The sequence below is a fragment of the Hydra viridissima genome, unplaced genomic scaffold (genome assembly GCF_058129835.1).
Source record: "Hydra viridissima isolate aposymbiotic clone 2 unplaced genomic scaffold, HvirCarnegie_v1 scaffold_15, whole genome shotgun sequence".
Classification (NCBI taxonomy): domain Eukaryota; kingdom Metazoa; phylum Cnidaria; class Hydrozoa; order Anthoathecata; family Hydridae; genus Hydra; species Hydra viridissima.
Window position 1 is genome coordinate 7,829,430 of NW_028324314.1, and position 142,495 is coordinate 7,971,924.

The 142,495-nt window shown below is 29.3% G+C and overlaps 15 protein-coding genes, 1 long non-coding RNA gene and 4 pseudogenes across 26 annotated transcripts; 13 read left to right on the top strand and 7 right to left on the bottom strand.

Moving 5' to 3' along the window:
* Positions 1 to 7,399: 7,399 nt before the first annotated feature.
* LOC149878462 (steroid 17-alpha-hydroxylase/17,20 lyase-like) lies at positions 7,400 to 10,841 on the bottom strand. Its single transcript, XM_090072939.1, has 3 exons — positions 10,522 to 10,841; positions 10,201 to 10,398; positions 7,400 to 8,612 (listed from the first exon to the last, which is right to left on the bottom strand). Exons 1-3 carry the CDS (start codon positions 10,829 to 10,831, stop codon positions 7,642 to 7,644), a joined length of 1,479 nt encoding a protein of 492 aa, XP_089929065.1. The 5' UTR covers positions 10,832 to 10,841; the 3' UTR covers positions 7,400 to 7,641.
* Positions 10,842 to 13,268: 2,427 nt separating this feature from the next.
* Positions 13,269 to 14,182, top strand: LOC149878463 (uncharacterized; annotated as a pseudogene).
* A 1,352-nt stretch (positions 14,183 to 15,534) lies between these two features.
* Positions 15,535 to 24,098, bottom strand: LOC149878464 (steroid 17-alpha-hydroxylase/17,20 lyase-like). Its single transcript, XM_090072993.1, has 3 exons — positions 23,652 to 24,098; positions 23,262 to 23,459; positions 15,535 to 16,553 (listed from the first exon to the last, which is right to left on the bottom strand). Exons 1-3 carry the CDS (start codon positions 23,959 to 23,961, stop codon positions 15,586 to 15,588), a joined length of 1,476 nt encoding a protein of 491 aa, XP_089929119.1. The 5' UTR covers positions 23,962 to 24,098; the 3' UTR covers positions 15,535 to 15,585.
* On the top strand, positions 20,625 to 22,118 carry LOC149878465 (uncharacterized; annotated as a pseudogene).
* An 8,901-nt stretch (positions 24,099 to 32,999) lies between the features above and the next one.
* LOC149878466 (uncharacterized) lies at positions 33,000 to 38,745 on the top strand. The gene is made up of 2 exons (XM_090073420.1): positions 33,000 to 35,047; positions 38,099 to 38,745. Exon 1 carries the CDS (start codon positions 33,243 to 33,245, stop codon positions 33,993 to 33,995), a length of 753 nt encoding a protein of 250 aa, XP_089929546.1. The 5' UTR covers positions 33,000 to 33,242; the 3' UTR covers positions 33,996 to 35,047; positions 38,099 to 38,745.
* Positions 35,927 to 37,112, top strand: LOC149878467 (uncharacterized; annotated as a pseudogene).
* A 1,047-nt stretch (positions 38,746 to 39,792) lies between the features above and the next one.
* On the bottom strand, positions 39,793 to 44,366 carry LOC145193467 (N-acetylglucosamine transporter UNC93A-like). Its single transcript, XM_090073356.1, has 5 exons — positions 43,544 to 44,366; positions 42,557 to 42,763; positions 40,612 to 40,931; positions 40,258 to 40,525; positions 39,793 to 40,171 (listed from the first exon to the last, which is right to left on the bottom strand). The coding sequence occupies exons 1-5, from the start codon at positions 43,884 to 43,886 to the stop codon at positions 39,897 to 39,899; spliced, it is 1,413 nt and encodes a 470-aa protein (XP_089929482.1). The 5' UTR covers positions 43,887 to 44,366; the 3' UTR covers positions 39,793 to 39,896.
* Positions 44,367 to 52,435: 8,069 nt separating this feature from the next.
* LOC145193292 (ubiquitin carboxyl-terminal hydrolase 10-A-like) lies at positions 52,436 to 66,268 on the top strand. 9 transcript variants are annotated; one of them, XM_090073117.1, is made up of 11 exons: positions 52,457 to 52,757; positions 52,871 to 53,061; positions 60,681 to 60,758; positions 62,002 to 62,203; positions 63,536 to 63,680; positions 63,841 to 63,999; positions 64,150 to 64,275; positions 64,571 to 64,663; positions 64,776 to 64,920; positions 65,015 to 65,074; positions 65,990 to 66,268. In XM_090073117.1, the coding sequence occupies exons 4-11, from the start codon at positions 62,031 to 62,033 to the stop codon at positions 66,166 to 66,168; spliced, it is 1,080 nt and encodes a 359-aa protein (XP_089929243.1). In that variant the 5' UTR covers positions 52,457 to 52,757; positions 52,871 to 53,061; positions 60,681 to 60,758; positions 62,002 to 62,030; the 3' UTR covers positions 66,169 to 66,268. The 9 variants fall into 9 exon arrangements, with proteins under 9 accessions (XP_089929239.1, XP_089929240.1, XP_089929243.1 ...); XM_090073115.1 differs by having other exon boundaries at positions 52,927 to 53,061; XM_090073116.1 differs by having other exon boundaries at positions 52,952 to 53,061.
* On the top strand, positions 58,145 to 58,851 carry LOC149878468 (uncharacterized; annotated as a pseudogene).
* A 4,231-nt stretch (positions 66,269 to 70,499) lies between the features above and the next one.
* On the bottom strand, positions 70,500 to 80,813 carry LOC145192743 (uncharacterized). The gene is made up of 12 exons (XM_090072940.1): positions 80,633 to 80,813; positions 79,861 to 79,969; positions 77,198 to 77,412; positions 76,680 to 76,862; positions 75,841 to 76,014; positions 75,443 to 75,532; positions 73,165 to 73,358; positions 72,673 to 72,934; positions 72,195 to 72,515; positions 71,507 to 71,983; positions 71,104 to 71,286; positions 70,500 to 71,012 (listed from the first exon to the last, which is right to left on the bottom strand). Exons 1-12 carry the CDS (start codon positions 80,691 to 80,693, stop codon positions 70,642 to 70,644), a joined length of 2,640 nt encoding a protein of 879 aa, XP_089929066.1. The 5' UTR covers positions 80,694 to 80,813; the 3' UTR covers positions 70,500 to 70,641.
* Positions 80,814 to 83,582: 2,769 nt separating this feature from the next.
* On the bottom strand, positions 83,583 to 84,794 carry LOC149878469 (uncharacterized). Its single transcript, XM_090073227.1, has 2 exons — positions 84,161 to 84,794; positions 83,583 to 83,923 (listed from the first exon to the last, which is right to left on the bottom strand). Exons 1-2 carry the CDS (start codon positions 84,763 to 84,765, stop codon positions 83,617 to 83,619), a joined length of 912 nt encoding a protein of 303 aa, XP_089929353.1. The 5' UTR covers positions 84,766 to 84,794; the 3' UTR covers positions 83,583 to 83,616.
* Positions 84,795 to 85,981: 1,187 nt separating this feature from the next.
* Positions 85,982 to 91,487, bottom strand: LOC149878470 (uncharacterized). 2 transcript variants are annotated; one of them, XM_090073363.1, is made up of 4 exons: positions 91,449 to 91,487; positions 89,883 to 91,213; positions 86,596 to 87,868; positions 85,982 to 86,490 (listed from the first exon to the last, which is right to left on the bottom strand). In XM_090073363.1, exons 2-4 carry the CDS (start codon positions 90,751 to 90,753, stop codon positions 86,184 to 86,186), a joined length of 2,451 nt encoding a protein of 816 aa, XP_089929489.1. In that variant the 5' UTR covers positions 90,754 to 91,213; positions 91,449 to 91,487; the 3' UTR covers positions 85,982 to 86,183. The 2 variants fall into 2 exon arrangements, with proteins under 2 accessions (XP_089929489.1, XP_089929490.1); XM_090073364.1 differs by lacking the exons at positions 89,883 to 91,213; positions 91,449 to 91,487 and adding an exon at positions 88,771 to 88,955.
* Positions 91,488 to 93,657: 2,170 nt separating this feature from the next.
* LOC145192740 (uncharacterized) lies at positions 93,658 to 100,360 on the top strand. Its single transcript, XM_090072871.1, has 2 exons — positions 93,658 to 97,487; positions 98,028 to 100,360. Exons 1-2 carry the CDS (start codon positions 94,043 to 94,045, stop codon positions 98,741 to 98,743), a joined length of 4,161 nt encoding a protein of 1,386 aa, XP_089928997.1. The 5' UTR covers positions 93,658 to 94,042; the 3' UTR covers positions 98,744 to 100,360.
* On the top strand, positions 98,088 to 101,087 carry LOC149878471 (uncharacterized). Its single transcript, XM_090072872.1, has 2 exons — positions 98,088 to 100,359; positions 100,539 to 101,087. Exons 1-2 carry the CDS (start codon positions 99,312 to 99,314, stop codon positions 100,739 to 100,741), a joined length of 1,251 nt encoding a protein of 416 aa, XP_089928998.1. The 5' UTR covers positions 98,088 to 99,311; the 3' UTR covers positions 100,742 to 101,087.
* Positions 101,088 to 101,725: 638 nt separating this feature from the next.
* Positions 101,726 to 102,185, top strand: LOC149878472 (uncharacterized). Of its 2 annotated transcripts, none has more exons than XR_016447688.1 (2): positions 101,726 to 101,851; positions 101,981 to 102,185. It is a non-coding gene; the product is annotated as an uncharacterized LOC149878472 (long non-coding RNA). The 2 variants fall into 2 exon arrangements; XR_016447689.1 differs by having other exon boundaries at positions 101,726 to 101,847.
* A 1,841-nt stretch (positions 102,186 to 104,026) lies between these two features.
* LOC145192887 (contactin-associated protein-like 2) lies at positions 104,027 to 109,541 on the top strand. The gene is made up of 3 exons (XM_080070212.2): positions 104,027 to 104,901; positions 106,047 to 107,545; positions 107,669 to 109,541. Exons 1-3 carry the CDS (start codon positions 104,648 to 104,650, stop codon positions 109,222 to 109,224), a joined length of 3,309 nt encoding a protein of 1,102 aa, XP_079926338.2. The 5' UTR covers positions 104,027 to 104,647; the 3' UTR covers positions 109,225 to 109,541.
* A 2,873-nt stretch (positions 109,542 to 112,414) lies between these two features.
* LOC149878473 (uncharacterized) lies at positions 112,415 to 115,523 on the top strand. The gene is made up of 4 exons (XM_090073413.1): positions 112,415 to 112,746; positions 113,005 to 113,108; positions 114,645 to 114,789; positions 115,123 to 115,523. The coding sequence occupies exons 1-3, from the start codon at positions 112,502 to 112,504 to the stop codon at positions 114,785 to 114,787; spliced, it is 492 nt and encodes a 163-aa protein (XP_089929539.1). The 5' UTR covers positions 112,415 to 112,501; the 3' UTR covers positions 114,788 to 114,789; positions 115,123 to 115,523.
* On the top strand, positions 113,171 to 114,179 carry LOC149878474 (uncharacterized). Its single transcript, XM_090073411.1, has one exon. It carries the CDS (start codon positions 113,500 to 113,502, stop codon positions 114,151 to 114,153), a length of 654 nt encoding a protein of 217 aa, XP_089929537.1. The 5' UTR covers positions 113,171 to 113,499; the 3' UTR covers positions 114,154 to 114,179.
* A 7,112-nt stretch (positions 115,524 to 122,635) lies between the features above and the next one.
* LOC145192749 (uncharacterized) lies at positions 122,636 to 130,936 on the top strand. The gene is made up of 16 exons (XM_090072546.1): positions 122,636 to 122,909; positions 123,095 to 123,156; positions 123,450 to 123,683; positions 125,688 to 125,771; positions 125,893 to 125,923; positions 126,274 to 126,302; positions 127,426 to 127,539; positions 128,160 to 128,258; positions 128,404 to 128,490; positions 128,899 to 128,971; positions 129,080 to 129,160; positions 129,312 to 129,338; positions 129,582 to 129,712; positions 130,207 to 130,392; positions 130,511 to 130,548; positions 130,686 to 130,936. The coding sequence occupies exons 1-16, from the start codon at positions 122,768 to 122,770 to the stop codon at positions 130,837 to 130,839; spliced, it is 1,572 nt and encodes a 523-aa protein (XP_089928672.1). The 5' UTR covers positions 122,636 to 122,767; the 3' UTR covers positions 130,840 to 130,936.
* A 2,926-nt stretch (positions 130,937 to 133,862) lies between these two features.
* On the bottom strand, positions 133,863 to 142,190 carry LOC145192810 (phosphatidylinositol-3-phosphatase SAC1-like). Its single transcript, XM_090073095.1, has 17 exons — positions 142,096 to 142,190; positions 141,597 to 141,700; positions 141,319 to 141,399; positions 141,045 to 141,172; positions 139,691 to 139,840; positions 138,457 to 138,516; positions 138,337 to 138,370; positions 137,577 to 137,657; positions 137,152 to 137,258; positions 136,690 to 136,776; positions 136,393 to 136,461; positions 136,051 to 136,136; positions 135,585 to 135,965; positions 135,205 to 135,298; positions 134,777 to 134,869; positions 134,408 to 134,468; positions 133,863 to 134,301 (listed from the first exon to the last, which is right to left on the bottom strand). Exons 1-17 carry the CDS (start codon positions 142,122 to 142,124, stop codon positions 134,150 to 134,152), a joined length of 1,797 nt encoding a protein of 598 aa, XP_089929221.1. The 5' UTR covers positions 142,125 to 142,190; the 3' UTR covers positions 133,863 to 134,149.
* Positions 142,191 to 142,495: the final 305 nt, after the last annotated feature.

Sequence of the window (142,495 nt, forward strand, 5' to 3'; positions counted from 1 at the left end):
AGCTTTTTCTTAACATTTTTACCTATTTGATAATGTTGGGTAAATGATTTTTTCTCGGAAATTTTTACCAAAAGCTGTTATTTATTTTATTCAAAAATATAAACTTAATAAAATGTGAGCAACATTTAGATGAAACTCAAAGTATGTTACAAGATATAAAAGTTTCCCCAAGGACTGCTCTAAGAAGATAATTTCCGCTTATAAATAGTTTTTAATTTCGGCAGTGCCGAATTCGCCGACCTGTGCTTTCTCTGAAACCAAAATGGAAAAGAGCGTTTGAAATATTATGTATAGAAGAAGTTGATTTTAGTAATTCAGATAGTAATAAGATAATAACAAGTTAGGAAAAAATTGAATTCGTTAGTGTCTCTGTGAAACTTAATAAAATAATAGTTCCCACAATATAAATTAAATTTATGTCATATATAATAATATGTATATAATAAATTAATAACTCATTAATATATATATATATATATATATATATATATATATATATATATATATATATATATATATATATATATATATATATATATATTATTGGGTGTTAGTGTCATATAATGGGTTCAAAAGGTGTAAAATATGGTAATTGGTCAAATGAATCATTAAAACTTGCAGTAAATGCAGTTTCAGTTGATGGTTGCTTGAAATATTCTGCTGCTAAACAATATAAAATGGCAAACACCAAGACAAACACTGCATTACTATATAAAACGAGTATCTGTTGATAATTGTGTTAAAAAGTTAAGTGCAGGACACCCAACAACACTCTCAGCTTTTCAAGAAAAAGAACTTGTTAAAGTTCTTCTGACTATGTCATAGAGATTATTTGGTCTGTCTCCAAAAGATGTAAAACCAATAATATTCCAGTTTTGTGAAGAAAATGCTATTATTCACAAGTTTAATTGTGCAACTAAGTCAGCAGGAAAAGAATGGTTTAGGGGTTTTTTGAAACTTCATAATAAACTCTCTGTAAGAATTGCTGAATCAACATCATTGCATCGAGCTATTGGTTTTAATAGAATAAAAGTTAATCGTTTTTATGATGAACTTGAAAAAATAATGTTTAATGCTAATGAAATGCAGATTACTTCACCATCAAACTTATTCAACGTAGATGAATCTGGATTGTCTATATGCCATAAACCAGGAAAAGTTGTTGCCCTGAAGGGAAAACATAGTGTTGGTGGCTTAACAAGCTCCGAAAGAGGAAAAACAATCACAATAGTTTGTTGCCAATCAGCAAGCGGATTTTTTGTCCGTCCAATGTTGATTTATCCATGTATTTGAGTGAGACCTGAATTTTTAGATAAAGTCCCAATCGGTTCTATTTCTGGTGGCAGCAAAAATGGGTGGATAACAACTGATTTGTTTGAAAAATGGTTTGATCATTTTTTACAAGCAGTCCAGCCACAGTCAAGAGACCAACCAGTTCTTCTAATTTTAGATGGACATTCAAGTCATAAAAAAAATCTTAGTGTTATTATAAAAGCTCGCAAGACAAAAGTTATTATATTATCACTTCCGTCTCACTGCATGCACAAACTGCAACCATTTGATGTTTCATTTTTTAAAAGCCTCAAAATATTCTATTATCAAGAAGTTGGTACTTGGCTTTGTCACCATCCAGGTCATCCTGTAACTGAATTAGAGGTTAGTGAATTATTTGGAATAGCTTATGGGAAAGCTGCAACTGTTCAAAATTGTCAGTCAGGGTTTAAAAAATGTGGAATATATCCATTTGATAGAAATGTGTTTACTGAAGAAGACTTTGATGCAGCTAAGGCTACTGATCACTCGTATGTTGTATAAAAAATTTCAAAACCAAATATTACCTCTGAAATGCACCCTACTCTCGACAATGGGTTAGACTCTGCTAAAAATTTAGATCATATTGATTTTGTCACAGAATGTGTAATTGCTTCTCAGAAAGATAAATCATTTTAAAAGATGTATTATTTTTACTATCTTCCATCAATTATTTAAAACACAAATGTAATTTTTTTTAAAATCAAGCAAAATTATAACTTATCTGTTGTTTTATCAACCTGAAAAAAAGTTTCTTAAAAAAATAGTTCAAATTTTTTATAATTTACATGTCGCCTAATTTTTATTCACCTTTTTTATATAAATATTTTTATTTAGAATCTGCTTCACCAAACTCATCATTTACACTTCAGAAGTCATTAGAATTAGCCACCTCTGATGAAACCTCACAACCTCATGGTGTTACATTCGGATCACTAGTTGGACTTGACATTAAAAATAAAAAACAAACAGGTATAAAAAGGAGGGTAAATCATGCTGAAAAAATTACTGGATCACCATATAAATCTCAGCTAGAGGAATCTTTAACTTTGAAATATAAGAACAGGCAGCCACGTAAAAAGTGCATTAAAGAAAATATATATACACATCAATAGGCGTGTTTGAATAACCTTGATGCTAAAAGTGCAATTAATGAACAACTTTGTGCAATGTGTCAATACAGTTTTGGGGATCCTGTCGATCCATACTTGAAGGATAGTTGGGATAAATGCCATAAATGCTGTAGATGGTGGCATAAAACATGTACTGCTACATGTGGTGTTTATGCTAAAAAAGTATTTACTTGTGATGACTGTATGAAACACTGATTCTTTAAGCTGTTTTTTAACTTTCTTAAATAAATCTCTTTTTATAAAGTTTTCTTTGAGTTTTGTATTTTATTTTTTTATGTTTAACTATTGTAGTTATGTCAAATATTATTTTATGAACTACTTATGAGCTTGTAAACATGAATTCTTATTTAAACAGAATTTAGAAATAATCATCGAAATCATAGAAATTAGTAATCATTTTATTTACAATTTTACTTTGGAGGCACATTTTTCTAATAAGCTTTCTGTTTTGGGTGATGTATTCATAATTTACTAAAATAGGTGGTTCAAAAAATATGAATCTTTGCAATTGCAACGCCGTTAATTAAATGCCAATCAGGTGTAACAAATTCCATTTAAGAGACAATTACTTTATACAATGCAGATTTATAGCTGTTTACAATATTTTAATTATATTAATGCGTTTTCAACGAACATCTTAATTTTCTTAAGTATGCCGAATTTACCGTATCATTGGGCCGAAATTACCATACCAAGTCGCTAATTTCGTCATTTTTGAGTATTTTGTAAAACAAATTTTACATAAAACTTTGTAAGTTTGAAACAATTTTTTAACTAATATTTAATAGATATATCTGCAGGACATCGATATGCATGGTTTTTTAACGTTATTAAAGCAACCTTTGTCTATAAACAAAATAGCTTAATACGCCGAAATTACCCTACTTTACCCTACACAACTGAAAATACAATACTTTTTACAATTTTATACTTAATAAAAATTATTTTGTTAATACGCAAAATCGTTGTTATTTTTATATATTTTTTCATTACGCTTTGTTTTGTTCGATCTTATAGGGAATCCCGGGATTGATGTTAGACAATCCCGGGATTTCGGGATCATAAAAAAGGCCGGGTTCCAAGTATTTTGGGATCCCGGTATTGCAATCGCTAATTTAGACATTCACAAAAAGTTTATAAAATTTTTCCCAAAGTTACGCATAAGTAGGATTTTTCTCTAAAAGTTTCTTAAAGCAATTACGTTCTACGCAAGCAGGAAAGACAAGCAGTAAAATGATCAAAAGTCTATGACTTGCCTTTCGGCCAAACTGCTAAGAGTAAGTGTAGTATCCGGCTTATGCCTGTGTATCAAACATTAAAGTGATTCTTCCTAAGAAGCTCAAGTCAACTCTTCCTAAGGGAAGCAAACTTCGAGACGGCGTTTTCAGGATCTTCCCCGGAGGAGAGCAGAGAGTATATAAATCATTGGTTGGAGGACAAAAAATACAATACCTCAAAAGTTGTGACTTGCAAAAAGAAATTATGTGCTTAATTTAAAATAAAGAAGATAATTTGTAAGTGTCATTATTCTATTTGTATACACCGAAAGAAAAAGAGTCAACTAATTATAAAGTAAAAGTAATTAATAATAATATTTACTAATAATAGCTATTGATAAATGATAATAAAAGTTAGTAAGAATTACTGAAAACAATTAACAATAATAGTTAAAAACAAAAAGTAATAATGAAAATTTTTAGCAAAAATCAATAACTAATGATAGCAATTAGTAATAAAAGTTAACAATAATTAATAATAATTATTATTATTAATGATAATTAATAATAAATAATTATAATAGTTAATAATAATGATTAATAATATTGATTAACAATAAGTCATAAAAATAATAATTGATAATAATATTTAATAATAATATATAATAACTAATAATAATATGTCATAATAATAAATTATAATAATGATAAATAATAAAAATTAGTAACAAAAACTAAAAAAAATAATTGATAAGAATAATTAATGATAATAATAATGAATAATATTAGTTAATAATAGTAATAATGAATGATGATAATTAATAATGTTAATAAAAAATAATAGTAATTAATAATGATAATAAATAATAATAATGATTAATAATAAAGTTAACAGTAATGAGTAATTACAAAAATTAATATAAATCGTTAAAAATGATAATTAGTAATAATACCCAAAATTTTTGTCTAAGCCATCATATATATCTTAATCTTTCAGGTGCCTAATTTTCTAACTTTAAAGACATTTTAAAATGCTTTTTTTCTGTAAGGCTTCTTTTTGCTTTTAGTTTCAATGACTTCAGACACAACTATAAAGAGGCCATTATAATTTATTTAGAATTAAAAGGTGAACACTTTTTTTAGTTTAAAACCTTCTATATTTCTCATATTAACCCAATTTAAATACTTTCTGCTTGCTGTAATGTAACTTGGTATAGGATTTGCTGATGTAGAATTTCCTCTCAACTTGACTGAAATACTGATTCAAGAAATCTCCATCGCACTTTTTATAACGTATACTCTGCGCCTGCGTCAGACGGACAACAAATTCTTTTGATCCGTTAGTACTAACATACTATTGCTTTTGTTCGGTCACTTAAGCTTTGAACATTTATACCTCAGGAATAATAATCATTTTTTTACTTACTTATTTTTTCAGAAACATACAGCCAATTTTATCCTTTATTTATTTTGTGAAAATAAATGAAAAATAGTATTCAAGAACTCATTTCCAATGAGATCTTCGACAAAAACTTGATTCCATTTCAAAAGTTCGATCACCTTAAAAAAACCACAAATTTAACGTTATTTAACGTTATTTAACGTTATTTAACGTTATTTAACGTTATTTAACGTTATTTAACGTTATTTAACGTTATTTAACGTTATTTAACGTTATTTAACGTTATTTAACGTTATTTAACGTTATTTAACGTTATTTAACGTTATTTAACGTTATTTAACGTTATTTAACGTTATTTAACGTTATTTAACGTTATTTAACGTTATTTAACGTTATTTAACGTTATTTAGCGTCACAAATTTAACGTTCAAACTTATTATTACTTCTTTTTAAATGTAATTTTTTTGTTTAAATCAAAAGTACAAAAAAGGTCAATACGGTTAAAAGTAATCAGGTTCTTAATTTAAAAAGGTTTTCTTTGCTTCTGATTTTATTTGTATTTCTAACACATATCATCTACCAAAGTAGATATGAAATTAATTTTAAAACTTCATTTGCTTACGCTACTTTTATGTTCAAAAATTCAGGTGAATTTTATTTATCCTCATCAATTCACTAAATATTTCGTTTATTTGAAGTTTCAATATTCCGCATAATTTTAAAAGAAGTTCACTTGCAAACGATTCCTTAAGAGCACATTATAATATTTTAAAATTTGATTAATTTCTAAAAAAAACTAGTTAAAAATCGAAAAATAATTCTTTTTTTTTTTTTATCAATATATGTATTTAGGTGACGCTTATTCATACAAATGTTAAATTTGATCATTTCACTCAACACTTTGCTTATTTTCAATTTTAATATTATGCATGATTTAAAGTTTGTAAACTTCGAGAACGAATTATTTTAGTAAATTGTAAATAAACGTTACCACATTTTTTTAGGTTTATTTACTCGAAAAACGTTATTTTAAAAAGATGTTCGTGAAATCTGATTGGAGAATACCTTTTACCAATTTATTCTTAGAAGACCGTATTTACATAGTGATCGAACTTCGGCGATAATAAGTTATTTAACTAAGAATTGGTTTTTGATCTTTCAATTTTTTAACGAATGATAACCAACTTCGATACCATTTTTTAAAATGAATTCACTTTTTCTAAAGTTTATTAAAATAGGACTCTATATAGGTTTAAAACAGAATAGTTTTCGATGTAATACGATAGCAAAAGAAATGAGAGGTATTTCTTTTTCTTTTTCTTTTTCTTCTGGAACCATATAGCTCTATATGTTTATTGTGTATAGAAAACCGAATTACCAAACGCCGGTAATTAGTTTTAACTGTACAGTTAAATGTGAAATAAAGCCTCGATTTTTTTGTAACTTACAGAATAATGTATATCGGAAAAAACGTATTAAATCATATAAACTGATTGCTCTTCACACAACCTGATTCATCATCTGAAAAGAGTTAAAAGTAGTTTGAAACAGTTTTGGCAGTATGCTTCATGAAAGCAAACAAACCACAGTCAACGTCAACTATTTTTCACTGCACTGGCAATACAGAAAGTCAAAATATCCTTAGTGTAGAGCATTACAGCACAAACTTGCGTAAAAAAGTCCACTCCCCGCGAAACATTGTCCACAAGGAATACCTTGATAACAGAACATCCAAAAGTGTTACTTTTCTACCAGCGGGCACCACATGTAGACAATTAGGACTTCAGAATGTTCATATCAAACTGAGAAAATCAAAGCAAATTATCTTCACGTCATTCATAAAATTTTTTACATAGCAATAAAAAATATTTTGACTTAGAACTTGATTTAGGATATAACACTCCTTCAGCGATGTAGTGGACTGTCTGACACTGTGTATTTTGCTGAATTATCTTACAAACTATCTGAAGGAAGATGAAAGTTAGATAATCAGCTAAGATTTTATTGTCAGCTGGAAATCTTAACTACAAATTACTGACACTGGATGGAATTATAGCTAAGAAAAATTTCATTCACTCATACATATCTATCCACTTAAAAAAGAAAAAAAAAAACAATGAAAATTTTCTAAAACAAAATAACAGGGGGTTTTTTTGTGGGTTAATTTCCCTGGTTTCTATATCCATTTATAAACTGCTTCTCAGGTTTTTTTAGTAAATGAACTTGTTTTGCTTTTCATTTCCCTCATTTTTCAATCGTTTTCTTTCCAAGAACTTAATGATGCTGATTTATTTCATCTGCTGAGTTTTTTTTTTAACCTTAAAACTAAAAATATAACTTTTTTTTTATCTTTTTTTAAATGTTCTACAACAAACTAAAACTAAAGTTATGAAAACTTTTTCATAATTATAAAACCATAACCATATTTAAAACTCAACAAAATTGTATTGATTTCTATTTTGTAAAATCTTGATTCTGTTTTGTAAAAGTTTTTTCTAAAGGTAAAAAAAAGTAATTTTACAGTCTAAGTTTTAAAACGAAAAGTATATTTCATAACTGATGTTTAACATTTTATGACTTAGTTCCTTGGAACGATCAAGACTTTAAAGTCATAGGGTGCGCAAGTGATTCCAAAACGACCATCTAAGCGTGGTAACTCTTCGTCAATCGGTTTCTCAAACCGAAAGTCTTTCACTAATCGTGAGATAAAGATAAACAACTCTATCTTGGCTAGCATCTCCCCTAAGCAACTACGTGGTCCGCCTGAAAACGGCAAAAATGCTTTCCCTAGTTTATAATTGAACACTCCTGATTCGTCCAGCCAACGTTCGGGATAAAAACTCATGGCGTTTGTCCAATGATTCTCATCGTGATGAATATTCCATAAGTTTGTTATTATTCTAGCTCCCTTTGGAATGTATATGCCACAAATAGTACTGTTCTCCATTGCCTTGTGTGGCACTCCTAAGGGTGCTACGGACGAGAGTCTCAGTGTTTCATGAATTGCGGCTTGCACAAGGTGAAGCATTGGACGATCATCTAAACACGGATACCGTTTACCTCCAGTAATTTTATCAATTTCATTGTAAAGCTTATCTTGGTACCCAGGCCGATGCAAAAGATATACAATAAACCAAAGAACTGTGTGTGAAGATGTTTCCATTCCAGCAATTATAAAATCGTTTAAAAGAGACTTAATATTTTCGTCGGTAACTTTTTTCTCTACGCAATCTTTTTCCATTGCTGCATCTGATGAGACTTTTATTAAAGCATCAGTCACGTCTCGCAAGTTATTTTCGTCATAAGTATTTCTATGTTCTTCAAGCTTTCGCTGCAGAATTGGGTCACGAAGTCGTTGAATTTCGGCGAGATTTTTTGAGGCAGCCGTGGGAAAATAGCGTAGCCATGGTATCGAAGAACTTAGACTAGTTGCATTGAACGTACGCACAATTAAGTTTGAAAACTTAATGATATCCTGAAACTCTTGATCATCTTCTTCATATCGATGAAAAAAGAGAATAGTGCATATGATGTTGAGGGTAGATAGCTCTTAAAAAGAAACCGTAGTTATCAGCTTTAACAAAGATAAATGTGAAAGAGTTTATACATCACGTTATATATAATTATACATAAACTTTTGTTGCTGCGAACTGGCTACCTTTAATGAGCAAGGTATTTACTAGAGATGTACCAAACCAGTTTTTTTTTCTGAACACCCTGAGTATTCGGTTATGATATTTAAATCTGACCTCAGCAACTTCAAAAATTTATTTTGAACATTTTAAACGTATTTTTTTTTTTTGGAGAAGGTAAAGTTAAGATTAAAATCTTTATAAAAACTTGCTCAGTTATATGGATTCAACGATTTGACTTATAAAGAGAGTTATTAGTCAAATCGTTGAATCCATATAACTGAGCAAGTCCATATAACATTATATTTCAATATAATGTTATATGGATTCAACGATTTGACTATAAGTCAAATCGTTGACTCCATATAACATTATATTGAAATATCATTTGAAAAACAGGAAAGCATATATGGATTATCATACTAACTTATGATAATCCATATATGCTTTCCTGTTTTTCAAATAATATTTCAATATAATGTTTTTTAAAAACATTATATCGAAATATTATTTGAAAAATATGAAAGAGCTTTGAAATCACTATCACAGATTTTTTTATTAGATGGTTGTTTGTGGTGTAAAGAAGAAAAAATGTTAAGAACTAAGAGTGAAAATACGAGACGTAACTTAGAAGTTACGTCTCGTAACTTCACTCTTAGCAAGTGTAATTAATTTAAAATCTACTTTAGATGAAAACCAAATGAAATAATTCGTCATTATAATAGCTTAATTTGAAGCAGTTAAAATTCTAAAAGTTACGTTAGCGACCTACGAACTATCGCTACCAAGGTAAATAATTCGGCGCTGTTAAGAATTTACTCAAAATCAAAATTGCTACCAATTATGACCAGTTACTACTTTGTTACGATAAACACGTTCTTTCTCAAGGATACTAATTTTTCAAAGACTTTGCGTAAGTATTTTAAAGCCAAAGTATTATAATTTTAAGACTATTGTTTTGGTCGATTTAATAAGAGGTTCAGAAGATCGGTTCGTAAAAATTGGCTATAAAAGACAGGAGGACATTTAAAAATAAAACACAGGTGTCCGAAGTGAGAGTAGATCTTACAAATATTTAAAACTTTCTTTTTTTAATTTTGTGGATGTTGAAGCAGAAGTCTATTGAACAATATCTCCAACACAGCTATTTTTTTTTTTTTTAAAAAAAAAAGAAAGCTTATATCTTTAAGTTATATCTTGAAGTCACGAAACTCAACTATTAAACTACATGTCTTTAAAACACTTTGTAAAATGCAGATGCAATACATAAAAATGTAAATCAACCAATAACGTTTAAGCCTCCTTTGCAGACCTCTAGAAAGAAGGCTCAAGGTGAGAGCAGGATCTATTATTGTTTGACTATCGCGTAGAAAGAATCAGTCATTATTCTTATATTCTCACATGTAGTTGATTTTACTACCAATAAACGACAAAGATCAGTGCAACGAACTGTTACCTAAATTATGCATTGTTTAATATATGACAAATAATTATTTAATACTTACCTATTATTTTATGCAAATTTACTGGCTGTCCATTTGTTTTAAACAACTTCTTGTGTAAATGACCGCTCTCTTCCACTGCCATTTTTTCCATTCCTGCCAACCCATCTGCATACATCTTCAGAGAAGATATTGCTAATTTTCTCAAAGCTTTATAATGAGGGCTAGGATCACTGTTGATGAAATCGCTGATAGTTCTAACTTAATTTAAAAATTTGTTTAAAAAAAGTTGATAAAAAGATAAAAGAAAGATCTAAATTTAATTTGATTGACAAAAAAAAAACATAAAAATTATCTTATTTTTAGAATGCTTAATATACTCACTCGGAACCTTTCGACGACCAGCAAATATTGAGCCTTTTTTAATCAAAACTTCTTCAATGCCTTCCAAGTTGTTTACAACAACGTATCTGATTGAGCCAATGCTGAAGCCAAAGACATCGCCATATGTTTTTCCAAGTTCAATAAACCTTTTATACGGCTCTCCTTTACTTAACAAATGGATGTTTCCAAATATCGGTAGAGGTATTGGTCCTTGCGGATAGCTCCAACAGTCGATAAGATGTTTGATGTAAATGAAAACGATGTAAATTAACGGTGGAAGCAGAAGAGCGCTAACGGCTTCAACAAACATAGTTTCATAATTTCTTTTTTTATAATAAAAAAAAAATGTTTTTACAAAAATTGTTTGTTAGCAAAAACTATAAAGTGAAATGTCAAAATCCATTTTAAGTTTCTATCAACCACTAATAAATACTGAAGCACTGGCAAGCACTGACAAAACCGAAAAGTTTAAAACTAATGTCTTTCGTTAAAATAGTTGTTCAATAGAGATTACAAAGGGTTTATTTTTGAAAATGGTTTAACAATTAAGGTTTAAGTAAAGTATTTTATCATTTTCCGCCTCCAATCTAAAAATAGATATTGAGATAACTTCCCAAAACAGCATGTGCTGCAGTAAATATTAACTTAACCATTCATCATTGTGCTTTAAACACACACACATTGACACACACACATACACACCCATAGATAAATAAATAAATAAATAAATATATATATATATATATATATATATATATATATATATATATATATATATATATATATATATATATATATATATATATAATATAGTTTGCTTTTATTTGTTACAAATAATAACGAACAATAGTCTCGGCGAAACATTACAAAAGTCTTGTCGCTTTATTTTTTTTGCTTTTTTTTTTTGGTAGAAACTATGCATAAGATTTGGTGGAATTATTTTTGATGGTTTTTTTAAATAGAGAAACATCCAACACTAATATCATGTCGAAAATGATGTTGTTTGAGATTTTAAACGCTTTTATAATCTCAAATTAAAATCTAAGAGACTACAAAAGATGACTTTGAAAGGTAAGAGATTTTAAAGGGCTTTATCATGTCAAAAATAATTCAGAATAAACTTTAAATAAAGGAACTCGTTTTATTTCGTTTCAACTGTAATGAAAAAATAAATATTTTTCTATATAAATGCATTATTTCAATGGTTTTTAAAAAAAATTTTAACACTATTCAATAGGTATTTGATACAAATTCAAACGTACGGCTATAGGAAAATTTGATACAAATGCAAACGTACGGCTATAGGAAAATTAAGAAACTAATGATAATTAAGTTTTATATCTTAAGCTCAAATATTGATAAATATATAAATTTCAAATAAAAATCTGTTTTTTGTTTAACAAGATTTTTTTCATAAAAATAACGGAATATTACATATTTACATAAATTTCGATAAAGTTTGTTTAATAATTGTGAAAAAAAAGTATGCGTTTGCTTTTGCAGAAATCTCACATTTCAAATAACTAGCATTTGCTACATGCTATATAGTTGCTATATAATTCATCTACCTTTTAGTTCTTAATTATTAGTTCTTAATTACCCAATGCTGTGTGCTAGAAGATCAATAACACAACTGCCAGCTGAGTTTTTTTATTAAGATAAAGTATTTTTTATGCATTAGTTTTTAAGATAGGTACTACAAAGTTATAAATGTTGCATGAACTTTTAGCTGAGCAGTGTGATTACACACAACTCAGAGGTTCCTTCTAGAGTTATTTGGTTGTATAAAGGTTTTCTATATAATTACTTGTTTATATATATATATATATATATATATATATATATATATATATATATATATATATATATATATATATATATATATATATATATATATATATATATATATATATATATATATATATATATATATATATATATATATATATATATATATATATATATATATATATATATATATATATATATATATATATATATATATGAAGGGTGCAAGGGGAAAACCAGTGAGGTCACATTTTCGGATTTTTCGAATTATTCACCCTAGCAAGTATGTTGCTACACCATTGCAATTAAATAAATCATTAAAAAAAAAATTAAGTAACCCTTAAATTTAAGCATGAAAAAAGGTACCACAAAGGGTAAACTGGTGATGTCCAAATCTTTCAAGCTGTATAAGAGTGCTGTTCATAATAAAGCCAATCAAAATCATTTTGGGATAACGCTATCCTTTAAGGTGAGTTTCCACTAATCCGTTTAGCTAAGGGAACGGAAAGAGATGGGAAAATTAATCACGTGAGCATATGCAGTTTGTAATTTAATTTTCCTGCAGCTTAGTTTTTCCTATCATATCTGTCTCAAATCAACTTTTTCCCGTGAATAAACAAATAGCGAAACGAGCAGCCATTCAACTTGCTATTATTTTTGAAAAATAAAAACAAAAAAAGTGTAAAATTTTCCAAGAATTTTTCCATTTTCGCAACTTTGTCATAACTTCGTAATTTTGTCAAAAACATTTATTTTCCTATAACTAAGTATGTTTTTAATTTTTTACTATGAAGCAAAATGGAAATCATTAAGATATTTAGTTACTCACAATTGCAACTTTATGTTTGTTTTACTGCTAATTTTAAATTGTATAAATACCCGAATAAAATGTTAAAAAATTAAAGTTTGAAGTGTACTGTCCGATTTACGATATTGTTTATTATAAATTTAATTTAATAATGACCGAATTAAATGTGGATTTTTCAAGAATACAAAATGTTTTAACAAACTTGGAGGCTCATTTAATAGAAGTGGAAAAATTTCCATGCTTATGGGACACAACAACTCGCGCATATAGGAAACACCTTTAAAAGTTAAAGCATGGAGGCAGATATCTACTTTGTTAAATGTAGAAGGTAATTATTTATTTTGCGAAGTAAATTTCAACAAAAATATATCTAAATAATAAAATAACGTAACCTGTTTTACATAAATAACTTATTTTTATTATTATTATTTGTGTGTGTGTGTGTGTGTGTGTGTGTGTGTGTGTGTGTGTGTGTGTGTGTGTGTGTGTGTGTGTGTGTGTGTGTGTGTGTGTGTGTGCGTAGAAAAAACTTAGACTTCAGCATGGAAAAAATTGAGAGAAAATTTTCGTAGATGCTTGAATCGTCAAAAAATGGCTGCCATGTACCATACATCATGCCAATTCTTCACAGAATTAATGTTTTTGAAAGATGCCATTGGGGTAAAATTGACTTCAAACATAAAATGCGATATTTTTGCAACACAGCATCCAGTTGAACACAGAGCACTTGAAAATATTGACAATTCGATTAGAGCATCAAGTTCAAGAAATTAGCTGACTTTAACAGAAAATGAAACAGTTATAAATTCAATTACATCACCTCAGATAATTATCTTAACGCCAAATCATATGAAAAGAAAAATGAAAATTGACCCATTACAAGTTGCTCTTGAAAAAGCAATAATGAATGATGTGGAGCAAAATAAACTGATGAAGATAAACAAAAATGATCCGGATGAGCTATTCTGTAAAAGCTCTTTTCATAATCTTTCAAAAAAGAAAAAGAAAATAGCAAAAATAAAAGTTATGGAAATCCTCATTGAAACGGAAAGTGACAATGAATGAAAATGTAAAATTTAATTTTAAAACAAAATATATTCTATATACTAGGATATTAGTTATCTTTACATTCAATATAAATATTTAAGGTAAACAATAAAATACTTCAAAAATTAAAACAAATAACTAAAAAAACTATATATATTTATGTATACATACACACACGCACGCACGCACGCACGCACACACACACACACATGCATATATATGTATATGTATATATATATATATATATATATATATATATATATATATATATATATATATATAAAGGAAAAGGAATTTCATCTTTGATCAAATGTATTTTGAGTATATATTAAAGAAGTCTCGAAGTGATTCCCTCACTGCTTTTGCATCACGACTAAAGTTATTTGAGCCTAATTGATTTTGTAAAAGTGTTTTTCCTTGGTAATCCAAAACATTACTTCGCCATTCTCCAGCTTTAAAATCAGAGGATGTTTCATAATCAACAAATTTGAAGAGCAATATTTTGATTAAATGGTTCAAACTGACGACTATGCACAAGGTAGTTATGCAGAGCAGTTGCAGTTTTAGTCACGTTAATTACAATATTTAATTTTGTAATAATTGGTTTGCTCTATATGTCTATTATGTATAGAAAACCGAATTACCAAACGCCGATAATTAATTTTAACTGTACAGCTAAAAGTGAAATAAAAAACTCGATTTTTTTGTAACCTACTTAATAATTTATTTCGAACAAAACATATTAAACTGATTACTCTTCATACATCGTAACCTGGTTCCTCTTCTGAAAAGCATTAAAAGTAGTTTGAAACAGTATTGACAGTATGTTTTATAAAAGCAAACAAACAGTCAACGTCAACTGTTTATCACTGCACTGGTTCAATACCGAAAGTCAAAATATCCACAGTGTAGAGCATTACAGCACAAATTTGCGTAAGAAAATCCACTCCCCGCGAAAAATATTGTCAATAAAGAATACCTTGATAACCCAAAAGTGTTACTTGTTCACCAGCGGGCACCACATTTTAGACAATTAGGACATTTGGATGTTCATATGAAACTTAGAATACCAAAGCTAAGTATCTTTACGTCATTCATAGAATTTATACAAAGAATTAAAATTTTAAATTTAACCTTAAAACTAAAATTGTTTCTATTTCTTCATAAAAATGTATGTTAAAACGGTTCTATAACCAACTTTTTTATAATTATAAAACCATAATTAATAAACCGTTTCAAACTCAACGAACCTATTTTGCGTGTGGTTTTAATGAAGCTGTTTTGGTCTTGATTTTTGTGAATTTTAATTTTGTAATGTTTTGTAACAGTCGTGTTTCTAAAGGAGAAAAAAAAAGTAATTTTACAGTCTAAGTTTTAAAACGAAAAGTATATTTCATAACTGATGTTTAACATTTTATGACTTAGTTCCTTGGAACGATCAAGACTTTAAAGTCATAGGGTGCGCAAGTGATTCCAAAACGACCATCTAAGCGTGGTAACTCTTCGTCAATCGGTTTCTCAAACCGAAAGTCTTTCACTAATCGTGAGATAAAGATAAACAACTCTATCTTGGCTAGCATCTCCCCTAAGCAACTACGTGGTCCGCCTGAAAACGGCAAAAATGCTTTCCCTAGTTTATAATTGAACACTCCTGATTCGTCCAGCCAACGTTCGGGATAAAAACTCATGGCGTTTGTCCAATGATTCTCATCGTGATGAATATTCCATAAGTTTGTTATTATTCTAGCTCCCTTTGGAATGTATATGCCACAAATAGTACTGTTCTCCATTGCCTTGTGTGGTATTCCTAAGGGCACTACAGATGAGAGTCTCAGTGTTTCATGAATTGCGGCTTGCACAAGGTGAAGCATTGGACGATCATCTAAACACGGATAACGCTGACCTCCTGTAATATTATCAATTTCATTGTAAAGCTTATCTTGGTACTCAGGCCAATGTAATAAATATACAATAAACCAAAGAACTGTGTGTGAAGATGTTTCCGTTCCAGCAATTATAAAATCGTTTAAAAGAAACTCAATACTTTTGTCGGTGATTTTCTCTACGCGACCTCTTACCATTTCTGCATCTGATGAGGCTTTTATTAAAGCATCAGTCACATCACGTAAGTTGTTTTCGTCATAAGTATTTCTATGTTCTTCAAGCTTTCGCTGCAGAATTGGGTCACGAAGTCGTTGAATTTCGGCGATGTTTCTTGAGGCAGCCGTGGGAAAATAGTGCAGCCATGGAATTGAAGAAATCAAACTGGCTGCATTGAACGTACGGATAGTTAGATTTGAATACCTTACGATATCCTGAAACTCTTGATCATCTTCTTCATACCGATGAAAAAAGAGGATAGTGCAAATGATATTGAGGGTAGATAGCTCTTAAAAAGAAATCGTAGTTATCAGCTTTAACAAAGATAAATGCAAGAGAGTTTACATATCATGTTAAATATAAATATACATAAACTTTTGATGTTGCAAACTAGATATCTTTAACGAGCAATGTATTTACTAGAGATGTACCTAACCTGTTTTTTTTTCTGAACACCTTGTATATTAGGTTATAATATTTAAGTCTGACTTTTTGAAGTTCAACATTTTGATTATTTGAAAACATTTTGGAGAAGGGAAAGTAAAGTTTTAAAACTTTAGATTGTTTGAAAAAATGGAAAGAGGTTTAAAAAGACAATCGCAGATTTTCTATCAGATAGTTGTTAGTAGGATAAACTATAAAACTATAAAAGTAGGATAAACTATACGGAGTAGGGGAGACTTGTACTGAATGGACCTTGTACTGAATGGACCTTTTCAAAAAAAGAACTTCGGAAAATAGTAGAAGGAAAGTTATCTGAGGTATAGATTGTAGTAATTATATGGGTAACATGTGGATTTTGATAAATGTACTGAACGGACCGGACCATTCTCCGATATGAGAATTTATTGCGTTTCAGTTTGTTAATTACTAAAACAAAATACTCTTGCTTTTTTAATATAAACATGTTATGAAAGTATGACTAATAAATTAAAAATAAAAATAATATAAATCATAAACTTCAGTATTGGAAGACAGCGAATTTTAGGATACAAGTTACTTAGTAAAGTACTGAGTTTTGTTTTATCATATTTCTATTTAAAATATTATATTTCATAAAAAGTGAAATATTACTTTAAGTTATTTATTTTTTTTAGATAAATTATTTTTCAGTGTATTTTGTAGCTAGAAGTTATTTTATAACATCAACAACTTGATACCAAAGTAGTAAAAATATATCTTGATATTTCATGCTTATGATATATCTTGAAAGAAACTATTTTTTATCTCCTTTATGTGAGTTTTTTAATGTGGGAAAAATTTTTCAGGTTCAACCAAGCATAATTAAGAAACATTTGAGCTTGTTTATCAAAAACCTGAAGAAAGTAATATAAAAAATTACGAATAGTAATTAGGTATTACTCAATGTAACTTATTCAATTTAAATCACTAATATTAAATGTTAGTAATAAATTAAACTTTAAAATACACATATTGTTCTACATTTAAACTTTTATAAATGTTATATGTAAAAAATAACACAGGAAAGTAATTTTGATGATAAAACTATATACAAATTTTTTTCATTTTTTGTTTCAGAAACATTATGAGATCGATAGCTCTTAAAATGAAATCGTAGTTATCAGCTTTAATAAAGATAATTGCAAGAGAATTTACATATCACGTTAAATATAAATATACGTAAACTTTTGATGTTGCGAACTGGCTATCTTTAATGAGCAAGGTATTTACTAGAGATGTACCAAACCAGTTTTTTTTTCTGAACACCCTGAGTATTCGGCCATGATATTTAAGTCTGATCTCAGCAATTTAAAAAATTTATTTTGAACATTTTAAACGTATTTTTTTTTGGAGAAGGTAAAGTAATGATTAAAACTTTTATAAAAACTTGCTCAGTCACATGGATTCAACGATTTGACTTATCAAGATAGTTTATGCTAAAGTCTTTTTTAAAACGTTATATGAAAACATTCTTTGAAAAACAGGAAAGAGCTTTTAAATGACTTTCGCAGATTTTTTATCGGATGGTTGTTTGTGGTGAAAAATAGGAAAAATGTTACGGAGTATTCTTAAGTCTCAATTCGATATTAGACCTAATTCTTGTCTCGTAAATACACTCTTAGTAACTATAATTTACTTTGAAATGCACTTTCACTGAAATATAACTGAAATGATGATTCTTTGCTGAAAATAAGATTGTAGAAGTTTCATTAGCTAATTATGATGCACCGTTACCATGGTAACCATCTAGTTGCTGCTAAGTGTCACTTTAACAATCTGGAAGGAAAAACCTTTATTTTTTCAACATATTTAAAAGTTTTTATTTGTTTTATATTTCGATAGCAGTTAGTCCATAATATTTAAAAACTACACCACATTCTTTTTGTAATGTGATACATTTATTAATTAATTCTTCTGAGTATGCGCGAATTTTTAAAGTCATAGAACAGCTATGACAACAATAATTCAATACTTTTAGTTATTATAAACTATTTGCTTCTGAAACTTCATTTTGAATTACTTTATTTTGAAGTAAGTATTGTTATAATCGTCTCTTATCGTTAATGTTTTCAGCTTTTAATGAAAATCCTTTGATGACTTGCAGAATTAACATGTAATACTACCGAATATGATTGCATGATTATATGCAAATTAAACGTCATACCTGTGAGTTATCAAACCAAAAATAACCTTCTGCGAATATTTGCGAATAATTGTATTTATTCTATTTTATAGAAAGGCACTTCGATTTCCCGTAAGGTTCTTTTTGATAAATGGGTACGAATCCCGAAAACTTCGAAGTTTAATGCATTGATGAGATAATTTTTTGAAGAAATAGGAGATGTTTGAATTTCTGAAGCTGCTTCAAAGCGCATAAAAAATGAGGTTGGAAATTTTCATCATACTCTTCAGATGAAAAAAGACAAAAAAATAGAGAGAGGCATCAGAAGCGCTTCCTGTACACCTATTCTTCTTAGATAAATAAAAATATTATATTTATTGGTCCAACATTTAAAAATGTATAACATACTTCCCAGCAGAATGGCATAACAATTGGACCTGGCCGGCCAACAAAATCTTTTAACGCTTGTGGTCCTAAAGCTCAAAAGTACAAATTGCAACATTTCCTGGAATCAAGTAGCCAAGGTTTTATTTCGGTCCGGCCACAGACATGAAACTAAGAAGAAAGTAAAAAGAGATTCAGGTACAATTTTAAAAAAGACACAGGAGTCATCGCTAAAGCAATCAGCATTATTGTCGGCGGGGTAAGTGATCGCAATGATAATGGATGCTAACCTCTCCACTTAACAGTACCAATAAATTTGTGAGCAAGCTGGAAGCTTAAATTGTGAGCTATATCCCTTTTACCACAAATTTAAAGAAGCCAAACGGTTATGTTATCCTCAAGGAGTTAAGACAACTGAAACTTCTGCAGAAAAAAAACCTCTACAAGCTCTCATTGATCACACACTTTCTTTCGCTTTCTTCAAATTCAAGATTTTTTTTATGTTTTAAGGATACTAAATATATCATTAGGAAAAATCCTGTCACATCGTCTACTTGGTATTATGACCCCATTAAACTGGTTTTCGCGAAGGAGTCTACAGATTTAACAATTAAAGAAGTCATTATTTTAGGCGATTATTAAATTAAATGCTTAAGCCCACCAAAGTATCTCTCGGAGATCTTGACATTACCATAATACCAACTATGATACTTTGTATGATAGACGGAAAAGTTTTCAATGCGGTGTCATCATGTTCTTCCACACAATGCAAATATATATATATATATATATATATATGTATATATATATATATATATTCAAGAAAAGAAATAACCAAAGAATATCTTTCCTTTGGATTAGAATTTTTAAATGCGTTCTTCACGCGCTGTTAAGAATTTACTTTAAATCGAATTTCTGCTAAATACGATGCAAACGTTTTACTAGTCATTATTAATCTATAAAACGTCTTTTTATGGTTTTGCGGATGTTGAATAGGGTGACACAAAATGTGTAAAAAAAAAAACAAAAAAAAACCGCAGTACATTTTCCTGTTCTATCAAACTTAGAGACTCTAAAAAAAAATTTTAGATTCCTAAGTGATCAGGAAGAGCTACATGTAAATTTGAAAATTTTAGATTCCTAAGTGATCAGGAAGAGCTACATTTAAATTTGAAAATTTTACGTTCCAAGCATTTTTTATTTCTTCAGTTTATTTTACTATCTTCAGATCATTCAGAAAGTTTTGAAAGCGTTTGAGATCAAACTTATTGCAAGTGTAGTAAACTATTTAGGAGATGTTAAACAATTAAAGTTAAGCAGAGAATCTGTCAGAAGGCGACATTACAGATTTTTAGAAGAGGAAGGAGGCTAGATAAGTAATGAATATATTTAATGGCTAGTAAGATGTTAGTTTTACATTTTGATGGTAAAGTATTAAAGCATATTGAGAAGAACACTAGACAGGCCACTACTACAGATAGACTTTCAGTATCTGTAACTAGCCCAGAGTTTAAAACCAAATATGATCTTTTACTTGGTACCCTTACCATCGATATGGCTATAAGTATTATGAATCTCCTAGAATATTTTAAAATTTGTGACTTTATTATAGGATTCTGTTCTGACACCACAGTAAGTAACACTGGATGGAAATCTGGTGCAATAACTATTATGGCAAGATTTCTTGGTAAACCATTTCTTTGGTTATTGTGTAGACACCATATTGTCGAGCTAAATATTACTTAGGCTTTTAATGCAATTTCAAAGGAAAAATCTAAAGCCCCTGCAAATAAGTTGCTAAAAGATTTTCAGCAGAAATGGATAACAGAGCTTTATCCAAAAGTTTCAGCCAGTGGTGCTGTAGAAAAGTTCAAACGATTTCCTGAGCAAGACCTTATTGTTGGCAGTGACCTCTGCAAACTCTATTTGAAAGTTAAAAAGTTGGTAACTAAAGCACTAGAACATGAAATTTTTCCTAGGTATGTAACAATAATATTAAATGTAACAGTTTTTCCATGCATACACTTTTTGAATATTTGGCGTATTACATGAACGTTAAATCTGAGAAACTAAATAATTTTCACATCTATCAGCCTGGCGCCTGTCACAATGCAAGGTTTATGGTCTATGCAATATACTTTTAAATGCTTGATATGACATCCACAGTCGTTGAATATCTGACTCCTGAAAAGAAACATATGGTCGCAAAGGTAGCATTTATTGTTGCTATTTATTATGGACTTGCCTTTCTTAAATCAGGCAAATCAGAGCATGCCGTTATAAATGATTTTAATGCATTTAAAATTGCTGAAACAATTAAAACAGAATGGGATTATGAAGTTGGAAACTCACTTCATAAAAGCATGAGTAACCACACCTGGTATTTGTCTCCTAAAGTTGTCGTACTATCGCTAGGTGATCCTCATATGAAAGCAGATGCTAAGCGTTTATTCATTGAGAAGCTTTTAAAATTTCCAGTTCCTAAGATATCAGAGATTTCTGTAGAAGCTCCATCGACTTTTATTGTTACCAGTGATAGTAGATTAGAGGACTTAATTACAAAGGAGAATTGGCTTTTTTTTATACTCACAGGTCACACCAAATCTGTTTGAGAGTGGTCACACCGAATCTGTTTGAGAGTGGCATACTTAAAGCGATTTCTTAGCGCTAGATTCATACAAACATTTCACTCAGCTAGTTCGCAATCTCAGTGTGATTAAAAACTGCGCAAAAAGAAATATTAGCTTTTTTGTTCACACTTCCCACAATGAGGATCAAAGACAGAACATTCTTTTGGTAGTAAGGGAACATAGAAAACTAATTACAAAAGATATGTCGCTTAAGGAACTGGTAAACCTGAAACCTAGTGTTGAAAAATTAATGTAAAATAATATCTATAAACATACTATAAACAGTGTTTTGTTTTTTCTTAGATCAAACAAAACTATAGTTATAAACATATTTTAACCTCAATTTCTTATAAAAATCGTCATCTTCTTAAAAAAAAAAAGTCTTCATTTTAAAAGCGGGGTGTGGAGGTGTGTGCCCCCCTAAAATTATTAAATCACGTTTTACATTATTTATACAACTCTCAGGGCCAACGACACCCTGTGTTGCTGGCCCTGAGAGTTGGAAAATTAATGTAAAATAATAGTGAACTGTAAGATACTACAAACAGCGTTTTTTTTTCTTCTTGGATCAAAGATCAAACAAGAATTTAGTTACAAACACATTTTAACCCGTAAAAATAACGTAAAGTTCAGCCAATCCTCAATATTTGAAAAATTACATGTAGCACTTCCAACGAAGAAAAATAAATAAAATTTTGTATTTAGACTAACTGAATGTTGTAGAACAGGTTAAGCAACTGCGGTTTTTGATTTTATAAAAATTTCATTTTTCGATCCTAATTTGTGTCACTATATGTTGAAGCAGACGTCGATTAAACAATTCTTTCAAAAAAATCGTTTTTTTTTTTAAAAAAGAAAGTTCATATCTTTAAGTTACGTCTTGTTGTGGCCAAACTCATTTAATCAACTACATGATTTCATTAAACTATATAAAATTCAGATACAAAAGATAAAAATGAAAATCATGTTGCTGACCTGTCGTTTTGTGAACTAATAACGTTTAAGCCTCCTTTGCAGGCCTCTAAAAAGAAGGCTCAAGGGGAGAGCAGGATCTATTATCGCTTGACTATCGCTTAGAAAGAATCGGTCATTATTCCTATATTCATACATATAGCTGATTTTACTAACCAATAAACCACAAAGATTAGTAACAAGCATCAAGCTTTGATAGTTACCAGTTACAACTGATTAACAATTTTTACTCTCGCAATGTTTTTTTTATAATTAAACAATTATAAGCTTTTGTTAGCCTTAAAGATGAACGAAATTTAGCATAAATAAGAATAAAAAAAAAATTTAGAATAAACATTAAAGAAAAAATTATTAACAAAAATTATTAAATAACATAAAATTTAGAATAAACATTAAAGTAAATGACAAATGAATATTTAATGCTCACCTATCGCTTTATGCAAATCTACTGGCTTTCCCTTTATTTTAAACAACTTTTTATGTAAGTGATCGCTCTCTTCCACTGCCATTTTTTCCATTCCTGCTAGCCCATCTGCGTACATCTTCAGAGAAGAAGTTGCTAGTTTTCTCAAAGCTTTAAAATGAGGGCTAGGGTCACTGTTGATGAAGCCCCTCATAGATCTGTCTTTATTTATAAAAATTCGCTTTAAAAAAAGTTGATTAAAAGATGAAGGAAAGATTTGCATATGAATAACATACTCACTCGGAACCTTACTTTTAAAAATACTTAATATAGTATAATATAATTATTATGTTAATAAAATACTTATTATAATATAATATAATCTTTTTTTTTTAGAATGTTTAATATACTCACTCGGAACCTTTCGACGACCAGCAAATATTGAGCCTTTTTTAATCAAAACTTCTTCAATGCCTTCCAAGTTGTTTACAACAACGTATCTGATTGAGCCAATGCTGAAGCCAAAGACATCGCCATATGTTTTTCCAAGTTCAATAAACCTTTTATACGGCTCTCCTTTACTTAACAAATGGATGTTTCCAAATATCGGTAGAGGTATTGGTCCTTGCGGATAGCTCCAACAGTCGATAAGATGTTTGATGTAAATGAAAACGATGTAAATTAACGGTGGAAGCAGAAGAGCGCTAACGGCTTCAACAAACATAGTTTCATAATTTCTTTTTTTATAATAAAAAAAAAATGTTTTTACAAAAATTGTTTATTAGCAAAAACTATAAAGTGAAATGTCAAAATCCATTTTAAGTTTCTATCAACCACTGATAAATACTGAAGCACTGACAAGCACTGACAAAACCGAAAAGTTTAAAACTAATGTCTCTCGTTAAAATAGTTGTTCAATAGAGATTACAAAGGATTTTATTTTTGAAAATGGTTTAACAATAAGATTTAAAAACGATGTTTAGAAATATTTTTAATGGTTTTTTGAAACAAGTAAACATCCAACACTAATATCATGTTGAAAATGCTGTTGTTTGAGATTTTAAACGCTTTTATAATCTCAAACAAAAACTAGGAGATTATAAGAGTTGACTTTGAAAGGTAAGAGCTTTTAAAGGGCTTTATTTTGTCAAAAATATTTCAGAATATACTTTTAAAAATGTAACTCGTTTTATTTCGTTTCAACTGTAATAGAAAAGTAAATATTTTTCCTTATACAGCATTATTGCAACGGTTTTTCATAAAAATTTATTCTTTCAGTTGCGTGATCTCGTGTTGTGCCTGTCTCCGTTTTTTGAGGTTGCAGAAAAAAATGCGTCGGTCTTTCTTCGTTATTTTTCCATGTTTATTTGGTCCGTATTATTGTAGCCTCTTCTTTACGTCTTTGTATTTGTTTCAGTCTTATGTTTGCGCTTATCGTGTTATCTATTTGATTTTTTCACTCTTCTCTGAGTGTGTTTCTCAGTCTTCTCGTATTGTGAGGAGGGAAAATGAGAAAATCATAAACATCTTTAAGTTTTTACCCGACTCTAACATTCGATCGACATTCAATTGAAGAAAAGAGCGAGTCAATGAAAACACCAAGTGCACGCGCATGTTCAATTACATGAAAAATGAAGTCCCACCGTTAAAAAACCACCGTCTTGAAACATTAATCTTTAAAACTGTTTTCACAAACACGACTAGAAATGCAATGATATGAGTTAAATTAGTAGAGTTCTCAAAAGTTCTGTAGCCATTCTGAGATAAAGACTGCTAAAAAGAAAACTAATAAAACCTGTTTTAAAGAACCATGACTCGGAAGTTGAAACAAAAGTACTAAACGAACTTGAAAAAAAAAAAAGAAATCTAGTGTCTTTACGAGAATTCAAAAATAGCATGCAGACAGGTAGTTAAAGAACGGTTGAGAAAATCTCTTTTTGGAAGATTTTGGAAGATTCGTCTTATTTTGGAAGATTTCATGAAGAGTTTTATTTTTAGAAAGAGTTTTTGAGGATGTATTAAAGAAAGAGTTTTAAGAGATTTTGAGAAATTCTCCTTATGAGAGAATTTTTAGAGAAAATAATTTTGGAGATTATAAAGAGGATTTTATGATAAAAGAGTTTTTGGATTTTATGAGAAGAATTTTATGAGAAGAATTTTATGAGAAGAATTTTATGAGAAGAATTTTATGAGAAGAATTTTATGAGAAGAATTTTATGAGAAGAATTTTATGAGAAGAATGTTATGAGAAGAATTTAATGAGAAGAATTTATTGAAGTTTTAAAGAGAAACTTATGAGAAGAGTTGGTAAGAAAAGATATTTAAGTGACTTTAAATATGCGTTATTATCTGTATTAATGTATTGTTATTTGTATAAGTTAATAACAAAAGAATATTTACTTATGAGAAATAGTTGAAAAATATTAAAAAAAAAAAAGTAAGTAAGAGAAGAAAAACCGGTCGTAAGTTTTATTATTTTTGTATTCATTTTGATTAAAATTTTATTTTCATTATAACTATAACTGCGTTAATAATTGAAAAGTCTGACACTCCTACCGCACTCTACCACATCTGCACTACACACTGACAGCCCTACTTCACCGTATCACCGTATCATATTTTATATCTGTACTACTCTCACACTCATATCGCTATTGTTATACAATCTGTGTCACGCTACCATTACACACTCCGTTCTCGTCTTCACCAAGAAATACATACACTGTTCCCGCGGCATCAAATTTACACAAAGTTACTAACATAACATAAAAAAAATACAAAAAAACCCCGCTCTGCCTTATTCTTTTTGTAAATTTTGAGGGCTGATAAAGTCAAACATTACTTAAGGTGGTTTACCAGGAAATAAAGTTTAGATTTTTCAAATTTTTCAAATTTTCAGTTTAGATTGTTTTAAGATAATTAATTATCCCTGAATTCATTTCTGAAATCTGTTTTTCAGAAAGATAAACACAAAAGGTTTATTTTAAGATTTAAACGAGGTGGTTAAAATAATTTTCCATAGCAACGGCCCCTATCAACACACTTTTCTTTCTTGTTTTGGACTAATTTTTGTATACTTGGCATACTTTTCAAAAAATTGAATTTTAGTATGATGGTTAAGTTGTTCTATACCGTAGATTAAAAAAAATAAACAAACTACATTTACTTTCAGTGTTATATAAGAGATGAATAAATGACAAAACTTTATATTTATGTTTACCTTTACTAATGAAGTTGTTTATGGATTTTAGTTCTTTTATTATTTAAATATAGCTAATATAAAAAGTAATGGGAAATAAAAAAAATCATTTAAGAAAAATGAAGAGGACATTCGCTGGGAACAAGTTCCAAAAAGCAAGTAAAACCGAAATAGTAACAACAACTTTACTAAAAAAATCATGTAGTGCTAAAAAGCTTAGCAAATTTAAATTGGGCGCTACTCCACTTTCTCCCCCCCCCCCCCCCTAATTTTATGATTGATTCTGATAGAGAATTTTATGCTGATTAAGAATCGTATAAAAACATGGGTCTCGAAATCAACGGAAAGTGCTCTAATCTGAAGTTGAAAGTACAAAAATATACCACAAATCGCTAATATTCGCCATCTTGAAAAGTGATTTTTTTTGTTTAAAAGTTATCCTTTCAAAGTATCAACAGACTGGTTTTTATTTTTTATATTAAAGATTTCGAATAATAGAACAAAGAACCGGTGCGTTAAGATCATAATCAGGTGTATTGACCGCATTTTTTTTTCTACTAGCAGGTAATGGAATTCAATGGCATTTACTCTTATCGCGTCAATTTGCTTCAACTGGATTCTTAGTTTGTTAGCTTGAGTTTCTTTTAAAACTTTTGTCAAATAAGTTGAAAAAATCTTTAATTGATTATATTCCACAATTAACTTTAAAACAAGGTAAAAATTTTTTAATTCAAAAAATAATTCTTTAAAACTATTGACTTTCTTTTAATACTTCAAGTTAACCCCCCGTGAATTCATTTTCATTATGTTTGTCATATAAAAAGGAGTGTTTCAGAATAGTTTTTCTGCTTCTTCATTTATCTACATTTCATGGCTCTTCGAAGACCAACAATAGACGCTTTTGACTCACTTTCTTTGACAGAAATAGGAGCAAAATTCAAATACGATATCGAAGCTACAATTAACTGGTGCAGGACTTATGGTTTACTTGCTGAAAGTATGAATTGTAGTGTATGTAACGTGCCCTGCACACAGCAAACAAAGAATGGGTCAGTTGATCAAGTTATTTGGAGATGTCCAGTCAAGCGCTGCAAAAGAACCTTCAACATTAGAAAAGGCAGCTTCTTTGAGAAATCTCACCTACAATTGTGCCAAATATTGGGCTTAACTTACGCTTGGAGTAGAAGTGCAGATAAGAGCCGGGGGTTATCAATAAGTGATTTAAGGCAAGAGTTAAATATCGGAAACGACAGCACAATTGTTGATTGGAATCAATTTTGCAGAGACATTTGCGTGTCATATTTCCTCAATAACCCTGATCCCATAGGCGGTCCAGGGTGCATTGTTGAAATAGATGAACCTGTTTTTTGTTGAAGAAAATATCAAGTTGGTAGAATAATCCCGCAGCAGTGGATATTTGGTGGGTATGAACCTGCAACGAAAAAAGGCTTTTTGGTTCCTGTCCAGAATCGCGGTGCTGCAACATTAATTCCTATCATACATCAATGGATACTTCCTGGCTCTATTGTCTGGAGTGATATGTGGGCAGCATATAATGATTTGCAAGCTCCTGCATATTTACATGGTACCGTTAACCACACCCTCAACTTTGTAGATCCACAGACAGGTGTAACAACAAATCACGTGGAAGCTATGTGGTGTCGAGCAAAAGCAAAATTCAAATCAATGATGGGGCCAACTAATCGCGAAATGGTAGCTGATTATTTATCAGAGTTTATGTGGATGCAGAGATTTTCCGAACATCGGTTTTTTCACTTTTGGGTTCAAGTTTTAACAGCATATCCTGTTTGATATCCTGTGTGCATCAAACGTAACATACATTATAATTCATGCCTAAGGTTGTGTAAATCAAAAAACGGCTATTTTCATAGCCGCACAAAATTATTAAAAACATTTTTTGCAAAGAACATTAAGAAAGCCCTTTTTTTATTACTCTATGAAAGTTTGTCTTTCCAATTAATTTTTTTCTTTAATAACAAAAAAATAAATCGAAAAAATAATCGTAAATTCTGTTATAAAACTAAAATTCATAAGAAGGAATCGCAATTTCTCAAGAGCGACACGTTTTATAACTTTATAACTCGATCGTCTGTCTGATAGCTCTGGAAAGAACTTACGCGTCTATATTAGCCATTCCAGACAATTTTTTTGTAATTCAAATAAACATATACAATGATTCTTACGTCGCACAGTGGGCCAGTGACTGGACAAAAGTATAAAAACCAAAGTCAGAATTTTAATGTCATAATGGTTTTAAACAATTATATAGATATTATAAAACAGTTTAAAACTGTTTATATACACTTAAAATTTTAATGGATATACAAATGATGTGGTTGAAGTAGACGCAAATGTAAATTAGAAAAAAAAAATTATAAAGAGAAAAATGTTGTTTAAAAAATCGATGAAAATAAATAACATTTACATAAAATATTGCGCTTTTTAAAATATTATATTATAACTCTATATATTATCTGGATTTTAAAAGTTGTTTGACTCAAATTGGTATGTAATTAACAAATTTGCAGCTACTTTAAACAAGCTTATTATTTTATATTTTATTGTATGACTTTTGTTTTTATTTGACAAAGTATTTTTTTTTATTGTTACATCTTGCTTTTATACTTAGATATTTTGAAGCTTCTATATGTTTCCTTTAATAATTTCATAAATATGGCTGCCACTAGGCCCCACCTTGGTTTTCTTTCACATTTGAACATCTCTTTCCTAACAAAAAATCTGTAATTACGCTCAAAAATTTTTATTTGCACAAAATTTTAAAAAACGCGGAAAACATATAATACGATCTTACTCATACTAAGCGTAGTACTGAACAATAATATGTATATATATATATATATATATATATATATATATATATATATATATATATATATATATATATATATATATATATATATATATATATATGTATATGTATATGTATATATATATATATATATATATATATATATATATATATATATATATATATATATATATGTATATGTATATGTATATATATATATATATATATATATATATATATATATATATATATATATATATATATATATAGATAGATAGATAGATAGATAGATAGATAGATAGATATCGTAATTCAAATTTAGTTCTTGTTAATTTAGCGCTTGTCAAACCAAATGGATTTAATAATCTATTTTAATTGGTTTGGTTGGGGTTACTCATTTTAGATGTTGAACTGCTGTTTTTATTTAGGTTTAATGAGTGTCACAAGAAACGAAATTCACCAGTTTATCAGACTCAACAGTCTGTCAATACATAAAAAAGAAGACAGTATACTTGTATACAACTTTGTTAAAGAACATGATTTGAAGTTTCAAGGCAAAAAGTTTGAGAGTCAGTTTCATTTATTTATTTCTGAATATGGTAAAAGATGGACTCGAAGTAAACGAACCGATGCAAAGTTTATTAGGAAGAATTCAGCTTGGCTTGAAAATGATTTTAATACCACATTAATGAAGGAGAGTAAAAATAAACAACTCGGCAGACCTACATTACCATTTGAAGATTCGTCTTCAAAAACAAAGAAAAGAAAAGTTGCAACTTTGTCAGCTTCAAATTCTTGTGAGCTGTTGTTTGCTAGTGGCACACACCTGTGGAAAGAAGGTAGAAGAAAAGATGCTCAGATAGCAATAAAGTTGGCTAATAACAAAGATGCTGAACTAGATCATTCTGATAATACATCTGAAGAAGCGTTGGCTCTTTTGTTAGATAATGAGATGAGCAAATCTCAGTATCAGCGCTTAAGAAACAATGCGAAAAGCAAAAAAAGTAATTTATATCCACCATACAATGATGTAAGTAAGGCAAAAGAGAGGTTTTTGCCTAGTCGTGAATCATGGACAGCAACAGATTACTCTGCAGGCATCAATTTCCAAGCATTGGTAGATCATACTGTTCTGCGGCTGTTGGAAGTACAACATGATGTTATCAATTCGTTTGTTTTTGATAGGCTAGTTCTGCGCTCAAAGGTAGGTTTTGATGGGTCAACTGGGCAAAACATTTATACACAAGTTACTGATGAGCTGGAAAACAGAAGCTTTATCCAAGAAGCAAGTTTGTTTCTTACCTGCTTTGTACCACTTGAATTGACAGGATTCTCTGGTGAAGTGGAGAAGATTGTTTGGAGAAATCCACATCCGTCATCAACATTGTACTGCCGAATTGTACGGTTTAGGTTTGTAAAGGAGACAACTGATGTAATGAATGCAGAGCATCAGTTTCTTGAAAATGCTATTGGAAACTTAACTACAACTGCTGTGCCTAAGTATGAAAACTTAACTGTTCTTCACAAAGTTGATGTTACCATGATAGATGGAAAAGTAGCCACTGCATTATCTACAGTTACTAATTCAAGTCAGTGCTGCTCAGTTTGTGGTTCAATGCCAACTCAAATGAACCAACTTAATATTGTTTGCAATTTGCCATTAACTCCAACCGGATTGAAGTATGGTTTGTCAACACTTCATGCATGGATTCGTAGCATGGAGTGTTTGTTAAAAGCCGGCTACAAAGCTGAAGTGAAGAAATGGGCATCAAGGTCAGATGCAGACAAAGAAAAAGTTAAAGCTAAGAAGAATTTTATTCAATCTCGGTTCAGAAATGAAGTTGGGCTAGTGATTGATATCCCCAGGTCTGGTGGTTCTGGATCGTCAAATAATGGCAATACTGCCCGACGTTTCTTCAGAAATGCTGAACAAACAGCAGCAATTATTAATGTTGATGTGCATTTAATTAAGAGGATATATGTTGTGCTTTGTACTTTGTCACCTGGTTTTATGATTGATGCTGATAAATTAAAAGACTATTGCTTAGAAACAGCATAGCTTTTTATAAAACTTTATCCCTGGTACTACATGCCACAGAGCTTGCACAAAATCTTGATACATGGCTGGCAGGTTGTTGATGAGATGGTGTTGCCAATTGGGATGATGAGTGAAGAGGCCTTAGAAGCACGAAATAAAGACTTTTAAAAATTCCGTGACTTTTTTTCAAGGAAGTGTTCGCGTTTAAAGACAAACGAAGACCTTTTACGGCGCTTTATGTGCTCATCCTAAGCACCCTAAAAAAGAAAATTTTCCAGATGGTGTTGTGCAACTCTTAAAAGAAAGCCATTCTTTTATTTTGTAATTTCGCCTGAATTATGTTGTACATAATTATTTTGTATTTTTAAATATGTAGACCTACCACTTACTAAGCTTGTACTACTTGTAGCATAAATTGTCAAATGTTTTCGGTGATTGTGAATGCATGGGTACAATAATACCCATACAAATTTAAAAAGTAATGTAGACGCTTGTAAAATCTGCTAATTAGAAAAACTAATTAACTAAGCTAGAATATAATTATTTTACAGGAAACCAAGTTTATCTAGCAACGAGTAATAGCACGTGTAATAACACTAGTTAATATGACACGTGTAATAAAAAAGGGAGGATTTCATAATAAAACACGTGCTAAATAGTGTACTTAGCACAAATAAAACATATACAACTAATAAAATTTAGCGGTTGCTAAGTAAAATTAGGTATCCATAGCAACTAAATAAAAAATACATTTACTTTTTTAAAAAGCGTGACCTCATATTGGTACTTATGTAAAATTTGGTGAACATAGCACTTGTAAAAATATCTTAAAAAAATGTTTTTGCTACCCAAAATTAGGTATCCATAGCAACGAATTAAAAAAATAACACCTTCATAAGAAGCGCAGACATCATATTATTACTCATCCTAATTTTAGTCAATATGGCCCTAATATTAAATTAGTTATGAATTTTGTCCAGTAAAAGTGAATTCTGGCCCACTGTGCGTCGCGAAAATCCAAATAAAAAACGTCATAAAATATGCGAAGGAATATAGATATATATACATAATTTCTATATAAAAAACCTTAGAATCTATTCTTCAAGAAAACATAAATAAATACTTGTTATAAAAAGAGGAAAGACTAAACTTGCAATTTCCACCTGGACACTTTTAAAAAAAAACTTTTTTTTTTAAAAAAAATTAACCTTAAAGTTTAGAAACGCTAAGAACTAAAAATTTATGTATAAAAGTTAAAAAGTGTCCACATTCCATTAGATTCCTCATCCCTTTTTTAATATATACGGAAAGTTTTATTAAAATTAGATGTGTTTTGGTACTAAGGAACCCTAACCTCCAAAAGCTTCGTTTTAAAAAAACGTTCCCGCTTCAAGCTTTTTTCTTAAAAGTGGTCTTAAGATATGGATAAAGTTTAAATGAAGCCATATAATCCATAGTACTTTCTATATTTGGCTGGAAAGAGGTTGAGTAACACTAATTGATTCAAAAAGCCTCAAGGTGTTTGCTTAAGCATACAAAAAGATATAAGAGAGTAAAGTTCATGAAAATTTCGTGTGTTTTGTCAAACGTCAAATGTTTTTCGTTGGGCCGTGGAATCGCTATCTATATTAAACCAGAAACAATTCCTTATAGTAGAAACCAGGCTGGCAATGTTTTGCTGTTAAAAACAATATCAACTGTAAAGTTAGTGAATTCAAGATGGCGAATATTAGCGATTTGTGGTATATTTTTGTACTTTCAACTTCAGATTAGAGCACTCTCCGTTGATTTTGAGACCCATGTTTTTATACGATTCTTAATCAGCATAAAATTCTCTATCAGAATCAATCATAAAATTAGGGGGGGGGGGGGGGGGGGAAGTGGAGTAGCGCCTTTAAATTGAACGAAAAACAGTGTTCAGATGATTTTAATTTAATTATGTATTTTCCTATTCTCAAAGAAACATTAATGCAAGTTGGTAGCTGCCCAGATTGTCAAAATGGAGTAACCATACAAAACGATGATTCAAAGAGAATGGGATTTTCACACAGTTTGAAAATCAAATGCACATGTTCATATGAATGGTGCACTTTTACAAGTAATACTGCGGACAAAAGCACACAAAGTAAAGGCAGGAGTGCATTTGATATTAACTTAAGAATGATTATTGCTTTTCGTAAGATTGGTCAAGGGCATGAACCTATGAGTCGTTTCGCTTATATTACAAATATGAGTTGCATGAATGTAAATGCTTTTCAACATAATCATAAATTGATTCAAGCTGCTTATGATTCTGCTGCTAAAGATTGTATGAAGTTTGCTGCAAATGAAATTAAAGCAAATGCTGTTGAAAAATCCACTACCAGTGTTCCATTAATCCAGGTTTCTCTTGATGGTACTTGGCAGAAACGAGGACATTCTTCTCTTAATGGTGTTGTTACTGCTATAAGTAGCGGTCGATGTGTTGATGCAGATGTATTAAGCAAGTATTGCAGAGGGTGTCAAATTTGGTTCAACAGAAAACAACATTCTAAATATGAAAACTGGAAAACAAATCACAATTGTTCTTTAAACCACACGAACTTGTCTGGGGCAATGGAAAGGATTGGTGCACTTAATATCTTTCAACGCTCATTGGAATTAGACTCATATATAAGTACTATCTTGGAGATATTATGGACTCATATATAAGTACTATCTTGGAGATGTGGACTCCTCTTCTTTTAATTATGTAGTAGCAAGTGATCCTTACGCTGAGTATGATATCAAACCAGAAAAGTTAGAGTGCATTGGACACATTCAGAAAAGAATTGGAACCCGTCTCTGTAATCATCGTAAAAAGAAACTTGGAGGGCTAAAGTTAACTGGAAAAAATAATCTGACAGAAAGGGCAGTGAATATCATCCAGAACTATTTTGGAATGGCTATTCGCCAAACTGCTAAAAATTGCAAATTAAATGATACACAAAAGATATACTAAATGAAAAAGAACATTAGAACAGTACTTTTTCACTGTACCAATTTCAACAGTCAATCACAACGCCATGTTTTATGTCCTGTAGGACCTGAAAGTTGGTGTAAGTGGAAAAAATCAGAAGATGACCAGGGAAATAACAATTATAAACCAAAAGTTTATCTACCTATATGGGTTCATGATATTATATTAAGTGATTTCAATGATTTAAGTGATGAACAATTATTGAAAAAGTGTTTTCATGGAGAAACACAAAATTCTAATGAAGGGATCAATAATGTAATTTGGTCTAGGTGTCCCAAAAATGTGTTTGTGAAGAAAGTTACCCTTGAAATTGGAGTGAATTCAGCTATATTGAGTTTTAATGAAAGAACATCTGGTCTTAAACGCGTTTTTGAGTATCTAAATATAACACACAGTGGTAAGACTGTAACTGGTTCATTGAAAAAGGACAAGCGTCGTGTTAGTAATATGGAGAGAAAAGAAAAAACTTTTATTAAAAAAAGAAGAATTCAATTAAGGGGATTATCTAAAGGCTGGTTTGATAAAGAACAAGAACTTGAAGCTAAAAAATCGTATGCTTCTGGAAGTTTTTAGACTGTTTTTTATCTTTATATTTTTGAAATGCTGTTTTCTCAATATGTCATTTTTTGCTATTTACCTTTACGTGGAACAAGATATTTCCAGATCAGTTTAAGATATGGAGCTGAAATTTTCAGCATTTGCAGTTATAACTTAGATCTGGAGACTGAACTAAAATCAAGACAAGGTATTCTATTTACAGTGTTATTACTCATTGTTCATGATTTTTTCATGTAGACCACCTGAAAAGTGGTATAGGTTATAGCAAATTTTAATAATTGGCCTTTCTACTTGTGCAATGACTTCATTTTAGTTCAGGAACTAGATAATATAAGCAAGATTATTTGTGCAAAATTTCAAAAGAAAAAGATAATTTATCTTTGAGTTTTCTTGTTTCATCCATGTGTACAGTTTAATGCCTTTTTCGGCTAAAATTTGATGTTTTTTATAAAAAATTTCAGAAATTCAAATTTTTTTTCATAACTGGGTGATTCCATGTGAAAACATCCAATTTTTTTTGAAAATGCAACCCTAAGTCTCAGATTTTGCTGATTTTTAAACCACTAAAAGATTTTAGTAAATTATGAACATCCTGAAAATTTTATCATGTAATTTCGATCGGTTCCTAAGATATAGCTATTTAAAGTTTGTCTCCAACCAACAAAAATCCGCCATTTTTAAAAATGGTTTTGGTCCTAGTTTCTGTTATATGTGTGTTGGAAAGCTGAAAACTTGTACCTTTACATATTTTGGGCCCACGAATCCAATGAAACAACTTAAAATATTTAATAAGGAACATAACACCTAAAATTTAAATGTTTACCACAATTTTACTGGGGCGAGTCCAACCACAAAAATGCCGATGTAGCTCGATTTTTTTTTTTTTAATTTTTTTTAGAATTTGTCCTGAATAGTTAAGTTATAGTTATTACAAAGAATTGGAGAGTGGTCTTTTCTAAAACAGAAATAAAAACATGATCAAATCTACTTAAATTTAGTGCTTAAAAACAGGTATTTTGATAAATTAAACGAGAAAAAAAGGTGTAATTGTTGTTTCTCACATTAACTAACTTCACATTCATATATTGTTAAATGCTAAACTCGCTATTTGAAGGAGCTAAAAAATAATTTAGGTTACAATGAATGTATTATACAGCCAGATGTTGCAGTGAACTATCAATTTGTTATACAGGATGAAATACAAAGTTATCATTGGAATAAACAATAATGTACACTACATCCTGTTGTTATATATTTAAAAGAAATTTCTAAAACAAATATTCAGCATAAGTCGTTCTGCTTTTTAAGTGATGACAATGATTATGATACATGCTTTGTGTATGATATTTAAAAGAAAATTGTAGAGTACATTAAAGAACATTTAGTTGGTATCAATAAAGTTTATTATTTTTCTGATGGATGTTCTGCTCATTATAAAAACTATAAAAACTTTATAAATCTATGCCACCATAAGGAAGATTTTAAGATTAAAGCTGAATGGGTGTTTTTTGCAACCAGCCATGGAAAATCCACTTATGATGGCATAGGTGGTACTGTTAAAAGAATAACAGCAAAAGCAAGTTTGAAAACCAAATATTGAATGTTGATGATATGCTTGAGTTTTGCATCACCAATATAAACACAATCATTTTTTATAAAATTACCAAAGAAACAGTTAATTCAAGGCAACAGCAACTAAAGGAGCAATTTGAAACAGGAAAAACTGTTCCAGGTACCAGAAGATGTCATCATTACATACCCATTTTAAAATTTGAAATTAGTTTTAATAGAAAAAGCGAACATCAATGTGTTGACAGATTTATATTGTCAAAAGCAGTAATGTCTGATATTGCAATTGTACTAAATCTAAATGATTTTGTTACATGTAAGTACGATTCTTTTTGGTGGATAGTAATGGTTACAGAGATAGATATTACTACAAATTATATTCAAATTAAGTTTATGCACCCTCACAGTCCTTCTCAAAACTTCATTTGGCCACAGATGGATGATATCTGTTGGTACCATTGTCAATTTTAATTGCAGTAATCAAAGTCCCAACAACAAAATCAGGGCGAACATATAACATTAATGTGAATGATTATAACGCTATAACTAATAAATTTTAATTTTTTTGAGTTTCTAATTTTTAAATTTTATATATTACTTTTGTTTCTTGAACTTCTTTCCAAGTGCTCTATTTGTTTTGGAGCCTTTTTTTTTTAAGTTTATTTGTATTAGTTTGATAAGTATGAAACTAATGTTTTGTCAGTAATAAATTTAAGTATATTTGAAGGTGTTTTTATATCTGTTTTAGGTTTGCAATTTGATTTTTTCTAATAACTCCAACTAAACTATTTAATACAACCTCTGAAAAAAACAACTAAACTTGCGATATACATCTGCATTTATAAAATCTCCCCCTTTGAAACAATATATTTTAGGATTAGATTCTATAAAATTACAGAAACAGCTAGTCAACAAAAACTAAAAGTACAGTTTGATGTTGCCAAAACAGTTTCAGTTACAAAACTGTCAAATTACACTCTTTTTTTCGTTTAATTTATCAAAATACCTGTTTTTAAGCACTAAATTTAAGTAGATTTGATCATGTTTTTATTTCTGTTTTAGAAAAGACCACTCTCCAATTCTTTGTAATAACTATAACTTAACTATTCAGGACAAATTCTAAAAAAAATTAAAAAAAAAAAAATCGAGCTACATCGGCATTTTTGTGGTTGGACTCGCCCCAGTAAAATTGTGGTAAACATTTAAATTTTAGGTGTTATGTTCCTTATTAAATATTTTAAGTTGTTTCATTGGATTCGTGGGCCCAAAATATGTAAAGGTACAAGTTTTCAGCTTTCCAACACACATATAACAGAAACTAGGACCAAAACCATTTTTAAAAATGGCGGATTTTTGTTGGTTGGAGACAAACTTTAAATAGCTATATCTTAGGAACCGATCGAAATTACATGATAAAATTTTCAGGATGTTCATAATTTACTAAAATCTTTTAGTGGTTTAAAAATCAGCAAAATCTGAGACTTAGGGTTGCATGCCCTGGATGTTTTCACATGGAATCACCCAACTGTTAACTAAATTTCGCTATTGGAACTGTTTTATTTAATATTCTGAAAAAAAATATTCAATTTGACAAAATTTATTTCCTGGTAAGCCACCTTAATAGTATTGCAATATTCTAAACTTTAACTCACTCTATCCTTTTATTTAGCGCCTACTTAATTCAATTTACCGCTCCTGGATGTTTTAAGCTACTGGAGAACTATATCTACCATAAGTAGTTGCTGTGTAACTATCATAATATCTAAGATTGGGTAGAATCGTCTACGATGGGCTGCCTCCTAATGAGGACTGCCGCTAAATTTAAAAATGCAAACATTTTTTTCGAATGTCGCTAACTCACCATCAAGGAGTTACTTCTCTTCAAGTAAATCAAACACGAGAAACACGAGGTCAGTAAGTTTATAACAGAAGGTCAGTAAATCAAACACGAGAAACACGAGGTCAGTAAGTTTATAACACGAGGTCAGTAAGTTTATAACAGAAGGTAAGTAACTTTTTAACAGACAGTCAGTAAGTTTATAACACGAGGTCAGTAAGTTTATAACAGAAAAATGTTTTGGTATTTCATTTGGTTATGCTCATTTTAAAAAATAATTGGACGTTTTCTGTCGAACTCAAAGTTTAACTAAATATTATTAAGTTAATGTTTCTTAATTGATTTTTAAAACTTTTTGACTGTGTTTTAAACTACTTTGTTTCTTGTATTCTTTAAATTTCTTTGAAGTTTAAAAGGTGATCAGAATGTACAGATTAATTGTCAATTAATTTTTTCTTGCAGAGATTCTTTATCACGTTTAATCAACTTGTTTTTTAAATTTATTTTTGTTGTTTTTTAACTCAGTCTTTTACTATGAAAAATGATGAATATATAATAGGGTCTACGCAGCCATTGTAACATAACTTTATTTGATCTGCAATAACTCTTGTGAGACCCATCAAGGGAATAAACAAAGCTCTGGTAAACTTAGTTCGGTGGGCCTCTAGAGCTCAGAAAGGCAGAAGATTTTTTTTCATATTTAAAAAAGTTTATTCATTTACAAATTTATCTATTTACAAAAACTTGATGAACAAAAGTCTTGTAATTAAAAAGCTAAATAATTTTTCATCACCCAATTTGGTGGGCCCTCATATTTTTCATTATTCAGTATATGATATATGTATGTATGTATGTATGTATGTATGTATGTATGTATGTATGTATGTATGTATGTATGTATGTATGTATGTATGTATGTATGTATGTATGTATGTATGTATGTATGTATGTATGTATGTATGTATGTATGTATGTATGTATGTATGTATGTATGTATGTATGTATGTATGTATGTATGTATGTATGTATGTATGTATGTATGTATGTATGTATGTATGTATGTATGTATGTATGTATGTATGTATGTATGTATCATATCGTATCATATATACATCATCCAAAACTTCGCTATTGCTTGTTTATGAAAAAGTAACAGTGAAAAACATGTTCATAATGGCTATTCGAAAAATGACATTATTTTAGAAACATTATCTTGGTGTAAATGTTAGAAGCCCATGAAAAGCATTTCTTTTTTATTCTCTGGTTTGATTGGGATTTAGATACTGATCAATTTTTTTTGGTGTCTTTAACATGTGAGGCTTAAATCACCACTTTAATGTGATTTTAGCCTCGCATACGAGTATTTTTAAATTTTTTAAATTGGAAACGGTACCCTTTTCACAGTACTGATCATTTTTAGGAAAACTAATAAAGTATCAGTACAGATTGTATAACAACATAAGAACAAATTTTATAACTCAGCAAATACACACACGGGGTTTCTCAAATGAATTAAATAATCCGCATTTCCTGGTTTTATGTTTTCCCATCTCTTTATATTTGGTCATTTTTAAATGTAAATAAAAATTCTTGTTAAATAAAATTTCTAATAAACCTAATAAAAAAGAATTTAAAATTTTTCGTCCATGTTTATATTTTCTATGCAATCTTCAGCCTCTTTTCCAACTTTTTGACTATCCTTTGACTGATTTTTTCGATAGCTGAACTCAGCGATGCTGTAAAGTATTATGCTTACAACAAGAAGACCCATCAAGATATATATCTTTGTTGAAATGCACAAAATATTCCCATAGGCGAACGAAATAGTAAAGCCTAAGCCTTGAAACATGCGGTAAATCGAAAATGCTGCCTCTTGTGTTTTCGGAAAATATACTCCATAAATGGCTTAAATATCAAAAGTTCAAAACCACTGCAATTTGTTAACAAATTTTAGTTGTATAGTAATAAAAATTTGCAATAAACTCTCTTACCGTTGGTTTGAGACATCCAAATGGCACTTGTAAAACCACAGCACAAGGCACCGACATAGAAGATGAAAGAAGGGTATGCTTGAGTGTCCCAAACGAGAAACCAACTCATTAAACCAAGATATGCAAACATTCCTAATATCATCAGCGGATAAGTTCCGGTCCACCTAACGATTAAACCAATGGCCATCGAAATTACACATGCCATTGAACCAAAGCACATCATACTGTACCCCACCGCATCGATTCCAATCGAACAAGAAACAAATGCCTAAAAAGAATCTTTTTTTTTTTTTTAAAGCTCCAAAACCAGAAGATGAACTAAAAAATCTTTTTAATTATCAAAATTAGCTTAACCTTTGTATATTCACCATAAACAAACGCTTGCTCCATTCCACTAAATATAGAAATCGGAATGAGTAATAAAAACATTGGGTTCTTTAAGTGCGATATTGTTGAAAGGCACAGATTTAGCACAGATGTATCCTCTTTAGCTTCTTCTGATAATTGATCTAAGAAAATCATCACCGCCAAAACCCCCACCAAAGCAAAGCCAAGGAAGATGCTCATGAGTTTAATAATTATGTCTGGATGTATGGTCTCTATATTTGTAAAAGGAGTTCCTGACGGACAGTACTTAGCTCCGCAGCTGATATTTGTCTTGTTGCTAATATTTCCTTGAAGAACAGTAAAAGTCATTGCGTAAATAAATTTTACAGCTTAAAGTATATTTTTATGCAACGATATCAAAGTAGGTTTTGGACTTTCTTAACCAAAATTGAATTTTTTTTTGCGTGCTGGAAATCTGGTTTAGTATATGCTAAAATTTAAAATTTAATTTAAGCTATTAGCGTTGTTTACGAAAAACAAATGCTCTGTTATTTTTTAAAAAACGAGCGAAAAATTTGTACATGTATTTGAAATACTTTTAGAATTTACGAAAGTGAAATATCACCAATTCTCTTTCTTAAAACCTAAGAGTATTTCAAAAAAATGTACAAATTTTTTTTATCTCATTTCTTTCCACTAGAACGAATCGAAAATACCTGTAACAAGTATATAGATTTTTAAACAGCCAATCTCCTGAAGTAATCTGTAAGAGGTTTTTAAAGCATCTTTGTGAAGATTCAATAAACCGTCAGCATACGCAAATATGCATATATAGCATAATTTATATTTGTCGATGTCTGATGATGAAAAAGAAAACGTCTTATTACGTTTTCTGTTGATAAGACGTTGAAATAGGTCATAACGAAGTCTTAATAGACTCTGTTTAAAAATACCAGTTTAAAGGTACCTTATTTTCGCAAAAAGTGCTGACAGTATGAGATTAATTACACTTCATAAAGAATTTAGTTTAAAATTTAAAAACAAAAATATTCATTTTAGAAATACTCTCATAAACACAACAGATGACTTTATATTAATAGTTTAAAATCGTTTAATAATAGCTTGCGATTTAAGAGATGTTTTTTTTTTTTTGAGAGTAGAGTTCATTGTCTCAAGTTTTACATTTCTTTTCTTAGTCATAAGTGTGCTATTTTGAAGGTTAACCTAAAAGGTCATAGTGCAAGCCATCAGGTGATTTCATAGGGAATAACTCCTTTCATTTTTACAACAACTTTACAATCGATATTGGCTAAAAAAACTTCCCTACAGCACATTGACTAATGTTTACCCACTTATTTACAATAATAAAGAGCAGTAAAAAATCTGTCAAACAATTCTGAAAAAAATACGAAAAAAAAAGGTTTCAAAAATAATGAATTAAACAAACTCTACATTTAAATTATTTGTTGAGCTAATAAATCGAAAGCTAACTTTGAGTGAGAAATATTTTTAGGAGGAAAATTTATTATGTAAAAAGTTACAGAAATCATTATTTTGAAGTCCTTTCGTGAAGTATTAAAACTCGATACTTTTTAATAACCCGTCCGTTTCTATAGAAACAACCAGCACTGTTTTTGTTTGTATTGCTGTTATTATTGTTACTATTGTTATTATTAATATTATTGTTATCTTTGATGGGTGGATTTATAGTAATCATATAGATTTTTAGTTTAATCTCAACTTAATCCCTTTATCATTTAGATAACCTTAGATTTCAACATCCTTTTTTTACATCGAAAAGTTATTACATAATTATTTATTATGTAATGGTTTATTACAATAAGATTAAATTTTAGAAAAAAAAAAGTGTCATAGTTCAAAACCATTTTTTTTTAATTTTCTTTTTAAAGATATTCAATAGTTTAAAAAATCGCTACTCTGATAAAAATGATTTTGCAAAAAAGCATCATACCTTTTTGTATGTCTGAATTAGCATTCATAAGAACAGCTGAAGACACACCATTCCCCACAATCTGTGAGCATTGAAACACAACATAGAATATGCTAAAAAATTTTGAAACCAAAGGATCTTTTGGAAGATTCACTGTAGCAGCATAGCTCATTGCAATACTCGTAATGTAAGATGAATGACACGTCCACATTACAGTAGCGCTAATTCCTAATTTTATTAGAATAAACATATTTAATGATTAAGAATTTACATATGATAATATTAATTATATACTATATTTTATGCATTAAATAATTTATCTTACATTCTATGTTGTATAATATATATAACATATTAGGCATTATATAATATGTAGTTTATTATATGTTTCTTCAAATAAATTTTAATGTAAAAAATTTTAAATCAGAATACAAGAAATTTGAATTTTGAGCGTAAGAAATCTTAAAGTTAGAAAATTTAAATGAATTCAATTTTTTTTGTTAGATTTAAGCTATTGTGGTAGACGGGAACGCCTTAGGTACCTGCCAATAGGGTACACGGGCATGTCTTAGGTTACTACCAACTCTGGTCGATAAACATCACTCAAACTAAGCATACTAATGAAATAACTATTATTCTTTTTTAAAAGTAAAAAATTTTGTGCGATCAAAAGTATATTTTCGCGCTGTTGAAAAATGCAACAAAAATGTTGCTTAAGAGATTGGTTTCTTAAAAAAAATTACCCACAAAAAAATCTACAATAAATCTCAGTCAGTTCTTCTTCAAATTTTTTCTAACTCTCTTGTTTAATTTCATTTTTAAGAGAAAGAGTATACGTTTCGTCCGAATGACGAAAAGAAAAACGAACTTCGGTCAATCTCTAAGTCTTAAGAGTTTTAAAGAATCAACTTTTAAAAAGAAATTTTTTTTTCAAAGGTTTGACAGAAAAAGTCACTAAAACAGAAAAAATGGACAACGAATTAACTTTATAAAAAAAAAATTACATACCAAACAAAATTGATGCCGGTAAGATCGTACCCCAAATTGGTAGGAAGTTGGCAAGGGCATACAACGGGAAAGAGCACATACCAATCACCATTAAATTTTTAAGCTTAAATTTAGCCATCATTACGTTTGGTAAAAAGCTATAACATGCAATCGAACCAGCGTAAAGAGCAGTAAGCGAAGCGGAGCCAAGTGACGGGTCTTTGTGAAGACTAGTTTGAATGTTTTGAATCGGCATAAAAGCAGCATGTATAAAGAAGAAACCAAAGCTAAGCACAAGCAAGTTTTTGTATGTTCTTATTACTGTCATGCTTGTCATTGTGTTCCGGCTTTTATTTGTGTGCATAAAAGTTTGCGTAAATCACTTCGTGTGCATATAAATCAATTTATCATGAAGAAAAACGAATTTTCTTAAAATGAATAAAAATTCTTTTTTGTAATCTTGCCAACCAAAAGCAGATAGAGGAATAAAATTTCTTAGCATGTGAAGTTTATTAAAGAATAAACATTACGCTGCTCGTTTTACACTTAAAAAAATAAATAATCAAAAACAAAAACTTCGAATTCCTTCGCATACTTCTCCAAAAAATATTTATAAGGCGCGTTCATTAACCTAACACCAGTCTTTGTTTTTTCTTCTCTCGGTGAATTTTTTATACCATTAAAACTAAAATCAAAATCAGTTGTTAACAGTACACAGCAAACAAACTAGTGCGCTCGGAAAACATAGCACCCTTGAGTGTTGTTGTTTTTAAATGATTTCGGGTGTTGGACATCGGAATACAACATTTGATCAACTAAAGTTCATCCTTAATCCCAGGAACACGTTTAAAAAACTATTTCATTTCCACAAGAACAAAATTATTTACCTTATCAACAAGAAGCAAATAAGAGCAATAATTTTATTCTCGTTAAAAAAAATCGGGTGTTCTCTATCTATGGAGATGAAGAAAGAAGGGTTTTAATTTTGCAAAAATGTTTTTTTTTTTTTCTTTATATACTTTTTTTTTTTCTTTATATACTTTTAATCTAAAAAGTTAAGTTATTCAAACTTTTAACTTTCAAAAAACTGTGTTAATATTAATTTTTTTAACTTTCAAAGAACCATGTTAATATTAATATGGATTTTCAGAAGAACAGAAGACAAAAGGAAAACTACGTCAGAAATGTTTTTTGTTCGCTTGAATGAAACTTGTCGAAAAAAAATTTAATGTTTGTTAATGCTTTTAGGATCTGAGTTGCAAAGACTGTTTTTTAGTTTTTTGTTGTATAGTTAGTTGCAAAGACCGTTTTTAGTTGTATAGTTGTATAGTTAGTTCCAAAGACCGTTTTTTAGTTGTATAGTTGTATATATCGTCTATTGACAAGTGAAACTTATTAAGTGACACTGCAGCTAATTGCACTTAGTGAGTTTTACTTGTCAACCGACGATATGCAAGTTGTAAAACTGTTAAAGCAAACTTTTTAAGAGTTTTAAGATTGGGTAGTCACTGTGGCAGTCATATTAGGAAACAATGTGGTACTTCATCGCTGTTATACCCTGTTTTGTGTTTCTGTTTTTTATACTCCCATTTTGTTATCATACACTCCAAACTGAAAACAAACAAAAATTAACCTATATTTTCCTTTCAAAAAGATTCTTAACATTTTGTAACTATTTTAAAGGTTTTTTATTTTGCTAAAAAGTTAACACCTTTTTATCTCAGGAAATAATTCGTCATCAGAAGAAAAAAAAAAAAAAAAACAGCAAAAATGCCAAGAGAAAATCACAGTAATTTTATCAAGAAGAGCTTCTATCATGTTTTTACTCTCTTTTTGTTGAACACCCCCATTTACTGTTATTTTATAAATTTTCTCTTGTCTGTAACACGGGCGACTTCTTTTATTATTGTTCAATATTTAGGCGCGTGTTACGGAAGTAAAACCCAGTTTGCCTTTTACGGACGATAAAAACAGAGCCGGTATCTGTTTCCCTTTTTAAAAACCAAATAAATAAGTGATTAGAGACGGTGTTAAAACTACATAACTCTTAAACCTAAAAAAAAGAGAATGCTTTTAAAAAAATAGAAGCATATTTAACATACATTTAACACGAAGTTTTAACATCTTAGCATGCATTTGAATCTAAATCAAAAAAAATTATTTTTGGACATTTTAAAATGTAAATAAATTAAAGGTATGGCGTGTGTATTGCACAAATTTATCTGACAAAAACTTTCTTAGTAAAAAACTTATGGATTATGAGAATATAAAAGATAAAAAGGCAAAGACCAAAATATCAAAACATATGAAATCTAAACTTGTGTTGCAAAATTTAAGTTTTTCTGATCTTTTATTAGAGACAAGGGTGTTAATTATGTGTTAAATTGCGCATGTGTTGAATTGCATTTGAGAAACGATTTTTGTACTCATGAAACTTGCGGTTGAAAATTTAACTTGGATTCAGCTTTCAAATTTTAGCATCAAAGAAAATATTTCAAAATTGGTTACCTTAATTTTCTTCATTTTTAAAAAGTTTAACTTGTAAACCAAGAACCAAATTGGTTTGAAAATTCCACATATTGCCGCTGAATAACTGACTGTATCAAAAGAAAATTAAGTTCAACAGCATAGAAAAACTCTAACAACAAGCATCACAACACCATTAATTATTTGCTTGCTGTTACCTTACCAGGTTACCAGTTAGTTTTCTATTGTTTGAATAAAGTGAACAGATTTCAAACAAAGAAACTACACTAAAGTTTGGATTTGATAAGATAACCTTAGGTGACTGTGTACTAGCAGATGGAGGCTGATTGTATACAGATGGAGGGTTTCTTATTGAAGAAAAGCTAGCAGTTTAGACAACTGAACTTAGAATACCACTTGAATTTTTGCAAAAGGAGCGTAAAAGTTTGGTAAAAATTATACCAAGCAAATTTCTACATATTAAAAATATATTTAGCCGCCTAAATAAAAAAGCACATGCAACTTATTCATAATGTATGAACGGATTTTTATATTTGTAATGGCTACAACAACCCAGGTTACAGAAAAAATATGTACTTATTCTTCTTAATCTTCCAATAAAATCAGACTTCAATTAAAATAATATTAATTTTAACGTCAGCAGTCATAACTTCTGTACTTGATTTAAACAGGTTTATTCAGCTTTAGATTATTTATTAAAAGGCATTGTCATAAATATAACACATTACATATATATTATATAACAAGGATACAAAGAGTTTATTGGATATTGGAATGCTTTAAAACGATTCTGAGTGGTTGAAGAAAAGTTTTTGTTCATGGAAATTTTCCTCTAAAATGAAGCAAAGTGGGATTGAAGTGCGCAATGATTTTTACTTCATTGAAGACTTGATAACTCAATAATGACAGAGTGAACCTATATAAAATATTACTAGGTTTTTGCAAAGTTTCTATAAATTAGATATTCATGTTGTTTAAAGTTTTCTATACCATCATTTAAGAACTTTGTACTTTTGCTTTACATAATTGCGTGATGAGATTCTGCAAAATAACAAGTCCGGCCTTGATGCACATGCACAACTTTACATAGCCAGACAGACAAAACCTCTATGTTAAAACTTAATGAAGACTTTTGTCTAGCTTTTACGGCAGCATAATATGCAATTAGATCAAAATAGCTTACTAACTTTTTTTGTTTATGTTCAATAGATACATTAGCTACTAAGAAAAGCTTGTGCTGACCGTTTTTTTGCAACAGCTAACGCAATAGACAATGTCAGTAAAATTGCAAAAACTTGGAAATATTTCAGCTTATCCTTTTTAGAGAGCGAATTTAAATATATCGAGCGTTGTTATATTGGATGTTATTTTGTTATCAATATTATTGGTTGCTATTTTGATATCAATAACTTTGAAAGCGTAACAAAATCACTTGCCAACTCATTTGCATCATTATCCATATCATTACCTACAGCCAAATTATTTTACAGGTCACTGCTGCGTTTCTTCATGCTGCTGCAATTACTTAGCTGCAAAAATTGCTGTCTCACTTTTTTGTCAACAAAGAGTTTCATTGATATATTTGTCAGCTGCTTTGACAAATGTTGGACTTAGATTAAGGAAATGTCTTTGTCAAGATTGTAGGAGTTACATTGATTTCCAAGCACGATGAGAAAGTAACACCTTTTCCAGTCCAAAATTTCCTTTTAACTCGGTCTATGTTTTTAATCAGTATGAGTTTGAACGTTAAGAGATCTAGTATTTTTGCAATTTAGAAAAACTTTTGGTCGCTGAGTTTGACATTTTTGGTTGCTTTTGGTTGGCAATTCATGAATTAATTAAAGAAATCTTCATCCAGAAGTATTTTGTTATTTTTGTTTTCCTGCACGCTTAATTTGTTAGTTTACTTCGTTTTTGTTTCTCAGAACCATAAGTTCCACTCGTTACGGTAGCACATACTAACAACCAGGCTGCCTGTTAAGCATCCCCATAATAATGCCCCAAAGAGTTTAATTACTTTTAATAAAAAAATTAGTTTGAATTCAAACTTTTTATCAAGCATGATTCAACTTATTTATACAAGCATGATTTATACAGCATGATTTAACTACCCGCTGTCTCACCAGCATTTAATTTGACTTCCTTTTCTGATAACACCAACACTTTTCATCACTATGCGGTTACAAATTTTATACATTTTTGATCCCGGCTCTTGGATACATCAAGCATGAACCGCTAAGGGGGAAATCCTGGTTAAATCAAAGCTGTGCTTGTGGAAGCCTGTTGGTTCACATTCTCAAGTGAAGTGTCCCACATTTCCGAAATTTAAACAGATCATAATGCTTACATCAGCAAGATCTATTCGCCTTTGTTGTACTGATTGTTGCTGCAACCTTCGATGAAGATGTACTACCTTATTGTCTTCAGCCACCTGCTCAAATGTCATAGCTGTTTCAAAAATCGTAGGGTAAGATAAATTTTTAGTTTCCAATAGCAGACATTTTCTTACCACATCATTGAAATCCATTATAAAGTGATCCCTTAATTTTATCATTAAAATTCTTCAGTTGATCTTAAAAATTTTCCAAAACTCCTACACGCTATTGTTAGTTGATATTTTATTGTTGAGAATTTGAAGCGTCTAATTAGGGTATTGCTTTCTCATGTGAGCATGGTTGCCTTTATAAATATTTTACCATTTACGCAATACGCAAATCAAAATCAAAAGGTATCAGAAGAGTTTTTTCTTCAATTCTATTTACGTACATTTTCATAGTTTCTTATGTGCTTTATAAAGCATTTATCAGTATGGTATAACATAAAAAATTGCAAATATAAATTACAAACAAAGCATTTCTAAAAGTACAAATGTAAATATTTTGGAGTAATTAAAACAACACTTAGGTAAAAGAAAACAAAAACCAGTCAATAATAAGAATTTAAAAAACAACCATTATTAACAATTAAAAATCAGCCGATTAATAAAAACGTTTTTATTCTTGTAATGATGTAGTGATGAGAGGTAGTAAAGTTTGAGCAATAAACACCGACATCTAGTGGCTGCAGAATGTGTGATGAATGAGCTGGTAAGCAAATTAAAAAGATATTGGTTTCAATTCAAATAAGTAAGACCCGATTGGTGACATGTATCACATCCATCTACGACTAAAATAACAATGCCTATGATTGGTAACCATAATTAGATTTACTTAGTTAAATAACTAATTGATTAAAGTAAAGATTAAACTAATTACCTGGAGTTTTTTTTAATAACGGCAACATACACTCCAGTGAGCCACTTCACAAATTGCTTATCCTCCAACCATCCGAATGGAGATATGGCGTATACGGCATCTTTTGGACCACTTAAGGACCAAACTTTGTACAGAGGTTTTTTTGATTTAAAAAGCAAGACGATTACCAGTTAGTAATCGTCTTGCTTTTTAAATGAAAGTTCTACCACTGCCAGCGCAACTTGCTCTTCGATGTATGATTTATCTTTTTTCTTTAAGAGCAAGCTGTTTCGAGGTATATTTTATATTAGAGTAGATTTAATAATAAACATTTTAAAATTTATTTTAAAAAATTATAGAGATTGATCGGACACATGAGAATTAATAAATTCATAAAAGCCGTATTTAACAAGTGAGCGTTATATTATGTTATATTACCCCACAGTTCTCCGTTTTCTTTTTTAACTCATCACTTTTTTCCGTTTAATGGCAAAATTAATTTTGAGAAAAATTCTTGACCAGCGTAAAAAGTTCGATCAGTATACTTATTATAGGTATGTGTGCAAAATTTTTAAACTATTCAGCTATTTAATTATTTTACATCATTGTAAAGAGCTTTAAATCAGTATAACGATGGTGAAAATTTCATAAAAAACTAATGATCCTACTAAAAGTTATGCCCACTTAAGTGACAAAAATTCATTATAAGGAATGCTTAAGAAAACTGCAACCAACTTAAAAAATTAGCGTTCGGCTTACGGTGGTTTTATAATAGAACTTCATTGTTTAGTTTTTAGCGCATTACTTTGCCTCGGTTATATTTTTATTCAACTAATAACAGAATATGGTTTTTTTTGTGTGTTTTTGTGTGTAAATCATGTTTTGAATACTTTTAAAAAATCACCAATATTTTAAATAAAGTTTCATTTTTCTATAAAAACAATTTTTTAATGAATAAAAAAGTCAAATATACAAAAGGTTCATAAACTTAATTCCCCCCCCCCCCCAACCTCTCCAACAGAAGAATATTTGGTACCTTTACTGCGTGCAAAAATAGAATATGAGCGTGTGATTATTTTTTAATAAAATTTGGCAGGTACATAGAAAATAGATATATAAAATTGATTCAAAAGTTAGAAAAAAAACCCATCATCCCTTCAATGTCAATTCACTTCCAGAACAGGAATGAAGTTTTCAATAGCAATGAAATCACTAAAAACGTTAGTAACTGCAAAAAAAAAAACAGATTGCAATAAACTTAAAACACTCTACTTTTAAAATATTATCTAAGTCAATATAAAATTCTAAAAAAAAGACGAGAAAAATCCATCCTTACGATACCTACCTCGAGCACGCGGTGAAAAAATGGTCACAGATTTTAACTTTAAAATCGGTGCCGTAAATCGCAGATACGCACATACCTACTTATTAAGTTCAATGTAGGTATGTGTGCAAAATTTTTAAACTATTCAAATATTTTATAAATTATTATACATCTTTGTAAAGAGCTTTAAATCAGTATTACGATGGTGAAAATTTCATAAAAAACTAATGATTCTACTAAAAGTTATGCCCTTTTAAGTAACAAAAATTCATTATAAGGAATGCTTAAGAAAACTGCAACCAACCTAAAAAATTAGCGTTCGGCTTACGGTGGTTTTATAATTGAACTTCATTGTTTAGTTTATAGCGCATTACTTTGCCTCGGTTATATTTTTATTCAACTAATAACAGAATATGGTTTTTTTTGTGTGTGTTTGTGTGTAAATCACGTTTTGAATACTTTAAAAAATCACCATTATTTTAAATAAAGTTTCATTTTTCTAAAAAAAACAGTTTTTTAATGAATAAAAAAGTCAAATACACAAAATGCTCATAATTGTGAATCCCCCCCCCCCCCCAACCTCTACAACAGAAGAATATTTGGTACCTTTACTGCGTGCAAAAATAGAATATGAGCGTGTGATTATTTTTTAATGAAATTTGGCAGGTACATAGAAAATAGATATATAAAATTGATCCAAAAGTTAGAAAAAAAACCCATCACTCCTTCAATGTCAATTCACTTCCAGAACAGGAATGAAGTTTTCAATAGCGATGAAATCACTAAAAAAATTAGTAAGTGCAAAAAAAAAACAAATTACAGTAAACTTACAACACTCTACTTTTAAAATATTATCTAAGTCAATATAAAATTCTAAAAAAAAAACGAGAAAAATCCATTCATACGACACCTACCTCGAGCACGCGGTGAAAAAATGGTCACAGATTTTAACTTTAAAATCGGTGCCGTAAATCGCAGATACGCACGTACCTATTCAATGCTATCAAGTTTCATCTCCGAGATTTTCATGTCCATTTATCAAAAAAAAAGAAAAAAAAATCATTACAAATTCGAAAACTTAACAATTAATCAAAAAAATTTTTTTTTTTTTTAAATTAAAATTTGTTATCTTATTCATAAAAATAATCTCTACAACGTGTTCAAAAAATATTTGCAAAATATTTATTTAATAATTAAGAGCAAAGGAGTAAATATTGTCATAACTATTTCATTTTACCTTGCTTTTTTTTAAGCAAAAAAAAAAAATGAATAAGTTTCAGAACTTTGTAGAATGCACTTTATTTAATTTTTAGCTGGTTATCTTTATGATACTTGAAATATTTGTTTAAAATCATGTTGTAATTTGTTGCACTTAGATTGCAGCAAATTATATTAGTATATAGTTTTCCTTAAATTTTTAAATTAGAAGTTAATTAGTGTAGATAAACTTACCTATATAATATTATTAAATAACATTTTACAGTTGCATTATTAAACTGTTAAGTTTTTACAGTCAGGTTACCCTAGAAGTAAATTTTTACAACATTAAGTTGTTCTAATAGTTGTTCTAATCATAAATTGTTTTTATTGAGGGGTATGTAATCGTTTTAAAAAATCATTTTTAAAGTCTTTGTTTAAATGAAAAATACTTCTTTATTTTGTGAGCTGAAATGAAAAAGACCAAAATGCCTTTCTTAAATTTTGTTCTGAAATCTTTTAGAATATTAAAACACCTCACAAACTTACACTTTTTAATTCTCTTAATCTTTTCAGCTATCAGCAGATATTTTTAACAATTTGGTTTGATCATTATTTTGAGTGAAACTTATCAAATACTGTAGTTATTTAACTACTTTTATTAAACTATCATTTTTTTATTTTTTTTATGAAAAGGTACTAAGATAAATGTTTGCTGAAGTGATTGGCACTTTTTTATTTCCACCTTTAATTTACATTTTTTCCCTTTGCATCAAACATCTCATTCTTTGCTGGAGGCATACTCAAGGAACATTTATTAGAAATGTTTATCTGCTAAGAAATAAAGAACTATGCGAGGAACTTATTGAAATTGGAAAATTAAGTTGGGATGTCTTTTGTTTCATGATTGGTGCAATTAGATATGTTGTTACAAAGAGCTTTGAAGGCATTCAAGAAGTTTTAATTCAGAAAGGATCATTTGCTGGTTATCGAAGTAAGCATATTAAGCATTCTAAAAACTAAATATTCATTTTATTCTTTATATCAATTTAAAAATTTAAATTTTATTTTCATCTTTCTATGAAATTTTGAAATTAATTATTTCAGATAGAGCAGGTCATTAACAGTGACCCTAGCTCTCATTTCAATCTCAAATCTTTAAGGAAAATAGCATCCTCATCTTTAAAGGTGTGCCCAGATGAGTCAGTAGGAATCATAGAAGTGGGAATAAAGGAGAGCTCTCACTTCAGAAGTTGTTAATAACAGATGGACAACAAGAATTGTTACATGAAAGAAGGGTGAGTGTTATTAAACAGTGATTGTTACTGATTATCAGGTCAATAGATATCAATAATTTCTAGTTAACTTTATTGATCTGATATTCATTAACAACCAAGCAATTTAGGGTATTATCTAACGATTACTGATTACAAAAGATCAGCAATGAATTATATATGCTTACCTAGGACCTTAATAAAATTTTGCTACTTGGTGAAAAAGAAGTACTTCCATTGTTGTGTTTTTAGTCATGTTTATTTATATCATTAAAACAAGTCTTCAAAAAAAACTTGATTAAGTGATTAACTAGACCTACTCATTACTTACTCCTGTTGATGATCTGAAGTAAAAATAACCATCAGCAAACATGATTAACCTCTGTTCCTAAACATCAAACATTCAGGTAAATTGATTTCTGCTCATAACTGAATGTTGAAGTTCTTATAATGTGACTGAAAAAAACTTTATTTAAAATGAGGCTTAAACATAATTGTGTCTCAACACAACTGGTTAACTACATGATTTACATCTGATCTACATGATCAGCATTTGTAAGAGTCTTCTAAGGATTTTATGAAAGGAATTAGAATGTTGCAGAGTAAATAATTAGAAGGGCAACTTCTTATTTTGGATTTCAAGAGAAAGAAAGAATGATTTTTTTTCTGAAAGCATCCTTGTTTTGGTTTTTTAGAAACTTAGTCTAAGTTACTTAAATAGTGGTAAATAATTTTCAAACAGAATTTACAGAAGCCTAGTAAAAGCTTCTATTAATGTTTTTAAACAAAATATTTAAAAATTGATATTTCCAATATTTCTCACCAGTTAGAATGCAAAATAAACAACTTCAGATTCAGTATTGCAATTTTTACTGGGTTCATCAACCATATCAAAGTCTGAAGATGCATTGTATGGCAGTGATAATGGCTCTGGAGCAGAAAATTTTTACCCAGATGTAGGTGGCATACATTCTTTTCCAAAAGTTGTACCTTTTGAGTTGTTGAAAAGTTATCAGTATTTTTGAGGGCTGAATTGTGCACAGTAAAAACTATTTTTGCAGCTCTTTTGGTTGTTAATCTGTGGCAGTCAGAGGAATGCATGAAGAAATGGTGACTAAAAGATCTCTCAACTTAAGTGAAGCTTCAAATGCCTTTCCACCAATTTATTGGACTTGCACAGTGCATATTCTAATTTGTTTATCTAACTATCAAAAGCTAAAAAAATTTCAAACATCTCATCAGGGGAGTCTGATGAGAAACAGTAAGTAATAACTTCACTACTCTACATCAGCTATCATAGAATTTTTTATTAAGAACGGTCTAAACAGCACACACAAGTGACCCAAATATGGTCTGTTATATTTTTGTCCTGAAAATGTATATTCCTGGTCTGAACTTGGTCTACATCCAGGCTGGTTCAGTACAATCAGTGAGCTGGTGTAATACTTTTATTGTTTATTCCAGACTGTTTTTTATGTCTTTCTCAACCTAGAGTTGAGAAAGAAAAAAAGCTCATTTTTTGTCTTTCTCATCCATAGGTATACCACAGAATATGTACTCAGATTGAATGACTATACTTGTTCATCATTTTAAATTGATCATTAAGTTGTTGGTGTTAAAACTGTACATTTTATTATAGCAAGTATTTTAACAATGAACAAGTGTTTTAATGCACTAGGCCAGCCAATTCTGTATAGAATTTTTATATTTTTTTAGTTTTGTTTTTCACACCCAATCATTTGATGACAGTATGACATGACAGAAAAAATTACAGGTCAATCAAATAACAGAAAAGGTTCCTCAAGATTTTACTCATGATCCAGTGCAACTAATGGTAAAATAATGTATATTTGCTTTTAACCAAATAGTGATAAATGAGTTAAAAGCAAATTTATTCACTCCAAACTTGGATGACTATAAAGATGATTATTAAATGAAAATCCATTACCATCAAATTATGAACCTTAGCCAATATATTTTAAAACACGCTAAATGCTCCCAAAACATCAACTATTTCAGCCTGTTTCCAAGTACAACACTGGATAGAACAACTCCATATCAGACTATGATGATTGATACTCAGGCTTTTGTAGCAGTTGAAGCTGATGTTATGCAGTTATCTATGTTGTTCTTATCTTTGATGGATGCTTGTAAGTTCAATGGAATGCCTGCAGCAGCCACTCAAGAAATTTTTATTTGGACTGAAAGTGTTATAGCTTGTTCAAAAATGGCCAGGAGTATAAGAAAATGTCATGAATTTGTTTTGATATACCAGCGATTCTCACTGTCAAAATCTCTTTTCTTAGCTTGCCATTGCCATTTTTTTAGATTTTTTTAAAATGAAATATAAAGTATATGATTAACATATGCCATGATATTTTTTGTTTAAGTGATCATAGAGAAAGAAACATTGGTTTTATTACTTATCACAAAATTTGTGCAGCTGTTGTTTTTTTTTTTTATATATATATATATAATATATCTTTAAAAAGACCAGAGATTGAGCTATTTGCTAAACTTAATGGGTGCCTATATACAGTTTTAAGTTTGATCAAGCAGATTTCATTGACAGTGGTATCTTGTCAGGGTATTGTAATATACAACTTTCAGTAACACTTTTCCAAATTTTAAGGTTAAGAAAATTACAAAGAGTTAGCTAGGCTTGCATGACAAATCTTAGATGACAAAGAGAACGGTTCTGATGAATTTATACAATTTTGTTTACCGTAAGGCTTCCTGACAGCTGGAATCCTGAGATTAAGATATGACATGAACTATCATCTTTAGTATCAGAATGTGGAACATAGAAAGATTCAGTTTTTCAAGACCATAAGTGAATAACCATGAGGCTCCTAAGCAATTTTATTCTGAATGACTGATTTTTTATAACTTTTTACATAATTTTAGCATATATATATATATATATATATATATATATATATATATATATATATATATATATATATATATATATATATATATATACATATGTATATGTATATAGACACACACATTATCATGACCTTTTAACTTTTTATTGAATGATTAGTAAAAGGTTAAATTTCCTTTGTCATGAATCAATGAAAATTTCCTCAAAGATAAAGAAAATGGGTTTATATTCTGCTTTTATTTTTTTTAAATGTCATACACAACACTACATTTCTAAAATGGTATATAAATAATAGTTGTGAACAGTATAAGTATGTCTTTCTGCATCCTTCTAGAAATTTCTGAACCTCTTGGAACTTTAGGGAGTTTTATGGAATGCTTTGGATATTTTTATAAATATCTGGAACTTTCTAGCACTCTCTGGAGTCTAGAAGTTTATGGAAATTAGAAAGATTAAAAGCTGTCTGATAGAGCAACGCTAATAATAATCATTATTGTTTTTCAGAAATATATCTAGTTATTATCTTCATTCATATTGTTATAAAAGAAAACTGCTTCCACTACTGATAGAAATAAGATGATTGGGGCGCAGAATCTTGTAAGATTTTATAAGTGACATAGGAAAAGAAGGACTGTTTCACTTGAAGAAAAATCATTTGAAAATAATATCAGGAACTCAAAATCAAAATTGTTGCTCACTATCTGTTCCTGAGGGAATCCATCTAAGCTAGATGCGAATGCATAAAGTAAATTGAGAAAGAATTAACAAGCTTACGGCAAAAGAAATTAAATTTTCCAACCAAAAAAGCAAGAACCATTTGTTGACAGTTATCTCAAGATGGGATTGATGCTCAGACACCTTCACAATCTGGCATATTCAGATCCACTATTAAAGAAGCTGATAAACTTAAATGAAGAGAACATTACATTTTGAAAACTGATCACTGCATTTTACTAGTAAACATATTAATCACCAAGGATATCAAGTGTTAAAGAATGAACAACAAGAAGTTAGTTAAAGAATGAACAGAGAAAAAAGCAGATACTGTTGTCAAAGGCATAACAGCCATTCGATGAATACAATTTGTGGAAGAGTATAAAGATGATTATAGAAGACATTACAAATGTGAACTCTGGAAGAAGGAATGGGTTCATTACTCAGTTACAAAGACTTTTTTTTTTAAAAGAACAAGAAAGAACCACATTCATTGGTTGTCAATACCATGCCCTAGACAAATTTCTTCACATAGTAATGGATGAAGAACTTGGAAGAAACAACACCTCACCAAACATTGAATATCCTCTTATTCCAGAACTTGTAAAGAACTACAAACAGTTCAGGATGTATTTCAAGAATGGTAAAGAAGTTATTACTGAAACAGCATGATGGTGTCATGACATGAAGTTTCTATTTCATTTCACTTGTGTTTTTCAGTTTTTTGAAAAATCTGGAGTATTTCCTAAAGTAAAATTTTAGAAAATACCCATCTTAAGCAATGAAATATGGAATTTCCGAGCAAATGATGAAACACCCAGAAAAAATCAGCCAATCAAGTGTCTTTAAGAACTTTTCAACATCTGTAAAAAGAAAGAGAACCTTCATCTTAGATTTATTTTGTCTAACAAAACACAATATTATATTCTCTGCTTTAGTTGGACTAAATACTTCACATTCTTTTTCATTTTATACAGTAGTTTTTTCTTCTTATAGAAATGATATTTAAGTTTGTAATCTTATACTTATTTGTAATTTAATGTGTTACAGTGTAACAATAAACTGTTAAGTACTTAAAAACTAAACAAGTACTTTCCATTTACATATTAGGGTAGGTCGAATTTACCATTTTTTTTTCATTATCAAATTAAGTAATGTTGTAGTTACTGTAACTAGGGTATAACAACAACTCCACCAAATTTCAGAAATACTGTATTAAAAATGGCTTGCAGATTTGCATTTAAAGTTTTCAATTATGCCCTAAATTTGTAAGTTTCTAAATTATTTGGAATTTCAATCTTTGAAAATTTAAATTCCAAACAAGTATCTCGTTTCAAAATATCTCGTTTTGAATATATAACACAACCAATAAAAATGTTTGTTAAGTTACAGCAGCCAATCAAATTTATCGCATCTGGCAATTGTTAAATGAATAAACAGATAAATATAAAATAGTAAACAAAAACTTCAACAAGAATTACAAATATTATAAACTATAAAAAAATGCCGAAAATTATTGTTACACCTATAACACGAAAAACAAGTGGAAAGAAGTAAGGTGGTGGTCCATGTGAATTATTAATGATGGAGTCAAGTACTTACAGACAGGTTATTCAATACTACTACTATCTTATTCATGTAAAGCCAACTATCATAGAAGTTACTGAGCAAATTATAAATGATTTAAAATCAATTTGGGCCGCAGTGAATCCTAATCTACCTGTAATAACTGACAAATCAATTGCTAGAAAGGTAAAGGATCTTCTCATTCTAGTGAAAAACATTAATCGCAAGCATGGTAGAGCAAGTACCAAACGAAATCTTGATGTCTTGATGCAAATTTGGAAAAGCTTTTTGATATTTCTGCTTGTTCTTGCTCATTGAATATGCTATCTTGCAGTGATAGAAAAGTATCATGCAATAAAGCAAATTGCTCAGAAGAACATATTTTATGTATTTGCTCTCAAAACACAAAAGTACCTCTTGAAGATAGAGTTTATATTCGAGATCAGAGGCAGAAGACTGGTCCAAAAGGAGCTTATCAACTTTCTTCAGTTGATAAGGTAGCTTTCAAAAGAAACAAGAGGATTGGTAATGAGCGACAATAACTATCTCAAAGGGTAGTTGATAAAGCAGAATCTCTCATACAACAAACAATGTCATCTGAAGAAGCTAGCTGTTCAACTGAAACTGAGGTAAACTTATTGTGACTTTATTGATATATTTAAAGTTCACGCAAATTTTGTATGCTGCAATTTCTTTTAGGAAGAAGCTGAATAGCAACCAATAAAGAAATTTCCTGGAGACTACAACTTAATTAAACTTCCCAGGTTTGCTATGGAATTATTCAGAAATGAGTGTTCGTCAAACTTAGGTGCAGCTCTTGCAAATACTTTACTATATGACATTAAACATATTTTGAGAAAAGATGTTGATATCAATCACATGTTGATTGACAAGTGCAAGTTAGATAGGGATAAAGCACAAGTAAAGATAGTTAGTGAAGGTAAGATCTAGAGAAAAAAAATCAGTTAGTTTGCCTTGGTGTGGATAGCAAACTTGATCAGACCACTCGAACTTCTTGCATAATAAACTCACCTGAAGGGGAATTCCTCAAAAAATCTATTGAACCTGAAGATCACCTCACATTCACTTATGAAGATGGAAAATCTACTGGAACCTATTTGAGTCACCAGGAACCTTTAGTGGCCTTCTTGGTAAAAGATGTGCTGAAAATATTCAGGATTCACATCAAGTTTTGTTTGAACCTGTCACAAACCCTATAGTTGATGGGTATATTCCAAAAGAAGTATGAAAGACCTTAGTAGTGATCAAAGACTTTTATTTGAGTATTGCAAAGGAGTAGGGTCTAGTAAAGTTGGTGATAAATGGGCTGCTTATAAAATTGGTCCACTTAACCATGCAAGGTGGTTAACTCTAGCTATTCGCATTCTCTGTTTATATACAAGAGACAATCAACCAAACCAGTCTTTAAAAAAACAAGTCTACTTTATTGTTCAAGTTTATGCTCCAGCATGGTTTGAAATAAGGACATCATCCAAGCTGCACAACTCTCCTCGTCTTCTTTTTTCTGCTATCATTCGACTAAATATTCTCCCATTTAATGATGTGAAACATATTGTGAAGCAGAACATCAAAAATAATGCATTCTGCCCAAGACCTGAAAACATTCTCTATACCATGATTAAAGATGATGATTACTAGATCTGAAATCATGGTTTTCAATCAATACTGAATCTTAAACAAAGATATCTTTTTAAGTTATTTAATTGATTTAATAACAAACAAAAAAAAATTCTTATCATTCTTTTAAACACAATCATAATTCAGTATTGATCACAATTTTATATTTACAGAATGAACTTTACCAGTTTTCAAAATGAGTTTTAAAAAATTCCTGTAATAAATTCTGTTAAGCCAGATATTCCGGACTTCCCATCTCACTCCCTAAGTATAGAGCAAACTGTTAAACTAGTATCGGAAGCATCCCATTACGTTTACTGGCTTGAAAATCGACACAGCTGCATCTTGACAAAGTTGCTTAGCAGAAAGATGCGTCAAGCTTATATGTCAAAAGGATATTATTCCCATTCATATGATGATATTTTGAATAAATTCAAAAAGTTAATAAATTAGATAAACAACTTTTTATAAGTTTAGAATAATAAATTATAAAAAAGATGTTTAGAAAACTTTTTAACATATTCTCACAATTGAAAATTTTAATTTCCGATTATCGCGCTTTTTAAAGCGTTTTTCGCACTAATTCGAAAAACGCTATAAAAAGCGCGATAATCGGAATATCACAATAATCTTTAAAATTAAATCCGCAAACCATTTTTCATCAAAAATCACTGAAATTTTTTGAGGTATCTCATTTCAACATTACACAATGGGCCAGGGTAAAATCGACCTACCCTAATACATATATATATATATATATATATATATATATATATATATATATATATATATATATATATATATATATATATATATATACTTTCTTTTTATAAAGTCATTCCTGTAAAAATTGATGGAACAGAATTTACAACTGTTGTTGGAATAAAGGATGAGAGAGCAATTAAACTTGCAGGTATCTTACTCAGATTTTATTAAAAGGTTTGTGCATTTTGAAAACATACTAAAATTGATAGTTTACAAAATATTCATATTACAAAATGTCAAAGTTAAAAAAAAAAATTACAACATTTTTCATGATTAAAAATGTCAAACAAAGAATGTTACAACTTTTTCATTTCTGTTCAATAAAAACGCCTTAAAACATTAGTGTCAAAGTTTTCAGGTTTCTACTTCTTTCCCAATTGAAGCAATCTGCTAATATACTGCAGAATTGTGTTTCCACTTTTTTGAATGATAGAAATACTTGTTTTTGCAAAACTAGCTTCTGGTTAAGCTGAAATGTCCTTTCAACCAAAATTTTATACTTTTTGATAGTAAAGTACTTAGGCGGTTTTGTAAGGTTTTTTATTTGTTTGTCGCTAGTGACAGAATTATTTTGATTCAGAGAATAGTCTTTGCCTATTGCAAAATAAAAACAATTCTCAAGTTGTCTTTAATGTTTTAAAAAATAAATAGTGTATGGAATATTAGCAACATTCTTATTCATTTTGAATGCATTTGAGATAAACTGTTTTCTTATTATTACAGCCAATAAGTTTATAATTAACAATATTAACTAGTTTAACAATGAATTTTTTCTTTTTTTTTTTGTGAAATTGTAATTTTTGTTTTTATTTTTTTCCCACTAAAAAAGGAAATCAGCTCTTAAAAGCTGCTTAGCAAATATTGTGTACATAAAAAATGAGCAGAGTATAATATAAAACAATCAAGTTGCTTGTCTTACATAAAAAGAGGCAACTTATGTAATGCTTTGAAGTTTTTTTTTCTCTGTGTTTGTGAATAGACTTAGCATCCAAGTGCCCTGGAAACAATTGGAATAATCTGAAATACTGTTAGTAAATTACCAGCAACAAAATACCAAGACTGAATAATAATTTTGATATAATCAAAAAAATGTATTTTTCACTTCTTTATTTATCAAATATTTTTGTTGTCAAATATTTTTGTATAATCTTCTTTGTATTGCTTTTAAATTCAAGTATGTCAAGTGTATAACTGATCTATTTTTGTAGATTCTTTTAGAATTTAATGAATATTAAAAACTTAACTTATATTTGAAAGAGAGAAAGAAGTTTGAAATGTATAAATGTGTTATTGCTTCAACAAATAAATAGTAAACTACTTAACATTTGTAATAATAAACTAGGTTGGTTTAAGAAAAATAGTAAAAGTTTTTAAAACTCTGGTTCTTTTAGAATGCATATGCAATTCGAAGATAGATTTAATGCGCTCTCAACTTATACCTCGTGGCTTAATCAATCAAGGTAGTTGGTGTTATATCAATGCCACACTACAAGCTCTTCTTGCAATTTCACCAATGTCTAGTTTTTACAAGTCCCTCAAAGAATTTCTGAATACAAATGTAAATGATACATCAACTCCTTTGACTGATAGCATGTAAGAACTTCTTTGTAGAGATTTGAGTTTGTTTATTAATAATATAGGGAGTATTGATAAACATATCAATGATTTTTATGTTAAGACTAAACAGAAATTAGTTTCTTGGAAAAAATTAGGATATTTGAATTTAATTAGTCTCTGTTACTAATTACAAAATCTATGACCACTATGATATCTTTTTGATAACTCTACAAAATTGTATCTGTATTATTCAGGTTGTACTCATGGCCCGCATTTCTCTCGGCGGCCATGGTTGTACTCATGCAATTTGTTTTCTATCTAAATATTACAAACTGTATGCATTAAGTTGAAGCAAGAATAGAGTTCAATATATTTATTGTGTCATAGCTCATTTGTTAAACTGTATTGGGCCTGTAAAAATAGTTCAGATCCCTAGAAATTCAATTTGAATAACATGATTACAAAGTTGTAAGATTTTATTGAGTATTATAAAACGAATGAATAAATCTTCAATTGTTATTTTTTAGATTTATTTGTTATTCTTTCTCATTTAAAGTACACAATTAAAAGGTGTTAAATTACACTAAAATGGTGTGCAGCAGCATGAAATCACCAGAAACCCTTTTAATTTACACTACTTAAGTTTTATGAGAAAATTAAAACATTCTAAACCTTCAAAGTAAACATAATAGTTCTTATTTTCAACGTTAGGGACATACTCTGGTCAATTTTTAGAATTAATGAATAAAATAAATTTAAAAAACTGTAATCAAAGTCAATTTCTTACAAAAAATGGGCATGTTTTACAATTAAGCTGATAATTTATCATATTTTTGTATGTTTATATTGGTTTATAGATACATAACCTGCATGGTTTTAATAATGACTTGTTTCCTAATCTACTAGAAGGTTCTTAATAATCCCAAATGAACTGGTGCACTGACTATTTTTTCTTTTATAGACTATTACTATAATGTATCATTACTAAACAAGTATGGATTTCTTCATAGTTAATCTTGTAAAATATGGTAAAAAATCAAGTGGGGTGTTTTTAATATTCTGCTAATTTGATTTGCAATTCTTTTTGAGGCAAATTTACTGCTGTATATAAAAGAGAATTTCTTTGTTCTTTTTATAAAATTTATTTCTTGTTTGCTACATTTGCTTAATAGAAAATAGTTTAAAGTAGTTTTATCAGCAGAATTGTGATAACTACAGTTATGTACCCTTGTGTAGATAATTAACAGTGCATAGATTTAGCATTATTTGTGATGACATGTAATTGGTTAAATAAAAATTGCTTAAAACTTTGCTAACAAAGACTTAAGTATTTTTGTTTTTTATTTGAAGACTTCCCAATTGATTTAGGATTGCTTTGTTCAATGAATTTGAGTGCATGAATCAAAGTGTTATGTCAGAAAAGCAAAGTGAGGAATTGAGAACTGGTCCTTCATTTGAGCCAAAATGTATTTACAATCTCTTAACTGCAATGAAAATAGCTTTATTTAAAAAGGTTATATATTTGTATTGTTTGAGTTATTTTAGGCTACACTCAAGATTGTTTCCAAATACTTTGTTCATAAAAATGAGATAGAGACAAAAAAATTTTTTTTTAATTTTTGAGTTTCCTAATGAAATTCTTGTTGTTTTTATCATTACAATATTTTATTCAGGGTCGTCAAGAAGATGCTGAAGAGTTTCTTTCATATTTATTGAATGGCATTCATGATGAGTTAGCTGCATTAAGTAAACTGCTGTTGAAAAAAATAAAAATTTATGATAGTTCTTGGTTTCATGTTGGTCCCCCAAAAAAAGAACTAGCTGACAGAAAGGTTTAAAATGCATATTAACTGCCATGTGCTTTTCTAAATAAAAATAAAATATTTTTAATGGCTTTTTTTTAACAATATATATATTTTTTTATTTTCTGATGTAAGTAAATAATCAGCTAAAGCTTAAAAGCTTGAAAACTTTTTTTATAGATAATACCAGATAGTTCCATAATAAAGCAGATCTTTGGCGGTATGATTCGATCATCTGTTGAGCAAAATGGAGTAAAAGAATCAACAACTTTGCAGCCTTTCTTTACTTTACAACTAGATATTCAAGTATTTTAAAATCTTTTTTTTTTTCAACAGAAATTTACACATTTTTTAAATAAATAATTGGAAGATAATTGTTTGATATCACCACTTGGAAGAAAAGCAGTATTTTAATGAAAATGCTTTTAGATACACAGAATTGTGATATTTAAATTTGCTTAAGTTTATTGTTGTCTGGTTAATTAAGTTAAGCTTAGTAAATTGATATGTTGTTTTTAAAGAATTAAAAAGATATCACCATGTATTTTAGAATATACAAAAAATGTAGTTTTATTTTTTTTATTAATTATTAATGTTTAAGGGAGAGAATATTTGGTCATTGGGAAATGCACTTGAAGCATATTTTGTTAAAGAAAATCTTCAAGGTTTTACATGTTCAAAAACAAATGCTGAGGTTTTTTTCTAATTTTTGAAGAATTGCTTTTGATTATGTTTTTGATTGCATATTTTGTTGTTATATAGTTTTGATTTGTTTAGTTATTTCAATAAACATTTCACAAATGTAGGTGGAAGCTTCACGTGAATTGTCAATTGAAGAGCTTCCATTAGTTTTTATCTTCCATTTGAAATATTTTGTCTATGATCGAACAGGCGGAAGTCAAAAATTATATAAACCTATTGATATACCTGTTAATCTTAAAATACCCAAAGGTAAAGATTAAGTTGATATCAGAATTTATCATAAAAAGGTTTTTTCACACTTATATTATTATTATGTTTTTTTTTTTTCGTTTTTTTTTTCCAGATTTTTTATCACCCTCACTGAAAGATTCTTCATATGGTTTTAAGTATAGACTTAAAGCAGGTAAGTTTTTTGTATGTGGTTATGTTTTACCAATCATTACTACTGAAGCAATATTTTAAATATCATAAAAGTTTTTTATAAACCATCAAAATTTTTCTACATTATCTTTTGGATCACGCAAACAATGAAAGCAGCTATTTTTTAAAGTAAACAAATATTGTTTTTTTGCCACGAAGTTCAACTTTTTTAATACAATAAGATATATTATTGTAATGCAGTATGCTGTAATACCGTGTAATACCAAATAAGTCAAGAATTTGAGCCATTCAAAATGGGCCACAAAAGTAATCCAGGCTAAATATACTAAATCAAGTTATATCTGTTGCTAACAAAATTTTATTTTGCTTTATAAGTTTAAAAAATATTTTTAGTTAATGTAGTACTAGAATTATTTTAAAAAATTACGTAATCAAAAACTCCCTGTATATCCTATTCTTTTTCTTTTTTCTTTTTCTTTTTTCTTTTTCTTTTTTCTTTTTCTTTTTTCTTTTTCTTTTTTTTTTTTTTTTTCTTCTTTTTTTTTTTTTTCTTTAGTTTTATAAAAGAACTCAGTTAAAAAACTACTTGTAGTTTTGATACATCTCTTTTTGTATTTATGCAGTTATAACTTCTAGAAGTCTTGAAAAAATATATCCACAAAGTTCTTAAGATTTTCTTTGAAAGCTTCAATTCATGCTACTAACCCTAATCCTAACCCTGTCCCTATAAATCCATTCCTCAGTGCGAAAAAGTGAAAGCTCTTTGTCACAATTCTAAAATGTTCCTGGAATCCAAGAAATTAGCACATCTCAGGAAGACCTTAGAAGATATTTAAAAAATCGTGAAAATCTAAGAATATTTATAAATTTTTGCAAATGTGCTTACAGACATGGAATGATTCAAATTTTTTCTGTATTAATTTATTTGCTGTTTTAGTTATTTATCATCATGGCGAGCATGCAATAGGTGGTCATTACACTACAACGGTACATCACAGCAGTCAGTTTGGTTGGGTCAACTTTGACAATGATATGATAAAAACACTTAGTGTTTCTGAAGTTTTGCGTAGACAGCAAGGCAGTGTTCCCTACTTACTATTTTATGAAAAGCAATAAATAAAACATTTTGAAAGTGTTTTGAAAACGCACATAGAAAACAAAAGTGCTTCTTGTTGTAACACATTAACTTAAAATACTAATTTACTATCAGTCAGAATACTGTTGTTTTTTTTTTGTTTTTTTTTTTAATATTCTGCATAAAAAAAAATAAAAGCTTTTTTTTTATATAGAATATAGGTATTTGTTAGATTTCCTTTGTTTCATATAGAATCTATTAACTATAGAAGATCAGAAAAACATGAGTATTTAGTCTTAGTTTTTTTCTCCTTGAAGAGTTGTCCAATGGTCTTCTAACATTTCGATGAAATGTTAGAAGATCATTGGAAAGAACTGATGTATTTTTATTTGGAAGTCTTAACAAATCTATACAAAGATCTGTTAAGACTTCCAAATAAATACATCAGTTCTTTCTGGATATCCAAATGTAATATTCAATAAAAATATTTAGTTTCTAAGGATGCTGGTGTTTTTCTTTTTTGTCTCTTGTGTCCTCTAGTATGACGTAGTAATTAGGTACACACGTAAACGAAAGAGTTTTCTAAACTAGGAACAACGAAGGTTGTCACACTGGAGTGTTGACCCCTTTCGTATCTGAATAAGTAAGAAAAAAAAGATATTGACTTCCAAGATTTTAGTTATGACTAATAAGAAGTTCAAAGTTCAGAAAATTAGCTTTTCAATTTCAGACTTCAAAATCTGGAAGAAGGCCTTTCTGACACCTCGTAAGTGTCTTCTGCAACGTTATATATATTTATTTTATGATATTTTTATAATTTTCTAAACTTTTTATACACTTAACCGCAAAAATAACGCACAACTTATACATTTCGATTTATGTTAATTGTCGTCAATGTTATTATATAGTTTGACAAACATTAAGAATAGAAAAATTAACACAACTATTTCTATGATAATAATAAAATTGACTTTGAGAGTGGTGAAAAAAAAACAAACTAAAACCAACAATATGGTTCGTTTAACAAAATAAAGTAAAATCATTATTATTGTTATGCACACTAATACAGCTTAAATTGAAACATTTTTGACTTATCAATAACTAGTGTTACCACCTCTTGATGTTACTACAGCCTGACTGCGCTGTGGTATACTTTCAATTAGAGATCTAATCGTTTCTTGAGGGATATCTTCCCATACTTGGATAAGACTTTGTCGCAGCTCGTCTAGGCTGTTAGGTGATGGATGTTGGCTTCTAATACGGCGTCTCATTATGTCCCTAAGATGCTCTATTGGGTTCATATCTGGACTGCAACAATGTTTAAGTATTCATATCTGGATTGTAACAATGTTTAAGTATTCATGTTGTCTAGCATTATCCTGCATAAGAAAGAATCCATCTCTAATGTACGGTGCAAAAGGTACCACAAAAGGTTCTAAAATGTCTGCTATGTATCGTTAAGAAGTCAGACGTCCACCATTAACAATAAAAAGTTTTGTGCGAGCTGTTAAAGATATTGCACCCCATACCATCAATGAGCCACCTCCATATAAAGTGGTTTCTCGAATGTTACAAGCAAAATATTTTTCATTTGGTCTTCGTACACTCTTTGGCGGCGATTAGAACTTTCAAGGCAAATCCTTGACTTATCTGTAAATAAGACCTGTCCCCAATCATGTATCCTCCACGGCATTGGTAGCTGCCTTGGCCAAGTCGTCTAGCGTGATCATTGGTCTCTACAAACCTTTGTAGAACCCTACCGGCTGTTGTATGAGATACTCCAAATCTTCTACCAAGTTGGCAATTTGTTAATCCTTCATTAGATAAAGTAACAATTGTAACACATTCATCACAACATAAATTTCGTCTAGAACGCTGCATTGCGAACAGATGTGTTGCTTAAATGACAGTTATCTTTTCTACTGCTAAAATAATTAAAAACCATTTTGGGCCAAGGATATCCCCGATGTGATCAGATCATAAATTCTGTCTAAGTAATAATATTCGGGCCTGATGCATCTGATAAGAAGAAAAAAAGCAATCTCTTTCTTTATTAGATTAGCCCTGAAAATGGGGGTTAAATAGTTCTTCGACCAGAGACCGTATTCAAAGAACATTTGTAAAACCTACCGGCTAAAAATCGTAAATTTTACCTACATAAGCTGTAAATATGATTTGTGTGCGCAAATTTATTATCACAAATCTAAAAAAATGTTAATACCAGTGAAAAAGTTTTGGTTAAAAAGGAAAAGTAGGTAAACTTTGTTTTCTTACCAATTCAATAAAGATGCAATAAGTGACTTTCAAAACGTTGCTTTTTATCTTTATTTTATTACTGATTCCAACAAGGTGAAGAATCCACCGATTATTGATGCAAAAATAAAGTTTTCTTTACTCATTGACAGCTAGTGGTCCACATTAACTTGAAATGGTTCACATTAATGGGTTAGAGGTCCATATTCTAAGATTCTATACATGAGTTTTAACTTAAGAACTTGATGAGTCAAATACGTAAACAATATATATATATATATATATATATATATATATATATATATATATATATATATATATATATATATATATATATATATATATATATACATTTAACTACATTGAGACAAGTAATGTTTAAATTATGCAAAAAAAAAAAAAAAATTCAATATCTATTATTATTATTACTATTATTATTATTACTATTATTACTATTATTATTATTACTATTACTATTATTATTATTACTATTACTATTATTATTATTATTATTATTATTATTATTATTATTATTATTACTATTACTACTATTATTATTATTACTATTATTATTATTATTATTACTATTATTATTATTATTATTACTATTATTATTATTATTATTGTTATTATTATTATTATTGTTATTACTATTATTATTATTATTATTATTACTATTATTATATAATAGTAAGTGCAATTTATTCCTAGAAAATTTGCTCTTTTTATCGAAATTGGTTAAAAGTAAATCACGATGAATAGTAAATATGTAAAAATTCTGAGTTTGTGAATCAGGGAAAAGTGTCCTAAAAGATCTTCCCTTCGTTAGCAAGCAGTAAAACTAAAAATATTGAAGTTAAAGCTGCCATTTCTTAGATTTGCTGGGGAATAGCGGATTCTTCTGACGTTTTTAGTAAGATGCTACTTTTTGCTTGAGTATTCAAATAATTTTCTTCGTTTAAAACTTAGAAAATTTCTCAAAAGTGAAAATTTCTCAGCTCGCCGTTTTTCCCCCTTGGACTTTTCATTTGGTAGTGATCTCTTTAGTAATGTGATATCTTTAGTCACGAAATCTCGCACTCTATTAAATACTTTCTTGTGAGTTAGAAATTGATTGTTGGAATAACTTTAGTTCTTGAATTCTTGTATAAGTTTATGTTTTATTCTACCGAAACTTCAAATTCTCTTGATGATTTTAAAAAAAAAGCGTGTGGTACGTGTTTTGCACAACAGCGTCCATTTTCCCCTATATCAGCCTTTTAAGATAAAGCGAATTTCTCTAATTTTTATACATAAATTTGTTACTTAAAACTTGTCATCAAAGTAAGTTTAAAGGCTTTAGTCGAATAGTAATTCTGCAACGTCTTCAAGGGTTGAAGCAAAATAATTAGGTAAACGAGATATAGCAATTTTATTTCTGAAATGTTATTACTTTGTAAATATATAAAATTATTTAAATTCAATTTATTTCAAATGACTGATATAGAAGTTTGTACTATATTCGTTATAAACCGAAAAATCCAAACCTAATGGTTAATTGTGCAACAAATTATTTAGGAATTAACAATATTTTATCTTCTTTGTTGGTTCCTGCGCCATTCAAACTTATTCCTTGTATCGTTGTCCTTGTTTTAGGGCTATATTTACAAAGATTTGGAAATCTGACTAATCGAGGCCAGTTAACAGGTATTTTTTTTTAAAAAAAAAAAGAAAAAGAACGAAACATGAACGTACCGAAGAAAATGAAATTTAAGAAATGGGTGGGTCATAAAGAATAATGATAAATCATTAAGAACTGATAGTGAATCAGAAATACATTGTAACAAAATGGATAGTTACTTATAGAAGTCTACTATAAGCATGAAAAATAGAACACCATACAAGGTAGAAGAAACACCATGCATGTTAAAAGAACACCGTACAAGGAAAAGTCAAACAACCAGTCCGTTTGTGTTATTCAACCAAACTAGTGATTTTATCTATGATTATATATGTGCTTTATCGTATTTAAAAAAGCTGAAACTGGACGTACCATAACGAACAACGTTAAAGAAATATTTGATGTTGCAAAATTGAAAGGCTTCAATGGTGCATAATATGGTGCAATAATGGTGCAATATAATGGTACATGATATTCTTTAATAACGATTTAAAGTTCATTCGTATTTATACTAATTGCGTTTACATTTCGAGCGATCTTAAATGTTTGGAGTTACCAATAAACATTGATCATACAAACGAGAAACAAATTCAGAACAAAGTTAAACAATTAGCAGACTAAATGTTGACGAAAATTCTTCCTTTGAAACATCTCGTTGTGCACTAACTGTGATTCGAGCTGTTGTCCCAACTAATCTGGAATCACTCGGTGCACTATATTGGAACTGAATAAAGGTGTTTTTTCGAACGGTCAAAGTTTGCTTAGATGGCGAAACACTTCCGTGGCTGGCCTTCACACTGAAAGTAATAGATTCTTCCTCGCCAAAATTGAACACCATCATTTGAGCATTGGCATTATTAGATAATCGTACGGTAAACATATATCCGGCATATGTGGGAACCATAAAAGCAGTTTTTGCTGTTGAAACCCCGAGAGATAGGCGTTCAAATTTAGAACCGTGTTTAGTCTTACCTAAAACATAAAACAAACATTCGATGTTCTTTTTTCGAGGTTCATTTTTAAAAATTTACTTCATCAAAAAAAAAAAAAAGAAAGACCCTACCGTAACATCTCACTTTGAATGGCGAATTAGGAGGCATAAGCTTGGCAGAAAGCATGTCATCTTCTCGTTTGACTAAAGATAAATCTAAAAGGTTGTTTCCTTTCAAGTCCAAAATTTGACATTTAAGAGAATTTGATTCAACATTCTCGCCTCCGAATCGTATAATTATATCGTTTTCATAGCCTACAAATGTAAGAGAAATAATTATTATCAAACTATAAAAACAGCGATGATAACTCCAATTGCAATAGCAATTAGAAAACATAATAATAATAATAGAACGGTAATCACAACTATAAAATTGCTAGTGTTAACAGACGATAAAAGATTAATAATTTTATAATTATGAAAACAGTAATAGAACTTTTTTCAGCGAGTTTAAACTTTGAATTTTTATAAAAACCTTTGATAGGATCACTGAAAAAATAAGCGGGGCTATTCTTTGCGGGATGCTGCTGATAAACAAAAGAAGTAGCAAACTCAATTGGATCACGTGATACTGCTTGAACACTGTATTTGTAATCTCCTACACTTGATGGGAAGTTAATGGTCCATTTACCAAAAAAACCTTTTTCAGAGTTGGATATTTGGTAAATCAAGGCCATAGAGGTAGTTGTAGTTGGTGACACTGGTAAACCATTTTCATAGCGTAATTGAACCAGGTCAGCTGGACTTTTGCCACTTGTAGAAATAGATACAATGATCTTTTCAATGCCATCATCAACTACAAAATCATGACTAGTAGTCTCAGCTTGCCTTTTAAATTTGCTGCGCTTTGACGTTTCACCTGCTGCAATTACCGTGTCTTGCTGCAAACTAGTTTTCACATATTCTGTAAAACTTAATATTTCTTTGTCATCTTTCAAAGGGAAAACCTGACCTAAGATTAAATTATTTTACTGATTTTAAAATATGAAAAAACTTTAATGTTTTATAAGAAATCAGCATATGATAAAAACAGCAAAACCAATTTTATAACAAGAAAAAAAAGCAGAAATATCCAAATTTGCAATAAAACAACGCAACAAAAAAAACCCACATTACAAAAAAAAAAGCTAACTGGGTAAGAATAATAAAAACTTGCAATATACCTGATGTGTATGATGCAATCTCTTTAAAACTATCGATTCCCGACCCACACCCATCTAGATTTGCAAAAAAAGTAATTGGTGAGGAATAAGATGAAGCAGCAGCTTTTAGAGCATCAATGTTTGATCTTGAATCGTCTTTTGCACTGGCATCAGTAAAAACAAACATAGGGCTGCTGTATTGTGGGCCAGTGTTAAAAGCATTTAACATACCAGCAAATGCTAGCTCAGGACAATCACCACCACCGTATATGGGAAGACTGGTGATTGCATTTATGACTTCTGCTCGCTGTTTTTCACTTTTATAAACAACTGGTCCAACATCTGATCAAAGAAAATACATAAATATTTATATCTGGACTTTGCTTCGAATTGGAGAAGAAAAAAAATTTATTACACAACCATAATGATCAATCTTTAGTGATCATTTAAGTGATTAATTTCAAAACAATGAAATGTAAGAAACTCTAACAATATTTACCAGGATCATTGAATGGGGAAAGTATGTAATCAACAGGAAACTCCCTAGTTGTTTCAATTATAGCCTTAGCAATTCCTTTTGCAGCATTAATTTCTTCAGACATAGATCCAGTTGTATCCATCACAAACATCAAAGTACTGGCACCTTGACTTGATATAATCTGTGAAAATTTCTCTTCTCCAACTTTTGATTTTATCGTTTGCAAATAACCTTCTGATGCTTTATTAATGTCATCAATTGGAAGTCCATTAACGATCTCTTTCTATAGAGAGATGAGATATCTCTACATGAACATTTCATTCTATTAAGTGAATATAAATACTGCTCCACTTTTAACCTCATTTTAGGCCTAAACAGTGCTTGTTTATAAAATAACCTTTTTTACTGCATTATTTCAATAGATTTGAAATAATACAGTAAAAAATGTTATTTTATAAACAAGCACTGAACAGAAATCTTGGCAACTTAACTTTTTGACATATTGAAACTTACTTTCATGAAGTTGAACAAAGATTTCCCTAGAGTGACACGAGCAAAATCAATTGATCCTCCTTTTGCAGCAGTTACTAAAAACTCTTCTAAGTCTTTCAGAAGAATTTCAACATTTTTTGGAGATGTAGGATCAACTGAGATAAACTCAGCTGCAACAGCTTTTTGAATTTCAAAGATTGCTTTCAAGGATTTACCTAAACAATCAAGAAACTTACATTGAAATTGAAGTTTTTAAAAATCCCCTGCAAAAAAATTGTTTTTTAATAGCCACTAACATAAATAAATTTATTGAGATCATTGTATTGCTCACAAGAATTCCATATTCCAAAGTTAATGAAGTTATGCATTTAGAGCCAATTTTTCATGAGGAATCAATTTTAATGTTTTAAAGCCTACTAAAAACTTTAAAGTTATTATATTATTAGCAAAATACATCTTTTCATGATTAAGCAAGTTTGCACACAACTTTGCAAAGAGGCAAATTGTCAAAAAAAAAAAAAATTTTTAGTTCTTTCTCTTAACTTTAGTAGATGCTCTCTTTCAAAAACAATGGTGCTATTTACACCTTAGGAAATAACTTTCAAAAACAATGGTGCTATTTACACCTTAGGAAATAACTTTTAACAACTGTACTTTTCAGCAAATTTATTTGTAACTGATATTTAAACATCAGTGAATTTGAAGAAATAAATAAAAAATTACAAAAAAGTTTTAAAAACTTTTCTTTAATGTTTAAAACATTATTTTTAAACATTATTTTACAGTTTATTCAAAGGTTTAGCTTTTTAGATTGAAAAATCTTTCAGTTATCAAATCAAAGTCTTTTTATCTTATTTTATGTTGTTCAATTTTTAAAGATGAAACTATGTTGCTAGAACATAATTCATTGATAGGCATGATATGCAAGTAATGCACAAAAATTAAATAATTGTAAAGGTTCCACAACCTGCATTTTTAATGGTTTCTGAAGACTTGAATCTATTGTGGCTCTTTTTAATGTGGCTTTTATACCATCACATGGAGATTTACCATGGCAGGTAACAAAAAAGGTCTATTGTCTTTTAAGCAAATTCATCCTGATGCATGCATAAGTTTCTAAATTTTTTGTTTGCTTGTATATTGACCTACACAATCATTTGAAAAATTTTCAATCTTCATGGCATTTAGTCTTGATACAATTAATAATTTACAAAGCTGTAATTTATAATTTACAAAGCTGTTATTATCCGCAAAATTATCCAGTGAAATGACAATTTCATTGTCATTATTTGCTTTTGTTTGTTGTAAATATTGAGCTTGTTATTTCAAAATATAAGAACCAGAAATCAAATTATGCAACAAATTACAAATAGTATCAAGAAAATCATTAAATTGAATAGCCATAATTTTAAGTGAACAGAAATCTGTGTAACTAAGTTCTTGGTGACTCTTTTACTCAAAAAAAAATTTTTTTTAATGATCAAAGAGTCAACAGTAGAACAAATAGGTCATTGATGTATCACTCCTAATTATCAACAGAATATACCAAATGCTTCATTAAATTTTTGTAGTTTTTAATTAACTTAGCATTTTAGTGAATAAAGCAAACATGGTGAACATTTAGGTATCTATACTGTGGATACCTGACTGTCCTCCATTAAAATATCATTTTGGTCTTAATGAATTAACAATGATCTAAGTCTTGTGTAATTTATATAACTTCTTTTGAAACTTTATCTTTCTTGAACATCCAAATGATTACATTTCAGTTACAAATAACCTTGCTGAAAATTTTTATTAAAAGTTGAATATATTCTAAAGCATAGATGACACCATTTTTGTTTTTAAAACAGAGCACCTATTAAAGCTACTCTAAAGAAGCTTAAAAATTTTTTTGACATTTTTGCTTCTTTCCTAAGCAATGTAGAAACTTGGTTACTTGTAAAAAAAACTATTTTCCTAATAAAAAAAAAAACAAAAAAACTTAAGGTTTCATTAGAATTAATTTTCTATGGCGAATTCATTAAAAATGGATTCACCATAGAAAATTGATTCTAAATCTCATCTTTAGATTTCATGAAATGTATTTTTTAAGTTATCATGTAAATCAGCCTTAAATGGTAAATCTTATTTAAAATTTGAGTATATCAAGAACTACTTTGAACTGGGTGCCCAAATTTTACCCGAAAGATTATTTCATCAAGTTTAGTAATTGTATCAAATTTCAACAAAATTGAAGTAGTATAGTTTAAAATGTTTGAAAAATGAGTTGATATTTATTTAGTTGAATTACTCTTACCTGATAAAGGTTTTCCTGGATTCGATGAACTATAAAATGTTTTTAAAAAATCATCAACAAGTGCTTGAGCCTTAGTGACACCATCCGCACCTAAACAAAATTTTAAAATTTTTTGAGCCTATTAACATTGTCAATCTTTTTTTTTTTTTCCATTAAACTTTTTTAAATTTTATCTCATTACATTTTAAATATGTATAAATTCAATTTTAAAAAAATTGTACATTCTAACACTGTTCTAAAATATGTTAGTGAAAATGTCCATAATTGAATATGTATTTGCATAATTTAATATGTATTTGCATAATTTAATATGTGTTTGCATAATTTGGCACAGGAATTTGGCTGACTATGTATCATTAGTTTAAAAGAAAAAAAACTCAAAGTAAAACTACACCTACCAGGACAAAAACTATTTTTACATCCACGACTTTCCTCTTTTAATCCAACACAATCTTTACCTCCATTTTCAGGTTTCGGATTATTGCATTGACGAGTTCTAGTCTGAATGCCTCCTCCACATGTAGTAGTACAAGTACTGAAATCTGTCCATTCACTGAAACCACCGTCCAATTCTAACAAAACATACTACTTTATATATACATCATATATATTGTATACATATATCATTTAAAAACATATGCATGATTTTTCTAAAGAAAACTAAAATGATATGCATGGTTCAATGAAACATAGTTAATGATGATTTTTATTGTAATGTCAATTTCCCCTGACTCTCCATCAAATTATAAGGAATCATAGAAAATAACTTCATGCTTTTATTGAAAAAGTGTTTACCTAAAGAAGCCACTATTTTAATTATAATACTTGTAGGTAAAATATCTTTTGCAAATTGCCTTTTTTTTATTTTTGTTTTTTTATTGTTTTTTTTTTGGACATAAAATTTAAAAAAAGCATAGAAACAGAAATCATTAATAACTATTCACAAATCATAAATATCAATTTCAAAAATTCAATAAACTTATACTCTTTTAACAAAAACCAATTTATTTACATAAAACTTATATATGTAAAATTTATGTTAAATTTATATATGTAACACTCATACTCAATTGATTGACATTATTATATCACATACCTTAATAACTTACTTACATACCTTAGTACATCTCAAGAAAACAAAAGTTTCATTTAATTACCCTTGTAAAAGTTATCAAACATTCCTGATGTACCAAGAATATAGCAAAAATACTGCAGTAAAAAGATAAACTCTGCTTACCTTTCACACATGATGATCTTGTACAAACACTTGTTTCAGTATTTGGCCCAAGAACAGTGCATGGGTTTCCATTACCTAGCTTAACAGGATTATCACATTCCCTTCTTCTTTGCACAAATCCACTGCCACATGTAACACTGCATGTTCCCCAATCACTCCATTCACTATAACCGCCATTTTGACCTAAACATAGTTCCAGTTAGGTACAGGTAAGTTATCTGCTTCTAGGTTATCCTATTTTCAAACTTAATTCTAAAAAGTAAGGATACAGGCACAGAAACAGTGTTAGGGTGTAAGAGTAATTTTTGAAAAGGAGATGCTTACTAAATGCAGGCTGTTTACTAATAATATTGTGGACTTAACAAAACTGTAGACAGAAGTTAACTAGAAAGTGAATATTCACATCACTTAATTTTTTGATTATTATGAATAGAGCTATTTTTCAGAAAAACTTAGTTTTTTGGCCATATATGAACATCAAAAAAGAAATTTAATAGTATTTCTTAATTATTACTTACCAACTAAATAAACATATTCACTCCAATCAGCACCCACACATTCAACATTAGATAAGTCATCACATGCTTTATATGAAGTGTTAATGCAATTGCTTTTGGTTGTTCTAGCATTGCTGAGAAAATTTATAAACCCATAGCAAATACCATAAAAGCGAATTGAAAAATGGGAATAGCCTTGTGCTTTTGCTTTCTCTTCACACACGGATGTCAAATTTCTAGATACATTTTTAAAAATTTAAGCTTTTTTTTTTGTTTTTTTTATTCTAACATTCAAATTTAACAAATTTGTTACTCTCAGTTAGTGAATACAAAAAAAAAATTACAGTTACTTTATTCCATAAATTTGGTATTGGCAAGTTTATGTTACAGTTGTGCCAAAAATTGTTTAAACTATTTGTTATGGATAGAAAATTTAAAATATCCCATTAAGCTTATCATAAATCTGAGACCATTGGAGAGAGAATGAAGAAATTTTAATTCAAGTGAAGTTTTGATGAAATTTTCAAAAACACTCCAATATAATATCAAACTTGCACAAGTATACTAAAGAATTAGAGAAATTCATTAAGTTAGAATTTAGGTAACAGAAAAAGTTTTGTTATGCATGCTTGTCTTCAGTGTCAGAGGATATGGATGTTAGGTTTGCCATCTGAGGTGATTGTGGAACTTTTTCTGTTATTCTGAACCTTTTTCTGTTATTGGAAAACTATTAGCAAGTAAACAAAAAAAGACATAATAGGGTCCACAAAGACAGTGCAAAGATGTTAAACTAGAAAATTACAAATATCAAACATCTAAAAAAAAAAACTCCTAAAACTGATAAAATCTATTTTGGAGTGGTTTTTGCTGTAGAAAACTGTGAGCAGCAACCTAACTAAATTTTATTATTGTTGGAAGTGTAAGTGTAAGTTAACTGAAAATCAAAAGCCCAGATAACTGGAACATACTAGGTGAGATATCAAAATATTTCCATGAGCATGACAAATGCTTGGAAAATCTGAGTCATTAAAAAAAAAATTAATGTAATTGGTTTTAAAATACTACAACAAGATCTATTAAAGAAATCAAGGAAGTGCAAATACATTTAATGAATGCTAGTGAAGTAACTCACATTATAATAAAGTGCTATTAATTTACTTTTGACAAACAAACACAAACAAAGATTTAAATAACATACTGCTTTGCTATAACTATATGCTTATTACTATAACTATAGAAAATTGTACATATTGATGACTGCTTTTTTCTATTACATCAGTCATTTTTATTCTGGATGACTCATAAAATGGAAATAAACAATCATGCTAAAATGTAGTAAACGTTTTTCGATGGTATCAAATTTTAAATACTTAAATCTTCAACAACACTATAGATTGCAATAGATTGCCACACATATAATTTAAAGGCGCCACTACACTTTCTCCCCCCCCCCCCCCCCCCCTCTGTTTATGATTGATTCTGATAGAGAAATTTTATGCTGATTAAGAATCGTATAAAAACATGGGTCTCAAAATCAATGGAAAGTGCGGCGCTACTCGACTTTCTCCCCCCCCCCTAATTTTATGATTGATTCTGATAGAGAATTTTATGCTGATTCAGAAAAATATAAAAACATAGACTTGAAAATCAACGGAAAGTGCTCTAATTCGAAGTCAAAGTTGTAAAAAATCCCATTAAAAACCCTAATATTCGCCTTTTTTTTTTAAAACGCTTTCATTTTTAACGAAAATTAATTACCGTTACATTGCGCAATAAACAGACCTGGTTTCCATAAGCCTTAGCATTTTTATTTTAAAGTATGGTAACGAAAGTGTTATAAGGAAATGAAATTAATAGAAGATTTCAAATAAAGGTTGAAAGTAGAATTTGAGAATGTAGAAAAATTGATGAATAGTTATTATTGTATCGTACGCTGGTTTTTTTTATAAAAAAAAACGGTTTGAAGGTTACATTTTCTAAATTTTACATGTGATAGAACAACTATGAACTGAGTTTCAAAAGTTCTTCTTTTAGGAAAAAAAACTGTTGAATTCTTTTTTAAAATTTATTACAAAAGTACATTACTTGCAAAATAGTTTATTCTCTAATAATCAAAAAACGGCTATTTTCATTGCCACAAAAAATTGCGCAAGATAAACATACTTTAACGACTTTTTTAACGTAAAAACCATGCTATTAATGTATTGCTTTTGTCAGCTAAAAGTTCATTAACTTATTATTTTCAAAATGGCGAATATTAGGGTTTTTAGTGGGATTTTTTACAACTTTGACTTCGAATTAGAGCACTTTCCGTTGATTTTCAGGTCTATGTTTTTATATTTTTCTGAATCAGCATAAAATTCTCTATCAGAATCAATCATAAAATTAGGGGGGGGGGGGGGGGGGGGAGAAAGTCGAGTAGCGCCGAAAGTGCTCTAATCTGAAGTTGAAAGTGCAAAAATATACCACAAATTGCTAATATTCGCCATCTTGAATTCACTATCTTTACGGTGGATTTTGTTTTCAACGTTGATTTTGAGACCCATGTTTTTATATGATTCTTAATCAGCATAAAATTCTCTATCAGAAAATCAATCATAAAATTAGGGGGGGGGGAGGAGGGGGGGAGAAAGTGGAGTAGCGCCTACTTTTAAATAACTAATTGGTAGAAGAAAGATACTGACCTTTTAACAAATGAAGAGAAATTCACCCAATCAATTTTATCTCTAAGGTTAAATAGAAGTTTAGCATCAGGGTTTTCTGAAAAGCAACCGACCTTTTGGTAAGTAGAACCTAAGGAGTCAAAAAACATTTTATGTATATGTATATATGTATATTGGAGCTTGGTGCAACTTGACCTTGGTGTAAGTCATTAGTTACTAATGACTTAAAATGACAAATGCAGATTATCAATTGATTTGAAACAAATTTTTACAAAAAACACAAGTGCTCCACTGCCAAACTTTGATGATTGCACTATTAGACTTTTAATAAATTTGTGACTTGTTAAGATTATGGCAAAGCTCTCATGAAAACAAAACAGATTTTTAGAAATAAAATTCATTTTTATCATTAATTTTTAAATAAACAACTTTTGGAATTTCTTTAGCTTTAAAGTTTCTCCACTATGATACTGAATTATTTTTTTTATTAGTAAAAGAGCAACTTTATACCCGGATGTTAAAACTTTTTAAAAAAGAGCTTCTTTCAAACCCGTTTCCAAGGTTTGCTAAAAAAAATTCTATCAATAATCAAATCCATATTAGAATAAATAAGTAACACATCATCCTAGTTCCACATCATCCTAGAGAAGATTTTTTTTTCGCATATAACCATTAATAGTTTTTAGCAATAAAAAAACAATTTTCACTGTGGTTTGTAAATGATACACATTTTTCTTGTCTCATTAAAGTGATTGAAAGCTGAAACTTCACTTAGCGTTGTAACTTCACTTACCTGAAACTTCACTTAGCGTTGATCCAATTGCTAATAAAGCAATTAAACTCTTCCAACTCATAATTTATTGAATAAAACTCCCTCAATAAATTTACATGAATTAATTACCAATTTTATGCTTAAAAGATCATAAGAAGCAGCTCTACTTTTATAAGTAAAAAGACCATTAAGTAAATATCTGGATTCGTTTACAGGTGTAAAAATATTAATCCTTACTCAATTATACCGCGTTTGTTGATGAGTTTTACATCGATAAAAAAAAACAGTTTTTGCAGCTGTCCAAGTTAGATCCAGCAAGAACAATGCCATTTTCATTTACCGCTTATGCACAAGGTAAAAGAATAATATTCGCACAAAGTTGCTGAAAGGGATTTCACATAACCGTGAAAGTTTTACCTACAACATGCGAACAAGAATGGAACAATTTTTTTTGTAAAAAAATTGTAACATTTTTGTTCGCATGTTGTTGCAAAATGGAAGAGAACTTTGTACATTAAATTCCCTTCAGCCTAAAATTTAAGTTTGATACAAGAATACAAAAAATTTACATAAAATGAGATGTTTATTTCTGTAAAAAAGACACCTTTTAGACACGGGAAGTTATTTGTAAAATACGTTTTAAACACATTTTTTCATAACTCTGGGTGAAACACTGTACAACACTGTACTCCTTGGCGAAACATTGCACTCCCTGAGTGAAACGTTACACTAAAGCTCCGAAGAAGAAATCAACAGCAAAAAAACCTTTTTTTAAAAAAAAAAAAGAAGACCATTCAGTTTTATTCTTCTTAAAAGCAGATAAATAAAAGTGAGTATACGTTTGATAAAAAAAAAAAAAAGAAAAGATTTTCATTCCTTTTACCATCCTTTCTAAAAAGTAAAAAAAGATTGGAAATAAAAATATGACGTATGATTTTTATGTGGAAGTTCCAAAACATATACTTTGGAACTAAACATTTTTGTTTTGTTTTTCCGTCAATAACGAATGACAAAGAATAAAGTAAAAATACCAGTCATTTAGAATAAATCGAGTTTAAAATGATTCATACATTTAGAGATACAACGTAATAAGATTCCAGAAAAAAAAAGTTGCGATGCCTCGCGCATGTTTTTTTTTTTTTTAATACTTTATATTATTTTGCTTTAACTCTTCAAGACATCGCGCAGAAATGTAAGAATTATCAGAAATTTAACTGCTTATCAGAAATGTAAGAATTTAACTGCGACTCGATTTAATTCTTAAACTTATTTTTCAAAAAAACAAATTAAGTATGAATATGAATTTGTGTCACTAAAACCTTTGCTGTTTTAAATTCATAAAGACTTCTAGTTTAACAAACTTCAGAAATTTCGATTTATCTTAAAAGACTGATATAGAAGTCGTGTTTAGCTTTCTATTGTCAAGAGAAAGCTAAACATGGCATCTTGAAATTAGACATCGGCGTTTTGGTGTATTCCATATATGGATTATTTCTTAATATTAAAATTATAGCTATGTAATATTACTCAGAAAAATTGAAAATTACTTAGCAGCAATCATTAAAAAACTTGTAAATGCGTCATAAAGAATGATCAATAACAGGTTTTGATATCTCCTTAATGCATTAATGTCCTTATTAATTATCTAATTTGACGATGAAATGTGCAGTTGTCAAATTTTAGAGAACTTTGGAGGTATGGAAATATAGAGAAAGTTGTCAAATTTTATAATAAAATATTCCATACTCATATAAAAACAATATTAAAAACATTTTAAAAAATGAGAAGAAAATATTTAATGCTTAAAATCCAAGAATTAGGACAATTACATTGCAATTGAACCTCACCTTTATACAATTTTGATTTCAGAAATGAAAGACTGTCCTTGATTGGAGAACTTTTGAATGATTAGCTGTACTGAAAACGAATTTAAAACTAAATTAAAGCTAAATACCTGAGAAACCAAATATCATGCACAAGGCTTATTAAAATAAAGATGCTTAAAAAAAGAGACAACAGTAAAAAGAATAGATGTTACTGCAGGGAGGAACAGATGCTACTATAGGTCCAGGTTGAAAAGAATGTCATGAATCAGGAAAAAGTTATACAACTTTGTTGTTTTATTTGTATAATTATAAAGCGATAGTAACAGGATTGTTGGCTGATGGAAATCATTATGTATCATTGGCTCTGTCATGTGTCAGGAGTCTATTAAGAGACTCATCCAGAACAAATTTTATTGTCTGAGTTAAAGAATCTGCATGAATTGGTTGTCTGAACAAAACATAAAGTTGGACTAATCAGGTCTAGTATTGAGCTTAGGCCTGTCCACCCATCGTTGCTAGATACTATGTTTGAAATACATCTTGCACATTGGATACAAAATGAATATCAAACTCTATTACGCAAGAACGGTTGAACAAAAGAATTATATTGAACTGAGGAAGAAAGCCTTTTAAACGTGTTTTAAAGAAAAACTGACCAATAAAATTGCAACACGACCAGAAGAGCTTTTGGTAATGATCTCAATATATTTTACTGCGGTGGAAGTGGAAGCTATAATTAGATTTTGGATAATACTTAAAACATTGTTTTGAGTATCCACAAGACTTGAATATCTTGACCTCAATAAACTTTTTTTTATTCTATAACATATAACATGTTTAACCAGTTTTGACTTTTTTCTCTCTTCTGGGTAACTGTACGCAAATGAAAATTACGCTACAGATATAAGACTATTTTTGTACTTTCTCTGTGTTTTAACTTTTGCAAGAAGAAAATATTTCTATGAAGAGTTTTAATATAATCATTATGGGTTTATCTTTTTAAAAACACAAAAGTTTTAAATATATACAGTAAATATCTTAACTATTATCTTCTTTTAATTTTTTCAACGTGGAGAAGCTTTATAAGTTAATAATACCTAGTTCATTTAGATTTTGAGGACTTTACATTCAAATCTTTTTGTATTTAATTGTTATACATTCTTTTAAAATAAGTGTAGATTACTTAATTTGAAAATGATTTTGTTTATTCGTATAAAATTCATCAATAATTTGGTTTGAATATATTTTTATAGACGCTCCTTTATTGATTAGGAAGTGGGCCGCTTCAAAATTTCCGGAGCAGATAGCATAGTGTAGGGCAGGCCATCCAGCAGCATCTTCTTCGTTGAGATCGACACCGATATCGCACAACGTTTTTAAAAGTTCCAAATTACCATCAGAGGCAGCGACATGTAGCAGCGGGCTTGAAGAACTAGACTCTTTACGATTTAACTTCGACCACAAACGGAACGGAGTTGACGGAAGTCTGAAGAATATAAACCTTTACTATAAAACAAATTTCCTTAAAAAAAAAAAAACACTGCGCTGAAGCGCTTGTACGTAAAAGAAATAATAAAATAAAATAGAATAAAACAATATGATTTTTCCTCAGAGGAAATTATTGTCTTTAAGAGGAAAAAAGCAATTTTCTTATCAAATGCTTAACGAAATTATCCATCCTGCAACAAAAGAGATAAGAAACCGCAAGCAAATCTATTTTTACCTGTTGTCGATTGAGTTTGAATCTATGATGTTCGAAGACTTCTCCTCTCCTAATAAATTCCTTTTGTAGAAATTGAGAGAAAGAGAAGCCGATCGATACTGGATTGTGCCTACGCCTAAACGTCGTTTTAAAGAGCCGATACTCCCGACTGAATAAGATCTATCGTTTTTTACTATTTGGTTACTATGGTTATCAAGGCTATCGATAGATTCTCGACTTCCTGATTTCTTTTTGCTCATTTTTTCCCACTTTGATTTCATTTCATTATTTACTTCTTCTGATGGGCTCCTACTACCACTATCCGTTAAACTATTTCTGTTCCGTGAACGTACGGCAATTTTAAATACATAAGCGATGTTTAAGAGCCTATCTGGCGTCGTAACTTCTGTTCCTTTTGTATTTCGCAGCTTATTAGTCATGGAGGGCGAACTCGGTTGAGAATGTACCGCTTGGGGACTTTTTTGCACTGAACAATTCCCATCGCTCGATTGAACTTTATTTTCAGACGAATCGTTATTAAAAGTTTCAACACTATGTTTTCTTTCGTGATTTTTTTGAAACTGAAAGAAGCTTGTAAAGCTTTTTTTTTTTGTTGTTGACGTCATTTTAGAATTCGCATGCAACGATTTTACACAAAAAGACTTTAAAAAACATTTTTTTTTTTTAGTTAACATTTCATTCTTATGTAATTTACTAAAACGCGCGCATGTCCAATATAAACTTTGCTATCGTTTTGTTCGGACGGAAGTCTATTAAATAAATTTTTTCTGTGACTGTTTACAGGGATTTTTCAGGAGTCGATTATTTCAATTTGTAGCAATATCTCAAATAGCTTGAAAAACAGTGGAGACTTTTTGTAGTGAAGTTTGGTAATTTTGCTCTGATGAAACTTTCATCTTTCAGCAACCCTATGATCAGAAGTAAGATTTCAGACGAGACAGTCCATATTTTACCCCATGTGATACAATAACATTCCAAGTGATGAAATAAAATGCATGTGATACTTTAATGTTTTATCTGCACTCAAACAGAACCCTAGAGGGTAGTTTTAAAATTATGGACTGTGTGTCTAACTATTCGATGAACATTAAAGCGCTGCTCGTATGAAATAATTTAGTAGGGGTTTGTTACGATACAATGATTTACTATACTGCCGGTTTAAAGGTTTCTGAAAGTTGAAAATTTCATATATTGAGTTGCATACTTGACTTAGAATTTAAAATTTATATATAATGTTAACTTATTACAAATGAATAATAAACTGTAAATCATAAAGTATTTTTTATATATAACATAATAGGTATAAATATATATAATAGGTTATTAAATAATTATAAATTAATGATAAATTAATTATAAAGATTTTTTTAAAGTCTTTTTTAGGCAGGAAGGGTTTTATAGGTCTTAATTTTGTATCATTTTTAAACTCATTTTAAAAACTAAACCAAACAATAATAATAAATTTTTGTTGTAGCAAATCTCGCACTCCTACTCTCCGAAATTTTGTTTTATTAGCTCCATATAAAAGTTGGTGAATTTATTTAGAGTTATTTTTTAGCTCCTTCCACATTCATTTAAAAGTCACTTCTTTTCCATATTTCTATGAAAATCAATTCTTATTATATAACTAAAGACCGTTTTCGTCTGAGCGACAAAATTTTGAGCAAAAAAAAAAACCGGATAAAAGTTCAATTAGACAGGCTTTTGCATTTGAGAAGAAACACGCAAACAAACATTTATCTTATTTGACCATAATCCTATTTTGCTGAAAATTTTGTTGAGTTTTCGGATTTTAGAAGACAATTAATATGAACAAAAACATGGGTTTATTGGAAATTTATTGAACGCATCATGATAACATTTTCCATATAGTGGCTTTCAAATTATGATTTGAAAACTGTCGAAAAATTATTTAAATATCATCTATCTTTATTTTTATATTGCATTTAAAACTCTTGTATTTGAAATACGTTTCAGGTTTCTATGAGTAATCTCTGTAAAATGCTGTTGTCTATAGTGTTTGCTATGCAGTTTGAATGCAGTTTCTAATACTTGCACAATAACTATTCGTAACCTTCATAGAGTAGTCTTTTATTGAGGCCCCATAATCAATTAGAATTTGTGCTGCTCGGAAGTTTCCTGAGCAAACAGCATAGTGTAAAGCTGGCCATCCTGAGTCATCAAGCTCGTTAATGTCAACCCCTATATTGTTGAGAGTGTTTAAAAGTTCAATGTTTCCCTCTGAAGCAGCAACGTGAAGCAGCGGAAGAGAGTCTTGATTTTTTTTAACTTTAATGCTTGACCAAGTTTCAAATGCAGGAGTTGCAAAACTAGAAAGTAGAAAATATTATCAAAAACAAATGGATTAAACAACTAAAGGGATTATATGAGTTTAGAAATATAAATAGGATTTGAAAATGTTTAAAAGTAGTTACCCATATAAACTATCATTCTGTTTCTTTTTTGCATATGTCGAATCAAATATTGTGCTCTGATTGAATTCAAGAGATAGATGATGGCGAGTCGGTTTTATGTTTGCATGCTTTCTTGACGGGACATTTTCTGTGCAATCGATTGTTACTGTAGGTAGATTTTTATTCATAGCGTTAGCTACGCATGTAGATCCATTGGATGGTTTCCTTTCTTTTTTATTTTTCTTTAAACTATCCCTTCTAGATTTTTTGTCATTATTATTTTCATCGTGTGAAAATCTTCGTTCTTCTTGCAAGCTGTTTCGTCGAATCGCAGCCTTAAACGATTCTGTTAAACTTGTTTTACGCTCTATTTTTTCGTCAACTGGCGTTTTAAAATCAAGCGTACATCTTTTTAAGATATTATTTGTTTTACTAAATTGAGAGTCATCAGTGCTTTTTCTTTTAATGAAATGAGAGTTGTCAATACTTTTTCGTTTAATAAAGTGGGTGTCATCTGCGCTCTTTCGTTTAAATAAAAGAAAATCGTTGAAACTTTTTTTTTTTGCTTTAGATGTGTAGTTCATAGATATAGGCTCATCATCAACATTTCTCTCTGACCCAGAAATATAAGTCATGTCCGGTAAGCTTAACTTCCTTGTTTTAGGCTGATGGTTTGTCTCATTATTTGATTCTTTATTTTTAAAAAAGTTTTTTAGCAGGTAAGGATTGTTTTTTGAGTTAGGAACGTTTGTTTCGGCGATCTCGTCTGTATTATATTTGTTTGCCGAGTTTTTATGGATTGTTGTGATGGGTCTTTTTAAACTGAAATTTTCAGATGCGTATTCGTCGAACAACAGTGATTGAAACTTCTCTTGTAAGTCTTTGAACTGGTTTTCTTCATCATTACAAGAGTCGTTAAACTTGTAACGGACATTTTCAGTTTGTTCATTGACAGAATTGTTTCTTCGGCGGTTGTTGGATTCCCCTGCATTGGCTGTTTGAAACTTCTTTGTTAGGAATTTTTCTGCACTTAAAACAGCCGGTGCTGAACACCTTCGAATTACTGTCAATTTACCTAATTGAGCTCTGGAATGCTGATTTTCGCTATCAGTAACAGAAGAAGATCGAAATGAGCTACTATCACCTTCTGAGCATAAGTCTTGATCAAAGATTTCTTTATTTTTTAATAAAATAGAAGACGCCGCAGACGATGTTTCTCGATATGTAAAATCATCAAAATTTTCTGCAACACCGTTTTTGTTTTGCAGATATATAGGTAGGTAGTTAAGCTCACCTAAATAAACAACAGAAATTTTTGTTCGTTTAATTTAGTCTGTTACTCTACTAATGATCGAAGATAGTTACTTAAAACAGATTATAATCCCAAAGATTCTCCTGTTCAAAAACATTGAAAAAAACTTTTTTTTTTTTAATCAAGACAACTCAGGTCCACGAAGCTAAAATTACTTTAGTGAAATAACTTTATAGCAACTAGTTAAAACTAGCTTCATTCTTTTTTTTTTTTTTTTTTTTTTTTTTTTCAACTCTTTTTAATTTCGAGAAATTAACTATTGTTCTTCCAAACAAAGAAACTCAAAGAAACAAAGACAATAAGAAAAATGTTAATTATGTAACGCTGTAACAAAGCTAAAACTTAATATCCTGTTAGATGCTTTATATAACGATATTACATGTTAAATAAATCGATATTACATGCTTGATGTATCAATATAGGGATTTTTAAAAATGTAAAATTTCTTATGAGCAAATGTTTTGATCACAGAAGTAAATGAGAAATAAATAAAAATCTGATTTTAACGCCAGTTCGATTGTACTTAAATTTATGAGGTCATTTGTTAACGTTTGAACAGATTTTGCAGATTTTACAAACAGATTTTACAAACAGATTTTATTTTTAACAAAATCTGAAATGCAGAAAACTATAATCATTAAAAAACTGGGCAAACAAATGTATAAAGTTTTAAATGTTTTAAACTTAAATACCACAAAATTGTAAAAAAAATTTAAACAAAGAAAACTGAAGTTAAAAATGAAGTTGTTACATAACCAGCTCCTAAAAATGGACACACGTATTAAAATCGAATTTAACTGCAGCATTCGCTTATTTTAGCGTCGAGCTTTATTTAAGCACGGTTTACCTGTAAGAAAATTTTTGCAAATGAAGAAGTTCCGTACCGTAATCTTTACTCAAACCATTACAGTCACGTACCGCGTACATCGTTATTCACAAGAATTGTTTGCGGACTTTTTAAATGAAGGTTTATTAAATTGAACTTTCACCAGTATCACCAACCACCTATCAACACGACCAGTAACTAAGCAGCACCATAACAAGTATTCTCTCAACAATACAAAGTGTGCTACCAATAAATATCATATATAAATAATTTTAAACAGTACGCCGTTTTTAAATGCACAAAATTCGTACAAATCATTAAAATAATTTCCGTCATTAAAGCAACCGACATACAGTTTCCGTTAACAAAGAAAATGCAAACAATTTCTTGTTGAACTGATATTTTAAAAAAAGGCAATTGTATATCCGTTTTTTAAAAAACGGAATCGCAGATTGGTTTTATGAATTTGGTGAATTGAACCAGATATATACGAAATGCCAATCATTATTTAGAGCTAACAATTTTTAGAAATAAATGTTTATCCATCAAAAATGACATTTAAAATTATAAACTGTGTTTTGATCGTTAAGTCCTCTGCGAGCCTAATTACAATAAATTTTGAAAAAAACGTTGCACTGCATGTAATTATGACTAAAAGTAATAAGAATTAACAAAAAATTTCTCTTGATCTTAATTCTTGTTATTATCAGTCATAACTAATAGTAATAACTAATAGTAATAACTAATATTAATCATGAGAAGTTTTTAATATTAGTTATTAAATAACTAATAATAATCATGAGAAATTTTTAATATTAATTATTAAATAAGTAATATTAATCATGAGAAATTTTTTGTTAAACTATTTTATTCGCAAAAGATTTTTTTATGTGTAAAACAAGAAATTTGCTAATGAATTTCTTTTTTATTTAACATTTTAAGAAGAAAAAAAAAAAAAAAAAAAAAAAAGATTTAAGCGGTTCTTCTCGAAGTTTTCTATAAAAAATTAAAAGGTAAAAAAAGGAACTGAGTAAAGGTGAAGAAGTCATGCAAGTTGAGCTAAATTTAGTAAAATTTTCAACTATTTTTCAAATATGTAAAAAATGTTTAAAGATAATTCACATCCTATTAATTATTCTTTTTGTTAAGTAAAATATAACATAAACATACCTTGCGGCAAGGTTCGCTCATTTTGCTCATCGCTTTCATTTATTTTCTTCATAATTGATTCTGAGTAAGAGTAGGAATGTGGTCGAATTTTGAGTTGAAATGGCTTCTTTAAAAACGTATTTGTTGAGAAAGAGGCAACACGTCGACAGTCTGTTTTGTTACATCGTGCCCGACGTTCTTTACATCTTGCAGAAACGGCATTCATGTTTTCTATGAGAAACTCACTTAGCATGCTGTCCTCGTGAAAAAATTCATGCTTTGGATGAGATTTGTTGACTTGTGATTCTTGAAACAACCGGGAACTTTCACTTCCAGATGAAGAATTCATTTTCTTCGGAGGAGCCTCTTTACATATATCAAAATCATTTTTATCCCATTCAAAAACGTCGTCTGAAAGTTCAGAGTTCAGTATCTCGGACGATTCGAAGAGTTTGTTTTTATTAAAGTTGTTTAGGAAGCATTTTGAATTAAGATTCAAAAATACGTTTTCTGATTTATAATTTTTGTTTGTAACTTGAGTTTCTATATTTAGATTTTGAAACTGAAAGCAATTGTTCTCTTCTCTTTCTCTTGGCCTTAATTGCATTTTTCTAAATTTCGGTTCTGAGTTAGTAAAGGACTGAATAATACTCTTAGTTATGCCTCGATTGTTTTCTCTTTTTTTATTCTTGATGCCACCAAAATATGAACCATTGTAAAGTTCACATGGTTTAAATTGGCTTTTAGCATTCAAAACAACCTTACGTGATATATTTTTTTTATCTAAAATCTTTGAGCTCAAGTCTCCTTTCCTAAGCTCCCAAGCTAAAATTTTTGCCTGCAGCTTATTATCCGTAATATTGTTCCGAGGACTCATGCTTGTGTAAACCATTACTGTGGCTTCAAATTGCGAGAAATTATAATTTTTATGTAGTAAATTGAGGAATGTCACAGCAAAATTACACTCGGAATTTATGAAATTATTCGCTTGCTGTAAAAGAAAAATAAAGTTAACATTTTTGTATAAAAACAGAAGAAAACTTTGATTATAATTTTGTAACTTATCATCTTGATAGCAATACCTGCAATACAACGTTACTAAAATCTTCAGCTATTCCACATGTAAAGACTTTTTATTAAGATCATAAATATTTTATAAAAAAAAAAGCTCAACGAGGGGAAAAGTTTAACGAGGTATTAGGAAACAAAATAAAGTTTTTTTAGTTTGAATAAATAAAGTTTAATATATTCACACATACTAGAGTTATATATACCATATGCTTGATTTTATAAGCAAATAAAGATATCAATTTAAAGCAAACATCATCATCGGCAAAATTTAAGAGCAGATCCTGGAAATAAAAAGCTAACATTTTAACATAAGTTAACATTTAAGCATGAATTAATATTTTAGCATAAATTGATACTTTACAATAAACTAGCTTGACAGTTGAAAAAGAAAAGAAAAAATTGAAAAAGGACTCTCTGTGTTCCGGCTTATATTAAATAGAATAAAATTTCCAATTCCTCTCAAAAAATCAAAAAAAAAAAAAAAAAAAAAAGGAAAGAAAAGGAAATCAAAAATACCTTAACAAATTCTTTTTTCTATATACAGTTTACATTTTTAAACTGAAAAAAATCACTCTAATCGTATATTACCAACATCAGAAATAAAAAAAAAAGGGACTACATTATTACAACTACATTATTAATACTATGGCTGCTGAAAACAATAGCTTAAAAGAAAAAGAAAATTGGTTACTTAGTCACATCAGGAGAAAACATTACATAAGGAAAAAGTATTTTTAAAATGATAAGCAAATTCTATAAAAAATTTTTTTGATATAAAAAAATTTTGCGCCGTTTGTTGTTGTTCAAAGAGAATCAGCCAAAAATTTCTTCTTAAAAACATTTTACCGTTTTTTCATATACTTAAAACTTTTTCAGAGATTAAAAACTGATTTAAAACGCTAATAATAAACCTAAAAATGTTGATAACAAGTTAAGTTCTATAAACCAACCATAAGACATGAATTATCTTGACCCTTCAATTACGACGCAAAATGAGTTGCGTTTTTTGTAGCCATATACAACTAAACAAATTCATAAATATTTTCTTTCTGCGACAAGTAGACAGAAATACTAATATTTCCTTCAACGATTGATAGCAAAGCAAATAGTTCGTAAGTACTCCCCAACCACGTCATTATTGCAAATAAACCAACTTAGCAGGAACATAAGCCGATGAAACCTTTTCTATTAACTTACCTTTTTTATATGCATAGTGCAACAGCGATTTGAAATCCCGCAAAATATTTTCACTCTAAGTCGAAAGATGTGGAACAAAAGCCATATCTTATTGGTACCCAGTTAAAAAATGAAATGTTTGTTGCAACGAGTCCAAATCGTTTGATTGGATCAGGAAGCAAACATTCTACGATCTTCAAAGGAGCGATAACAAAATGTTGCGGTTGATTCGGTTTTAAGAAATTTCTAAATTTACACTTAGCATTTTGCTTTTCTCTGACTTTAAAAGCGTGTTTGCTCTCCTTAACAAATAAACATTGCAGAGCTTCATTTATGAACTTTTTAATAATCGATTTTATATATATATATATATATATATATATATATATATATATATATATATATATATATATATATATATATATATATATATATATATATATATATATATATATATATATATTTGACATGTCCAAAAAACAACTTTTTTAAAAAATGTCTGATCACAGCTGCTAAATGTGTTCTATGTAATAAATTAATACTAAATTTAAAAAATTTTTGAATAAAAAAAATTTTTAGGGGTCGCTCAAGACCCTTAAACATCAGACGAGTCCCTAATATTTTGAAAAAAAAAGTTTTTTAAAACCATATTATGTTGGGTCTCAAAAGAAGTGAAATTTTATAAAAATTTCAAAAATAATAAAAAAAGTTTATAAAAAACACAAATTAAAAAGTTTATTAAAAAAAACTTTAAAAATATGCACTTTTTTATTTTTTGTTAAAAAACGATAGTTTTTAATTCATAAAATTTGAACTGGTAATTTTTATATAAAATAGTTAATATTTTTGAAATTTTTATAAAATTTCACTTCTTTTGAGACCCAACATGATATGGTTTTAAAAAACTTTTTTTTTCAAAATATTAGGGACTTGTCTGATGTTTAAGGGTCTTGAGCAACCCCTAAAAATTTTTTTTATTCAAAAATTTTTTAAATTTAGTATTAATTTATTACAAAGAACACATTTAGCGGCTGTGCTCAGACATTTTTAAAAAAAGTTGTTTTTTGGACATGTCTAATATATATATATATATAAATATATATATATATATATATATATATATATATATAAAATCGATTATTAAAACCAGAGTTAAAAGGGTGGGTCTAATCAGAGTTAAAAGGGTAGGTGTCATCTAACACCAAGATTTAATTTTAGAATAAATCAGCGAGAAGTAGGAAAAAGTAGAAGCTACAAGATCTGTTTGTCCATGTTGGACAACTAAAACAGAAAACCTGTCCTCAACTTTTTTTTTTTTTTTTTTGTTAATTTTTATTTTTACTTTCAAAGGAATGAACTTTTAATAAAAAAATAATAACAACAATAAAAAAATAAAAAGGTTTTTATTTTTATCAAAAAAAAGGTGTAACTGGTGCTTATCACTGCGACCAAAAATTTTTACCCAATTAAATATTAGTCTATATTTTGCAAGAGATCGAATCACGTTTTTAAAAAAACACTTTGATAAGAAATTATTTCTCACCAACAAACTTCAGTTGAGGATGATTTGTTTAAATCTTAAAGCGTGTATTCGAATAAGATAAATTAACCAATGAAGCATCAAACAAAATCACAACCCGTTCACTGGACGATATAAAATTAGTTGTTACTCTGAGGCAAACAGATTGTTAAGAGGATGTTATTTTATGGAAGATAAATAAAATGCTAAACACTTTAGTTAACCTCATGATTTTAAATAAATTTTTCCAATTTTTTTTTTAATTTTTAACTTTTAAAAAAAAACAAAAAAATGTTGCAGAAAATGTTTTAAAAAGAAACTTGAAAATTTTGTTTTTTAAGTTGAAATTTTAATACCAAACAAACACGTGCAACTATTTTTTTATAATCTGTTAAAAATAAATTTGACCTTTCATATGTTTAGATGCAATTTAATAAGGTTTAAAAAAATGGCACGAGAGAAAACCAAAAAAGAAAAATCGAGCAAACACCACGTGAGTGCAGCTAAGTATAGAATTTTGAAAGAAATATCAGAGAGCGAATGTACGAGCGATACAAAAACTGAAGATTATTCTAGAAAATACAAGAAAGTCGTCTGCAGCTGCCGTAGCTGCATCAGAGGATTATACACAGCTTCTGGTCGAATGGTTGTAATATCAAGTCCTGCTTCAATGAATAACGACTCCCAACTTGAAACAATCACTACTGAAACTTCGGAAAAACAGATTTTAAACAAGCGACGTTTTAACAAACCGCCAAGATGTCTTCGACGCATTGAAGAAAACGAATCAAATGTAAAGCGTTCAAATTTTTCTCATTTACCAAAAGAAATGAACACTGAATGTCACAAAAGAAGAGAGAAGAAAAAGAAGCTTAAAAGCGTGGATCCTTGTTGCCCTTTATGTTCAAAACCCTTTGTCTGTCCAATACTGTTGCCATGTGCTCACACTTTTTGTAAGGATTGTGTGACAGTATTTGTAGAAACAAGTGACGGGAAGAAATTTGCATGCCCTGTTTGCTCCACAGATATATCATTAATGGGTTCCGACGAAGAACTCTTTTGCCCAAACTTCATAATTTTAAGAACAATTGAAAGCGATGAAGGCGACAATAGATTATGCTCTGTGTGTGATCTTGATGAAGAAGCTCGATATTTTTGCGAACGATGCTCAGATTTGTTGTGCCACGAATGCAAAGAAAGGCATCGTGTGGTAAAAAGTACAAAAGAACACCCTGTCAAGCGAATCACATCTGATACAGATATATCTAGCGCCGTTAAAAAAAGATATTTTTGTTCTGAGCATGAAAAGGAGCAGCTATTACTGCACTGTTTACAGTGCCAACAATCTGTATGCAGAGAATGTGCGTTAAAGCATCATCGCGGTGACAACCATAACTGCATTCCAATTACTGAGGCTGCAAAACGGTACAGAGAAATTTTACAAAGAAAACTTTATTCGTTAAAAAGTCGTTCACCGAGTTTACAACTCTCTTTAATGGATGTTAAGCGGGTCAAAAAACTTCTGAAAGACCAAGTGAGGATTGTCAGACAAGAAGTAGGAGAGAGCGTAAAAAGAATGATGAAAAACATCAAAGAAAGAGAGAAAATTCTGTACCAAAATGTTGTTCAAGCGTACAGAGTAAAAGCAAAATCGTTAAACGAGCATCGAGATGTTATCCTTATTGAATTAGAACAGTATGAAGCAGCGAGTCGATTGCTGCAGCAACTTGAACACCACGAAAATAACGTTGAAATGCTCCAAATGAAAACGACAATCGATAAAACTTTAACAAAGCTTGATAAACCAGTGTATTCTTTTGAGTTGGAACAAGATACTTTGTTGTTTAAATCGAACGAAAAAGAAGTATTAGCAGCTATTGATAAACATGGTGAAATATTTCATTTTTGTGATAAACATAAAAAAGATACATTAAATGATTTACTCAGTAGAAATCAGGTTAAAAATCTCCGCACAAACGAAAATAAATCCATAATTGTAAGTGATTTTGATGAAACAGTCTCTTCTTCTGTAGGGAGTAGTCAAGATGGTCGAGTTGAAAATTTCTCAAATGCTCGAAAACTGCGAGCTAGAGCCCACTGGAGAATCTTGCAGTTTCGCCTTAAAGACATAGCTGACTTAGGTAAAATGAATGCTCAAACAAATGACAGTTTCAGCATATGCCACGGAACACTTTCCAATGGAGTTCAAAGTAAATTAATAGACTTATCAAAAAAAACAGAAAATCAGTCAGCAAAATTTAAACTTCAAGAGCATAACACAAAATGCGAAGTTAAAAGCATTGAAAATGTTAAAATGTTATTAGCTCCTCATTCATTAGAAAACCAAGCTAAGCGCGAACGTGCTTTCTCTAACTGGCTTCTCGTTCAATCGAAAATTTATGATATTATTGATTATGGAAGAATGAAAGGTTTAATACCATTTAACTCCAGAAACATATTTGTAAAATCCAATCGACGACGTGAAAATAGATTTTTGCTAAAGATCCGGCACTATAGAGCTACAACAATACGTGCCCGGGCAAACTGGAAGATCTTGATTTCAAAGGTAACTTTCGAAAATAAAAAGCAGTATGAAATAACACAAAACTTGACTTTGGATGATTACAGAAAAAAATTGATAAACACAAAAAACAAAGCGGCCAGTAATAAAATTATTGCAGGTAAAGTGAGAGCATCTGCAAATTGGCTTCTTGTTAAAGCAAGGTTAAGAGACGTCCTTTTAATTGAGAAGTATGGCACACCCAAAGACTGCAGCACTTCAAAAACTGCTATTAAAAATTCAAGCCTAAAGGAAACTTATGAGGGTTTTCAATCAAATAAAATGATGTCGTCTGACAAAAAATCAGAAATTGAGACTTTAAAATCTTTATACAAAAAAGAGGAAAAAAAACTAACACAAATTAATGCATTAAAAAACTGGAAATGGTTGTGTGATAATAATTCATCAAAAAAGGAAGAAATTAGTTCTTCACTGAACAAAATAGACTTTGAAAAAGTTGATGGCGAAAGAGACGAAAAATCTTTCAATATTTCATTGAACCAATCAGCGAGTAGCTTAAATTCAGATTTAAGTAATTGGAGAAAACTAGTCGTTGGTAAAACTTTGAACGCAAAAAGTGATCTCATTTGCGACGATTTAAAGGACTCTAAAAACTCAAACGCTTGGAGCAATTGGAATTCTTCGATAAAAGGCAAACAAAAAAACGAACACGACGGAAGTTTAACACAATTAAATTCAATTAACTCAATTAAATCAAACAGCATGGCAAACGTTAACGAAGAATTGATGGTCTCTAAAAATTTGACTGCTCTTTGCAATTGGGACAACCTCATAAAAACCGATCAGCAGTATGTTGAAAGCACTCCAATCAAAACTTGCGCAAAACCGCCTAAAAGTAAGTCAAAAATACCTCGTCTGAAAAATCACACGCCTGAAAGTGTCAAAAAGCAATCCAACGGAAACCTTTTAAATCGCTCTAAAAGCAGCGATAACTTAGTGGTTATCAAAAAAAATTATAATGGACCGTCAGGCATACCTGTAAGTGCTAAACCTAAGAACTCGGCCGTAGGTACATGTAAAATCTCTTCAAGCGCGCCAAATTTAACCAACGACTCTTTTAATGACAATGTTGCCTTTGAAAACTGGATTAACTTGATAGAGAAAGCTAATGCCACATCTCTCTTGGCTGACAAAGAAGCTTTTAAAAATTGGAAACGTTTTTTGAATAGCAACAACGCAACTAGAAACTCTCTGTCTGAAAGTAAAGAAAAAGATGCCATGAAAAATTGGTCAGACTTAATGAATCAAGGTACACCAAAAAGCAATACAAACGGAAAAGGTAACGCAGTTGAAAAGAAATAAATCTGTTTGATAAGGCAAATTATGACATTTTGAATTTGAATTTTTAGGCCTAAAATTTAAAGCAAACTTTATCGAGCCTTTTTTAAAGATTTTTTCTTTTTTTTAAACTACATGTTACTTCTTTGAAAATCAGTGACATTAGAGGTTTTTGCATAAAGTAAAAAGAATAATTTTAAAAGTAATAATGAACAAGATGAATTTTAGAAGTTCTAGCTTAACATTTAAGAAGTGAAACAAGATGAAATAAAAAAAATAAAAAAAAGTTTTAAAAAATTTAAGAAGGGGTTTACATTTTTGTAGAAAGTTTTTATTTAGGTGTAAACGAAGATGTAAACGAAAATATTATGGAAGATCTAATGATTGGTGATGATCTGTCGAAAAAAAAAAACGACAGATGCGCACATTTGTCGTTTTTCATCATGTTTTCCATCATATTTTTTATCGAATTTTACATTTTTTCAAAAAACTTGAGTTCATTTTAAAAGAGGTTTTCTACAGAAAATATCTTTAATTTTAGAAAAATCAAAAGAACCCACTGTTCAAGATGAAAGCACGCAAAAAAAACCTTTTCCTACACCACATAAAAATTTTACGGCTGACGATACACAAGCTTTCTTATATTGGGAAAAGCTGATTGAGGGAAAAATAATTCGAGATAAGTTATTACCTAGCGTTGACCTTAATGAAGGTACAAAGTTAGCTGAGCAAAAAAACATGGAAACGGCGCTCAAATCACCTTCGGCTAGTACAAGCTCTATTAAATCTAGAAGTAGTAGTGTTTTTAAATCGTTTAAGCAAAAGATCTCTCGCACAAACTTAAAAAGCAAGTTTAAAGAAGAAGCAGCTGAGAATATTATCCACGATAAAGATGGCAGAATACTTAAGATGAAAGTAAAAGATTCAAATAATGTGTACCAAGAGTTGCAGGTTAAGTTTACATCCCCAGATAATAGTATACTATCAGCACACGTTACCTCAAATAGTGACGGAACGTTCACTATTTATTCTTGCCCTCGAATTGATAACGATTTCAACATGTTTGTCAGCATACATGGTGATCAATTTACTAAACAGCACCAAGTAATCAATATATATGGGTCATTTGCCACAATGAAGAAAAAAGAAAGAGACTTAGCTTGTAAAACGATTAGTCTCCTTCGCTGGCATTTAACTCCAGGTTTGCTGACAAAAAGAGGTGATAAAGTAATCGCAAGAGTTGAGCGCAAAAATTGAACCGCCATTTTTTCAACATCTGATAAACAACCGGAGTATTTCCAGTGTACAATTTTAAAAAAATTTGAATACACATTTTCTTATGCAAAAAACTCATAAAAAATGTTTTCATGAAAAATTTAAACTGCTTCAGTTTTTGCTGCGGTTTTAATTGTTAATAATTTAATTGAGCTTTCATAAAAAAATTATAAAAAAATATAAAACTTGGCTTTTAAAAGAGAAGACAGGGTTTTCGACGAAAATGTCCAGAAAAAACTGTTCAAAATGTTGCTCCTTGGAAATAAGATATAAACTTGCTGTCAATCAAAACAAAAAGAAGTAAAACAATTCTCGTACTTTGAGTAATACAAATTTGAATAAACTGAGAGCCATTCAATTGTAAACCAAACTACGTTTAAAAGGTTTTCCAGGTTAATAAAGTTTGGTTAATGAAGCAAAAAATGGAGGAAACCGAAAGAAAAAATCATTAAAAGTTGAAAAAAAAGTTTTTTCAATCTGTCACCTAAAGAAATTACTTACTTGGAGGGCTATAGTCTGAATCTGGAAGAAACTTAAGGTGTTCACATGAATGAATGGTCAATTACGCCCAGAGCCACGATGCATTAACTGCAGTTATATTAGGGCTCGATTATCCAACTATTCACTTTGTATATTTTGGAGGCAACTCTTTAAAGGAAAGAGGAAATTAGATAAGAGTTCTGACCATAACGAAGAAAAGAATGATGACAGAAAGAACCATTATTCATCTTATGAGAGTTGGGCGAAACTTATTGATGGTGTGCAATTGACTGAAGAAAAATGTAGAAACAAACTGCTGAAAAACTCACCAAAACTAAATCAAAAGGTTTATAAAAACCGAATGGAGCTTGTTGACCGAATGCAATCGACCGTAGAAGAAAATGCATTCGAAGCACTAAAAGATTCGACACGTTTTAAATCCGATCAAAAGATTTATATGTCTCTTAAACATTGGAAGAAACTCATCCGTGGTACATATGTGACGACAAAAAAAAATAGGGATGAAGAAAGGAAAAAACCTGATCCGACAGACTATTTATCTTATAAACGTTGGAGAAAACTTAGTAAGGGTACACAGTTGACGGCAATAGAACATAACGACGAAGAGATGAAAAGATCCAATCAAACTGCTCTAAAAAGCTCCAATCAAACTGTTCATTTATCTAAAAAACATTGGAGAAAACTCATTAATGGAACTCAACTGAAGGCAGAGGGTCAAGAAAATGAAACGGTAAAAAATTCTGCAAAAGTTACATGCGATACTAATGACGAGAAAAGTTCATCCTTAAATTTTTGTAAGAAAATTGATATTGTTCCTGACTTGAATGAAAATCAAGCTCCTCCAGACATTTTAAATAAAGTGTTTAAAAAAGACAATGGGACGTTTTCTAATAATGGTCTAGCTCCTGCTGAGCCTAAAACAGAAGTGCAAAAGCGATGGGATGCTGTTAAAACAAGCTTAGGTTTCCCTGAACGTAAAGTTTTTCTAAAAGAACGGCAACCGATGCCGATCGAATTAAGCAATATTTTAACTAACGAGACCTGCGATGAAAACTCATTAAACAAAATCAATGAAACTCATGCACAAAAACTTTTTGGTGAGAATTTTTAAGTTAAAAACAATGAAAAATTTTGTTTTTCTGTTGCTTTGAAACTGTTTTTTTTAATCGAAGTTTTTTGAAGAAATAATAATAACATTAATAATAACAATAATAGTGATAGTAACAATACTACAGTAATTGTAATTGTAAAATTCGTGAGAATTTTTTCTTTTTAGGAAAAACCAGAAATGAAGAACTTGAAAAGAATTACGAAACTCTTTCCAAAAATTTAGAGGGATGTAAAGATCTTCATAATTGTAAACCACCTCGACCACCTTTACCGATCTTAAAAAAGACTCGACACATTCACAATAAAAAAGCTGAGGTGAAACCACCAAGACCTTCCTATCGACCAATCCTAAAAATCGACCAATCCTAAATACAAAAAATTCAAGCCGTCAAGGTAGCTTGCACCTACCAAACAGACGACGAATTTAATGCGAAGTGAAATACGTTAACAATAAACTAAAAACCAAAATTTGTTGAGAAAAGTAGGTCTCAGGTCTCTAATATATGATCGCTTCCCAGCGCAACCCTTTTGTAATTCTTTCATATTTATTTCATATTTAGAGTACTGAACTCATTCCTACTTATTAGATTTTTTGAGAAATTTTTTAACACGTCAAAAACTTGTCAACAAATTTAATTTTGATCCTAAGGTACATCTTTATCTTCATCAGATAAACTATCGTGTTCTGAGAAAAACTATCGTGTTCTGAGAAAAACTATTCATTTTTTTCTCAGTAGAAAACCTTTGAATTTATCAACAAACTGTTTACTGTTGTTTTTTTTCTAGATTATCCTTCTAAAAAATGTGATTCTAGAAAATAGTGAAAAGTTAATTTTTCTAGATAAAAGATAATACCGTAAGATGGTGTAACCGTAAGATGGTAAGATGGGGGTAACCGAAAAATGGTGTAACTGGGCCCTTTTTTATTTTTGTTATTAAGTACTTTTTCGAAGTTTTTATTTTTGTAATAAACCTAATAACAGAGGAAAATTTAAAGAAAATGTGACGTTTTTTTAAATACTAAAATTAGGCTTCCTTTTTACACATTTTTAGAAAATATATTAGTAGATATGATTCAAAATATGAGGTTACCAATTTGTACTACGGTTTTGGGTAAACAGGCACCATGATACTTTATTAAAAAACTTAAATGAAACACTGAAAGAATCTTAAAATTTGTAAGATATTCTGGTTATTAAAATTATTTAGAAAAATAATAAAATTAATAGCAACTTAGAAATTAATTTAAAAAAAAAAAAAAAAAAACCTAATGAAAATTAAAGCAAAACTTTAGGAAACAGTAAGAAATAATAAGAAACAATATCTTTTTTATAAATGTTTAAATTCATAATTCAAATGTTAAATTCATTATTTAAATTCTAAATTATTTATGCCTTTGTTAAAACATATCATCTGGAAAATTGAAATATAAGAATAAAAGATGATGGCAGACAAGAAACCGTGGTATCGTTTTGGCATGTGTGCTTTTTTTGAAAATTGCTTAACTTTTTTTTTTGCCTTAGGAAACGTTAGCCGCACATCTTACGTCACAATGTTGACAAATGCTTCTTAAGAGGAAGTCTATTAATTTTTTATTTTTGTTTATAGAAAAACCGTTAGTTAAGAAAATGAGCGAAGCGGTGAAGCAAACAAAAAGATCTCAACTCAACTGAAAAGAAAATCAAGGTTTTATGATTAAATTACAACAGACGTCACAAAACCATTTTCAATCTACGGGAATTATTTCGTTGTGATGAAAAAGTTGTAAAAAGATTTATTCAAAGTATTAAGGAAAATTTTTATCAAGAGAAAACATTCTGGTGTTTTAATCAAAAATCAACAAAACGAGAAAATGGATCTTAAGTCGTACGAAGTGTTTTATGTAGCGCGATATTTTTAAAGGAAAACTTTAGCTAAGCTCTCTGGCGTCAAATTCAATATCTCTAGGATCAATTTTTCTTTAAGTTTTGTATTGACAAGTTTTGTGGGTTGGCTATAGCCCTCTTCCGCGTCAGTTGTTATCGCAAAGCTTCCGTTTTTTTTTTGTTTTTTATTGTTTGTTTTTTTTACAAAACATTTTTTTTGAGCTCACACTTAAAAATGTTTTTTTGTTTTGATATTTCAATTTTTAAAAATTAAACCGTAAATGTTGAATATCTTATCAATTTCAAATAATTAAAATAAATTAAAAAAAAAAAAAAATTGCTGCGTGTTCAGTCGTACTGACAGTAAACTAGCAATAGTAAACTAGCAGTAGTAAACTAGCAAACTAGCATAGTAAACCATCAAAAATTTCAAAAACGAGTTTTACGCAGCAGAAGTGCGTCTCTATGCTGCATCTAACTGTAAAACTTCGAGAACTACAAATCAATATAACTGTAAATGGCTTCAGCTTAAAAAAAAAAAAAAAAAAGAACTTAGCATTAACTTCTATTGAAACAGTTTTTATGTCCTCTTATTAAAATTTATCCATGTTTTTATAGGAAAAAATGACCATCTCTAAACCTTTAAGTACTAAATAAAGTGAAAACTATATATAGCAAAACTTTAGTAAAAGTATATATATGTGAAACTTTAAACTTTGTTTTATTCTTCGAGCATTATTATGAAAATTCAAGATATATCCTTAACTCAAGAGTATAAACATTTACTCTTTTGCTGCGCAACACATTTAAAGATTTTGTGCTCGCAATGCGCACATATTTTAGTGGTGCGAGTTTATTTTTATTTGACGAAGTTCGATACAGCGAGTTAGATAAAGTTTGATACAGCGAGTTTTTTCCTGTAAAACAGTTAAAAATTACTTTTTAAAAATAAGAATCATAAATTATGACGATGTTTATAATGTTAAAAAAAAAAAAAAATTAATACAAGTTTTTTTCAAATATTAGTTTATAGTACAATCTTAGATTTAAAAACCAAACGACAAACGCAAAATCAAATACGAACACGCTGATATCCTTTCAAACTATTGATTATCTGGCAAAAATAGTCGTGTTAAGCAAGAAACTATTTAAAATCAAGATGCGAAAATAGTCGGTATGAGCGTATGATGAATTTATCTCACGAACATATGTATTGCGCAGCGAAAAGTATATTCGTTTTGTGCAGCGAAAGGATTAATAGCTTTTAGCAGCTTCTTATTCTTTTGCAATAGGAGTAAAGTTATGATGCTAATCTTCAGATTTTTAATTTTAAGACTTTTTATCATTTGTTATGAATCAGGTATATTACATATATTTATTACAAATCTGGTATATTACAATTCTTTACTATTTAATTAATTTTTATAAAAGGCTGCAAACCTGGAGTCTTTTAAAGTTTCATTTAAAACAATCATTTAAGCTCAGAACAAAAGTGTATAGATAAAGCTAGGTTCTAGGCTTCCTTTGAAAAAGATGTTTACTTCTAAAATTTATCTGAATATAAAAAATAAACATCGAAGTAGAAAAAAATCAACCTCTCTTTCATTAATTTAAGCCTTTTTTAAAGCAAGCGCATTTTAAAGTAAACACACAGAAAAAAAGAGTTTTATGGTTTACGCAATTAATTTACCTGATTACTATTCTATTTTTTTTTTTTTTTTCATAAATATATGCGTAGTGATTTTAAGCTGGTGCTTGTAACAATTCACCTGAATATCTTGCGATCAGTGCTCTTAAACAACTTGTATATATAAAATAACACGTTTCTTTTTCATGAAAGCTTTTTTTCTATAAATAACTTTAGGTCATTTTTTAAACTCATCAAAATCTTTTATGTATTTTAAATATCGATAGAGAGAGAGTGGAGTGAGAGAATGAGCAGAGTTAAAACTTGCAAATTAAGTTTAAAATTTTTCATAAAAGCGTCCTTTTGTTATAGAGTAACGCATTATATCATTTTATGCATATTTAATCAACCCTAACATTTTAAATGAACCAATTTTTAAACAACTGTGTCGCTGTTTTTCTATTCAATCTCTTGATCGAATTTTTTTAAGTTCTCCGAGCTTTTCAAAAAAGTTCATCAATATCACCTGCCATTTTAAATCCACGAGGTGTTTGGAAAAACACCAAAGAACGTTCTATCGTTTTGAAGGAAGTGAGATAAATATAGGCATCAGGAAAAAAAAGTCAACGTCAGCGTTCTGCACCGTTTATTTTTTCTTGAACCTGAAAGATAAAAAAGAACATTGTTAATACATACCAGTGACGTAATTTGGAGAATCCTTTCTATTAAAAGTTTGTTATAGCAAAGATTAGAGATTAAGCAATTGTCCTGAAAGGGACCAAGATGCAGAATTTATTATGGGTTACTTGTATTTTTTATCTGATACTTGAGGAAATAGTTTGGGTAAATGCTGATGAAACTACTGCAAATTTTGGTGGTAAAGATTACATTGCGTACAAAATCGCAAATAAACAAGAAACGCGAAAAGATAAAGTCACCTTACGTTTTAAGACGACGGAAGCCTTCGGTGTACTCATTTACAGCTGCGGAGAACAAGGCGACTTCCTGCTCTTGGAGCTGCAGCGAGGAAAGCTGGTGTAAGTATTAAGTTACTGAAGTACTTTTCTCGTATTTAAAAAGTTTGTTGTAAATATAAAAGCGTTGTAAAACGAGAGATTGAGCAGGTAGCATCATACAGCTAAGATATAGATATCAACAACTGTTTGATCCAAGTTTTAGCATTACAAACAGCTTTTTATTGAAAACGCGTAAAAACGTGTGGGATTTTGACACGCGAGTAAGAGGAAATTTTTTCTAGTTGTGAAAAATTACCGCTATTTTTAACTGGTTCCAACTGCATTTGTGGCTTATCAACGGAGACATTTTAATTGCAATTGATGCGTTATCCAGTATTGCAATCGCCATTAAATAATTACACTTTAACGTGTATTTTTTAAGTTAAGGATAACTATTGTGATTGTGTTGTGAATTTTCGGATTAAAAAAAAATTAAAGTTTTCAAAAGTTTTAAAACTTAAATATTTAAAAAAAAGGAAGTTTAAAAATGATTTTTTTTTTAAATTTTAAAGTTTTAATTTTTATAAAGAACAAGAAAAGGGAAAAAAATTTTTAAAATTGCAGAGTTTTAGCATCATTTTCCTTAAAAATACGAAAACCTGCCCAGCATGTATTAGAAAACCTGCTAAACAATAAATTGGAAAACCTAATATTTGCATGAGAACATATGTCAGCGAATCTTCTCAGTGAAACGCGCTCCCGTGGAAAAGAAAACGACTGTTTTAGTGAATCGATCAATTGTTTAAACGCGCTCCCGTGGAAAAGAAAGCGACTGTTTTCGATCAATTGTTAAAAGAAAAATAAAAGTTCATCAGGATTTTTTATGTTTTAACAACCAATGGGAATTGCAGTGATTTATATCGATTTACACCAAATTGTACCTAAAAAATAAAAATGGGCCAGCTGCTGGATATGTGGTCCTTTAACTCAATAAACTCAATTTTTTTAGATGGATAAAATATATCCACCAAAGACTCGAAATGAAAAACGAAAACTCCCATGAATTTGTAACAATAACATCACGTTGATGGGGTTAGCTAGATGATCGAGTTGATGTGGTTTATTTAAATTAAGTTAAATGAATTAAAGAAACTTTATTAACTTTTAAGTAGGTTAGGTTTGTTTTATTGTAAGGTTTTATAAAGAATAGGTTCTTTTCTATTCAGCTACACTGGAAACTTCGGTTCAACCTTAGAAGAATCTGGCGCTCATCAAATAATTCACCCAAAACAATGTAACGACAACCTTTGGCATGATGTTGTTATTTTACGAGAAAATGGTACCCATGTTTATTTTACGGTAGACGATAAAACTCAATCTCATGTTTCACACTTGGACTTCGAACAACTTAATCTGGATGATCTTTATATTGGAGGTCTGGATTTGATTCAAGAACACAATGCACGTTGCTTAAACACAAAAGAAAAAAGTAACTTTATAGGCTGTTTGTCAAATGTGAGATTTAATAGCATTGATCTACTTTACGGTGCAATTGAAAAATTCACAAATTTCAAAACTTTTGGTCAACTTTCTTTTACATGTCCTGATCGTAAATTTGATATCTTTGGATTTCATTCAAAAAATTCTCTCTTGTTGTTACGAAGAAACATCCTCAATGTGAACGAACTAAACTTTGCTGTAGAACTCCGAACATTTGAACCAAACGGGCACATTGGAACGCACAAATGCACGAACGGTGCAATCGAGCTCATACTTGTAAACGGAAAAATTAACTTTATCATTTCCTTTATCGGCTTGTCCGCTCACACAGCTATTAATATAAAATCAGAGATAAAAATTGATGACGGCAACTGGCACATGATTAGGGTTCTTGTGCAACGGAATGAAGAAATTATTAAACTTCAAGTGGACCATGTTCCGGAAACTCATCAATTTAAAAGTGATTTTCGATTGGGAAGCAGTGATGGTATAGGAAATTTCATGGGAGAGATAACAATTGGAGGCAGTACACAAGAGTTTCCAACTTTAATTGCTTGTTACAGAACGATTGAGGTTGAAAGTGAAACTGTTTTTTTCGAATCTAGTAAAATAATAATAAAACATGAGGTCACCAAAGGCTGCAACATTAACGATTTGTGCTTCCCTAATCCATGTCTTCATAAAGGAAAGTGCTCTCAATCTTTGCAGAAGTATACCTGTAATTGTACTAACACTGACTATTCAGGAAAAAATTGTGAAACGTGCGTTTACAAACGAACCTGTTTCGAATTAAAAGCATCAGGCTTTTACGCGAGTGGCTATTTTAAGCTATGTGCTAATAACGAAAGAGTTTTTCAAGCATATTGTGATATGCAGTCAGGGGAAACTATAATAGAACATAATGTAAAAAACGACACGCAAGTAGATAGGGGTGAAATAGTTGGGCAGACACAACCGATTTATATACACTCTATCAAGTATTCTGTGGATACAGTTGCCATTGTGGATTTGATGGAAATGAGCATTTCATGCAAGCAATACATTAGATTTGATTGTTTCCAATCAAAGTTATTAGATGGAGTCGGAAGGAAGCGATACGACGATTACAAAGGAGCACGATGGTTGTCCAGAGATAGTGTACGGCAGCATTTTTGGGGTGGATCAACTCCTGATAGACAAACATGTAGCTGCGGGATGGATCAATCGTGTGCAAGAGGAATTGATGGTAAAGAACGTTATAAACTTAATTATCACTTACTTTAGGAAACGTAAAACTTATTGAAATTACATCAAACAAAATACTACTTTCAATTTACTAAGTTTTCTTTCTTTTTCTTTTTTTACTAAGGTTCTACCTATGATTGTAACTGTGACGTTGGTGACGCCACATGGCGTCTTGATGAAGGATATTTAACTCAGAAATCACTCTTGCCGGTCACCGAAGTTCAATTCAGTATTGGAAAATCAATGAACATTAAATCTTACTTTAGTGTAGGACACTTAAAATGTTCGGGTATAAAAGAAATTCCATCTGAAGTCTTTTTGACGACAGTGGCTTCAAACATTAAAGTTGATCAACCAAAAATTATTAACACTTCCATGATTTACGACAAAAGAAGCTTTCGAAACGTAACTATTGTTACTTCCCAAGTTGTAAGTGAGAACATCGATACTCTCTTTTCAAAACCGTGGCTTATAACCATTGTATGTGTCGGAATTTTGCTCTGTCTATTATTAGTTGTGCTAGTGTTAATTCTATTTCGGCAACATGTCGGAGATTTGTTAGTCAAGTGTGTATATGGAAATCACGTGAATAAACCTAAAATAGAAATTGAGGATTATAAAAGATATTCTACGGTGACCGAAAATCAATCTGATTGGGATATTCACCATTTGTCAACTACTTTTCCTACAAGCACGCCAGCTCCATCTTATGGCTTAACTGATGACGAAGAAAATACAATTGACATGCGTTGTCGCACAGTGGAGGATGTAAGAGTGAAACGCAGTTTTAAAAGAATTAAAACCTGGGGAAGTCATACTGCTTCTGCGCCAACAGTTATGGGATCAATCAGCAGTCTGCAATATGCAAATGATAATGTGCAGGCGACAAACTTTGATGAAACTTTATCCAAGTCAAAGTGCGAAAAAATCTTCGGCTCTTCTGATACAGCGTTTAGCACAACGGCAACAGACGGTGAGGCAGATTCTATAATTGATAGTAGCGCATCGGAATACAGTCAAAAATCAAGCACCAATTCAATTAAAAGCTCTCTTAAAGAATCAGAGCATGAGTCTCCTCGAGGAAGCAACAAGTTTGAAAAAAATACCGTCAACTCCTGCTTTAAAAAAATTGAAAACCACGAAAAGTCTCAGAAAAATTCTGACAAATATTATCACATCCCTCCAACTATATATGCTGATTCGATGAAAAACTTCGTTCCTGTAATGCCGCTGCCAATAGGTGGTTTCCACAACCTTAAGCCGATTGTAAGATGTGGTCTTCCACTCGAATACGGAAGCCATTTAACAATGATTAAGAATGCTTCGAACAGATGTCACCTTAAAAACGCTTCAATAACTAGACTAATTCCAGTAAAACGTGTTTCGGTTGCATCGGAGCCTTATAAGGCGTATACACATCCTACAATTCAAGAGAGGTGCGAAGAGACATCTGATAGTGAGCATGACACGCTACATTATTTCTACGACAATCCTCGTAATTCAGATGGATTTTATGATAACAACGATGGAGATCAAGGTTCCTCACCTTCCTCGGAAACAAGACCTTTATTTGACGAGATAAACTCAAGAGATGAACGCGAGAGAGAAGCCGATGAACAAATCAAGTTACTTAAACGAAAAGTAATCGAGAAAGCAACTTCAGTTGATGAGGGATATTAAAAAAAAAAACACACGCAGCAAAAAATCTGCAAAAACCGAAAGATTTAGAAGAGATTACATTTACTTTACGCTTACGTAAACTAAAAATAAATACGTTCGTAGCTAAAATAAATCTTTAAAATAACTTTGCTAAATGAAGAAATTATGAAATAGTAAGAGTACAAAAAAAAAACAAAAACTAAAACCTTTCAACATGCAGGGCTCCAAATTTATCTTTTTTAAAAAAAGTTTTATATTTATTTTGAAGTTTAAACCTCGTATTTTTATACCACTTTGTAAATAGTTGTTGTTACCTAAGATTTAAAACGCTGGTCAAAGCGAATTCAATTTAATTGGCAAACTGACCTTTTAATGGCCGGATTCTTAATAGGCCAAGTATTCTTCTTATCTGAGAACGCGTTTTTCAACTTGCATCTATCATTAAAAAGAGTCTTTCAGACGTCAATAAGTACTTGTTATGATTTTTGTGTTTTACTGAATCTATTTTTAGTCATTTTTTTCTGGTATAAATGGATTTAAAGTTTTGAAATTGCTTAGAAATCTTTATTGCTGTCGGTAAAAATTGCTTAACAATTTCTCGAAGAAAAAGCCACAACATTTACAGCATGTTTTATAATTTTTCAGCATATTTGGCTTTTCCACAAGTCCTTTGCCGCATGTTTGGCAATCATTTTCAACTTTGAAACAGTATTTGTTAGACTATATTACGTGACTTCGTAAAATATACAAGCTTACTAAACACCTAAAACCATTATGAACTCGTTTGACCAAATAAACACCTAAAACCATTATGAACTCGTTTGACCAAATAAACCTCACGCTTAAAATAACGTGATTATTACTTGAATATTTATTTATAATCATTTGTATTCGTTTGCTAATTTTTATGAATAGGATTACATTATTATATCATTAACTAAATATTTCTAGTTTTTCTTTTTACTTATAAAAAGTGAGTTGAATAGGAACAATAAAGAAAATGAACATTTAGACAAAGCGAAGCGCAAGCATTTTTGTATGGATGTTTCACATTCTTATTCGGAAATTTACCATGAGGTAATTAAATAGGATAAAGATTTAACCTTGCCCATAAAGATATAACCTTGCGCATAAAGATTTAACCTTGCCCCCTTGGATAAAGATTTGACCTTGCCCACAACTAACAGACAACTTATAAACCAATTTAGGGAATTATACCAAAAAAAGATCTGGTTTTGAAAAAAAGCAAATAACACAATAGATGCACAACTTAGTAAAAAGTCCACAAAAAAATTCACGCACTTTACTCCTTCATAGGAATGGTGATGTTCTTGCAAGCTGCATAGTAAAGACATGGTCTTGCAAGCTGCATAGTAAAGACATGGTCTTGCAAGCTGCATAGTAAAAACATGGTCTTGAGGAATCCAGAAAGAATATCTACTGTTTGACATCAGGGCTAATCAGTTAAAAATGTTTTGCAAAAGAGCAGATAATTCATTAAATCATCGTCAATTTGGAACATAGATGGGTCTGGTCTTTAGTTGGATAAAAACGCAGCAAATGCAGCAAAGAATACTAATTATGCTAAATCAATTGACATCTGGCCAACGTAAAACTATTACACATATAGTTGCTGTAAATGCTGCCGGTGGCAGAATACCACCACATTTGATACCTAAACAAAATTGGGAATGGTTTAATATAATTTAAAAATAATTCAAATATTCAATTTTTATTTTAAAATTTTTTATATTAAAGTATATAAAATTTTGATTAAGGCTGAATACGTTGAAAACAAACACACGCACACAAACACACAAGAGTTGGACAAAATAAGCAAAATTTTCAAATGTTTATAGTTTCTTCATGTACGTTATCATATTCTACCAAAGTCTTTGTTTACTTTCAGATATCATAAGCAAGAAATAAAAAAAGTAAAAAAAAGCATAATGACGAACTTTTCAGACTTCAAAAGATGACATTGTTGGTGCTTGTATGGCAAGCGTTTGTGTTACAGATGTGGGGAATTATTATAGGTTTCCCAGAAACATTAATGAATTCACCGTTTTTACGAACTTGTTATTATTGTGTTACCATGTGAGAATAAACTGTTTACAACATCAACTCTTTTTTATATTTAATTCACAACCACAACATATTCATTAGTACCCTAAAATAGATTGCAATTATAATGCGTAATTCCCCATAACCCGCCCAAAGCTAACATAACATAAAGTAAACAGCTATTATTATAAATACCCTAAATAATTGCTTTCTAGTAGCTTGGAAGAAGTTACTCACGACATACTCCCCCGATTAAAGCTGAGATTTTGGCTTTAATCAACTTCCTTCAATCTCGTTTCCATGATGTAATTGATCTTCTGTATTGCATCCAATTTCGCCCGTCTCGTTGTTCTTTTCAAGGTATCCCCTTTTGATTGGGTTATCAAGTTCTCACCCAATTCAATTTCTATTGTGCCTCACCATCCATTTCCAGGCTAAACACTAATTGAATTGGTCGTTCAATAATATAACCACTTCCTAGTCGAATTTTAATGCCACATGAAACTCCGTCCTTCCGTTTAACTTTGTTTCATACTTATCCAGTATTGAGAAGTGCCTTGTCTTTCACATTGTCTTTAATAAGAGTCAAGCTTCCGGACACCTGGCAGTTTCATGTTGCTTCTCTTTTTCTTTACTTGTTGTGGTTTTACCATCGCGTGTACGTGTTCGTTCATCTATCTTTATCTTAGGTGATCCTTACAATTTTTTTTCTAAACTTGACTCTCTGTATTGTACAATCACTTTTTGTTGTTAAATCGATATCTTCTTCAAGCAAGATTGCAGGTCTTTCCCTCATTAATACGGTTGGTGATAGCCGAATTGGTCACCTTGGTAACAAAATGGTATATTGTTCAGAGAGCACTCCACATACAACTATACTTCCTTCAATTCATAAAAATTTAGTCTTTGGAAATTTTACCGATTGTTTTTGATAAACTTTTCTTCCAATTAATCTTGCAAATAAATACTGTATAATATTTTTCCAGTGATTAAAACAGTTGCACTAAATCCCAATACGTCAAACTATAAAAGTTTGTTTTTGTAATTTAAATCTAATTTGTATTTATAATCGCAAATGTAATTGGCCGTTGCTACTTAGAGCGCAATGCGCTCTATGCAGCCATATGCTACTCGGAGCGCAATACTTTGTACGCATGCGCTAAATCTTGTTGATGTTTTGAACAATTTTGATTTGATTTGCTTTCATTTTGCGATAATTTTTTTGTTCAAAATAATGTCGCTAAAAGTTCATGATACTTTCTTATCCTGGGATGAATTTTTTCGAGCAGTTGAAATACACTGTAATGAAACATTCCAACCCATGGTTAAACATGGTTGCAAGCTAACGGTAACAGCTAATACTAAGACCAAGCTCGACCAAAGACCTTATCCTGAAATGTTTAAATACGTGTACTATAATTTAATTTGCACACATGGCGGATTCAATTCAAGCAAAGGAATAGGGAAAAGAAATTCAGGGTATATTTCACTTATATAAATGCTTGCAGTCTTAACTGTAACTTACGTATATTGTAAATATATTTCAATGAACAAATACTTTACAATGTTCTTGTAAAAACAAGGTGGCCACTGGTCATAGAATTCATGGAAATGTCATTGAATTTTATTTGGTCATGGAATTATTAGAAGATTCTATAATTATTAGAAGAATTAATTAGAAGATTCAAGAGCATTTGAGCGTTTTTGAATAAATTTTTTCTGTTGTTGTCATTTTAGATCATCCAAAAATAACTGTCCAGCAAAAATTTATGCTGCTTTAACAAATGATAGAACAAAGATAATTGTTAAACAAATGATAGAAACACACAATCATGTTATTGGTAAAAATATTTATCTTTAAAATTTGTTTTATTGTACATGAATAATAATTTACTATTTTTTATATATTTAATTTTGTAAATCTGTCTTTAAAGTTCTGCTTTTCATTGTGTATAGTTTAATTTACAAAAAACTTTAATTTAAGGTTTTTTAAAATTTAAATTGTTTAAATAGGATGAATAAATAAAATCCTACAATAATGCTGTGCAATGAAAGACAAAAAAGTATGCAGTGAAAAGCTTTTTTTTAAACCCTAAAGTTACATATTTAAACGACTTATGAAAAAAGTAATTTTTAGTATCATATAACCTGATCAAATAAAATATTTGACTTTTCAGATCAAGATCTTTATGTCCAAAATTGCTTTTTTGCTCTGATAAGCTAGTAAACAAAATGGTGGAACTAGGTACAGAAACATTCCACTATTATCTAAAGCAATTAGATAAATTTGAAGAGATGGTTAGTTATGGCAAAAGATTTGAAACTTTCATTGAAGATCAACAAGTATCAGGTAGTAAGACAACCTATATCTCATCTGAAAGCTTCGTAGTAGGTCCTTGTAGTTCCGGTAGTTCAGTAAACAATGATCCTATGAAATCTTCTAATAAAAATACAATTATGAATGAATATCAAGATAAAGAATTCTTTGACAAAAATAATGAAAATCCATTCATTGATGATCGTGTAAAAGATGAAGTCACTGGATTTGAGGATAATCATATTAATTTTATGACTGAAAGTATGTCTCAACAAGAACAGATAAACAAACCTTTAGATGTCCAAAGGTTAAAACTTATTAAACCACCGCTTAAAGTTGCTAAAAGAGGCAGACGTAGGGGTTCTGGCCAAACAGCATTAGGATTAACTAAAGAAACAGTAAAAAGGAAATGTTGTTTTTGCAAAAAGTGTCATCCTGATAAGAATTTAGGGAAGGCATTAAAAACAAAATGGTTGAAATGCACCAAATGTGTCAGATATTTTCATGATGTGTGCTTAGGAGATAAGCCTACACATGATTTACATCTATGTTTATTTTGCATTAGATAAATAGAGAATAGTTAATAATAGCAATACTTTTTCGTTTTTTATATAACATTTTTCAATAAAGTTTCATTATAGCTTAAAAGGAAAACCCTTATATAAAATCCTCATCTACAAGTGAAGAGTTTATTTTCAAGATGTGGTATAAGCAAAAAGTAACAAATAGATAATAATAAAAAGTAACTTTAAATACAAACAACTTTAAAAAAAAATTAATTATTATAAATTTTTAAAAAAATAATGAATTGCAAATCGCATAAAAATTACTTTGTAAAGTAAACAATATTTAAAGTGGTACATTAAAACAAAGTTGCTCATACCACATTTTGAAAATAAACTCTTTATGTAGTCAAAGATAGTTTGAACTCTAAAAATTTCTAATTGTAAATATTTAGTTTAAATTTTCCATTCCTTAAGAAATCATTTAATGTAGTATTATCTAAGCCACACAATTGTGGAACTATAAACATTAAATTAAAAAATTTCACTTATTTTAGATATTGATAACAACATTTGGTTGCCACAAAATTTTATAATATTTAAGATTAGTACTGACAAACCATTATGGTATGCCAGCATTGATCTAAAATGTTTATGTACAAGACTTTGGCATTTCAAACAGATTTTGCAATCTACATAAATGTAAGCAAATATCTTTCATTGGTTTACTTAAAAAAAATTTTATCTTGTTTATATTAAAAAAATAGAATGTATATTCTCTTATTTTTTACAAATATATATGTGTGTGTGTCAATTTTATTTTAAGGCTATCAATTCAATCTAAATATAACATTATCTTTGATCGAAATATAATAAATATTATGCATTTTAAAGTCAAGCATGTGCAATTAAAAAATACTGTAAAGTGGCCATATATAGTTGGTAAAAAAAGAGTTAATTGCAAATTCTATTTTGGTGCTTACTGTTGTTGGTTTTGAATGTAGAATTATTTGTAATTTTTTTTTTCCTACTTAGATATTGTTAGTCTTTGCACATGTGCCCAAGTTTCTAGGATATGGTGTTAAAATCATTATTTACAAAGTTGTGTGTGATGCAAAGCAAATATGAAGATTCAGTAAATGAGGTTCAGCTCATCAAATCAAATCCTTATTAGGTTTATGTGAGATTTCCTAGTGGTCATGAGACTACAGTGTCTACTAAACAGCTGGTTTCCATTGGAACAACTCCAATAATACAAACATCAAACAACAATTTAGAAGTAACAACCATCTATAACTATCCCCCAATCCCTAATGGTAGCAATGGAACTCCTTTAATCTCCGAAAAGGAACTAGAATTTATCGATGCCATAATTTTAGCAATCTACATCAAAATATTCAACTATTAGTTTTGTTGCAATTTATACCAATAAAATATTTATTAAAGTTAATTATTTATAGTTATAATTATTACTTTTTATTTACATTATTGTAAGAAACTTTAACAAAATATATTAAAAATGTATTATTGCTATTATTATTACTAATAGCTGCACTAAATTTAATATTTTCTAAAATTGTGTCATTGATAATCAAATTTGGTTGAAAGAAAAAACAAGATAATGAGCCATGTGGTTCATTATCTTGTTTTTTCTTTGGAAAATCATATTGTTATAATTATTTTAAAAAATAGTGAATTTATGTTTATTTCAAAACAAAAAATAAATACTTTATATAGTTTATAATATAAAAAAATATTATTAATTCACAAGTTTTTCTCCTATATATAAAAACAAGAACACATAAAATTACATGTAGATATCTATGATGTCTGCATGTAATCTAGAGACAACTATAAACTAAAAAGGTTACCTTAGTTTACTTATGCATATGAACTAGAATGTTTTTCTCAAATGAATTCATGATTATTTTAGATAAATGCTGGCAAGCCATAATGGATTGCTTAGAACTTATCTAAAACATTTCATTCAAATAAACACTGCATTGAACTGATGAAATTATTGACTCTCCAAATAAATGTTATCGTTGTATTTTGATGGCTATAGGATGTTCTAATCTAAAACATTTACTTTATAAATTGCACAAAATGTTTCTCTTGTAGATAATTTTTCATTTCGATTTAGCCGCCTATCCAACCAGCTTTATTGTGAAATATAAATCGCACTGTTTTAATAAAATAATTGCGCATGCGTGTACAATATTGCGCTCTGAGCAGCTTATGGCTACGTAGAGCGCATTGCGCTCTACGAAGACACTTCGAATGTAATTTTTATATAATATTTTTATTATTTTAAATGTTTTCAAATATTTGAGAAGTTACAAAAGTGATTTTAATCGACGTCACAATGATATTATATTACATATATAAAAAAAAAAAATGGTAAAAATTTTCCCATTTTAAAATAAGGAAATTTTTAGAAACGTCATCTTTAACATTGACCAATCAAATTTTAAATAACTAACTTTTGATATTGCAATATATAAATATTATACAACTATTTAAATATTAATTGGCGACAACAGCAATTAGTGATGGTTCCACGTGATGGTTCTACACTGTTTGTCAAATGAAGAATGAAAAATCCACGATGAAATTATTGTTAAAAAATGTACCTTTTCGTGTTCTTTGTTAAAAAATGTACCTTTTAAAAGAAACTAAAAAAAAGTCTGACGGCAACAAAAGCAACGTGTTTCAAAAGTACTTTTATTGAGTGGATCTTTTTTAGCCTGATGATCTTAAAGATGAATTAACAATCACTTCTAAATACAGACCTCCGTACAGCTAAACAGACTAACACTGAAACACACCGCTTTTTGATAACATCAGGGTGACACATATTTAAAACATCGATTGCATATAAACTTAGAAATTATGAAGTAATGTTCATCAGTTCTAACTTTATATGTAATCGATGTTTTTTGCCGAGCTATAATGTCTGCAATGATTGATTTTTGCCGAGGCTGTTTTGCGTGGTTTTATTCTCATTGCCAAGGCTAGATATCAACATTTTAATCTGAAATAATTCTTTTTAATTCTGAATATAACTGACAAAAAAAAATTGTATTTCTTAATTACATCTTACGTTTCTTAATTACAACTTTCAAATTCTCACTTACATCTTGAAAAGTTGTAGTAATGTAGCTTATTTTATGCATTATTATTATAAATAGTGTTTCAATTTTTTTGCACATGCTCATTGGCAGTTACAATGAGTAAAAAGGTAATTTATATTTTGTTTTCTTAATAATAAATTGTGTTTTTTAGACTAGAAGTGAAAATGTATTTGATAACTACATTATACTGTATGTTATTAAAAATGAGAAAAAAATTTTGAAGTACATAATAAGATGTTTTTTAATACATTAAAATACATTTTAGTGTGCACTTCAAATTTTTTACACAGTATACTAATTAATGTGTTTTATAGATGAGTAATTTCTTTTTTACAAATAGATGATTTATAAATTTATCTATCTCCTATTAGCTCAACATAGATATTCCACAATTGGATCAGCACATATGATTATGGAAGAATGTGAGGATAGTGAAGATGATGATATTGAAGATTCGGATTCATTTTTCGCTTATACTACTAAGTTTTCGAGCTTGACTGCATCAGAATCAGGTTCTGAAGATAATAACACTGAAGAAAGTGATGACAATCAGTACACAGACGTTTATCTAGCAGCCACTGCAGAGGATTTTTTAATGCCGCCGAAAAGAGCTAGAACAACGTGTGGTCCATCTAGAAATTCAAACCAATAGAAAGATGAGCCGAATATTGTAAAACAAATTCAATTTACTGTGGATCCTGGTTTGAAGATAAACATGGAGAGCAAGAAACCATTAGGTTTCTTTAGACTATTTGTTACTGAAGAGCTTATAAATACCATGGTAGTTGAAACTAATCGCAACGCAACGCAAGAAATAAATAAGGAGCGTCCCCCCAGAAGAAGCTCACGTTTTAAAGGTCCGAAACCAATAAATTCGGACGATATGCGGCAGTTCCTTGGAGTTCTTCTTCATATGGGGTGTGTCAAAATGCCATCTTTAGAACACTATTGATCTAAGAACAGTCTCTATAGATTTCCCTTATTTTCTAGAATAATGTCACGAAACAAATTCCAACTAATATCACTTAAATAATGCAACTTATAACACCTACTGCCCTAATAAAAATATATCAATCGATGAGTCGATGATGGTTTGGAAGTGACGTCTTGTATTTAGGCAGTATGTAAAAAGTAAAAGACATAAGTATGGTATCAAGTTCTATGAGCTTTGCGAATCAGATGGTATTGTACTAAAAGTAAAAATCTACTCTGGCGAGACAACTCTCGATAAACATTTGTTGGGTCAAACGGGAGCTATTGTTTTAGATTTAATTTAAAAATTTCTGGGAAAAGGTTATCACCTCTACACCGATAGTTTTTATAATTCCTTTGAATTAACAAAGCACATGATAAATCAAAAAACATATATTTGTGGTAACGTGGTAAACCCAACATTATTAAATATTACAATCAATATATGTCAGGAGTAGATAGGGCGGAACAAATGGTATCATATTATGATTGCCGAAGAAAGACAATTAGATGGTATAAAAAAGTAGCACTTCATCTCTTTGATACTTTTTTGTTTAATGCTTCCTGTCTAAATAGCAAATATGGGATAGATCAAATAATTTCCTTGCTTAAGTTTAGAGAATTAGTTGTTACGGATTTATTGGGTGAACGTTTGAATAAAATTGTGCCTCGAATCACCGATATAAGTTTCCACTACTTGCCTTTAATACCACCGAATGAAAAGAAAAAATTCCCAACCAAACCATGTCGAGTCTGCTCTAAAACAAAACGTAAAGAAACATGATATGAATGTGCTGTTTGTGAAAATAGACCTCCGTTATGTATTGGCGAATGTTTCAGAATGTATCAATTAACAGAATAGGTTTACACTTAAATTTTCATGAAATAAAGTTAAATAAATACCAATGTTTCATTTTTATCTGTTTTAAGCTATTTCTGTCTTTATCCGCATTTAAATTAGGTTCCCTGGATTTTTAAAATAAAAACTTGAATGTAATATTTTCTGAAACCAAATCTGAAGCTAAGAAAAAAAAAAAAAGAATAGAAAAAGCCAGTCATGCACAAATATCATTTGAAATAAGTTAGTATAACTACGAGTTTACTCGTAATTGGCAAGCTCATGACGCCGGCTTACTACGAGTATTCTCGTAGTTGGCAAATAGCAAAGTCCCGCTAACTACGAGTATGCTCGTAGTTGGCAAATAAATGACGCCAACTTATTACGAGTATACTCGTAGTTGACAGCGAAAGTGTTAAACTCTCAAACACCACTTTCACACTTTCGTAATTTTCTATGAGAATTACGAAATTAGTCAAAGAAAGAGAAGGCGATCCATTTTCAGTGTAAAGAAGGACCACTTTAAACTTTTTATGAAAAAGACGCCACTAAGGAGGAATACATGAGACTTTGATCTCTTTAAACAAGTCTTTAATAGCAAAAAACAAAAGCAAAGTTGTATTTTTTTTTCGTAAAAAGCAAAAAAATTCTTCACGAAGTTTTTTTTGGTCATTTATTAAAATGTTACTCGAAGTCAAATTCCTCTGTTTTAACTAAAAGCTATAATTTTTCTCCTTTACTTTTGGCGAGTTTTTTTTATCTAAACTTATCTTAATCTATCTTAATTTTATCTTATCTTGTCTTATGTTAATCTTATCTTATGTTATTCTTATCTTATTTTATTTAATCTTATCTTATCTAATCTCAAACTTTTTAAGTCTTTTAAGCCATTTAAGTCTTTTGATTAATAAATTGTGGTTTGCATAATACAGATTTGATCACGGTACTCTTGCTGTCATGTCTGGTACTAGAACTTTCCAATACATCAACTTTAGAATCAATTAGTTCTCGACGAAAAATTACAGAAAACTTTTGACACAAATGTTGAAATCTTTTGGCATTTTACCAGCCAAATGTCAACTTTAACGAGAAAATTAAATATTCAAAAACTGTAATCGTAAACATGACCAACAGATTCTTTCCATATTCTAGGCACTGCAAACCTCAAAGATTTTTTTTAAATAAAAAAAAAATTTCGTAAGCAATTGAATAATTAAATTGAAAGAGGAGCTGTCTCTAAATAAAACTGAGCACAAATAAAATAAATTAGATATTATAAACCACCATAAATTACAGTTACAATATTTATAATTTTTTAAAACATTTATACGAAATACATTTAACAAAGGATTTTGAGTTTGTTTTAGATAAAGATCAAAACAAACTCAAAAACCTTTCAAACCCCGATTTCTATATTCGCCCAGCTTAATTGAAAAAAATAGTTTTTTTTGTTAGACCTATTATGAGATAATGAAGTATGAAGATTCGAGAAAATGAAGGATTTGAGAAAACTTGATGTATTGGAGCTGGATTTATTGACGGCTTTTAATTGGGTCTATTAGAACTTCCTGGGTAACCATGACTATTTTGAAACTGTAAATAGCATTAGCTATCCATCTGACCTGATTTGTCTCCCCTGGTTTTTTTAAATTTCAAACCTCTCGACGGAAACTCCCCAAGAAAGATCGAAAACTTCATGTTGCTTGAAGCGTTTGAAGATTATGTTGTTTGGCGCAGATGATAAGGACATGCATTTATTGAAAATTAATGCAATATTAAGTACTAGATTATGATGACCCATCCTAGATGTAACAATTTTTTATTCAACTTCTGCTCTAATATAACACACGTACGCAAACTCACACCCACGCGCATATAATGTATAAGAGAGATATTAATGGATAATATTAGTGTTGTTACGACTTTAAAATTATTTGACTGTCGACTAAATTGGTCAATGTATTTTCAAAGTCGACCAAAATTGACTAATACATTTTTAAAATCGACTAAGTTGACTAAAAATCCATTTAGTCGAAATATTTAAATGAAAAATTTTATTATAATCATATAATTAATGTTGCTTGACAATTTATTTTTTAGATGCTAAGAAACAAATAGAACTTTAAGAGAGTAAACAAAAAAACTAGGTGGTATGTAATACTGTTATAAAAACACATGCTGTTGTTATATCAAAAGCCTTTTCTTTGTTCAATTTTAATTCATCTATTACATGAATTAAGATCGAATAAGCAAACAAAATAAAACGGAAATTACAATCACAAAGTAAAGAAAAAAAAACAGATGGGCATTTTAAATAATTTTTCAATACAATTAAAGCAAGAAATTAGCAAAAATATTAATTAATAAAAAATGGTGGTGTAGAGAGTTGGGGTGAGATGCGGCGGCTAAACATTTTTTAGGGTGGCAGATTTATAAAACTTTTTCACATTCTCAACTGAGTACCATAACACATTACTTAGCATTTTATTTTAAAAAGCATTAGCTGGTTACTATAATGAGAAAAAGTAACATTAATGAAGTGGTGCTACATATAGTAAGCTAAGGTTTAAGTTTATGTGATGCAGCAAATAAGGTTCAATGTTCAGATATTTTGGTTGAATTACAAAAACCGCTGTGAATGATATTCTTATGCATGGCTCAACCTTTATAAATAGTTTATTTTTACAAGATAAACTTCTTTTAAAGATACCTCTTTACTCATTTGTCAGCATCATAACAGTATTAAAGATTAACAAAATTAAATCAAGTGAAAAATTGAAATAAGGTTATTAGGATGTTTACCCAACTAAATCAAGTTTTAGCCAATTAGTAGGAGACCCATAGTCGATTAAATCGACTATTCGATTTTTTAAAGTCGACTAATTTTGACTTTCGACTTTCGACTGATCGACTTTTAGTTCATTTAGTCAAAGCCGATAACAATACAAGATAATATAGATAACAATACAAGATAATATAGATAACAATACAAGATAATATAGATAACAATACAAGATAATATAGATAACAATACAAGATAATATAGATAGCAATACAAGATAATATAGATAACAATACAAGATAATATAGATAACAATACAAGATAATATAGATAGCAATACAAGATAATATAGATAACAATACAAGATAATATAGATAACAATACAAGATAATATAGATAACAATACAAGATAATATAGATAACATTGAATTTATTATTTTTGTAAAAAGTTATTACTGTTTAACATTTAACTTTACAATCTGCTAAAAGTGCAATAAACTGTTCTTTACTGCTAAAAGTGCAATAAACTGTTCACAAACAGAGAAATAGATGATTTGTGTTCTAGAACCCAACCAACTCCCAATGTCCTCCTCCAGCTCCTCCTCCGTCATGTTTTTACTGACTATGGAAAGCTCATCAACGCGTAAATCTAACTCATTACTGTTTTAGGAAATCTAACGTGCTACAGTTAAACCAATTAAAGATTCCTAATTAACAAGAAAATCTGATCTTTGATGATTACTTTTGTTCGTGGAAAAAAATAAATAAATAAATAAATAAAAAATATTGTTGACATTTTGTAACACGTGCACATAATTGTTGGTTCCGTAAAATGCGGATACATTTAATCAAATATTTTTAATCACAATGTTTAACTTCGCTGCTTACATCGAAGGAAAATCAAATTACAGAAAAATCAAACCCTTTATTTTGTCAAATTTATAATGTTTTAAAATGACAAATAAAGAAAATGAATCTGACAACATCATATCGGTAGAAGCAGTTAGGGAATTTCTTCAAAAAAACAACGGAAAAGTAAAACAAACTGAACTTGTTAATGAGTTTCGAGTCCAACTAAGTACTCCTTCAACAAAAGGCAAGAATTTGTGTCTTTTCTGTCAATCTCTTTGTTCGTACACAAGCAGTATTAAGACAGTTTTTCAATTTTTCTTAAAAATAATAATCAGATTAGTTTTATGTATAAGTATGTGCTTTCTATTCCCACGATTTAATCAAGCAATATACAATATTATTCATAAATTTGTTTTATTTTATTTTTAGTTCGAGCTCGTCAAGAATTTAAGGAAATTCTGCAGTTGATTACTGCTGTAAAAACTGAAAATGTAAACCTTTTTCTTATATATGCATATATGCATTTATGTATCCATCTATCCATCCATCTCTTACATACATAGATACATAGATACATAGATACATAGATACATACATAGATACATACATACATACATACATACATACATACATACATACATACATACATACATACATACATACATACATACATACATACATACATACATACATACATACATACATACATAAGAAAGGGTTGTTTTTTAATGTTTTTAAATCTATTTGTGTTAATATTTTTGTGAAGACACTTTTAATTCTTCAGGGAGAGAAGTATATTGTTCTTATAAAGCAAGCCCAGGAACATTTTCCAACATCAATGATTAATCGGAAAGCTCAACGGCCAGTTTCAGTACGCAATGCTCTTGTAAAATCACGCTATGATTTTCTGCAGTCAGTTGACAGAGGATCCTCAAAAGAGACAAGTGATGACGAGGATTCTGTTTCTCAGCATAGCTCTAATACTCTTCACTCAGATTCTGGTGTTTCTGATATTTCGGTAAACAAGTTTTTAAAATAAAATTTCTTAAGTCTAAAACAGACCTATTTACACAGTATTTTTTTTTAAAAAGCAATAAAATAAAATGTCTTATAAAAAGTTTTTTAACATAACTTAGTTTTTTAAGTTCATTCACATGCTGTTTTAACGTATAGTAGAATTTTGTATGAAACCAGTTTTATGAACTTAACAGTATTATTTTGGATTTGAGATAGATCCTATGTGATAATGGTCTAATGTCTTTTGACAGTAAAAAATATCAATGTATGAATGAAATTTATCATGTGTATAAATGAGTATTAAATGAATACAAAAGTGTTCACAAAAATTTAGTTTATTTGGGCTTTATGAGATTTATAGTTATACAGTATATCACTTTCATAAATCAGTCCCCAAATGTAGTTTTCATGTATTATAATTCATTAAACTTTTGTTAATAGTAACATTCAAAGTGTATTTTGTGTGAATAAAATCATGGTGGCAGTAAATAAAGTATTTTAATAGGAGAAACAATATCTACATATTTTAAAGAATTAGAGCAATTTACTTAAGGATTTTGGGGTAATAGTTTACTAAAGTAATACAGTGGTATATACCAGTTACCTATGTTGTATGGCTTTATAATACTGTTGTTTGAGCTTAAAGTTGTTTGCTTTTGAATGGGTGTGTTAGATTTGGCTTAAAGCAAAATCTTTCTTTTGATGTTGATATTGGATTATTAAATTTATATAACTTTATTCAAAATAAATTTAGTATGACATCAAAAGATCTTAAAGACATCTTTGGAGAAGTAATATTTTAAAGAATGCTGTCAGAAAAATAAAAAATTTTAAAATGTTAATTGTGGAAGATTATAATTTGATCAAATATAAAAAAATAATGTGGAAATAATTGCAAGTGGTGCCAGACTATCATCTGTGGGTTCAATCGAGACAATCATTAACTGATCTTTAAAGTTTGATTGCTGAGCTATCTGGAATAGTAGCAAGTGTTGAAATAGTTTATGAATAAAATCACAATCTGACTAACATCACCACTCATCCTGAAGTTTCCAAAGTTGCATATCAACCCTATAAAGAGGTTTATATTGAAATTTTACTTGATGATCTCTGGGAGGTTCTCACAATGACTCTGATTTAGATAGTTGGTTTATGTAATTAAAATTACATTAACATGTAGCTTAATACCCACAAAGCACTTTAAGCCACACATTCATGTCTGGAAGCTCTTTTTTAGAGAGTGTTTTGTGTAATCCAAACAGCTAACTCTGGGAAATTTTATGTTTTGGAACTTAGTTGATTTTTATGACTGGAAATAAGGCCATGTTTGCATCACATGGTTAAAGTCACAGTGGAAAGTGGTTTAATTAGTCATAAGTATAAAAAAAATTTATGTGGAAAAGGTGTTGATCTTGATTGTTAAAGTTTTACTTAAAAAAAACAGAATGGTTTTATTTCTAAATTAACCATTTCAGTTGAGGGGTGGTACAGATAAAAGAAAGTAAATTTTGGAAAAACTTGTCTGTCATTTGCTTTTAACTGGTTTGTGTACCACAGCATTTTTTTTTTTTTTTCATGATATTTATTGTGCAACTTTTCTATTCAATTTACTTTTTTTTTTTTTTAAAAAAAAAACATTAAGTTTTAACTAAACATACTTTGATGTATCTGTAACTCAGTACTCAGTACTACAGTACTGCTATATCTTCTTAAATTTCTTAGTAAAAATATATTCAGAGATGGAGAACTATATTTTCTGTATGTTTTCCAAATAAATCTGTATTGAAATAACAAACATAAAAAAAGTTGTTTTTATTAAAAGAATTGTGACATCCAAAATAATGCAAAACTACAGAAGAAAATCTTGACATCTGTTTCAAAAAAAAAAAAAAAGAATGTCTGTATGCTGGATCTCCATTTCATCCCAACTGCAGATACCTCATTTACACTTAAAGACAGTATTCCTGGGGGTAAGACTATTAACTGTGATGATTTTTTGTTATAGTCACGATTATCAGTGGCATCATCGCAGAACAGTTTATCCTATAGAATGCAGTGTACTCCAAGCATGGATTCTATAAATACTATGGTAATTTCTGCTTTAAACATTTCTTCCTAAATTTGAAAGCTCTGTATTTTATTCATTTGATTACTGTAACATTTTGGTTATTTGATATGTTTGGTAAATTTTGAATTCATAACTTCTTTAGTTAGTAGAAGAAGAAGTTGATGACATTGAAGGTATAACATTGGATTCTTGTTTCTATTTTATGAAATATCTTAGTATTGAATTATCTCTTCCATTTAAATGGATCAATACCAAAAAACTTTAGTTTTGAATTGCAAATATTTTTTAACAAAAACTTTTATACTATAAAACCACACAAAGATAGCAAAAATAATTCTCATGAAATTTTGGATTGTATATTAACATGATTTATGATATGAAATGAAATAAGATTTTAGCAATTAAAAAATGATTTATTAGAACTGCTTAAAACTTACTACAGTTATTTTTTTCTGTATTTGTTATCAAAATGAATAATATATGTGTCAATGCAAATTTTTATAGGATAAATTTTCTTTTTTAGATGTCATCGGTCTTAATGATGGTTTAGATGTAAGTTGTTTCTGTTGTATGAATTGATTGTAATTTCATAAGTATTTCATTTTTTTAATATCAGAAAGATTCAATTCAAAATTCAAAAAGATTTCTTTTTAATATCAGAAAGATTCAAACATAAAGTTATCCAAAAATGTTGTTTTTTCTTGTAAAAGTTAAAAAAGTTTGACATCCATCGTCTTGAACTTTAAATAAATTTGGTACATTTTTCTTGCATCAACAAAAAAAGTTTTAAATATATACTGCTCCCAAGTGACTAACATTAGATTTGATCTAATTTCCTAAAAACTTACTAAGGATTTTGTGAAGCTGGCATACCTTATGTAAAGTTTTTTCAGTAGAAAGCCTGAAATATCAAAAACATGAATACTATAATTAACCCCTTAGCACACACTCTTTAATTAACTTGAGTGGGTTTAATTTTCCAAAATGTACAAACTTGTTAAATCAAGCATTGATATTTTTGTATTGTTATAACAATCACATTTGAATAAACACTAGTAACAAATAATGGTAAAATACTTCATTGTACAAAATAAAAAGGTTTAGTAAGTAATGGATTTATAAGTAGTATAAGTAGCTAATTTCATAATGATCAGAATAAAGACAAAAAAAAAAAGACAAATTGGCTTAATGAAATTAATTGTAATTTTTAATTTTTGCTTCTTGATAAAATTAAGGTTATGGTAATGACATGTTTGTCAGTGTCAATTTAAATAGAATATCCTTTTGAACATCCATAATTGAGATTTAGGATTTTTTTTTTTACACGCATGAATTGAAGATAATATTTACCTAAAAGTAGAAAGCTTAATAAACAAATCAGCATCATTTACTTCAATCTAGTTACCAAACAAATTATTGATTTGTGATTGGATGTTCAGGTAGTTTAAAAATTTGTGATTGGGTGTTCAGGTTTACAGTTTTAGTTTCAAAACATTTTGTAAAAAATATTGTTTTACTTTAAACCATCAGGTCTTACCAATCTCAATAAAATATTTGCTTTAAATGCAAATCACTTTTCAAAAATAATCCACCTTTATGATATCATGAATAATTTTTTTCAAATGATGTTCACAGCCTCTAACATCATCATCATTATTCCATTGTAATTCTTTAGATGCTCCCGGAAGAAAAAGAGTGGATGCTGGCTGCATGCAATGGAAATTTAAACAAACTCACTGCGATTTTAAAAGACCATCCCAAATTAATCAACAAAAAGGATTTTATTATGGTTTGTGATAAGTTTTGATGAATATGTAGTGTTATATATACATATGTTATATATGTTTTCAAAGTTTAAATAAGTTGCTTTTGTTTTTGAAAAGTCAATAATGATACAACCTGCCATTCCTGTTATATATAACATTAACTATTCATTATTATAAAATTTTTACAATTACGTTTTTTATTTAATTCACTTTTAATTATCTGAATTATTTTTCTTATTTCAACCTGCCAACATTTGATGACAACATTTGATGACATGGTTTTTTGCAGGGTGTAAGTTTTTTTTTCTCTTTCTTTTTTTGTAATGAAAATATTGCAAATGATTTTTTAAGTTTCTATAATATTAGTTTAAGTTGACTATGTTTTTTTGAATTCTATGACGCTGTTACATTCTATGATGCTGTTACATTTAATTTGAGCTAATATTTAATACTTTAGTCTGTAAAAGGTTGTTGTTTCAATTGTAACTTTTTTGTCCATATAAAATACATTCAAATTTAAGGTCTTGTTTACAGACTAGAGTCCAAAATTATTGTAAAAAATGAAGCATTAAATCAGCAGCTTCAGTGGCTTATCATGGTTTTAAATTTAAGAACAACTAGAAGCAACAGAGTTTATCATTAGCTAAATCTCTTAATGTTTCAATTTCTTTTTATATGCTCATTGCTCAATGCTCATTTACTCTTGCTGATGATCTCAAATACTACTTTGGTTTTTAAGTATGTAAGTGAAGAATTGTATTTTTTTTTTTTTCTACCTTAAATATATTTAACAAATAAAATATATTCTTTAGTCTTATGTAAAATTAGACAGAGGGAGGAGGTTGGTTAAGTTTGTTTTTTGTTTGTTTTTTTTTTTCTTCTTGTAGACAGCACTTCATTGGGCTGCTAAACTTGGTCGTCCTGATATGGTAAAGTTCATTATTTCTGCTGGTGCTGATATTCACTGCAAATCGGTAAAATTATATGATTAAGTAAATATATGAAGCCTTAAAATAGTGTTTTTGTACTATCTGTTATCTTTCTTAAATATGTTTTTATTTTTCATTTTATGCTTGGCTCATTGCAGCATGTAAGTAAATATGTTTATTGCTGTGATAAAGGTATATTACAAAATTCTTTTTTAAAACACTTATGAATTTTGTTTGTATTAAAAAAAAAAAAAGAAAAGAAAAGAAATAATTTTTATATTTATGTTACGATCTGTTTTCTTTTTATATTTTGGATTGGATTCTGGTTAGATGGTATGAGTTGCTTTTATAAATATTTAAAAAATATTTTGTATTTATATTAAATTTATCAAGTTGTTGAGATAAAACATTTAAAAGATTAATTTTTTTTTCCTCTTTTTTTTTACCTACTAGGGATATACTCCGCTTCACTTAGCAGCTATCAGTGGCCACAACCAAGTCATTGTGCAATTAATCGAACTTTATGGTGTGTTATTTTAATTTTCTAAGCAAAAATTTGTAGTTGTAGAAATTTCTGTCCCAGGTTTGAATTTACTCCATTCTCTTTTAATGCATCATCTGCTATTTAAACTAGGTGCTAACATACATAGTCGTGATCACAGTGGAAAAAAACCAAAAGATGTTGTTAAAGACACAGTTCTTTCTGATGTTCAAAGTAAACTCTTATATATATAATCAGCTCTTATATGTAATTCTGTTTATCAAAAATTTTAAGAAATAATGTTGCAAAATATTTATGTTTATGTTATGTTGTTTAAACTTACATTACATTATTGTAATTATTTTCATTTTTTTTCATTTTTTAGGAAAGCTAGGGAGATCATTAATTCTTGGTTGGTGCTTCAGTTTCAAGTTTTTTATTTTCAAAAATTGCTTTTAAGATTTTTTTGTTTTGCGTTTGTTTTTTTGTATTTTTTTGTATTTAAATAAAACTACTTTCGTTAAAGGAGTTCACCGTTCACATTTCTAAATTTAAAAGAAAATTTATAAGAAAATTTATAAGAAAATTTAGTAGTTTAAAGTTCCAATCTTATTTTCTTCGCCACGTAAGTATTTCTTTTTTCTTTTTCCAATAGAACCAGATTGGGTAAGGTCGAATGCCATCCTTGAAAGACGAGGTTCTTTACAGAATCAACACTCGATTAATATATCTCCGCCCATCAAGCCCAAAATGTCAAAAGCGTTAAGACAAGAATCTGTTCCGCCTTAAACATTCAGGACTTAAAAAAGATTGTTAAATATCTCTTAAATATCTCTTTTTTTAAATTTACTTGAATTTTTAATGAATATCTTTTTGACTCCGTGTGTGGCTGTCAACTCCATTAACGTTAGTATTTAAGAAAATCTATCGTCTCAAAATATTACTTAGAGGTCTTATCGTCTCAAAATATTACTTAGAGGGTTTTTTTGATAGCCGGTTTTCTTGTAATTTAATTTTTCGTGATTTTCTAGACATATATATATATATATATATATATATATATATATATATATATATATATATATATATATATATATATATATATATATATATATATATATATATAATTTTATATATATTTTTATGTACGAATAGATATTTTAGTCAGATATATGCAGATTTTATATTGTGCAATTTCTTATTATTTCTTTGCAAACGGTCACTAAGACGTCCCATAAAAATGATTTTTTTAACGATGATCAAAAGTATATTTTATGAAGTGTACCTCCAAGTGTACCCTTGATATTACAGCTTCTGATGTCGTTATTCGCCATAACTCATTGATTCCTGTCTCCAATATGCGTCAAAGAAGTATCGGTAGTTCTGACACTGAGATAAGTCCTAGTAGCACCCCTGAACTAACCAGATCTCACCTAAAGTCAGTAAGCGCCGTTTCTCAAAGATCGGTAAGAATTACTCCCAAGTACTTCCGTAATTATGGTGAATCTCTTTGATCTGATCGTTTTTTATGAAAGTTTTCTTTTTTTTTACTACTAATTCATATTTACCTTTTTTTCTTTAAAGATGTCTTTCTTAAAAATAGCCAAAAAGCATGATACCAGGTGAGTAAGCTTTGAATTTGTATGCTTATTTTTGATGAAGCAGGAGCTATTGCATTATAAAAACCAACAATCGTTTGTTTAACCGACTGATTTCTTTATTCACTTACGTTTAATGAGACTTTAATTGGTTGGTTTAGGTTGAAATCGGAAAATTCCCGCGAATCTCCAAAGTTACCGATTCGACAAATAAGTAAACCAATAGTTAGAGAAAGACCAAAATCGCAAGTTATTTCCATTACGCCTGATGTATACCACCAGCTGATCCAACCAAAGCCTTCCTTTGAGATATGAATGATATGCAGATGTGTGGTCTCTTTGAGTCCAAGCCTTTGCATTCTTGTTATGGTCTTTATTTTTATTTGCTTGAAAACATCGATAGCAATTATTTTATGATTGTTTAACCGTTTTTAGGTTAAGAATTCTTAATGAGATTTAGTTTCACTATTTGTAGGTATTTTAAAACTTAAGTGCAAAGCTTTCAACTAAAGAGCTCGACATTCAATCTGTAGTACATGCAATAAAATTTTTTATTCACTCTACATTTCATACTTTTTTGCATTTATAAAAAATTTCTGTAACGAGTAATTATTTATTAACCATGTCACAAAAAAAAATATTTTAATTTTTAACGATTTGTAACAAGTCATTTTTCGTTTTTGTTTGGAAAATTGTCTTTTTATGATAAAGCTGCCATTTTGTACACATACAGCACTCCTTAAATTATGTACAAATAAACATAAAAATATAAAAACAAGAAAAGCGTGATATGTTCTTCTGATTTTTCTACCATTTTGGTCGTTTTCAGATTTATATTTTAGAAAATCTAGATCATGGCTAACTATACCAATGAGTCATTAATACAAATTAGCTAAGTGTATACTTGGATAATTTGTATCGATAACTCATAAAGTCCTATTTCTTATATAGGATTACAAAAAATAGAACATTCTCTATCATCCTTTTCAGTTAAGAGTTTAATCCAAATTTTTATAAAGTGGCTTTCGAGTGATTTGCACAATTCAACTTGTGATTGAAAGTTTTTTTGGAATTCATTAGGCTGTAACAAGATGTTTTGCAAACTTTTTTATGCTGAAATTCAACAGTTTTCTTGTGCACATTTTTTACAAGACCTTTTTTATGCTGAAATTCAACAGTTTTCTTGTGCACATTTTTACAAGACCTTTAATTTAATCACGTTCCTCATTAAAGGAAGCCATATTCTTCTTTGTGGTAAATCTTTTAATAGCCACGGAATCCCTTGATAGCATTTACTAAATTATTTTGAATGGAAGCTTTGTTGCAGGTGTGTGCAACCCCCTTGCCAATTATTGAAAATTTCAATAATTGGCAAGGGGGTTGCACACATCTACAACATGTTTCTTGCGAGCATAGACGTCATATTGGCATCGTTTGAATATCTGTTATGATCGATGATAACCACAATGAGTTTAACATGATTGCATTTACAAATGGTTTGCTTTATATGGAGTTGCATAAGAGTAGAGAAAATTGTTTTCTATTGTAATTTGGTACTGCATACAGCGTCGCTGAAAAAATTCTTTTGATGCGAAGAACAAACCCTCAAAATTGTTTTTAACGCCTAAAGCTTATTCACCATATTCTTCTCAAGTAAAGGGTTACGAATAAAAAAACTCTTTTTGAATTTTAGCTTTATGTTAAAATTCAAATTTTAACATAAAGTTAAAATTCAAAAAGAGTTTTTTCAAGTGTTGGCGAAAAAAGCCGTTGTATTAGGTTCATATCCATATATGTATCCTTTGGTAGATTAATCTTGTATACTTGCTGTTTTAAAATAGCCTAAACATTTTCTATTTGGCAACATTCAGGTACATTTACAGGATTTTCATTTTTACGGACGAGATCTAGGTTATTTTCGTTCAACTAGTTAATCATACTTTTAGCATAATGAGCTCTTGTTTGATCTTTTTGAGCTTTTGTTTGATCTGGCTAAAAGATGTAATTATTGTCTACGTGATGTTGTTTTATAAATGATATTACTCTTTTTTGTAAACATTCCTTTAAGTAGTTGTACTGATTCTTTGAAATTTTCCTATTAAAAAAGTAAACACACACACACACACGTATATAATTTTCGCTTCCCTTTGGTATCCATTATTTTCAGTTTTCTTCCACTTCTAATCCTTCTTTTTGATCCTAATCTTTTCTTTGCTTGTTGAATTAATCTACAAATGGTGTTTTTTGACATTTTTTCTGCTTTAAAATGAAAAAATTTTTAAATCGCTTTTTTAAAAATTATTTAGATTAAATATGCTTTATAATGCAATAATGCATGAGTGATCACAGGGTCATGAAGGATAATAAGGGAGCCTCAAAATTTGTATCATTTTTTAGTTGTAACTGTTTATTGCGTTTTGCATTTTTGCAAAAATATTGCCTCAGGCTTATGTTATTTTTATTGAAAAAGCTGTGCTCACTTTCTTGATGAAACACATCTACGGTAATCTTTTGAATATCACAATGGTAGAATAATTGCATAGATTATCGAAAGTAACCTCTACACAGGTAAAATGTCTTTATGATTGTAGGTCTTAAGAAATTAATGCTAAGTGCAAATTAATTTTGCCCATGACTAGTGCTGCTGGAGACTTTGTTATAAATGAAATAGAACGAAGATTAGTAACATTAAGATCTGCTGGATTTAAGATATCAGATTTATTCAGCATTGATATCAGGTTGTCATTAAACAATTTCTAAATTTTCGAGTATTTATATCTAAAGACCAGTAAAAATATTTTTTGACATCTAATAGTCCATTAGGTGTCCTAAAACTAAAGCCCAAATTTTGGGTTTAACTTTATTCAGGTGGTTCTCGTTCTATTAGTCTAAGTATAATCATTAGGGTTTCATGATGATCAGTAAAAAGCAGCAAGATATGAAAAGGTTAGTGATATTAAATCGATTGATAATTTAATCGAAGGAGCTGTAGATAAAATTTTCTCTCGAAATAAGAAATCAATTAAAGCCAACTGGAATTGTTATTGCCCACGCAAAGAATTGTTAAAAAACTAAAACGTGAATCATAATACAATCTGTTACTAAGAAGTGGTGTCATTGACTTAAATATAAAACACATAAAAATATATTATCCAGAGGTCTTGTTAGTGAACCCCTAATAAATTTCCATTCAGTAAAAAACTTTTCGATTTAGAACAACTCGTATACCTTTGCAACTCTTTGATACAAAATACAAACATATTGAAATATATTGAAAGAGTAAAGATTTTTCATTTGAATTGGAGTTCTTTTTCGGAAAAACGAAATGAAAAGAAACATTTGCAATGTTGATTGCTATGTTAGCGTTGAAAAAAATTCTTTCTTAAAATTTAACAAATTTTATGTACAATACGAAACAAAGCAAAGAAATATTTTTAAGGCAAAGGGCATTTGGAAAATTAGAAAACACGTAACATTCGTTCGAAAACTAAAAAAAAAAATCGAATTAGGAAGTGTAAAATGAAGGTACTTAAAAAAACCTTCATTAATAAAAATTTTCTTTTTCGAAAAATTTTTCATATGGGTTCATTTCTAAAAGAAAACTTTTGCAAACTATTAATAGATGTTAATCAGATTGAGGTTTTACAGCTTTGTCCCATTTGTGAATCAGGCGAGGTTTATCCACAAATTCAGTGCCATATAACGAAACGAAGTATAATGTTATTAAGCAAGCAACTCCCCAGAACAAAACGTAAGTAAGTTGCAAACGGAAATCCGCTGAAAAACGAAAACAAGCATTTTTATGCACAAATTAATTATATTGGCAGTTGGTCAAGTGTTGGTCGAGTGCATGAAAAATTCATTCAAAAAATTATTTACTCACTTGCAGGTAAAAGAAGACTAATGATGAACATCGAAAAACCAATTAACAAAATTGCAGGTAGCTACAAAGTAAAAACAAATAATAATGATGATAATAATAATAATAATAATAATAATAATAATAATAATAATAATAATAATAATAATAATAATAATAATAATAATAATAATAATAATAATAATAACAATAATAATGATGATGATGATGATGATGATGATGATGATGATGATGATGATGATGATGATGATGATGATGATGATGATGATGATGATGATGATAATAATAATAATAATAATAAATAAATAATAATGATAATAATATGAACCCCATCTAAATTTATACTGAAAAAAAAAATCTAGTAAAACTCACAGCAAGAAATTTATAACCAGTTTTAACTTGTAAGGGTGAAACTTTATCATTAACAGATATGTGATAATTTCCTAGAATAAAGTCAATTCCATCCTGAAAAAAATATAGAAGTATAAAGCAATAAGTAAAAGTTACATTAATTTGTAAACTTATCTTATGAACCTTCACAACAAACAAATAAAAAAAATAATCTTATGAACCTTCACAACAAACAAATAAAAAAAATAATCTTATGAACCTTCACAACAAACAAACAAAAAAAATAATCTTATGAACCTTCACAACAAACAAATAAAAAAAATAATCTTATGAACCTTCACAACAAACAAATAAAAAAAATAATCTTATGAACCTTCACAACAAACAAATAAAAAAAATCTTATGAACCTTCACAACAAACAAACAAAAAAAATAACTATAACAAGTACCTGCCTAAAGCCATCTGCGAAATTATTTTTGTAATATCTTATTAGCGAATTTAAACCATCTTGTAGTATGCCGTAGCCTGATCGTTTACCAGTTCTAAAATTATCAAACTACATTTGACAAAAAATCTTAACAACAATTTTCTTTAAAGCCTGTATGATGATTAATCAGTTTAAAAAAGTAGCACTAACTTGTTGATTAATAATTATGTTTGTATATGTTAATATTATTGTTGCATATATCAATATTGGTGCCTAAAACCAAGAGACTAAACATAACTAAATAAAATAAATACAAAACAAGTTCTAACATTGTTTTTATTTAAAAAAAAACAAAAAACAAATCCTTAATAAATCTTAGTAAAATTAATTCAATACAAAACCTAGTGAAGTCTGTCTTTAATGCTCCTGTCCCAGTATACTGATGTGCAATCATATCAGCATTGTCTGCCCACACATTTTTAAATATATACTCAAAATCTGAATAATCTGTTATATGGTTTTCAACTCCAAGAACCCCTATAGCTTGTAACTGCTTCTCAAGAACATATCGTGCAATCACACTTTGTACAACATTAGTACGATCTAAACAGTCTATACAGTTTGTGCGGAAAACACCGTTTTGTTGCTCAACAACATTACGATCACGGTTAACTCTAAAATAAGACATCATGAAAATTGAGCTTTTCAGTTGATCTAAAAGGATGTCAAGACGATGCCAACGCATTTTGCTACACTCCTTGTGAAAATCGAACGGCACATATCTAAAAAATACAAAACAAGTCATTAGCAATTCTAAACATATACTCTAAAACAAATAACTAAACTAATAAATAAGAAATTACAAACTTCAACTGTATCTCATTGTAACCACTTTGGAGAACTGTATCTTTAAATTTGTCACCTATCACCTTTTCTGACCCTTTCTGATCAATCTAAAACAAAAAACAATAAAGAAAATATTCTCTACAGACCTTTTGATTTTTTACCATTTTTATCAACAATAGCAACAATTAGTGCAAATTTTGTTCTGGAAATGTTATGAGAATATCTATATAAGAAATTTTTTTATCAAGTTTACATGCTAGAGCTGTCTCTAACCATTTAAAAAAAACAACAAGATCAACATTTATTTTTGAAGTGGGACGATAAGCACAGATAATCTAAAATTAGAATAATGATAAAACTTACTAAATTCACAAGAATTTGTTTTCCGTAATAAACAAGTTGACTATCAATATGACGCTTAAAACCCTCTACCTGTAATAGCAATAATAATAATAATTAAAAAAAAAAAAAGATAAATACAGCCTACTTTTGAGATGAAATTATCCTAATGAATACTCAACATGTAATTCTCCTCAACATGTAAAAGACTCTTATGTCAGACACCTAAAGCCAAATATAAATGCAAGCAATAAATTCTACCAGCATTAAAAGAAGATATTTCAGCAATATTTAGCTTTGATGCTAAAATGAATAACTTACATGGTTGCAAGATGGCATAAGCATTGGTATAGGTTTATACTTTATAGTAGGGTACTGTGACCAATACAGTGGTATAGAGCCTCGAGTCTATAAAAAAAACTATAAAGTTATTTAAACCAAAACAGCAACAAAAAAAATATATAGCTTCATAAAGTAAAAGAATAAACTATTTTGATGAAAAAATTAGGAAATTGTGAATAGAAATAAAATTTCTTGAACAGAACTTCTAACTAAAACTATAGCAAAAACATTAAAAATTAATAAATTGGATGCAGGAAGTTTAAAAATGAAAGTTTTAAATTTTATTTTAAAAAAAGAAAAAATGGAATAGTTGTCATATTATTTCAAGGTAATTAACTTTTAGAAAAAAGATTTTATTCAAACTTTTTAATATAATACTTTTAGTACTTTATATTTTTTACAATTTTAAATGCATAATTATCTGTCTGTATTAAAAAGTACCTGTATGAAAGATGCTATTTCACCGTTGCAAGCTATCAGCTGCTCTGTTTCAACAAAGTTTGCAACCTCACCACTTTCATCCAAACCTCTAATGTTGTAACGAGTACCTAGTTAAAAAAATTTTTTGCAGGGTTTAGCTCTTGTCCATTTTTTTTTTAAAGTGAAAACTTTTAAAAAGAAGTAGAATTGAAAAATAAAGGCCTTTAAATATAAAATCATTTCCAAAAACTTGTGATAAAACTTGTGGTAAAACTTGTGGCAAAAAAACTAGCTGCTACTATGAACACATTTTACTTGAAAAAATATTTCACAATAATCCACACAACACTTTTCTTGCAGCTTAAATAAAAAATTTGCATCAAGTTTGCTGAGCATTGAATTTACACAGTAGTTTGCCTTATCGTACAAACTAGTAGAACTCTCACCTGCTCTGTAACAACTTCTGCGAGATATCAAAACAAAATCTATTGGGTATTGTTTGATGGAACATTTTTTTATCGATACAACTAAGTATTTGTTAAGCAAAATTATTGATTTACAGGCAAATAAAATAGTGCACTATTGTCAAAAATAGGGATAGTGCCTTTTGAGCTGATTTGAAAGTGCCACCTACATGGAGTGAAAGCAGAAACATTCCACTGTCCAGAAATGCAAATTTTGTAATGCAAGTATAGCATTTGCAGAAATAAATTGACTTTGAAATTGTTGAAGTGTCTTTGTGCTTAAAATTGTGTTAGAAAAATGCTTGTTAAATCTGCTCACAAGCATCCAAATGAGAATTGATGGATACCTAGCTGATGTTTATACCCTCAGTTATAAGTACCTATGTTTAAAACAGGAGTAAATTCAATTTATTTCCACAGGTTTCATAGTTGGTTTTTTCAAATTTGTGTTTCTGGACAGTTGAATGTGACACTTTTGGGTCTGCTTAAAGGGCACTATCCCTACTTTTTGACAATAATGAGTGTGGCAACGATATGAAAATACTCAATCAAAATAAAAACAAACAAGATTTTAAAATTTATATTTAGAAACATTTTGAAGAACTTTACAACAAAAATAGTAAATTTATTTAAAATAATAAACAAAAACAACCACCATTAACTTAAGCCAGATGGGCAGTAATAAAACTTGGGACTAAAACATTACTAATTCCCAAAATTTTATTTTAAATGAGAAGGATACATCCATGCATAAGTGGAAGTACAAATGAGCTGAGCTGAGAAAGTAAACTGTTTCTTTAAATTAAATAAATTAAATAAATTAAATTTAAATTTATTTAAAACATAAGCAAACAAACTTTACCTCAGGTTGTACAATAAATAAATTCAGCATGCTTTGATTCCATACAAAACGATGATCTGCCTAACAAAAAAAAAATTAGTTTCTCATCTGAAGTTCTAATAAAAGGCTTATGACTCAATAAAGATGAGCAACCCCTAGAATATGATTTTTCTTGATGTCAAGGAGCACTTTTTAAAAAGATACAACATGTTAAAACAAACAAAAAGCACATGATATAACTGTTATTTTAGTGCAAGACTACTAACTGTAAGTAAACTTGCAGGCAATTTTACTTTTTTCAAATATTTTTAATGTTAAAGTAGAAAAATATAAAATATTTTTATAATTAAACAATACTAAACAAAACTAAATTAAAACAATCTATTTCAGTATTATAGAGTATTTTTCACATATTTGAACAAAAGTTCAAATGTGAAAAATATCAACTGGTAGAGATATAGCCCAAGGCAAACAGAACATGCATCTGCTCAACTTGTGCAAACTATGAAGAGCAATTTTATGTATCAGTCTGAATAATTTTAATTATTAGAACTTTAATATAATTTACAAATACTACAAATGAGTTTAATACTAAAATGAGTTTAATATAATTTACAAATACTACAAATAAATTCAGTCATTTGTAGCAGTTTACAAATTTGGCCGCTGTATCAATACTTTTTTTAACTTTACCCTTCAAGTACTTTAAAATGATATTAAAATAAATATTACACCAATAAAGTTAATATACCAAACATTCTTTCTGAAAAGTCCTTTGACACCAAGAAAAAAATTTTCTTGACTAAGCAAGCAAGAACATGTATGCATACATACTTGTTTTTATGTATGCACATATATACATAGATACATACATACAGATACATAATACATACATAGATACATACATAAATTTCATGCTCATATGTATGTATGTATTTATGTATGTATGTATGTATGCATGCATGCATGCATGCATGTATGTATGTATGTATGTATGTATGTATGTATGTATGTATGTATGTATGTATGTATGTATGTATGTATGTATGTATGTATGTATGTATGTATGTATGTATGTATGTATGTATGTATGTATGTATGTGTGTGTGTGTATATATGTATGTATGTATGTATGTATGTATGTATGTATGTATGTATGTATGTATGTATGTATGTATGTATGTATGTATGTATGTATGTATGTATGTATGTATGTATGTATGTATGTATGTATGTATGCATGTATATCACCTACTCTTTCATAAAGAGGTGCATCTTGAAAGTCACTGCTTGTGTTGAATAGCCTCTGAGCAGAATGAGTTATATCAAATGTGTATGAAAAATAGAAGCCATCAGTTTGTAAAGCACTCAGTGCCATTTGAACAAAAACTCTGTTATCCCTGATCTAAAACAAATATGCAATAAATATATCCAAATATTAGTCATTTGAGTCATTTTACATAAAATCAATGTGGGATGTATTTGTATGTTTAAAATCAATTAGGTTTTAAATCCAACCTTATTTTGTAAAAACATGCATACAAGAAGTTAGCATTTGGTCACCTATGTTTTCAAAGATATGTTAGATAATTTTTCAGAATTTTTTTTCAGTGCTATATTTGGTGGGTTAGGCATAGTATTTTCTTTACATCTTTGGATTTATTTAAACAAAAAAAATGTTAAATTATACTCTGGTAGAAAAGAGAAAGGTAGCTATTAAAACAATCTTTTAAAAAACACATCAGATCACATTGTGTTACCATAAACAAACCAATCAGTTTTAAAATAGTACAAATAGCTTTAAAACTTATTTTTAGCTTTTAAACCGTAAATAAATTTAAAATTGATAATATATTTCTCGGAAATCATTTTGTTTTTTTTTAATGCAAATCATATACATCTTAATCAGATAAGCAGAATTGGTATTCAATGAAGTTAACACCATCAAATTACTATTTTCTTATGGCTCATAGCAAAATAATGCCACTTAGCTTTTATTTTAAAATTTTCAACGTGATGGTAAAGATTACTGACCAGACCTACACATCTATCACTAAATAAACAAACACGAGGAAGTCATGATTATAGAATCTTGATTTGTTCAAAATAGGTATTACAGGATATAAAGTATCTAGGGAAATGTGTCAACTAACCCTTGAAACCCTTAACTATAACACCAAAGTTCACTTTCAACTTAGTTTTTACTTTTCTAAATGTTTTGATTGAGATTTGTTTATAACCAACTTACTTATAACCAATAAATAGTTCAGTAAGAAGGTAATCTTTGATTCAAAACATCACAAAACATACTATGCATTCCATATTACTTTTATCACAATTACATTAACATCATTAACTAAACCGTGAAATTTTTTGCGTTACATAATTGCTCATGAGTATTTTCGCAGCTTGACAACTAAAAAAATTTTTTTTACCAAAATTATTAGCTGAACCTGCTTCAAAAATATATTTTACCTGTTTTTAAAAAAAACTATTGCTTCAACCAGTAAGTAAAAAAAAGACATGATTAGGCAAAAAATAAAAATACGAAAACTAAATCAACAGTGACTAGAACAAGATACAGCTAGGTTATTTTATAGATATATTACCTGGTTTTCTGTGAGGTGCATAGTACCTTTTGGAAAAGGTATCAAATCAGCTTCTTTCATTTGCCAAATTTCTTCCCCATTAACATGACCAACAATTTTTCTTTTTGAAACAACAACCAGATATGGACCTGAAGGGGAGAAACAAAACCTAAGGTTTTTAAGATATCTGATATCTAACTCTGATCAAATTAAGCAAACTTGTAAACCATTTGAGTATAAGACTATAAAAAGATAACTAACATAAAAGATGCAACAAATTTATCAAAAAAGTAACCTGCAATTAACTGAAGAATCCCAAGTATTCCATAAATTTCTCTTACTTCTGCAGATCTTGGAGGAATTTGACCTTTATTCTCTATAAAGATAAATAAATAGAAAATAACTTAATACAAAAATTAAGAGATCAAAGTAATTAAAAGATTGTAAAAAATCAAGAGAACTGCAAAAGCATAAAATAAAATTTAAAAGTAATAAATTTATTAAATATATTTTCTTTTTGAGTTTCATTAAATAAAAATACTCTTATTTGAAACTATAAAAAAAATTTATCACCATTAAGAAACAGCTCATGTGTAAGTCGATCAATTTCTAAAATTTTTGGGTTTTCACCAAGTTGAACTAGAGGTTGCACATAAAACTTCTCATTGGTAGTGTATCTAAAAGTATTTAAATGTAGTGTTTAAAGTTTGTGTTAAATAAAAGTATATATGAAGAAAAATATCTCAGAAAATTATTTTTATTTAAAAAAAAAAAAAAAATGAAAAAAAAGGAAATATTCTTGTTAGTAACATATAAAAAATAATAGAATATATTTCAAGATGTATTGATCTTAGAGCATGAAGGAGATTATGTTAAATTTGTTGCAACAAAAAAATCTCTCATGAACCATGAATTCATTTCTCTGGCCGATGAATTTATTTAGTGTATGAAAATTTATTTACTACATTTGTAAACATACTTCAATTTTTAACCTTTAATTGATTAGTATATCCTTACATTGCACATTTTTATGTATATATTATGCAAATAATAAGGAACATAAGACAGTTACAATCTTAAAACTTTGTAGATCCCCATCATGTTATCCACTGATGATCAGGTTTCAGAACTCTGTGTAAATAATTGCTGAAGAACAAAATAAATTTAAAAGCAAAATATAACATTTAGGACAGTAATATTATATGTAGACATACATATAATATTACTGTCCTAAATGTTATAGATAGCTCATAAACTTAAATGAATAGTGTAATTATAATAATTCTTTATTTACACGTGTAACAAATATTCAAAACTTAATTTTTTCTCAAAGGTTATTTTATTCACTTTGCTGTAAAAGAATGCTGGTTTACTGATAAACTACATATAGTCATTGTACTAAAATTCCTAATCTTTATATCATCTTATACATCTAAGTTTTTATTGAATAGCATCATCCAAAGAAAGATATT

Excerpts from the sequence above, each read along its gene's own strand:
- LOC149878462 (XM_090072939.1), bottom strand. The coding sequence starts at position 10,831 with ATGTTTGTTGAAGCCGTTAGCGCTCTTCTGCTTCCACCGTTAATTTAC. Across the intron at positions 10,399-10,521 it reads TGGTCGTCGAAAGGTTCCGA|TTAGAACTATCAGCGATTTC; the intron begins GTGAGTATATTA and ends TTTTAAATTAAG. Across the intron at positions 8,613-10,200 it reads AAATTTGCATAAAATAATAG|AGCTATCTACCCTCAACATC; the intron begins GTAAGTATTAAA and ends TTTCTTTTTAAG.
- LOC149878464 (XM_090072993.1), bottom strand. The coding sequence starts at position 23,961 with ATGTTTGTTGAAGCCGTTAGCGCTCTTCTGCTTCCACCGTTAATTTAC. Across the intron at positions 23,460-23,651 it reads TGGTCGTCGAAAGGTTCCGA|ACAGATCTATGAGGGGCTTC; the intron begins GTGAGTATATTA and ends TTATAAATAAAG. Across the intron at positions 16,554-23,261 it reads AGATTTGCATAAAGCGATAG|AGCTATCTACCCTCAATATC; the intron begins GTGAGCATTAAA and ends TTTCTTTTTAAG.
- LOC149878466 (XM_090073420.1), top strand. The coding sequence starts at position 33,243 with ATGTATTTTCCTATTCTCAAAGAAACATTAATGCAAGTTGGTAGCTGC.
- LOC145193467 (XM_090073356.1), bottom strand. The coding sequence starts at position 43,886 with ATGCACACAAATAAAAGCCGGAACACAATGACAAGCATGACAGTAATA. Across the intron at positions 42,764-43,543 it reads ACCGGCATCAATTTTGTTTG|GAATTAGCGCTACTGTAATG; the intron begins GTATGTAATTTT and ends TAATAAAATTAG. Across the intron at positions 40,526-40,611 it reads TTTATGGTGAATATACAAAG|GCATTTGTTTCTTGTTCGAT; the intron begins GTTAAGCTAATT and ends GATTCTTTTTAG.
- LOC145193292 (XM_090073113.1), top strand. The coding sequence starts at position 52,472 with ATGTTTGCTGAAGTGATTGGCACTTTTTTATTTCCACCTTTAATTTAC. Across the intron at positions 60,759-62,001 it reads GAGAGCAATTAAACTTGCAG|AATGCATATGCAATTCGAAG; the intron begins GTATCTTACTCA and ends TGGTTCTTTTAG. Across the intron at positions 62,204-63,535 it reads ACTCCTTTGACTGATAGCAT|GATTGCTTTGTTCAATGAAT; the intron begins GTAAGAACTTCT and ends CAATTGATTTAG.
- LOC145192743 (XM_090072940.1), bottom strand. The coding sequence starts at position 80,693 with ATGAGTTGGAAGAGTTTAATTGCTTTATTAGCAATTGGATCAACGCTA. Across the intron at positions 77,413-79,860 it reads TTCTCTTCATTTGTTAAAAG|AAATTTGACATCCGTGTGTG; the intron begins GTCAGTATCTTT and ends AAATGTATCTAG. Across the intron at positions 73,359-75,442 it reads TCCAGGAAAACCTTTATCAG|GTAAATCCTTGAAAGCAATC; the intron begins GTAAGAGTAATT and ends TTGATTGTTTAG.
- LOC149878469 (XM_090073227.1), bottom strand. The coding sequence starts at position 84,765 with ATGACGTCAACAACAAAAAAAAAAAGCTTTACAAGCTTCTTTCAGTTT. Across the intron at positions 83,924-84,160 it reads TCAAACTCAATCGACAACAG|ACTTCCGTCAACTCCGTTCC; the intron begins GTAAAAATAGAT and ends TATATTCTTCAG.
- LOC149878470 (XM_090073363.1), bottom strand. The coding sequence starts at position 90,753 with ATGGTTTACACAAGCATGAGTCCTCGGAACAATATTACGGATAATAAG. Across the intron at positions 87,869-89,882 it reads TGAGCGAACCTTGCCGCAAG|GTGAGCTTAACTACCTACCT; the intron begins GTATGTTTATGT and ends TTGTTTATTTAG. Across the intron at positions 86,491-86,595 it reads CAGAATGATAGTTTATATGG|TTTTGCAACTCCTGCATTTG; the intron begins GTAACTACTTTT and ends TCTACTTTCTAG.
- LOC145192740 (XM_090072871.1), top strand. The coding sequence starts at position 94,043 with ATGTTTAGATGCAATTTAATAAGGTTTAAAAAAATGGCACGAGAGAAA. Across the intron at positions 97,488-98,027 it reads AAGCAATACAAACGGAAAAG|AAAAATCAAAAGAACCCACT; the intron begins GTAACGCAGTTG and ends CTTTAATTTTAG.
- LOC149878471 (XM_090072872.1), top strand. The coding sequence starts at position 99,312 with ATGAATGGTCAATTACGCCCAGAGCCACGATGCATTAACTGCAGTTAT. Across the intron at positions 100,360-100,538 it reads TCATGCACAAAAACTTTTTG|GAAAAACCAGAAATGAAGAA; the intron begins GTGAGAATTTTT and ends TTTTCTTTTTAG.
- LOC145192887 (XM_080070212.2), top strand. The coding sequence starts at position 104,648 with ATGCAGAATTTATTATGGGTTACTTGTATTTTTTATCTGATACTTGAG. Across the intron at positions 104,902-106,046 it reads CTGCAGCGAGGAAAGCTGGT|CTACACTGGAAACTTCGGTT; the intron begins GTAAGTATTAAG and ends TTTTCTATTCAG. Across the intron at positions 107,546-107,668 it reads GTGTGCAAGAGGAATTGATG|GTTCTACCTATGATTGTAAC; the intron begins GTAAAGAACGTT and ends TTTTTTACTAAG.
- LOC149878473 (XM_090073413.1), top strand. The coding sequence starts at position 112,502 with ATGTCGCTAAAAGTTCATGATACTTTCTTATCCTGGGATGAATTTTTT. Across the intron at positions 112,747-113,004 it reads ATAGGGAAAAGAAATTCAGG|ATCATCCAAAAATAACTGTC; the intron begins GTATATTTCACT and ends TTGTCATTTTAG. Across the intron at positions 113,109-114,644 it reads AACACACAATCATGTTATTG|ATATTGATAACAACATTTGG; the intron begins GTAAAAATATTT and ends CACTTATTTTAG.
- LOC149878474 (XM_090073411.1), top strand. The coding sequence starts at position 113,500 with ATGGTGGAACTAGGTACAGAAACATTCCACTATTATCTAAAGCAATTA.
- LOC145192749 (XM_090072546.1), top strand. The coding sequence starts at position 122,768 with ATGACAAATAAAGAAAATGAATCTGACAACATCATATCGGTAGAAGCA. Across the intron at positions 126,303-127,425 it reads GTCTTAATGATGGTTTAGAT|ATGCTCCCGGAAGAAAAAGA; the intron begins GTAAGTTGTTTC and ends GTAATTCTTTAG. Across the intron at positions 129,161-129,311 it reads AGTTCTTTCTGATGTTCAAA|GAAAGCTAGGGAGATCATTA; the intron begins GTAAACTCTTAT and ends TTCATTTTTTAG.
- LOC145192810 (XM_090073095.1), bottom strand. The coding sequence starts at position 142,124 with ATGATGGGGATCTACAAAGTTTTAAGATT. Across the intron at positions 141,400-141,596 it reads ACATGAGCTGTTTCTTAATG|AGAATAAAGGTCAAATTCCT; the intron begins GTGATAAATTTT and ends TTATCTTTATAG. Across the intron at positions 136,137-136,392 it reads AACAAATTCTTGTGAATTTA|ATTGATCAGAAAGGGTCAGA; the intron begins GTAAGTTTTATC and ends TTTTTGTTTTAG.